General features: G+C 42.4%; 12 protein-coding genes across 20 annotated transcripts; 8 read left to right on the top strand and 4 right to left on the bottom strand.

The window, feature by feature from the left end:
• The first annotated feature begins 570 nt into the window (after nt 1–570).
• On the top strand, nt 571–12,286 carry leng8 (leukocyte receptor cluster (LRC) member 8). Of its 2 annotated transcripts, none has more exons than XM_085801423.1 (15): nt 571–928; nt 3,517–3,649; nt 3,981–4,181; nt 4,398–4,475; nt 4,685–5,105; nt 5,411–5,582; nt 5,659–5,829; nt 6,050–6,298; nt 6,387–6,551; nt 6,688–6,976; nt 7,128–7,229; nt 7,344–7,412; nt 7,497–7,626; nt 7,737–7,944; nt 8,038–12,286. In XM_085801423.1, exons 1-15 carry the CDS (start codon nt 888–890, stop codon nt 8,198–8,200), a joined length of 2,592 nt encoding a protein of 863 aa, XP_085657549.1. In that variant the 5' UTR covers nt 571–887; the 3' UTR covers nt 8,201–12,286. The 2 variants fall into 2 exon arrangements, with proteins under 2 accessions (XP_085657549.1, XP_085657550.1); XM_085801424.1 differs by having other exon boundaries at nt 3,517–3,655; nt 4,047–4,181.
• Nucleotides 12,287–12,362: 76 nt separating this feature from the next.
• rbfox1l (RNA binding fox-1 homolog 1, like) lies at nt 12,363–24,985 on the bottom strand. Of its 2 annotated transcripts, none has more exons than XM_085801425.1 (12): nt 24,551–24,985; nt 19,853–20,089; nt 16,949–17,128; nt 16,803–16,856; nt 16,617–16,709; nt 16,451–16,520; nt 16,279–16,338; nt 16,044–16,179; nt 15,911–15,950; nt 15,763–15,830; nt 14,776–14,857; nt 12,363–14,686 (listed from the first exon to the last, which is right to left on the bottom strand). In XM_085801425.1, the coding sequence occupies exons 1-12, from the start codon at nt 24,635–24,637 to the stop codon at nt 14,642–14,644; spliced, it is 1,152 nt and encodes a 383-aa protein (XP_085657551.1). In that variant the 5' UTR covers nt 24,638–24,985; the 3' UTR covers nt 12,363–14,641. The 2 variants fall into 2 exon arrangements, with proteins under 2 accessions (XP_085657551.1, XP_085657552.1); XM_085801426.1 differs by lacking the exon at nt 24,551–24,985 and adding an exon at nt 21,167–21,525.
• A 567-nt stretch (nt 24,986–25,552) lies between these two features.
• On the top strand, nt 25,553–27,948 carry rps9 (ribosomal protein S9). Its single transcript, XM_085801427.1, has 5 exons — nt 25,553–25,582; nt 26,369–26,481; nt 26,637–26,759; nt 26,963–27,149; nt 27,691–27,948. The coding sequence occupies exons 2-5, from the start codon at nt 26,385–26,387 to the stop codon at nt 27,866–27,868; spliced, it is 585 nt and encodes a 194-aa protein (XP_085657553.1). The 5' UTR covers nt 25,553–25,582; nt 26,369–26,384; the 3' UTR covers nt 27,869–27,948.
• Nucleotides 27,949–28,207: 259 nt separating this feature from the next.
• On the top strand, nt 28,208–35,719 carry mboat7 (membrane bound O-acyltransferase domain containing 7). The gene is made up of 9 exons (XM_085801420.1): nt 28,208–28,328; nt 29,336–29,418; nt 29,715–29,844; nt 30,217–30,343; nt 30,466–30,622; nt 31,032–31,227; nt 31,720–31,872; nt 31,968–32,144; nt 33,150–35,719. Exons 2-9 carry the CDS (start codon nt 29,343–29,345, stop codon nt 33,547–33,549), a joined length of 1,416 nt encoding a protein of 471 aa, XP_085657546.1. The 5' UTR covers nt 28,208–28,328; nt 29,336–29,342; the 3' UTR covers nt 33,550–35,719.
• Nucleotides 35,720–35,829: 110 nt separating this feature from the next.
• tmc4 (transmembrane channel-like 4) lies at nt 35,830–42,643 on the top strand. Its single transcript, XM_085801419.1, has 16 exons — nt 35,830–36,027; nt 36,207–36,396; nt 37,129–37,277; nt 37,398–37,547; nt 38,173–38,258; nt 38,971–39,116; nt 39,349–39,496; nt 39,646–39,804; nt 39,892–40,049; nt 40,197–40,326; nt 40,805–40,902; nt 41,021–41,204; nt 41,285–41,415; nt 41,605–41,760; nt 41,911–41,989; nt 42,129–42,643. Exons 1-16 carry the CDS (start codon nt 35,976–35,978, stop codon nt 42,213–42,215), a joined length of 2,103 nt encoding a protein of 700 aa, XP_085657545.1. The 5' UTR covers nt 35,830–35,975; the 3' UTR covers nt 42,216–42,643.
• A 584-nt stretch (nt 42,644–43,227) lies between these two features.
• On the top strand, nt 43,228–46,938 carry leng1 (leukocyte receptor cluster (LRC) member 1). 2 transcript variants are annotated; one of them, XM_085801422.1, is made up of 5 exons: nt 43,228–43,242; nt 43,470–43,669; nt 44,311–44,520; nt 45,328–45,623; nt 45,829–46,938. In XM_085801422.1, exons 2-5 carry the CDS (start codon nt 43,538–43,540, stop codon nt 46,046–46,048), a joined length of 858 nt encoding a protein of 285 aa, XP_085657548.1. In that variant the 5' UTR covers nt 43,228–43,242; nt 43,470–43,537; the 3' UTR covers nt 46,049–46,938. The 2 variants fall into 2 exon arrangements, with proteins under 2 accessions (XP_085657548.1, XP_085657547.1); XM_085801421.1 differs by lacking the exon at nt 43,228–43,242 and having other exon boundaries at nt 43,313–43,669.
• Nucleotides 46,939–48,255: 1,317 nt separating this feature from the next.
• Nucleotides 48,256–68,833, top strand: lmtk3 (lemur tyrosine kinase 3). Of its 2 annotated transcripts, none has more exons than XM_085801418.1 (16): nt 48,256–48,528; nt 51,019–51,152; nt 51,561–51,708; nt 52,390–52,463; nt 52,647–52,765; nt 53,308–53,395; nt 54,302–54,450; nt 56,017–56,101; nt 56,210–56,331; nt 57,325–57,474; nt 57,596–63,926; nt 64,023–64,183; nt 64,371–64,501; nt 65,225–65,559; nt 65,644–65,728; nt 67,371–68,833. In XM_085801418.1, exons 1-16 carry the CDS (start codon nt 48,438–48,440, stop codon nt 67,502–67,504), a joined length of 8,337 nt encoding a protein of 2,778 aa, XP_085657544.1. In that variant the 5' UTR covers nt 48,256–48,437; the 3' UTR covers nt 67,505–68,833. The 2 variants fall into 2 exon arrangements, with proteins under 2 accessions (XP_085657544.1, XP_085657543.1); XM_085801417.1 differs by having other exon boundaries at nt 51,019–51,167.
• Nucleotides 68,834–70,047: 1,214 nt separating this feature from the next.
• Nucleotides 70,048–77,013, top strand: prpf31 (PRP31 pre-mRNA processing factor 31 homolog (yeast)). The gene is made up of 14 exons (XM_085801416.1): nt 70,048–70,197; nt 71,283–71,498; nt 71,592–71,652; nt 71,905–71,988; nt 72,091–72,188; nt 72,636–72,742; nt 72,924–73,093; nt 73,213–73,370; nt 73,467–73,556; nt 74,549–74,676; nt 75,055–75,127; nt 75,802–75,930; nt 76,034–76,132; nt 76,232–77,013. Exons 2-14 carry the CDS (start codon nt 71,283–71,285, stop codon nt 76,352–76,354), a joined length of 1,536 nt encoding a protein of 511 aa, XP_085657542.1. The 5' UTR covers nt 70,048–70,197; the 3' UTR covers nt 76,355–77,013.
• Nucleotides 77,014–77,694: 681 nt separating this feature from the next.
• On the bottom strand, nt 77,695–87,150 carry cnot3a (CCR4-NOT transcription complex, subunit 3a). 4 transcript variants are annotated; one of them, XM_085801411.1, is made up of 18 exons: nt 86,978–87,150; nt 86,261–86,331; nt 86,020–86,087; nt 85,849–85,923; nt 85,645–85,734; nt 85,400–85,528; nt 85,039–85,134; nt 84,705–84,924; nt 84,479–84,612; nt 83,558–83,614; nt 82,339–83,269; nt 82,117–82,222; nt 81,860–82,001; nt 81,026–81,134; nt 80,290–80,488; nt 78,838–78,970; nt 78,614–78,739; nt 77,695–78,506 (listed from the first exon to the last, which is right to left on the bottom strand). In XM_085801411.1, the coding sequence occupies exons 2-18, from the start codon at nt 86,283–86,285 to the stop codon at nt 78,408–78,410; spliced, it is 2,739 nt and encodes a 912-aa protein (XP_085657537.1). In that variant the 5' UTR covers nt 86,286–86,331; nt 86,978–87,150; the 3' UTR covers nt 77,695–78,407. The 4 variants fall into 4 exon arrangements, with proteins under 4 accessions (XP_085657537.1, XP_085657538.1, XP_085657539.1 ...); XM_085801412.1 differs by having other exon boundaries at nt 81,035–81,134; XM_085801413.1 differs by lacking the exon at nt 83,558–83,614.
• A 422-nt stretch (nt 87,151–87,572) lies between these two features.
• Nucleotides 87,573–91,262, bottom strand: tfpt (TCF3 (E2A) fusion partner). Its single transcript, XM_085801410.1, has 7 exons — nt 91,082–91,262; nt 90,413–90,514; nt 89,789–89,911; nt 89,433–89,503; nt 89,280–89,349; nt 88,527–88,685; nt 87,573–88,330 (listed from the first exon to the last, which is right to left on the bottom strand). The coding sequence occupies exons 2-7, from the start codon at nt 90,512–90,514 to the stop codon at nt 88,256–88,258; spliced, it is 600 nt and encodes a 199-aa protein (XP_085657536.1). The 5' UTR covers nt 91,082–91,262; the 3' UTR covers nt 87,573–88,255.
• Nucleotides 91,263–91,284: 22 nt separating this feature from the next.
• On the top strand, nt 91,285–92,758 carry ndufa3 (NADH:ubiquinone oxidoreductase subunit A3). The gene is made up of 4 exons (XM_085801409.1): nt 91,285–91,349; nt 91,628–91,702; nt 92,376–92,453; nt 92,559–92,758. The coding sequence occupies exons 1-4, from the start codon at nt 91,343–91,345 to the stop codon at nt 92,648–92,650; spliced, it is 252 nt and encodes an 83-aa protein (XP_085657535.1). The 5' UTR covers nt 91,285–91,342; the 3' UTR covers nt 92,651–92,758.
• A 1,975-nt stretch (nt 92,759–94,733) lies between these two features.
• Nucleotides 94,734–105,108, bottom strand: LOC146971847 (BAR/IMD domain-containing adapter protein 2). 2 transcript variants are annotated; one of them, XM_085801407.1, is made up of 16 exons: nt 104,902–105,108; nt 102,693–102,836; nt 102,438–102,513; nt 102,166–102,252; nt 101,447–101,508; nt 101,082–101,153; nt 100,623–100,760; nt 99,984–100,136; nt 99,461–99,637; nt 98,449–99,142; nt 98,150–98,351; nt 97,339–97,401; nt 96,767–96,935; nt 96,611–96,651; nt 96,120–96,176; nt 94,734–96,007 (listed from the first exon to the last, which is right to left on the bottom strand). In XM_085801407.1, the coding sequence occupies exons 2-16, from the start codon at nt 102,738–102,740 to the stop codon at nt 95,935–95,937; spliced, it is 2,112 nt and encodes a 703-aa protein (XP_085657533.1). In that variant the 5' UTR covers nt 102,741–102,836; nt 104,902–105,108; the 3' UTR covers nt 94,734–95,934. The 2 variants fall into 2 exon arrangements, with proteins under 2 accessions (XP_085657533.1, XP_085657534.1); XM_085801408.1 differs by lacking the exon at nt 96,120–96,176.
• Nucleotides 105,109–112,779: the final 7,671 nt, after the last annotated feature.

The following is a 112,779-nucleotide window of genomic DNA, read 5'->3' as shown; positions in this document are numbered from 1 at the left end:
ACACAGCAGGCGACACAAACACATATCCTGCAGCTGTGTGTGCTTCACGAGAAGGGAGAGGGAAAATGTATGTAGACTAACCTTGTGGGAGAGTAGATTTAAGATCTATAATTCTTAGGGGGGTAAAAACAGATAGGAATTATTTAGGGTAAAATTATTGCTGCCCAGTTTTACACCTAACCCCTAACCCTTACCTGCTGTTATAATGTTATTAATGTTATTAATTATGACTGCATGGATATCTGGTGATTCATAAAGATTATAGGTTAGAGAATGTAGTCAAGTTTCTTCTCCTTTTCACCAACTAAACAATTTAGGAAAGTGTTGTTTTTAGAGAGTTCCTGCCCCGTGTTTAGCTCCGCAGGCATGTAATGATTGACAGGAAGAATGCCGAATACGAGTCTGACCTTTGTGCAAAGTAGGCATTTGATTGGCGGACCTCGGAGGGGGCGGGGCCAGCGCCGGGAGGAGGTTCTGTAAGGTTCTGCCTGACAGGAGCTACTCTGGGCAAAAAAACCCCATACTCTAGTACAGGACGTCACTTGACTTGGCCAGTTTAACTTATCTGCCATTTTGTATCTGCACAGTCTGGTCAGACGAAGTCAGTCGCTAACGTAGAAAGAAGCAAATATGTTAATGTTAACTTTATTTTTAAATTTGTATCTCTAATAAATATATCACCGTTTATTTTGTCAGGGTAAGTGGTGCTCTTCAGGTCGTCTGACTGCGCTTGGTTTAACCGGACAGTTGACATCGTGTCCGACTTCATCTTGTTTACCTTTGGCTGTAGCAGGAGAGCTAACGCTAACGTTAGCGTTAGCCCACCCTCTCGCTAGCCTACGCTGTGTTAGCGTTAGCTCCCAGCGCTAACCCAGATCTGTGGCGAAATGGCGGCCAACACGACACAAGCAACCCCAGCAACGAACTGGTAGGTCGCATTTTCTGGCCATATTTTTCACAAAACTAAGGGCGCTTTCACACCTGACCATTTGTTCCGAAACAGGGAGCGTTTACGTCATATATCGGTTCGTTTGGTCAGATGTGAACACAGCAATCGCGCTCGATGCGGAACAAAACAAGCGGGCCGAGATCGCTTGGGAGAGGCGGTCTCGGCTCGTTTCCATCCGAGCCCTGGAGCGGTTCGTTTGTAGTGAGAACGCAACCGACACATGTATCGGAACAAATTGACTGGTTACCTGGCAACCGGAGGAGGAGGACCACGGGCAACTGCCCCAAAAACATAATGGAGCATCAGCAGCGTGTCGTCTTGGCCTTAAAACAGGAAAGCTGGTGGCCAAAAGAAAAGAAAGACGCAAACTCAAGCCACGAGTCCACCAGCCTTTCCAAGCTGACCCGCGGCGATCAGCACCGGTCAGAGCTCCGCAAACAACCCCTATAACTAGTCATGCTACGGTGCCCGTTTACTAGAAGAAAAAAAGAGTCAAACTGTAGGGTGTGTTAGAGCAGTGGTTCTCAACCTTTTTGAGTCGCGACCCCCAATTTCACATGCACTGCTGTCCGCGACCCCCCGCCCCAACACACAAACACACACACGCCGGTGTGAACGCATGATGGATAAAGCGCAGCGCTGTCCGCGGTGGGTTTTTTTTTTTGCCTTTTTAGTTCTTGATCCCTGCACTGAAAAAAATAATTGGCTGCTGTAGTTTTGTCTCCATGGCCAATATTCCGACCTGGAGGTTTTCATCAGGGCAAAAGAACAAAACAAAGCGACGGAGTTTAAATAGATGCGGGTGGCGAGTTGATGCGGTGTCCACACACCCGGGCTGGTTTATGTGACATGCGTGGACCTGTCGGCGCAGGAGCGAGTGGAGCGTGGATGCAATCTCCTTCAACCATGCACGGAAAAGGGGAATGACAAGAAAAGTTTTTCTAATTTATTAAGAAACAATGCCCAGGTCAGCAATGCATGCCAAGAAACATGTCGTTCATTCGCCCCCTCCAGCCACATCAACTGGGGTCGGGAGGGACCCCAAGGTTGAGAATGGCTGTGTTAGAGGACAATTCATCTGACATAACTATGACACCTGAAACTGAAAACACAGCTTGACCAACACAACCTGACCACCCCTCTCTCTCTCTCTGTGTCTCTCTCTCTCTCTGTCTCTCTCTCTCTCACGGGCAGTGACACGCTCTGTCATTCATTCACGTGTCAGCACTGAGACAGCGGACAGCACGCTTGGTCACTAGCTAATAATAATAATAATAATAATAATAATAAATAATAATAATGTAGCCTATTAGACTACATTTGTAGCTATAGCACATTATAGGCATACTTCAAGGTCTCGCCCCAGCCATAAACCAGTCAGCTTGGGCATTTTTTTTAATTGAACTTCAACTAAATAGGCTACTCGTCTGCCCAAATATTAATAAGAAATTGAACCTCCTCACTACTGCAAGTCAGCCCGCGGTTCATTGTTGCCATTGTTGCTGATCAGCTGATGGGGTGTTGTTAGGGCCGTTGCTATGGCGCTGTTCCACAGCGCAAAGCGCTGTACCGCTTTAGAATCATGCAATGTGAACACAAACGGCCCAGAAAAAAGAACGCAACAGTTGTATCGGTTTAGTTGCTGAATCGGAACAACTGCAGGTGTGAAAACGCCCTAAGTGAAAGAGGCGAGAGTCGCACAAAGTTATATGATAGTGCTAATAAAGCAGTGACCACCAGCTTCATATTAGAGTAAGTGGTAATCAGCTAAGCTCAGGGTGTTGTCAAATGTTAGCAACACGCAGGCCGTTGACCTGGTTAACAGAGAGCTAACCCGTGATCTGCTTATAACATCTGTTATTTTGCATAATATCTTTAGAGACAAGATATGTTATATTTCGGGTTATGTCAAGAGATGAGGTCACTGGTGCTGTTTGTCTCGTTACTAAGTTAACGTTAGCAGACAGTAACGTAACTGTTATTCCTTTTAGCTGAACAAAAACAGGGCAAGCTTCGCGTCGACTACAGTGTGATCTTGACGACTTTTGTCGCTTTTGTCTTTACTTTAACCCGGATGGGTCAGCTAATACACGTACGATGCTGCCAAATGGACTGTAGTGAATATATTGCAGACAGTTTTCGATATAATACGTGATCTGTTGTGCACGTGAGACTGAAGAGAAACGTTAACGTTACAATTTAAATCAGTTCTGGAATGAGCCGTTGACTGTATTTCAGTTGATAAAATTGCATTATTCAACGAGGGGCATAGGTTATCTTATGTCTGTTAAATCTGCGCTCACAGCACAGCAGAAAATACCTGTCTGCAAAACGACGCTTCAAATAATTCAATAGCTCTACAAACTTAATCCTCAAGAATAACTGTACGGTCGACTGAATATCTTTAATTGTCGGGTTCTTGGAGAGTGAACACTGAGATCTTCGTGAAGGTAGGGTTTCTTAATGAACTGACGTGCCAGCTTGGTTTAGCTTTTGCTAATCAACTGACAACTGAGTGCCTGTTTTAGATTCTGAAGAAGCCTTGACTAATGTTGTGTTGATAACAGGTCCTATGGTGCTACCGGAGATGGCCAGGTTCATGAAAACCCAGAATGGGAGAAAGCTAGACAAGCACTAGCATCCATTAACAAGAGTCAGAGTGCTGCTAAGACCACACAGGCCAACCGGACCACAGCAGAGGTGTGTGTGTTTTGTAGCAGTATGCCCTTGAATTACCTCTTGTTTTTTTGTTATGCCTCTACAGAAGTTGTACAGAAACCCCTTTTATTCTGTGATACAGAATTGATATGTCAAAACTGACATGGCAAATGCAGTGCAAGTCAGGCATTTTGCCAATATAAGCTGGGGAAAGTGTGATGTTTGATATGCTATACAGTGTTGGTTTTGTTAGTAGTTTCATAAACATTGAATTTAAAGTTCTTACTGAATCGACTTTTCTGGGCCTGTTTGCAGAACATCCTCTATATTCCCTGTTATAACTATGGTAATGTGTGCATGTGTGTGATTTCAGACTGGTCAGTTCCAGCCAGCAGTGACAGACTCTGTTGCCATGCAGCAACAGCAGCAGCAGCAGCAGCAGCAACAACAGCAACAACAGCAACAACAGCAGCAGCAGCAGCAGCAGCAGCAGTACTATCCATGGTACCAGCAGACCCAGCAGCCCTATCCTGGATACACATACCCCTATAACTATTACTACCCCATGGGTCCAGTAAGTAGAGACAGGAATTTTTGCTCTAAAACATGTTACCATAACAACTTTTAATAAAATCTGATCAACTTGTTGTTCAGCACTGTTAGCTTGTTTTTCTGCGTCTCTGAATGTAACAGCTGATGCTAATGGATGGGGATATAGCTCTTAAGGTACACTTGGGTACAAATAGGGAAAGTGACACAAATGACAACATGGTCTTTTCTGAATTTCCAGTATGGAGCTGCTTATCCTCCAAACCAGTATGGGGTGCCCCCGGGGCCTTACCCAGGAACACCAACCTCCAATGGACAGGTACGTAACAAGGTTTTGTTGAGTTGGAGAAAAAAAAGTCTGAAATTATGTCAGGGGTAAAATCATAGATTTAAATTTTGACAGTGAGCCTATGTCAGTCTTTTAAATGTTCCCCTCCCATTTCACTGTGACAGAACATATTTGCTCTTTTATTTATTTGGGATTTTTTTCCTACAGCTTAATAGTCTTTTCCTTTTGTCTTATTGTAGCCTCCTCCAGTACCAGGCATGGAAGACCAGTCCCCTAGCTACCCTTCTCAACCACAACCCCCTCCCCCTGCCAATCCCCAGCCACCCCAGAGCCCAACCACCTCGGAGAAACCCCCTCCTCCCCCACCCCCACCTATTCCTCCCCCACCCAATTCCCAGTATCCCCCTCCCCCATCACAAAATGCTTACAGTGCCAACAACTCCATGCCATACCCACCAGGTGACCCCAACCAAATGCAAATCTACAATCACTCCCAGGGAAGGCCTAATTATGGCCAGGGTTTTCAGGCCCAGAACACCTACCAGCCCTCTCAGAATAACTCCCAGCAGCCAAGCCAGTATGTACCAGGCTTAGGCAGAGGAGACGGCAACAAAACCAAAAACCAAAAACAAGGACAACAACTTTGGCACCGCATGAAACGTAAGATTTACTGATGATGACAACATGTTTAATGTTTTCTTGGCTGAATGAGTTTGATGTGGGTGTGAGCTATCTGATGCAGCTGACACATTTTATACCTATCATAATTATTATTATATTAAATTTAGTATTTGAGTGTGTTTAATTACTGGCTAGTTTCAGGAATGTTGAAAAACTATAAAAGAAAAAGAAAGTTGCTTCAGGTTAAAGCATGCAGCTGTGGACAGAAGGCAGAAAACTCTTAGTTATGCAAACTGTTCTGTTAGTTTTTATGTCTTAATTGTTTTCCTTCCTGTTGTGTTCAGAAGCTCCTGGGACATCTTCTGTGAAGTTCAATATTCCCAAGAGGCCCTATCAGGTTCAGTGTGGTCCAGTGTCCAATCAGGCTTTCCCTCCGGGCGAGCAGCCTTCAGGATTGAATCCAGCGCCCTCCTCCCCGGCTACTGCCAGTGCTGCACCTGGAGGTGCTCAGACACGGTAAGAACTGACCTCCTCCATTGATTTCTGTATTTTTATATGAAAAACATATTTACTTTGAATATATTTGCTCCAGACCCCAGGACTGGCCCCAAGCCATGAAAGAATATGTGCAGCGCTGTTTTACAGCCTGCGAGTCGGAGGAGGACAAAGATCGCACAGAGAAGGTGCTTAAGGAAGTCCTGCAGGACCGGTTAAAAGATGGCTCTGCTTACACTATTGACTGGACTCGTGAACCACTGCCAGAGTGAGTTTTGTTGTGGTTTACTTGAACAAATGTTAATTATATTTTTAAATCTTATGAAGTAAGTCAAAATAGCAGCACTCAGGCTAAAAGTTAAACAAATACTAATTTGCAATGCTTTTATATGTATTTCTTTGCTCTGAACAGTTTTGTCAAATTGTTGCCTGCAGGTTGAACAAAATGTTCTTTTCTAAATTATTATCATTTTTGTTATTATTTGTAGACTAAAGGTAAAGCAGTCTCGTTGGGAATCTGTCACATCCCAGAGAACGTCAGATAACTCAATTGGCCGTGGTGGAAGTACGGCGGCTGCAGCTTCAAGAGGCAGGGGTGGTGGACACAGATTGGGCCACTACAGGAATATATTTTCTCAAAGGAGTCCATCCTCTAGTTCATCTCGCTCCTCCTCGCGCTCCCCATCCCCCTCACATGGCCGACACAGGGATCGCAGCAACCAAAGGCATAGGCGAAGGTGAGACACCGTTTGCCCCCTTTTCTTTGGAGACTGCAGCTGCTGGGTGTGATTCCTTTCTAAATTTCTTGTGCCTCTGTGCCTCCAGTGATTCCGGCTCACAGTCAGACAGCAGCATCTCCAGTGACCTCCGACCTCAGCTATCAAGGAGAAATCAGAAAGGAGGCCGTGGTCGTGGTAATGACAGGGACAGAGGACGAGGAGGTGGAGAGAGAGGACGAGGAAGAGGAGGAAAAGCAAACAGAGGAAGACGGTAATTATTTTTAATATGTTGTTACAAAAATGGCGAATCATCTTATCAGGACTTTTGTGTCCTCATTCATCACCATTTAGTTTTCACTACCCCACGCCATAGGGATGGCTTGTGAATAACTTCCCTTTTCTCCTAGAAACATGGACGAGGCTGGTGTTGGAAAGAAGAGGAAAGGTGGAAGTGCTGGTCTGGATTTCCACGACCCCAACAGAGAAGCAAAGAAGCAGAGCAGAGCAGCTCGTTTCCACAAGCAGCTGCGCTCAGAGCCCCTGGTGCTCTCCATCAACGCCTTGGACCTGCCCGATGGGACACAAGAGTGCCTGAGCTGGGAGGACTGCCCCATTGTGGGAACCTGTCAGGACATCACCAAACACTACCTGAGGCTCACCTGTGCCCCCGACCCTTCCACTGTGCGCCCTGTACATGTAAGTCCTTCTCTTTCATCCCTGTTGTTATAGTCTCCTCAGTGTAGTTAATATAATTCAGGCCTCCTTACTGTGTGTGCACAATTGAACCTCCTTAATCAGACCACAAAGTCCCAGTCTTTGATGTATAGCAATGTTTTTCCATTGTTAGGTGCTCAGAAAGTCTTTGCTGGCTGTGAAGGCCCACTGGAAAAACAACCAGGACTATACCTACGCTTGTGAGCAGATGAAGTCCATACGACAAGACCTCACGGTTGGTTATCTTTACATAGATTTTTTTGTCCCTCTCTTCTTGTCTCCTTAGAGTCAGATTCTGTATGGGTATGTTTTTCTTCTTTAAAAAAACCCTTTATCTGTCACTATTCAGGTCCAAGGGGTGCGAACTGAGTTCACAGTCGAGGTATATGAGTGCCATGCACGTATTGCTCTCGAAAAGGTGAGTCATTTAACTTCTACCAGTTTTATTAGCTGAACACCACAACAGTACATTTAATATAACCTGAATATTAATCCTCTTTAGGGAGACCATGAGGAGTTCAATCAATGTCAGACCCAGCTGAAGGCCCTGTACAAGGATAATCCCTCGGAGAACATAGGAGAGTTTACGGCATATAGATTGCTGTATTATATCTTCACCAGAAACTCTGGAGGTATGCTCTCATTGATATTTTGTCACTATTGGACAGTGCATATTATGTGTTCTCACCCATCGTAGATGTTCCCTCACATTTAACCTGTGATTGTTCACCTTCCCCTCCAGATCTGACCACTGAGTTGGTGTACCTGACTCCAGCACTGCGGGCAGATGTTTGTGTGGCTCATGCCCTTGCACTCCGTGCTGCATGGGCATTGGGAAACTTCCGGCGTTTCTTTAAGCTCTACCTTGAAGCCCCACGTATGGCTTCATACCTCATTGACAAGTTTGTAGAGAGGGAAAGAAAGATTGCACTTCGGGCCATGGTCAAAACGTAAGTCATGTTCCAGGTGGATGCATTCACAAAATGTGGGCCCTCATAACTTATGTGGTGACCTATATTTCTCTTTCTTCTTTCTCTCTGCAGGTTCAGGCCCGATTTGCCGGTGCAGTATGTGCAGTCCTCTCTGGGCTTCCCTTGTTTAGACTCCTGTATGGCATTTCTTACTGGGCTAGGTGTCACCTTCTTTCAATCTGACCCCGAAAAGATAGACTGCAAAACCAGCACAGCCGCTTTGGCTGCATCCTGAGGGGGGTGGTGGTAGCACAGAAAGGGAGACACTAAGGGACCCTCATAGATTCTTGCATATTCAATGCACTGCACTTCAGACACCTCAGCCAATTCAGAAAGACTAGGGGCAGACTAACACCTGTTGAACACCCATAGAGAAAAATGCACACTAACATACTCTGCTGCAAGACCTAGATTTCAGAATGAATCTGAGATAGGAACTGTTGTTAAACTTGAGGAAGAAGGCCTGCACACACACCATCACTCAACTATTGTTAGTTATTCTAATCCCCATGTTATCTCACTACATTTATGATGCCAGGAAAGTGAATCAACAGATTAGATTTGGGATCATATAGTCTCAGCGCTTACAGGCCAGTTAGTCAGAGAGCCAGATCAGGGAAGCGCTGCCCCTCATGGTTCCTGTTCCTTTACCACCGTCAGATGTCAAAGCTAACAGTGTTCTGTTATGTTTTTTTCCTTCCTCAAGTCAACAGCTCCAAGACCTGAAGAATCAAGTCCCATCAATCAAAAGGGAAACACAAACAGCCCCTCTTTACGTCACTTATCCTGGGGTTCTCTGCTGTTTGAAGTCAAGCCTATGGAAGCAAGTCAGCGTTTCCTCTTAAAAGACTGTGAGATGATGCGATGAGAAGATGGCAGCAGTGTCTGAAAGAAGAGATGGTGGTTTGTATGTCCCGCCCTGCATCCTGTTACCTCAGTGTATCTACAGCTGGTTGTGCGTCCTGTCCCTTGTCCCCAACCTTATGGCCTGAGAAAGCTATGGACCTGTGTCTAAAGTCTCGTTCCTGATTGAATCAAGTAGTATTCATCTGTTGGTCTAAGTTATGAAATGGTTGACCAGCACCGGAAAGAAGTCACAACCAATGACATTGTGTATGATAAAGGATGCAGGCAAGTGTTCCTCATCACGTTTATCCTCACTCCTCCATATCCTGGAAGCTGAGCTCCATCTCCAGAATCAAAGCAGCCACAGAGAGGAAGTTTGCATCATCCTCAGGTAGAAAATGCCGCCAGCACACCGTGATCAACAGCGAAGCCCAGTAATGACGTCCGTCTTAACCTCACAAGCTGCTCTTCAGAAGAAACGGGCAGCTAAGCTGGAATCTACAAGTCCAGCCGAAGGTTGTGCAGCACGGAGCATCGAGGGAAACATGCTGCTTATTCACAAATGAGTGGTTTGTATGCTGCAGTCTGGCTCTGGTCTCTGCAAGGCTGGTAAGAGAGAGGGACTTCTCTGGAAGGAGGTGGATGACAACAAAACAGATGTTGCCTCACATCTCTTCTTTGTTGAATGTTTTAAGTCTTGCATTTTATGGACAGCAGTATTGGCCTTTCTCGGGGAAAAAAAGGAAAAACAAATTATGGAGCTGCAATCAGTTTCATGAAAATTGACAGGTTGACCTTGGACAAATCAAGTAGCACCACAGATTTGACAAAATTCTGAAAGGCAGAGTCAATAAGATCCCAGAAATATTACTGCATAGGTGTTGACTGCTGTTTGAATGACATGAAGTATTTCAATGCAGATCAGTTTTAAACGGATGTAGACAGTGATTTAATAAAGAGAGAGATTTAAGTGGAGTGCAGCATTGTGCTTTTATGTCTATTTTCAGGAGAAATGAAATAATATCCTAAAATAAAAGCAGTAAATGTAGTCTCACTCTGGAACAGAGAACAATTAATCCAAGTGGTGGTGGAATTGTAGCAGAATAAGTTTCTCTTTATGTGATTTGGCCTTTTTCCTTCAGGTTTTGCTTTTCAGGACCTGCAATAATATTGGTAGTGGTGCGCGCGCTCTCTTAGGTGATGGGACCCTAACCAACAGAACATTTCAAAAACTTTAAGCTTCTTTCAGTCGTATCCCACAATTTGGATCCTCGTAATGAAAGATCTTGCTGAAACTTAAAACGCAGATTCACATTGTTCCAAATAATTTGAGTTATATTTTAACAGTATTATTTACCACCGTAGAAACATTGAGCCCATGGTATTTATATCTTTGGTGTAACTGACCAGAGCACGAGTTGGGAGAGGCCTGCTGTACAATCTACATGTTTACTTGTCTAAATAGTTTATTTTTGTAAATATTGTATAATATTGATGTGATCTCTTTTCAGTTTGTGCATAGTTTATTTTTATTTTCACACATGGGTAAGTGTGAATAGTTTTTTTTTTCTCCTGGGTTACACAAAACTCATAGACCATTTATGTGAATATGTAAACTTTCATGCAGACAGGTCTGGATTGGATTATGTGCAATGTCTTTTGTCAGCATCATTGCAGTTGATATAGCGTAGGACGTCATGATTTGCCAGTGGTAGGTTTTTCCTGTAAACGAATACAAACTCTGACCAAATTTTGGCAAGATGTCATTCTCAAATCCCGCTGATAAGAAACACATGGTTTTGTCCTTTTTTCTTCAGGCAAAAACAAAACACGGTACATCTTGTCACTTGCCTGCTTTGCAGCATAGGCAAAGAAATTTCCATCAAGTTGACAAAGTGCTTGTTAATACCTGGATCATCACTTCGTTTTTGTTCACCTGTTAACCATTATTTCAGCAAATACTATGTAATGACAATGATCTCAACATGTTTTCTTTCTTCCCCCTTCATCTACCTGATCCCCTGTCCTCTTTGCTCTTCCCTCCCCTCATTCCCTGAACCTCTCTCACGCACCACCAGACTTCTCATTCCTCAGCTCGTAGCACTGCTGCATTGCAGGAGCACATGGAGCGATGATAAGTGGGCGAACCTCCTCCAGACGCCAGCCGGAGAGAGTGAATTGTGAGCAATCCAAGTCTTGGTTTGACCCACTCAAGTTGAAGCCACACAGCTGATATAAAAAAAAAATACATGGGAGCCTCACGTAATGAAATGTGAAAATGTTGAATCTGCTGCTAATGTGATTTGCTGCTAACCCCAATATTTAAAAAATGTCATTGTGCAACTTGATACCTGTTTAGTTTTAAACATTGTTTGAGGATTGAGAAACTTGCAGTGTTGTTTTTTCTGTTTGTCCAGATGCATTTGCATTTTTGAGTTAAGTTTCTGCAAAAAAAATGTGGCAATAAGGTCTTTTTTTTCCACCCAGTTTGTTTTATTCTTAAGAACCATTTGACTTGTGTTTGCTCAATAGACTTTGCTCAGTTGTATATTGAAGTCCAGTTTTTAAAGATTTATCACTCATAATCTAAAATGCATCTGGACATACAGAACATGCTGAAATTCATCTGCATTTAGAATATTTTGGAACAGTTTTTTTTATTTGACTGGCTGGTGTGTGCTCCCATGCTAAGAATGACCTCTTGGTTTCTTTACATGTTATGAGCTATGCAGGCTGTGATGATAGTTTGTTGCCTTAGGCTTGTGTAAATGTGAACTTTTTACACAGGGTTAAAGTGCGTACATCTGATGTCTCAGGTTGAAACAGACCAGGATGTTAGCTTTACTCTTTTTTATTTTCTTTTTTATTAGAAAATCCACCCCAGATGACTAACAATACACATGTTCATTTCGGATGTTTGTTTTTTTTTCTTTTCTCCCCCCTCCGATGCTTGAGTCATATTTTCAGTATTGTTTGCTCCCATGTTACTGTATATCTCCATCAGTCTTTGTAACTCCTTCCTTGATAATTGGCACTGGAAGAACTCCCATCGTTTCCCACCATTTCCCCTTTAACTCGTTTTCATTTGAGTTGATCTTGTCTCTGTTCCCTCTTCCCCCCGCCCCCCCCTTCCTCCCCGCATGCTGTCCTCTCCCCTCTCCCGCTCTCTCCTACACTTCTCTAACCAGTATTTGTTCTCTTCTCATCTTCTCTTCTTTTCCTTTAATGTTGAGTATGTTTGTGACCGTTTGCCGTGTGCAACTAGTCACTCTCACTAGTAAGTATTGTATTGCCTCTGCAATGCTTTAATAGTTTATGTTGCAGCTCACTAACAACTGAAGGTGAAGGTATATCTACAATGCCTTCTCCCCACCCCTCATTTCCCCATACCACCTGATATGAATACTGCCATTTTGTGAATATTGTGTACATATTATCTTTTGAAAAAAATCTAATAAAATAAGTATAAAGGGCACATGGTCTGGTTTTTAAATCAATCCTGTGATTCACAGGCTTAGCCAAATGGATACAATGAGGAGCACAAGAATGAGTCAAGTTTTGGATCGACAGTTTATTGTGAAATGTCAGAAATGTGGAGTGAGAGGCACCTGTGACACCATAAGACTAGAAATAAAGAGATCAGCGTAGTTACTTGTCACAATGAAGACATTTCCTGTCTAATTTCCCTTGTTGCACCTAAAAGTTTGAGGTAAAAGATGACTTCAATCACTGAATGTAGCTGGAAAAGTTAGTGTTAAATGTTAGAAGGAAAATCTTAAACGAAAGGAAAATGGTAGAGGATACTGCAGAAAAGAAAATATGTAGAGAAAATGGTAAAATACAAAAGCAACATGCAATCAGTAGGAATAAGGAAAAAACTGGACTGAACTCAGTTTAGTTAAAAGTAAAGGAAAGAGTTCAAAGAAGCTTTTTAGTAAGAAGAATGTAGACTAGTATAGTATTGCCATATACACAGAGGATAGGAAGGAGGAGAGGAAACTGCCTAAGAGCTACTAAGAATAAGAAAATACAGCCAAACCTACATAACACTCAGAAGCAGGAGAGGCAGAAAGCATCATGCAAAAAGAGAGAAAGTCAAAAACAAAGATAGAGAGGAAAGATGCTTGGGAAACAGCAGAAATATTAAAATATACAATAAGCAGGTCAAACTACTAAAAAGAAGAAAAAGTAGCAGGTGAAGTAAACTAGAAGAAGAAGATAGACTAAGGTATATTTCACACAGAGAAGGAAGAAAAATATCTGCATTGAAGAATGGAGGCCGTGAGGTAGGAAACTGCACTAAAAGTGAAAGAGAGGCAAGAGTGGGAAACAGAGTAAGAACTACAAGGAAAGACGGCGTTTCAACTTCTACACAGAGATAGGATCAATGTAGTGATCTAGACAGTATTTTTTTAATATCAATCTCTAAAAATAGTTGTAATTCTATGGGTGGTTAATCCCAATTCAGAATTGAGAAAAAGAAGAAAAGAAGACAGATTGGAAAATGAGCAAACCCAATAAAGGACAGAGGAAAAGAAAAGAGAGAAAACAGTTTTATTCAGAGGTAAACGTCAAGCTCAGTAGCAAAGAGGTGTGACAGAAACAAAGACAAGGCCAAGAAGAAATGATCAACACGTCAGGTCGTTCAGCAGGTCTGGATGAAGAAAGATAGGGTGACAGCAAAGGGTGAAATAAAGCATCATTAGAAGAATAGAGCAGAAGAAGACCACTATGTTCTTGCACACTGATCTGTGAGCTGTTATTCTGCACTGACAGCTGAATCATTTAAATTATAAATATTGAGCTGGGGCGTTCAAGCACGGCCTGTAATCCTCCAGTTCGTATAGTAAAGCCAGCAGCAAAAAGGCTGCGTCTTAACCGTGCTTACCTGTTTGAGTAAAACAGGGTTTAAAGCAGCTCAGTGAAATCAATCAAAACTCTGATAATAAAAGAGAGCGCTGAAAACAGGCGTCAGGCTCGTCAGGTAGTGAGGAACTGATCTACAGAAACAGAAACTAGTGTATTTGTTAGGATTTAGGGACAGGAGAAGAAAACTGTGCAGACTTAAAAGATACGGAAAACCATACAGGATCAATAATGACAGCTGTATGAAAAGCTAAAAATTGTATGAGAGGTAGATTGTTAGAACAGGCAAAAAAGAAAACACACGCACAAATGAAATTCCAACTACATTCAGATAAACATTAGCCCCTATGTTTGTAATTATGATTCCAGTGTCACAGCTGTCTCTGGGTGCAATATTGATGCATTACCTCACTCATATGCTCTCTCTCTCTCACACACACACACACACACACACACATACATACACACCAACACACTCAAACACAAGTTTAGTAAATACAACGCATCTGTCACTGAAAATAAGCCATTGAACATTGTACAAAAGATTCGTTTTTGTACAGTTTGACCCGTGAAAACTTGAAAAAGTCCCAGATATGAATCACAAAAACAAAACAAAAAAACCCACAAAAAAATCTTTCTCACAGTATTTTTCACCAGCTACCCTTTGTGTACTGTTAGCCCACATTAATACTCTTGAAAATCAGAAAACAATCTCTGTTAAAGGCTTTAAGCAACTGCCTGAATATATTACATATGTATTCTTCAGTAGAACGGACAGCGATTGGGTCCTACAGTATTTACAGCTTCAGTCTGTTTAGTCTCTCGAGGAGAGGTTGTGATGGAGACAGGAGGTAAAAATCATTTCCAAAATCGCAGATCTCATAACCTGTCCTGCAGCATCCACAGATCAGCCAATCCCAGAGTTCGAGAGAGACGATTTAACCTCCGCCCCTCGCTGGCCGGCTCAGTACGGGGTGAAGCGGTTGTATCCTCCTCTGTACAAACTGGCCTGGTGACAGATGCGGGACAGCAGGTGTCAGCGCACATGCAACAAACGTGGCTGTCAACAGTGGCTGCGTATGTTTTGACTCAACTCACCATAGTACCAACTCCATATGTTGTTGTTGGTCCGACGGAGTGGTGATAAGGGTCGGCAGCTGTGGCGTAAACCCGTCCGTATCTGGGCCAAAAAAAAAAGACAAAGAAAAGAAAAAAAAAAGTCAGAAGCAGATGTGAATGTCACGATAGCACCAAGGCCACAGCCAGGACACAACAGAGGCTGAGAACTTGAGTCCAAACACCAGCAATACAACACTAATCCAACAGGAAACACATAAATACAAAAAAAATGCATACATTTTTATTTGGCTTATAAATGGTCACATTTTGATAACATAATAACAACAGCAATAATTCCAACAGATCAAATTTAAATTGCCAGATTCCCAGAGACACTTCTCTTCTTTTTGCCTCTGCTGTTAAACTTTTGCTGTCTTTTCTTGGTTTTGTTGTCACAGAGGTGTTGGAAGTGGTGGCCTGCCTGCCTGCACTTATAGCGAAGTTGTTGTCAGACTGTTAAATATGTGCTGTTAAATGCTGCATGCGAGAAACGTGCAAAGGCTTTATATACACTCCGGTATCTTTTCTAAGCAACAAACACGGTTACTTTACAACAGTACGGTAGCATCTGCATCTGCTTAAGTTTAACAAAGGAAAATGCTGCAAGAGAATATGAATCAAAAGCATCTGTATTTTAGGAAAACAGTGATTTTCATCTGAAAAGTGCCAAATCACCAGTGAAATGAGAAATTAAGCTAGTCAGTAAAACTATCTAGGAGTCATCTGGTAATGATATTTCCCTTTTTGTTGTTTAATAAACACATAACATGAAATTTTAGTTTGTAAATTCGTTTTTTTAAGATTTGTGACCAGAATAACCCTTTAGTCAGCTGAACTTATCCGTGCTCTCTGGTGTATAATGCCTCAAGAATATTATCACACTGATATGTGGCTGACATTATATATCAGCAAAGGCTAAACTAATAGCAAATAATAAACAGGGAAAGTCATTGACTGAGTGCCTACCCATCACTGTAGGTTGCTGTGGCAGCAGATGCTGATTGAGCCACTCTATAAGCTGCTGGGTAGCCGCCCTGAATGGAAACAATAAAGTCAGATGAGCACGGCACCAACAGGTTTCAAAACAACACTGTGACAGAGTGCAGATACTTACATAGACTTCTGCTCCGTACAGACCATCCTGATACACAACCCTGTGAAAAACGAGTCAAAATGATACTCAGATGCTTTGCAGTGAATGAATACTGACCGGGCACTAGGTAGTATATATGGATGCAGACTCTCACCCAGGGTAGGCAGGCATAGCGGCAGGCGTGGCCGCAGCAGAGCGAATCGTGTTGTAGACGGCTCGACCTCGTCCACGCAGAGCAGAGCCCCGGTAGGCCAGGGTGGGAGTCGCAACAGGGTACGGGAAACTGGCCACTGAAGAAACAGGGAGGAACAAAAAGCATTGAATTAGTAAGGGTGAACTGAACAGTGTTGATGGCTTCATAACAATAATATATACAGACGTGTATTTACCTGTGTAGAGCTCAGGTGCATACATCGCTCCCATGACTGGATTGATTTTCCATCCAGAAGCTGCACAGAAAGAAAAAGAAACAGTTGTGATGAGGAACTACAAAAAAAACTTCCCAGAATCCCTCAGCCCTCATATGTAAAATCTGCAGTCAGGAATGATGGTTTTCCTTACTTGAAATGTCACCATTCACCAGCGGTGTCTGGGGCTTCTTAGTCACTACTCTTGCAGTTGCATTATTCACCTGTGAAGAAAAAGAACAAGGGGAAACAAAGCTATGATAAAAGATGATCATGGTGGATGTCAACATGGACACCTATGTGTTGTGGGAAATCCTCACTTCAATCTTTCTCCCTTCCACGATCGTCCCATTCAGCTTTTCCCGTGCCCGGTCAGCCTCGGCGGCGCTCTCAAAGGTGACGAATCCAAAGCCCTGCAGGTTTGTGTGGTGATATTGTTCATTTTGTTTTGATCTTTTTGATCGTCATGCTGGTTTCCACTCTGATGACGTGTCTGTGATACTCACCTTAGACCCCCGCTCATTGAAGATAATTTCTACATCGAGGATCTTTCCAAATTGCTGCAAGGGTCACATGGATTTATGTCAGGATAACGGGATTAAATGGAGACACAAGAGGCTAGTTGGAGTAACATCTTATTTGTAGTTCATACCCCAAACATCTGGCGGAGGTCTGGGTCTCTGAAGCGGAACGGGATGTTGGAGACATGGAGGCGTTTTGGCTGGGCCTTACCTGACCCCTCTTCATCACTTCCACTTCCTGCCCCGCCCCCTGATGACGCCGACACACTCAGGGACTGTGGGTCAGAGGTCACAGGAGCCAAAGCCTCCTCCTGACCGTGAAAAAGTATGAAACAAGAGGAGGAGGAGGAGGAGGAGGAGGAGAGGATGTGAGCACGAGGAGAGAGGAGGAGTGGACGAGAAGGAGGAGGACGTGAAGGAACAAACAAAAACAGAAAGATGGAGAACAAAAGATGGAAAGAGTGTGAATGGGATGAGATGGATATGAAGAAAAATGGGGAGAGGGCATCAGTAGAAAAGCAAAGAAAGAAAAGGGGAGAAAATAATAAGTGAATTTGACAAATTTGGCAACATCTTTCACAGTTTCACTGCTTGTGTAAAAAATCCAGTTCAGCGTAAGCATCACATGTCATTAGGCAAAGATCATTTTCATAAAGTCAAGTGATCCAAACCAAAGTTCAAAGAGCATTCAGCAACCAGTGATCCTTCTCAGGCAAAGGTGAGGAGGCGTGAAAAGGCTCCATTTTAGTGAGGCGTCTTTAAATACATGCCTGTAGGAGAGTTTTTAAAGGCTAATGCACTGAACTCAACTACCAATAAAGATTATATATGTGGTGCTAAAGCTACATAATATGCTCACTGCAGCTGTGGCAAAGAGAGTTAAAGTTAAAGTTCCCCTGAAAAACCAGAAAGGCTTCAAGTCTTAAGCACTCATATTATCTAAGCAGTTGTAATAACCTATGAAATATAATAAAACTGCCTCATGCAGAAAGACTAATGTGCCAACACCAAAACATTCACTATCCCACAATGCACCACGATGCTAGTGTGTGCGTATGTACAGGTGCGTATGTGCATGAATGTGTTGGTCAACCAGCATTATTAACCATTGCAAAAAAACAAAAACAAAGTTAAGTATATTTTTAAGAGAAAAGAATGAATCCAAACAAAAACGTGAGAATAAAAAGATCTGCAAGGAAGGCAAAAAAAAAAAAGTACAGTGAGCTTCAGCAGTGAGAGAAAGAGGGGGAACGGGGAAAGGGAAAAAAAAGAATTTAAAAAGCAATTTTTACTGGAAAATGTGCCGATGTGTGAAAATGTAAACTCTGATGAATATAATAATTGCAGTTCCAAGACTTGAGTATTAGCATTCTAGTACCAAGAGGCAGATCAACAGTGGGAAAGGCCTCAGTGCAGCGGTGAAAAATGAAATAAAAACCAAAATAAACAAGGCAAAGAGGGTGCGCAAAAAGCTTGAAAAGGAAGAGGGTGATGGATGGGGGCGGGAGGTGGGGGGGTGTGGCAAAAGGGGGTAGAGATCGTTCCACAAGGGTCAGTCTGGGGGGGTCACGGTGCTGCTTTTCTGCCAAAGGTTAAAGGTCATTTGTCAAGGGGCATAACTGATAAGTAGGGATGGACAGAAAAGGGGTAGAGACATGTTCACACAGGGGGAGGCGTTTCACAAACACATAAACGGACACAGGCCGCTGTGTTACAGCACACTGGCCGGGCGGCCGCGGCTAATTACAGTAGACAGCAGACCACCACATCCACCCGCATACACACCACACAGACACAAGCTAGAGTGGGGGGGGGGGTGGCGGGGTGGGAGACAGGAAGAGAGGAGGGTTGAGTTGGGCAGTGGTGTCATGTCACGATGCAGATTTGTGTTTCTGGACCTGAGTGATATTTCAGAGGGGGAAAGGGGGTCATCTGGTCAGCCTCCCCCTTACACCCCCTCCCTCCATGGCGACGTCTCAACTTTCCCCGAAAATCAGCACGGACCCGTGTATGTCAGGGGCTCTAGTAATAAAATATATAGATGGGGCCACAAAACACCATTTATGAGAGGAGGTAGAGAGATGAGCCGACCTGCCACACAGACCAGACTAAACACCTCTGGATGTTTTCATGCCTGGAGTAACGTTAACTGTCATCCAAGGAAATACCTTCCAAAGCAATAATAATTCAACCTCATCCATTGCAAATTGTGTAGTTCATCCATTAAATTATTACATATTTTTAATGATTATACATATTTTCTGATACAAAATCAGAAAATTATCACAGATAAATGCAGTGGAGTAAAAAGTACATTTCCTCTCTGTGTTGTAGAGGAGTTCATGCATTTTGTACCGAAAAAATGGAGCACAATACTTCAGTACAGTTCTCACGTGAATGTTTTTAGTTATTTCCCACCACATCAAATACTCTCACTGCACTGTCAGATTTCCTAAACACAATTAAGAGACAAAAGTGGCTTCATACTTAAAGTGTGATAAACATACTGTAGCCTACATAAACTTTGTGTTGAAGTTAACATCCATCACAGTTAGTGACTTTATATGCTGCACATTAATTCTCCACTGTCATCCATTAAAGCCCTTGATTCACATTATAAAAGATCTTTTCTGAAAGAACCACTAAACCATGACATAACATGATTCATACACTCCACAATATCAACACAGGTTTAGTTTTGGAATCAGATTAAAGCTAAATAAGACACGAGGGAGACGGAAAAGTGAGGATTTATTTTCAAGAACAAATCCCCTCTCAGCTGCCCCCACACACACACACTTTGCTGCTCTGAGACTGAGTGGCATTCCCATACATGGACATCACAGTGGAGGTGGGGCTCTAAATATAGAAGGAAACTCTATCTGGCCCACGCTCCTCTGATAGGACATAAGGAAGGACTACCTGCCACAGATCGGCTTCTTGTCATATTAACTTCCTGAAGATCAGGTTTTATTGGGACACGAAGTTCTTGTCGTGATGTGAATTCCACGAACAAGTTCACAGACTGTTCTTACCGTGGTGCCGGATGTCAGAGCCTCCGTCCCGTCGTGCTGCGGGCCCTGGTAGACTCTGAGCTGGGCATGTTCGGGGTACTCTGAGGTGGCGTGTGCAGAGCTAAAGTCAAGAGGTGGCAGCCTGCCCGCAGATGTTGGCGGCCCTTGACCTGGCGGGGGGTACGAGGGAGGCGGGGCGTAGACCTGGGGCAGGGCGGGGTCACTGCTGCCAGGACCGGCCTCCTGGGAGGGGCCGCCCTGAGAGAGAGAGAGAGAGAGAGAGAGAGGAGGGGAGCATATCTGGTGTGAGATGTGTAAACAAACTTAACCACCAGGTGTTGTTGCTGTTGGAGCTGCTCTGCTCTTTTAACACAAACTGTGCCACAATGTTACAGTAAAAGGCCACACCACACCACTGACTGTACACATGAGGATCACCTAACACTACAACTCACCCAGCAGAAACTGGTGTCAGTGTCATCATAATGTTGCTCTGAGGGAAGCGGTCTGGAGTGAAGTGTGAGCCAAAAAATATCTTTTCTCAGACTGGGTTTTTTTTTTTTTTTTTACAGACTTGGATTTTGAGGATTAAAAGATAATTAGATGATCCTGAGTTGTAATTTTAGGATCCAGTGCTTCTTGCTGCTTTACCTGAACTAAAAATGTGAACATCTGATCTTTTTTTTGTGAGTAGTACCCCAACCAATGGAAGGATAATGTTGAATGACTGGATTTCCTCTCTGAATAGTGCATCTGCTCATTAATCTCAGACATTAAATTGAACTTCTATGACAAATGCTACAATTAAAAGAGCAGCTTGAGCCGAAACAAGTAGTCCATTAACAGGATATGGCAGCAATTCTGATTAATAATTAATAGCTGGGCATGCATTAAGAACAATTTACAGACATTCCCAGGCTCTGTCTTTGTCTCCAACTTTTACCCGGTTTCATATGTGAGTAAGAGGACATTTTCAGTTTTAGAAAGCTGAAGAAAAGAACTGTGGGAAACTGTGACAGGTATTTTTGCACCATTTTGTCATTTTGTCATTTCATACATGAAATATGGAAAAGAACAAGAGCAAGATCAAAGTATTGTAAGACTAACACTTTAAAACATGCAGTCTAATTTTACTCAAATCAGGTTATTTTTCAACTGAGTAAAAAACTGTTTTAGCACTGTAAACAAAACTTCAGTTCCTTCCAGAAAGCAGCAGCAGGACAGTAAAGCAGAGAAATATGTCAGTGCACACAGGACCAGATCTAAATGGATGCCATCCTGTCCAGCCTCAATACACGTGAATCACCCAGTTAAGATGTAAAAGCATTGTCTTACCCCTTTACCGCATTCCTCGATCTCTGACACACTTTCCAACAACTGCCGCATGTTTTAATGCCAGCTGACCACCCGCCCACCGCACCATAAGTTCTACTCAGCCACCAATCAAATCAAACGATTTGCCAGAGCAAAAGGGACCAGGAGGCTTCACCAGCTGTGGTCATCTGTAACTGTCAGTCACCCCGTTCCCTCCACCCACCCTGCCTTCACTTTACACACTCATTAACACACACACACACACACACACACACACCCCAGATTACAGACAGCTCTTCCCCCCAGATGAGGTATTTACGAATGTAAATGCTCCTCCAGTTGCAGGACAGTATATCACACTAAAGGTCGCCTCTAAGAATACCGTGTTTGATAGGCATACATGGTTTTATTACGTTCTGCAGACTTTTTTCCAAACAATGCTTCATTCCCATGACATCAGTCTTACACTGCATACACTTAGTTGACATCTTGTGTATCTTGCAGTTTTGTGCAATTTACCATTTTTGCCCTGGTACATTTATCTGTGTGTCACTTTATAGATTGAGACGTTACACGCAATGTAAATAATCTCATAAAGTGCAGCTGTTGTTTGGTAAAGTTTCCAGGTTCCACTTCCAGGGACTATGAAAAAAAAAAGTATCTTATTGAGATATCAACGTTACCTATTTTTGACATTATCCAAAATGAGAAGTTTGAAGCCTGTAAAGAAACTTACAGCTCTTGGAAATCCAGTGTTGGAGACGACTGAAATTATGCTCTTAAAACACTTAACATTTCGATCACAGTAATTTTATCAAGAAAGAAAAGATCCCATAATGACCTAACTGAAACTAACAGTAAACATATTTTGGGGAACCTTTACTGCAATCTCAATCACTATTTTTTGTTTTTTGCGTCGGACAACACATATGCCGATACATTCACCAATGTATTGGTGCGGTTCTAATCTTCATGGGGTGTTTTTCCGCTGCAGTATCAATATTTCCTTCTTCACAAGGGTTTAGTGAAGCTCCGTGTTGCTTACCAAGCAAAATGCTACAAGTTTGTCAGCCAGCTTTAGGATTTAGAGGGATCTGTTGTAATTAAAACTCTGTCCTGTGTCGTCTCCTAATGTCTCACATATCTGTCTATCAGCTGTTGAACTTCAGAGGTGTGAAACATCAGAGATACGCAGACGCTGGTAAACAATAGAGGGAAAGGAGGAGACCGTTTTCTATACAACAACAACAACAACAACAACAACAATGCTGGAAACGATGCAGACCACAGACCATGTCGTTCCTAAATCCATACATTTCTTAAATTAGAGTTTGTTGTGATCTGAGAAGAAGCAGAGGAAGAAGAAGAAGGAGAAGAAGGAGAACGGGGGAAGCAGCATTTGTCTATCATCTTTCATATAAGAAATGAGGCTGTTTGTAATGTAATGCAGCCACTGTGTGTGTTCAAGGGCCTGTGTGTCACCACTAAAATGAGGAACCAAGTGATGAAACTAACTGCACTGCAACTGCGTGGTTGTAACATTTGATGGCAGCAGAAATGTTTGTGGTCTGGTTGAATGTTGTCATCTTTTCTAATTCAGTGTTCAGCATAACAACACATTCTGAGGCCGCGACTCCAAACACCATCAGGTCTTAGTTTAGTCACTCGGTGGCTTAACTATGCTAAACTTAACTATCACTCTGGGAAATGTCTCTGACGCTAACTTTCGGCTGTATTATCTCTCATTTATCTCCAGAAACAACCAATATCTGACTATGTCAACCCTGCCATAGATTTTTTTTTTTTTAAAGTGTCAGGGTGGTGAAGATAACGCGGCCTGTTAGATGTCACTCTCGGCCCTGCTGTCTCACTTTGTTTTCCCACAGACTGTATCACGGTGTCAGCAGGCGTCGCACAGACACGGTGTCCCCTTCTCTTCCTTGCAGGCTTTTTTTTGATTGCCATTTGTTCCCTCTTTCTCTCGTCTCCCTCCTCAGCTGTCAGCTCGTGGTCAGGGGTCAACAGCTCTGAGCCAGGTGCCTGCTGGGACAGCTGCCACAGGATTTACACACAGACGACACTGACTGCAGATGTGGCCTTTTAGTGCCGGCCAAGTTACAAGTGCTAGCAACACGTAGCTTGTTAAATGAAACTGAATATTCAATTTTCCATCTATCCCTCAATAATAAAGAAACAGGACAGAGTTCTCTAAAATAAAACAGTGTCAATCATACAAATCTTTTCCCTCCATCCCCAGAACCACAACTGACTGTAACTTCACTGAAAGCACAAAAAAGGTTTCAGGAAGGTAACTTTAATTACAAGATGAATCTTATTGTGCCATTGCATTTTGGAGAAATATTTTTTGTCCTGATGGCAAAATCCATGATTGAGTTGTTGTTGATATTTTTTTTTACATTCAGTTAATACATTAATAATTAAATATTAATTAAAGGTAAGGCCACAAGAAGTAGGTTTAACACCTATATTAAGTAGAGTTGACAGCAGAAAAACAAGATAGATGACAGAATCGCCGCTCGTGATTATCTGCTCAGGAGAGGAAGGCTAAAAATACGGCCGGTGTGAAGCACAGAGACACGGTAGAGAGATACCAGATGCATTGTGGCATTGATGGTATGTCAGGGACACTTAGACACACACAAACACACACACATACACACACACACGGGGACCTGTGTGGACTAAAGATAACCCCTCACATGTTCTTGGAATAAAATAAAAAATATCTTTCATAATCAGTGTAGCCTACTTCACTCAGGCCTCTTTGATTTGTGATTCCTCCAGTCACCCCTGTGTGTGAGACATTGAGTCATATTCAGTAATGCATCATAAACTAAATTAAATAGAAGTTGTGACTCACTGATTCAAGGAAATGAGGCCCCGTTGATTTGTTATTCTGATTAAATGCTGTCCTCCTCAATGGAGATGCATTGATAGTTTACTGGCAACACTGACAGTCTGTAAATCTATGTGTGTGTGTTTTAGCAGAATGCCAAAACTTATTGGTTTAATCTTCTTATATGTGACTATTTGCTCATTTTCTGGATGTTTTGTAATAATAAACTGATTATATTTGGGTCATGTGGTTTTGTTAATCTTTGACATGTCAACATGGACTCAAAATTCTGACATTTTAGGAACCAACTAATTGACAGATGCTGCAGATTTCTCAATAACTGTCAGTTGAAGCTCAAAATTCAATAAACTATAGATTTAATTCAGATTTGTACTGATATAATGTCATTAAGTGTATACCACTGGATCCTGGGTCACCTTAGACTAAAACTGCAAAGCTCCCATGTGGCGGAAAGGCTGGACTTTTAACAATGCAGGCTGGCGAAGACAAGGCAAGAGCTTACTGATCAAATGAAGGAGAGTTTTTACCTGAACTATGCTGGGGTAGCATGTGGTTGTCTGTGGGTAGACAGGCAGTCCATAAGGCTGGAGAATCACAGTAGGTGAGGAGAGCATAGCCCAAAACCCACGCACAAGGAGACAGGGAACAGTAGATGATGGGAAAGGAAAGCAGGGGGAAAATGATGGATTGATATGCACACAGGAGAGCAGGCAATCAGGTGGGGAAAGAAAAAAAGAAAGAAAATCCCAACAAGAGAAATGAAAAGATCCAAGAGGGCGAAGGGAAAAGAAGGTTAGGTCTCTGTTTAACCTTGCAGCTGAGTTACACAAGAAAATAACAAGGAAAGTCCACAAGACAACCAGTGTCCTGTCAGGAAAAGACAGGATATGGAGCAGTGAAAGAGAAAGCAAGTGAGCCTGTGTGTGTCCATCAGTTGATCATGCAGCCTGACAGACAGAAACACATGCTCAGGGTCCCATTTCAGAGTTATATAAATAGTCGCCCATGTCCTTCTCCCTGAGTTTACCACCTTAACACCCTCACTCTCACACACTTGGTCGTGCAAGATGTCTCACAGCTTGTTACACATTTTTGTACAATACCAGACTATTCAACTGCGGCTCAGTGGAAGAGTTTCCTGAACTCAAACTAGGTCATTTGAGATTTGGCCTAACAGCTGTCAGTCTGCTTCTTTTTTTCATGTAGGCTACGTGACGATATTAATCACATTTATGATACTCACTTGTCTGCAGGCAGTAGGAATGAACACACACACACACACACACACACACACACACACACACACACACACACACACACACACACACACACACACACACACACACACACACACACACACACACACACACTACAATTCAAGCTAGCGCAGCAGATGTTGCTGTTTTCCGTTTTACCAACAGAGGGCGACGTGTCCAACGTCCCCGCTTCCGGTCCGGCGCAGAGGGGCATGATGGGAAATGTAGTGTGAGCGTCGACGCTATAAATGAAACGGAACTTCCTTCATCGTCCTCTTTACTGCGCGAGCCTGAGCGAGACAGGTACGAGCCGCTGCCTTATGCTACTTGACAACAAATTAGCAGGAGATATGAACATTTAGTGTACAAAACCTCAGCTGAAATAAAATGTTATTGTGCTGTAGTGGTGAGTTTGTCTCCGTGTGGCCTCCGTAGTGTTTCGTAAAGGGTTGCCGGAGAGAAGCTAAGCTAACGATAGCTCGCTACACAGGACAACGTGGTGCGGTGCAGCTGCGGCCTAGTCGTTGGGCTGATTAAATGCGTGAAGCAAACGCATACTTGTATGATTTTTATCGTGTATATGGAGAAGTTAAAAGTTGACATTGCCATTTATGCTGGTTTTGTGGAGGTAGCTGATAAAATCACCGGCTTTACTTGACTCACGACTGCTAAGTTTAATGTTTCGCTGACACTAGCTGTGGGGAACAGACATGTGAATGGGATTTCTGCGAGTTATTACAACTCATATTCCTGTAATGAATTAAACCTTAAAGTTATGGTTTTATGCGAGTTAATTTGATGGAATAAAAAACTAAAATGCTACTGTCATACACGCTTCAGAGTTGTAAGGGCATATGTTTGTTTTAATTGAAACTAGTTTGTCATATTCTTGTAACGTTAGAAGTAATACAGCTGCAATTGCAAGATTGAATTTTTTTTTTGATCACTCAGGCAATATCCTTAGGCTATAAGACTGTTGTAACTGTCCCATGATCACCAAGTTATAATATTTCATCAGCTTGACACTGAGTTCTCATATTTACACTGTTGACTAACCTAATGTCTGATGTCCTGTATGTTATATTACAGGCACTTCTAAGCCGCCATGCCCGTTGCCAGGAGTTGGGTTTGTCGCAAGACATATGTCACCCCCCGCCGCCCCTTCGAGAAGTCCCGTCTCGACCAGGAGTTGAAACTCATTGGTATGCTGAGATTTTATTACCACCAGCACTTTGTCACATAACATCTTTTATTTAAATGAATTTGCACAAACCCTCTGCTGCATATTCACTATTGGATACATGGGTATCTTGTTGTGACTGGGACCACACTAAACTTACTCTGTTCTTCCTTCAAGGCGAGTATGGACTGAGGAACAAGCGTGAGGTGTGGAGGGTCAAGTTCACCCTGGCTAAGATCCGTAAAGCTGCCAGAGAGCTGCTGACTCTTGACGAGAAGGACCCCAAGCGTCTGTTTGAAGGTAAACACAAGGGGTTACATCACCGTTGCACCCTTATCACTGTCCACTGTGTTGGCCAATGATTTAATTATCAACTTGTCAGACCTTTCCATGGTGTCACGAATTCCTCGTCAATGAGGCCAATAGCCACATTAAATACCATCTACAGTGACTCTACCTGTATGTTTGGAGGTGTAAGTAAATGCTGCCGTGTGGTTTTGCAGGTAATGCTTTGCTCAGGCGTCTGGTGAGGATCGGTGTGCTGGACGAGGGTAAGATGAAGCTCGATTACATCCTGGGTCTGAAGGTTGAAGACTTCTTGGAGAGGAGGCTGCAGACGCAGGTCTTCAAACTTGGACTCGCCAAGAGCATCCACCATGCCCGTGTCCTTATCCGCCAGAGGCACATTCGGTAAGAAGGGTTCTGGTTATCAAATGTTTTAAAGGGTATTAAGTCTTCTGAGGGACTCATGACAAACTGTCGATGCTTCCTGTTCCATCAGAGGACCACCAACTTGTAACGCTCTCCGCTGAGTTAGAAATTTCAGCAAGGTCAATTCGGTATCAAAGCCGTATACCTTGTCAATAGACATTGCCCAGAGCCAATCCTGCCGCTGAGGGCTCAGGCTGTGAACACCTCGGTGTTGTGGCTGTCAGGTAAGGTACGGGGGATTGTACCTCGGGCAATTGTGCTCTTGTATTGTGATGTACTGAATACACTCAGGCTGATGATTTAAGCTATACACATTCAGATTTTCTGTGGTGTCACGAATTCCTCGTCAATGAAGCCTGCTATAAACTATTGGACCTAGCCCAAGAGTCTGTCTATTATCACTTTGACTCTTGTGTTTCACTTGGATTTTTTTGTTAAACTCAATGTGCAGAACATGTAAAATCCTTTTAAGAATGTGAATGTCTTTCTAAAGTGATTATCTCTCTCTGTATCTTGGCAGTGTGCGCAAGCAGGTGGTGAACATCCCCTCCTTCGTGGTTCGCCTGGACAGCCAGAAACACATTGACTTCTCCCTGAGGTCTCCATACGGCGGTGGACGCCCAGGCCGCGTCAAGAGAAAGAACGCCAAGAAGGGCCAGGGTGGAGCTGGAGGAGCTGATGACGAGGAGGAGGATTAAGAAGGATGTCATCTGGGGAGTGTGATAACTTCCTGATGTATCAAAATTTTCAATAAAAATATTCGGTTCTGACCAGAAAACTGAGTTTTTGACTTTATTTTATGTCCTTTATAACTCTGTTACTTCATTACAATGTATCGGTAATGTAAGCTGTGAAAAATCAAGATGGTCAATGGAAAATGATTGAGTTAGATGATGCACAAACTATACATATGGGACATATACTGTAAAAGTTACTGAGACGTTCATCCGTGGTACCCCTTGTGGGCTACAATGGTTCAGTCCAGTCCATGTTCAGTGCCCCCACCCCCTATTGAAATGGCCTCGCCCCCGAGAGGCGTCATCGCCCGTCAACCAGGAAGTAGATGCAGCCCCCGGTCCGCGGTGTGTTAGCGGTGTGGGTGTGCTCGCTCTGCCGGAGACCGTAGTCTTCAGACCGTGGTGGTTCAACACTTAAAATGTGAGTAGCCGAAAACTTATACCAATGTCACTCTTGTCCACTTATTTGGGTCGGTCTACAATCGTAGGTAAATACGTGAGCAGGTTGAAGTGGAGATGCTAACAGGCTAACGTAGTAGCGGTGAACAACAGTGTCCGTGTTCATCCAGTCCGCTCTCATCTGTCAGGATTTCTGAAGCAGGAGCTTTGTCCTCACAGTTTTTAGTCTGTATCTAGGAGCTTTGTGGTCAAAATGAAAACTGGGGGCATTTACACTGTAGCTTCTAGAGACTTTGTAGTGTTGGTGCGACAAACTCTTCATAGTTCCTTGGTGCATCATCCACAGCGCTGACCCCGGCAGGGTAAACCGGGTTATATAATATAAACTGAGAAATTTGCCGTGTACGGTGTTTCATCTTTGTATAAACGTCAATGGAAGAGTGACGTTGCAATGCTTCTCGGATGTTGCCTTGTCTGGGAAGATTTTTACTTCACACCATGTAGGTGATTGTGAAATAGCCAGGTAGCCTACATAGTGAGGATGTGATAGACATGGTTGACGCTGAAGTTAGATGAACATCTCCACTGTTTCAGGCAGACTTGTTACAATTAAACATCGAAAAAATAAGAGATGTTGAATAAAACATCTGTCGCATCAAATTGATTTCATCGTGTGAAAGTTGTGGACTGTGCCTAAGGACGCACTTTATCTTATACTTAACTTTTCCTTTCAGTACATTCCTCTGGTTTACGTTTTCTCTTACAAACCCACCAGGGTTTAAGTGTCCTCCATTACATTGTTGGTGCACTTACATGCAACCCTCACTTTTTATATGTGATGTAGCACTAATACCACCCATATACAGTCTCAGTGAGATTATTGGATTCACCAAGGTGTCCTTTTTGAGGCAGGATATTACAATAGACTGTACTGTATTGCCTGTATGGTTGCATGTATTGCACCCGTCACATTTGCATTGTTTTGCATTGGAGCATTATATATGTGTGTGTGTGTCTCTGTGCCACCAGAGCAATAATGTCTCCTGATGAGCTGGTGTACTTGGGAATCCTTGCTGCCTCCATCCCTGCTGGATTCCTCTTTCGTTACCTCAGTGAGTATTTTGGTCAGATGAGACTTTCACACCGAAGTCACAGTCAAGTTTGAATGTCAGACATTATAAGCAATATTTATTTATTTTTCAGTTTGCCCAATGCAACTGGTTGTACTTTGCACTGTCCCAACCACCCTGTCATCCGTTTATTCTTACTGCTGTACTGATATATGACATTTACGGAGGCTCTCCTGCAGCATGTGTCCTCCAGAGTCTCAGGTGCTTCTGCCACCACCTGCTGCTTCTTGTTAGGAGGCTTTTGGTGACTTAACTGTATCATTTTTCTCTCAACCCAGGTCCGTCTGTGAAGCAGGGGGCAGCTCTTCTTCTGGGCCTCTTGATCACCATCGCCACCTGTCATGTCCACACACTCCACTCTCTGGTGACGGTGATTGGAACATGGATTATTATAAAGAGCAGCTGGCGGTGAGGATAGGCAATTTACCATAACGTATGGCAAAGAAAAACAGCAAATCCTCATTTAGGTTATAGAAAAAAGGAATCACCTATTGATTAATTAAGTTATTGTTACTCACTTTATCTTTCCATTACTTTTTAGGAGAGGTTAAGCTTTGAGTGTTTGTGAATGTGAATTTCATTCTGTACATTTCATTTGTTTCATTTTCTAAAGGCTGACCAGTTCATTAATCGACTTAGTCTCAGATGTAGTGCACAGCAAAGATTGATGGACATCCATGAATGTAAAATGAACAGAAACAGTTTTCATGAACTGAACCTTAGATAATGTGCAGATGTAACATGTAAACTCACTTGTCGAATGTGTCTCTTGTCTACAAGGCATGCTCCAGCACTGAGTCTCACTTGGACCTTTGTCTACCTCCTCTTCTTCCGTCTAATCACCTGGGTCGGGCTTCCAGCACCGACACCTTTTGCCAATGCTGTCCAGCTTCTCCTCACTCTAAAGGTACGGAAACAGAAACCCAGTTTCACACAACATGAAATCTGTGCAGCAGAGAAACCAGTGGACAGCTCTGTTTAAGGTAACACTTTGTTGACTTGTGATGTGTCTCTCTGTTTTGAACTCAGATGGTGAGTCTCGCCAACGAGGTGCACAGTTTCCACACGGAGAAGAAAAAGGAAGTGAGCTCTTTTGCCAAGTCTCCTGTCACAGGCGGTCTGTCCGGAGAGCCCTCCTTCTACGATATTCTGTCCTATAGCTACTGTTATGTTGGTATAATGACCGGTAAGTCTGTGATAATGTCCTCTCAAAATCTTCTGTAGTAATAACATTAGTTGGAGAGAGTTGTTTCAGTTCAGATCTTAAGGAAACATATGAAAATTCAATTTGTGTGCGAGCTGCTGTTGTTGGTGCTCATTTGCTTTTGCATGATTTTTAACTGTTGTCTCTCTTTATCTCACCCTCTGCTTCTTGTCCAATATTGTGTGAGTCCATGTTGTTTTCAGTATTTTTTCTACATTACTTTTAGTTTTCAAACTTCTTCTTCTCTCTTTGTCTTCCTCCTCCTCTGACCCACATTGCCCTCCACTGTTCCCCTTTGTGTCTTGCATTATCACAATCGTCCATTTTTGTCCACCACTGTCTTCTCAACACGGCCTTTATTCCTTTATCTCATCCCTCCATCTCCGCAAAGGTCCCTTCTTTCGCTTCCAAACATTTGTTGACTGGCTGAAACAGCCAAGCCCGTTGGCGCTCCCCAGCTGGACGCCGTGCCTGCAGCGTCTGAAGCTGGTTCCTGTGTATGGCGCTCTGTTCCTGGCCTTCAACGCCCTCTTTCCTCTGGCTTATGTTCGCACAGACGAGTTCCTGGATGAAAACTTTTTCTTCAGGTATTGTGACCATGCATCACCGACATGATCATTTATTTCAATAATAATAACAATGTCCATGATGTGACTTGTAGATTAATTATGTTTTCATTGTAGTATTATTGATGTTATTTTAAATAATTTTAGAAGTAAGAACAGGAACATAAAAGAGTAGTTTTGAGAAACAGCCTCTAGATAAAACTAATCAGCTGAACAAAAAGACATTATCTAGCTAAAATTATTAAAAACTGTACCTTATAAAAAGTGTTTTTACATGGAAGATTATTTCTTAAATGTGTTTCATTGAGTTTAATCACATATGTTTTTGCTATTTTATTTGATCAAATATAGTTAGACAAAGGAATGAAAATGATTCCTGTACCTTGACTTGTAGAATACACTGTAAAGCTGTAGAGAGGCAAGTTGTAAGTGAGGTTGAATGTCTAAGTGTCCCCGGCATTTTTAAGATGAATAATGTACTTGTACTGTTCTTCTTTGTCTCTCTGTCACTAGGTTTTTCTACATGGTGGCCGTGTTCTTCGTGTTCAGGATGCGATTCTATGCAGCGTGGTGCGGCGCTGAGGCCGGTTGTATCAGTGCAGGTCTGGGCTGCTATCCAGAAAAGGCTCTGTCCAAACCCGGAGGAGGACCCACGGTCAACTACAGGTACACACTGTAATAAGAGGATGTATCTATATTTGTGTCTGTAATTGTGTTGCTTCCCTAGTGTCTTTTTTTTATGTCTTTGCCCCTGTGTTCAGTCCTGATCCCACAGCTGAGGAGAAATATGACTTCAAAACCATCCAGAACATCGACTGCTACAACACGGACTTCTGTGTGAAGGTGCGACACGGCATGCGTTACTGGAACATGACGGTGCAGTGGTGGCTGCATCACTACATCTACCCCAACGCGCCCTTCAAATCCTACACCCTCAGGTAAGGTTAATGTGTGCAGCAGGATGTGCTCACTTTACTTTACGCTTGCTTTATTGTGTTGTGGAATAATGACGTAAAATATGAGCAAAACAGCTGATGTTCCATATGTTGACTGTTGTTGAAAAATTAACAATGCCTTTGGTCAACAGTCTCTGACTTCTCCACCCTCTTTGTGCCATTAATTTATGAAAAACATTTTGTGATTATACACTTTAATTTCTTAAAAGAACATAATAATTTATAATAAAACCAAAATATTTCTCACATAGTGGTTATTTCATACCGTACCATAGAGTTTTAATGCCCCATTTATGTAAAAATTGCACATTAAAACTGCCGCTATGGGGCGTCGTTTAGCTCAGTTGATAGAGCAGGTGCCCCATGTGCAGAGGCTACAGTCCTCGCCGCAGCTGGCCCCGTATCGAATCCCGATTCAAGCTGCCCTTTGCTGCATGTCATTCCCCCTCTCTCTGCCTCTCCATTTCCTGTCTCTCTCTACGACTACACTATTGATTAAAGGCAAAAGCCCAAAAAATATACTTAAAAGAAAACTGCTGTTGTGCCAATTAAACTTCAGACCCAAAAGATATCCATCCATACTAACACACATGCAAATACACACATGACCATTCATGCACACTGAGCATCCATGAGGCAACAGGAAGTAGACTGACTTTTCCACAGTTGCACAAACACGATGAACTGGGAAAAGGAAAGAGAGTAACAGTGATAAAATGCAGAATTTAACGGCACAACAGGTGCTGGTAAAGACAAAGTAATTTTTTCTGAAAGTTATTTTTTCCCGTCCACAGGTGTTAGGGCAATGCGAGCCCAGAGTTTCCAAACGTGAATAAGTCTGGCAGCATTTATAAGACTCTTATAAATTGATATGCCATTGATAACTCAGGAGTCCTGTGGACTTAACGCCTAAATGTAGCAAAATTAACGTTCTGTAGAGGATAGAAACTCCAACCATGATGTTTCCCATTTGTCTGTAACTCTCAGGGCCGGCTGGACCATGTTCATCAGCGCCTACTGGCATGGACTGCATGCAGGGTACTACCTCTCCTTCCTCACCATCCCCTTGTGCATCGCAGCCGAGTCGGCCATGGAGGCTTCGGTCCGAGCCAAGCTGGGCCCTCGCGGACAGAACATCTTCGACTGGGTTCACTGGTTCTTGAAGATGAGGGCCTACGACTACATGTGCATGGGCTTCGTGCTGCTGAAGGCTTCGGACACCATCAACTACTGGATGTCCATCTACTTTATCATGCAGATCATCGCCGTTTGCTGTATAATAGTGGGCAAGGCATTGGGAGGAAAAAGAGAAGGGAGGAGAGGGGAGAAAAGGGAGGGAGAGAAGACAGAAGACGTGAACAAGACAACTGGAGAAAAAACTGATTGAGTGGAGGTAAAGAGAGAACTGGCTCCTGGATACTTTTTTGGACACGGGTTACTTCAAGACTAGAACTTCCAATATTATTTGCAAAGATTCCCTGACTGAAAGGTTCAACTCAATTTTGTAAAAAAAAAAAAAAAAAAACACACAATAGAGTGTGACATGTGAATTCCACTAAAACATTTTCCAACAGGAGACATTTCATATGTGTAGGGAATGTACATAAAAAGTACTGTGAACACTGGGAGAGGATTGTTTGAGCTCAACGAATGTTACTTTTCTATTGACAACTGGGGGAATCTTCCAATTCTGTACGTGTGGTTTAATTTCAAAACACCTTGCTGAGTTTGAAGTGATGTGGAATTATATTACTGGTCAAGAGACAGGCTAACAAGGTGTTTTAAAGCCTGGCGGCACTCAAACAATAACCAGCTTATAACACTCAGTGTGATCTCATAATTAGTTTCCATAACATAAACATTCCAACAGGACAGGAGTATTATGGTCCAGCATGTTTATACTGCAGTAAAGAATAAAAAAATAATTATTAAGGTACCATCATTAAGGCTCAGCTGGCATGGCCTGTGTGGTAATACCTTTCGTGTAAGATTTCCAATTTATGGATATTGTGAACAAATTAATTTTGCTGCCATTTGGCTTCTTAAATCAGCACCTTTATGACAACAAACAGTCTTAATTAGTTTAATTTAAGTTTAAATGGAGAAAACTTGATATTTAAAATTGGTTAGCATAATTACAAGCATAGTGAATTAAACTGGTTTAGGTTTGAAGGAGCAAAACAGGGTCCATTTGGTTACTTTTGTATTGCTGCCTAATTACATTAGCAACTCTTAAAGTGTTTAAATGACTTAAAGGCATTTTCAGCATTGTAGTTTTTGGCTGAACATTTCTGTGTGATGTGGTTTACTCCTTTGATCCAGTGAACCTTGAATATTTCTTTCTTTCTTTCTCCTTTGCTGTTGTTCTGCCTGTAACCGTAAAGATCATATCAGGAACATTATGCACTGTCACCTCTATAGCAGTGATGTATGAGTGAGTTTATGTATCTAAGTATGTACGTATGTATGTGCCATGTGAGCGATAGCAACAGATTCTTCACTGCCAAAATGTCTGTACTGCCATCATGGACCATTCAGGGCTGGGACCAAACATTTGATACAAAAAGTGGCAAGTTTAACATCAGAATTATAAGCTGACTTCTTAAAACAATGAATAAATGAATAACAGCACAGTTAGGGCCGGGCGATGCAGTTGAACTCATGATCACTATTTTAATTCAGTTAATAAGAAGTGTCGATATATGTCGCAATGTGAAGAATGGATGCCAAAACTCATATAAGATGATCAAATCGATGTGCAAAGCATTAAACTGCCCTAATGTTATGTATTAAACCTAATGATATGTGATCATAAAACTGATAATTGATAATGCTGAACTATCGCCCAGCCCCAACCCATTTGAAATATTATGTCAAGGGACCTTTTCATTCATTCCTGTGTCAAACTCTGTGATAGCTCTACTTTATCTGTTTTATATGAGAATGAATGACAGCTGAATCGAAAGGTCTTTCCTCCCAATGTGTTAAGTTGTCTAGATCTCACTTAGACGGGGGAGTGATTTAAATTACAAATTGATTTTGTGTTATGCTGTTACCCTTTGTCCTCTCTGTGCCAACCCTCAGCCCTTGCACGAACAGTTCCTTTTATTTTATGATTACATCACAGCGATGATTGTTGATTACAGTTTCTCAGCTCATCTCCACACTATTTATTTTTTCGCCGTTTTGTCTGTTTTTGTGTTTCTTCACACACTGCACCATCTGTAATGCTCCCTGCTTTGTTACATGTGTTACATGTGGCAAACATATCAAGATGTCCTCAGCAATGTTTCTCACCTGTCTTTTCTTTCTTAAAGTCTACTTGAAATAGTTTCCTGTGAGATTGTTCGTTATTAAGTTATAATGTGTGATGCGGTGTAGAACAGGGCTTCTGCGTATCACATTCACCCACATGCCAGACCAGGAAATCATTTACTCTCCAGCTATACCTAGTGAACACAAACACACCTGCTTAGTAACCTCACAACAGCTTTCTTTCAGCTAATATAAGAGCCAGTGTATGTCATTAACTACATTCCTAATAAACCACTGAAGTTGAATCTGTTTGTCACCAGACCTCGTACATTTGTAAATGAATGGTAATTACAGTATCTCCCTGGAAATAATGGGTTAAAGCATACAAGGAAGTACCTGTGTGGTCAGTCCCAAAAGGGAGTAAAGTCCGTGAGAAGGGACAACAGGGAAGTCATTCCCGGTAAGACTACACTTCCTCCTGACGAGCTTGTTCACCATTTGTTTCACTCTGAGTGTGTTGTTAATGAAGTATTCGATGTGATTGCAGAGGAACTGGTCATGTTGAACTACAGCAGAGAGATGGCCGGTGAACCACAAAGACAAAGCTTCAGTAAGTTGTATGACTACATTGAGAGTCTTTGTTTTTTGCTTTGTTCAGTTCAAACCTTCAGACCACACCTGAATTGACTGAATGTCTAAATAATGTTACTATTGATGTGGAGTCATATCATGTGAGTGAACCTTCTTGATACTCATTATTTGATTATCTGTCCCTCACCACTCTCTAAGGGACGGGTGGTTACCCTGGTGAGGAGCAGTCTCTGAGGTTACGACGGGCTTCGTCTCAAGTGTCAAATCAAAACTACCCTCAGTTCAACTGGAACTCAGCCCCTGAAGAGGAAGATGACGAGGTTGACGGCGGACCGACCCGGGACCTCAGATCCATCCCAATGCACATGGGTCTGAAAAGAGCTGTAAGGTATGAACATGACTAAATCTGTGGTATAGCTTCAGTTTGATGTGTTGAGGTGGTGGTGATGATCCACTACCAACAATTTTACAGCATAAATGGGAAAAGTTCTCAGCACTGAAATTTAATTCATCAGATAAATCTGCAGTTCCCATCAGCTTTATTGATCTTAATAGAGATTAATTTATTCATTCAGCTCATTGCTTTGTTTCACTCTTACTGCTCTCGTAATGACATTTCTAATTAGAAAGCTCTAAAAAACCCCACTGTTCATCACATGCTCAGCTCCAAACTGCAGACAGCCGCAGTTCATTTATTCAATAAAGATAATGGGGTAATGCTTTACTTTATGGGTTTGTGATTTCCTAATGGTTTAAGAACAATTTAAGAGACATTTGTTTGCAAAGAGCAATGTCATTTGGTACAAATTAATGAAAAAGCCCAATCAATAAATCTGTGTTCAATTCTCCATATTATGTCTCCATAAAGTTTCAATATTTGCATGTTCATGTGACTTGTGCACTGACTCTCTGGGATAAGTGAGAAACTAACCAGAATTAATTGATTTGAAATGTACCAACTCAACACTGTATTTATTTATTAAGAAATAAATTACATATCTCTTATGAAGAAATATCTTGAAAACTATTTGGGAATTACGGACCCATAAAATAAACTCTTACCAGTAATTAAATCAAATCACAGTTACACCAGAGAGAGACAATTAAGTGTCCATTACAGGCAGGTGCAGCAAATGCAGGTGCCGGTGGTCTCCAGCACGGAGTCATGGAAGTTGAAGAAGGCCAAACATCTGCGCAAATTCAAAGCCAATGCCAAAGGATTTCTCAAATTATTGGCACTATGGAACAAGACTATGCAAAAGATTGGAGGTACACATCCAGTTCACATTCATATTAAGAGGTTTGATAACAGACAGTATGCCATGTCCATAGTGTAGTAATTTGAGTAGTTTGCGTATTGACTGAATCATGTCACCTTTTCCCCCACAGGGAACTACGGAGGCGGCGTCCTGTCGTTCTTTCTGTTCCTGAGGTTCCTGGTGGTGCTCAATTTGGTTTCCTTCTTACTGATCGCTGGATTTGTCCTCACCCCCAGCATTGTCTTCAGATCTAAGGGCACCAGCATCATCAACAGCACTGGTAGCCATTTTTTCCAAACTCTGCTATGTCAATGCTCAACATTTAATTTTGCTTTGACATGATGGTATTATGTTGTCATGGCTCTTCATTTGATTCTGATGTTTTAGCACAATTCCTTCTAATATGAGGAGGAAGCATCCTCACGCTTTGATGCAACAGTTTCCAGGCAACAGCATCAGCGGCTGGGAAAAAAGACTCACTGGTGCACGGGCAGAAGATTTGATTGCAAAACACGATATATAGCGGAAGTTTATTGTTCACCATGTGTAAAATATAGAGGATGTCATAGGTCTTTTTCATTACATACATTTTGATGTATCATAGGAGCAAAAAGTGATTTTATTCAGCAATACCATTTGATTTTCAACACTGTGTGAGGAAGCTATATAGCTGTATGTAGTTGACAGTATTGGAATTACGACCCACTGCCTATGCTATAAAGCAAGTCACAGACCTGCATTTAATCACCACTGCAGCTTTTATTCTGCCTCTATTTCTGTTACTCTTAAAACTGCAGGACAACTACATATATGTTGAGAGAGGTGCAAGGAAACAGGAAAAGAAATCATCTAATCTGAGAATGCATGCAGAGATCATCAAGCTTTCCCCTTGCTGTGTTTTCCAGGTCTGGTGGAATGTATGGATTATGACCCTAATCCTCAAGGCCTAGTGGCGTTCTATACTTATTTCCTTGACTTGCTGTCAGGAACGGTGAGAAACTGCAACATTGAAATAATCTGCACACATATGAGACTTGCACAAAGTAAAGCAGAACAGATATGAGTGTTTTCCTTATCTGACGTTATAATTATTTTACACCTTTGACCTTTTAAATATATGCGTGGACTGTCCATGACAAAACTGTAACTGGGATTTTAGAAATACTGAGGCTGTGGCTTTTTTGGGATAATAGACTCCGGGAAGTTACTGGTGTCATCCAGGAACAGACCACAGATTGTTATTTTTACATTAACAAACAAGATTGTGTTACACTTAGACAATGCAACCCTCACTGTTTCCAGTATTTGTGCAGGGCTAAACATCTCCTGTCTCCAGCTCCATAATAAATGGATAAGACATATTTTGATCTTCACAAATAAGTCCCAACAGGAAAGTACATATAAATCAAAATGTCAAACCAGAGCCTTAACAAACAAGTAATGATGAGGAGTGCATTATATAGTGCATCATATATTAATTTTATTCTAGTAACCTGATGTGGCATATAGTTTTTATGACGTCATAATAAGGTTAAAAGGTCGTGTACATGACAAGATTGAACATAGTCGAGTTGAAGTCTACATTTTAAAATAAAAGATCCATATGCTCCAACCATATTCTCAGAGAGTCGATTTAAACTAAATCCATTGTGCATTTAAGGTCTTCAGACATGCTTACACACCATCTTCTCCTCATAATTCAGGGCTTCATGGAATATTCCTACCTGTTTTACGGCTACTACAACAACACAATGGTTGAGGACTCAAACTTCTCCTACAACATCCCCCTGGCCTACCTCTTCACTGCTGTTTTCTACTTTGCCTTTTGTCTCATTTGTATCATAGAACGGTCAGTGACACAGCAAACACGTTCAGATTTAGCAGATCAGCAGTCATTATCGAGCATGTGTGTGTGTGTGTGTGTGTGTGTGTGTGTGTGTGTGTGTGTGTGTGTATTTGTGTGCCCTCAGCTGTCTCACAGCAGGGTCAGGCTGGTGACTGAAATAAACAGAGCCACATTTAAAATTGAGCCGAGAGTGCTGTCACCTTGACCTGCATCTGTATCCTCCTCTCATACACAGTATGGGGACTGCAGCTCGAGTTGCTGTGGCAACGGGAGGCAGCACTGTGGGCAACTACAGCATGATAGTGTTCACCGGCTGGGACTACGGTTGCCTTGGAGACCAAGCTACCAAACTGAAGCAGAAAAACATCCACTACCGGCTGCAGGTCAGAGGGGATCTGTCCTACTTACCAGGAAGGAGGACAGATAGGAAAAGAGAAGCATGATTGACATGTGGCAGTTTTTACTCTCTCTGCAGTGTTACACAGTCATTATTGACCCCTAACCTCCCCTCTCTAATGTCTCTCTCCATCAGGTGGATCTGGAAGAGGAGAGAATAAAAAAACTGGCAGCTGCTCTGACTTTGTGCCAAAAAGTAGTTTTATACTCCTTACGTATTTTTATGTTTTGGGTTGCAGTTGGGCTCATTGGGGGAGCCTTTTACTGCATCTTTCAGGCTACCAACTTCAGCCAGGTAAACAAGGGTAAAGCAGAATGGTGATGGTCATGTGGTTTTGTTTAAGCCTTGAGTGACATTTTGTCTCCTGTCTCTTCCAAACAGAGTATGAGTGGGGAGGAAGGGATCCTGGGTTTGCTTATTGAGTATCTTCCCTCTATTGTCATCACTGCTGGAAATTTCCTGGTGCCTTCCCTGTGTGACCAGATTGCCAAAATAGAGAGATACTCTCCCAGCACCACCATCATAATGGCCCTATTAAGGTTTGCACTGCGGTTAATGTCAGAGCATACTATTTGGTTTAATCCGGCTCAGTAATCGTATACACTTAAGATGACACATTTCTAACCTTTAAACCCCTTCAAAAATCTTAGCGTGACAATTAGATAGTATTTGTCTTCCTTGTCCAGGGCAGTGTTCCTGCGTCTGGTGAGTCTGGGTGCCATCCTCTTCACCCTGTGGCGTCAGATCACCTGTGAGGGAAACACAAGAAGTGGAGACAAATGTCAAATGTGCCAATACAACCATGAGGACTACCCGGTAATTTTACCACTTGACTGAGTGCATGAATATTGTCTTCAAAGGTGCTTCTCTGTCACAAACTGGATCGAAAGAGCCACCAAGCTGTTAGACAAGTACTAGCTTAAGAAAAACAAAGAGAGAATTCTTGGGATAGCAAATAATGCTTCAGTTAGGCGATCACAAAAATGTTTGTTTTTCTAATCCAACTTCCTTGTTACGGCTGGATTTACATAAACAAAAATCTTGGTTGCTGTTTGTTTCTGCATCAACACATTGTAGAGTGGGATCAGCTACAGTAGATAACTGCAAGAGGAAGGAAAAGACTGACTGAAACACTGATGTGGTGTTAGTTTGCCAGATGCCTGCAGGTCGCCACATTATAAAAGAGATTATGACATAATTCTGCAGTAAACCATTTTGAACCAGTTTCTGTTTAATTATGTCATACGTTATGACAACAGATAAAACATTCTCATGATTGTCTGTCATGATGTAGTGCTGGGAAACGCGTGTTGGGCAGGAGATGTACAAGCTGACACTGTTTGATCTCCTCATAAACATCGCTGTGCTTGTGCTGGTGGAGTTTCCACGCAGGTAAAAAAAATGACTGTGTCAACAATTTGTCTATGTTAAATAATAAGGAAACAGCGTGTTTAGCATTTACTGTAAGTTCTTTTATTGTGTGCCTGTTGTGTGTTTGTGTGCATGTCAGGTTGGTGGTTGACAACTGGCAGAATAAGCTGACTCGGTGGCTGGGTCGGCAGGAGTTTGTGGTTCCTGCCAATGTCCTCGGCCTGGTTTATGGTCAGACTGTGGTTTGGGCAGGAGCTCTGTTTTGCCCTCTGCTGCCACTCATCAACACCATCAAGTTTATCATCCTCTTCTACACTAAGAAGGTGAAGATGAGAATACGGTAAACTCAACGTTTCACACAAAGCCACTTGTTTTATATCCCCGTTGCCTCTGTCCCTCTTAGATCACACTCTTCCAAAACTGTCGACCAGCACTGAAGACCTTTCGCTCCACCACCTCCACCTTCTTTTTCCTGTTCGTGCTCCTGGTTGGCTGGGGTCTGGCTACAGTTGTCATGGTTTACAGTTTGGCTGAGTGAGTGCTGATTGCTGCGCTCTGTCTTCTAACAAATATAATGGAAATTTTTTGAGTTTTTGCTCTGCAGGTCAGAAACTAAAGTACTGTAAGAAGACCAGCTGGTTGGCAATGCTATAAGTTTACATAAGTATGTTTTCCATGTTACATTACAATGTTGAAGAGAAGTGTTTCCCTCTGTCCTCACAGGATCCATCCGTCTAGGGGTTGTGGTCCGTTCCGTTTCTTCCCCAGTATGTGGTCGATTGTTCCAGCCTCTTTCGACAAACTCTCTGAAACCTCACAAAACTTTCTCTTCTTCATTGGCTCCCAGGCCTTCTCCATCCCTTTGTTCGTATTTTCATGGTGAGTACATTTGTACTTGCTATAGGACCATTACTGCTGTACTGTTGTATAGTGCTGTTTTTAATTTCACCCTATATTTTACCTCTTATTTGGTCTTTTATGGTCCATTCCATGATGTATGATCATGTTTTTGTTTTTTTTGCACGACAGTGTGGTGTTGTGCTATTTCATAGCCTTTGCCTCTGTCTATGGGAAACGGGTTGCTCTGCTAAGAGCTCAGCTAAAACAGGTGAGCTGTTGGCATTGACATATGTATATAAAAAGATATACATGGTACTGAATTGTATGATCATACAGTAAATGCTGGCCTTTGCTGCTTCCTAATACTCACAGTTTTACTAATCCATTGGTGGGTCTTTGGCTTGCAGGAGGGCTCTGACAAGAAGTTCTTGGTCAAGCAGATTGAGGAGCTGAGTAAACAGCTTAAAATACCCAGTGCAGGAGTACAAGACTGAATGTATGAAACATGTTTAGTGTCTTTAACCTTCTTTATTAACTTAAAACCACCTTTGATTGAAAATGTGTTTTTATCATACTTTGGCCTACTTCTCTTGTTTGTGTGTTCAGACTTTGACACTTGAAGAATGTGTCCATACTGTTCTGCTGAAAGTGGAAAACGTCTCCTCTCTTTTTCTTCTTTCTTTCTTTCTTTCTTTCTTTCTTTCTTTCTTTTTTTAACCTGTGAACATGATTTCACTTTCTCACTTCTGGTTTTGTACCAATCCTGGTCCAATGAATGACTCACAGCCTACAAGTGGCATGTGGAGACTTGAAGACTGCACTGCACAGGGGCTTAGGAATGTCTTTCAGCAATGTCAGAGACATCTTGTGTCCAGCAGTTAAGCTTTTTAAATGAAAAATGTTGGTATATTCATATATTCTGGTCCTCATTCTGGTGAGATGTGGGGCTATGTGTTATTTCTAAGAGAGTATTTATAGATTATTAAAGGTGTCTGGAGGGTTCTGGAGACATGAAACTTAAAGAAACATCTTAAAGTATTGTATGCTGGATCCCTGTGTCATATGACTTTCCTTTGGTTTTAAAGCAAAAATTGAAAAAGCTGCTGAGTTTGTGTTATATGTTTTGCTTACATGATGCCAAAAAGTACATTTTATTGTATATACAGAGATCTATCACTTTTTTTCTGTCCATGTAAACCGATCTGAATGTTTTTGATCCTTTAACACGTTGAAACAATATCCCTGTCCTGTACAAACATGCCTCTCTGTCACTAATAAACTGAAAGGAGTCATGACCCCCTCTAGTGTCAAACATGTGGTATTGCATGCATGAGTAATGTTTACTTCCTCTTCTTTGGATCTACTAGTTCCTGGGGCAGCAGCCAGCGACAGCAGCTGTTCTCCCAGTAGGTTAGTGGTTGTGTTTTCATGCTGTTTTTAAAATTCACTCATTGGAAAGTTTGTTGGAGTTTATTGTGAGGGAGCAAGTTAAATGTCCCCTCACAGCTGCGTCGTTTACACGTTATGTAAGTTGGAAAGTAGAAAAGATTGGCTAACGTTAGCTTAGCTGTAGCCAATATATCTGCAGCAGCACTTGAAACTGTGGCATTTCTGTGTTCACACGTCCCTCTATCGAGCAACTTTTAAACTTTTCTTATTCCGCAACCTTATATCTTTACAGTCGTTCCGGTTTTATGAACAAACAGGGTGGTTTACCTTGTGTTTTTTACTGTTCATTCCCGCTCCAGTCCTGCTAACTTAGCCTGTCGAGCTAGCTGACCGCTAACGAGCAGGAGCAACAGTCGTCAAGGCAACGATGAACATTCTTCCGAAGAAGAGCTGGCACGTTCGCAATAAGGACAACGTCGCGCGAGTGCGGAAGGACGAGGCACAGGCCGCCGAGGAGGAGCGCGAGGCCAAACGGCGCGTGGAGCGAGCCGAGCAAGAGGTGACCCTGTCATGTTGTCATGTGTCCTAGACTGACGACGATGATGGTGGTGGTGGTGGTGGAGGAGGTGGAGGGCAGCCCCATCATCGTGGCTGCTGAAGTAGAGAGTTTGGCGTTTATTAGAAAATAATAATAATACAATTTTAGACTAATGCACATGATACCGTTGTGTCAGGTCCAGGTAGTGGGGTTCATACACCAGACAAGAGCCATATCAGAGTGTAGAGGGGTGTAAGATCATAAAGACCTGCAAAGTGAAATGAAATAATTAATAAATCTGTGCTGAACCTGAGAGTAAAGCTGTGTAAGGGCTTCAAAACAAATCCAATGCGATACTTCCCTCTGGTCCTGATCAACACCAGAGTTAGAAATCAGTTGTAATTGATTTACAATGTTTTTCATTTGTGGTGGACCACATAGGAGAGCATTGGGATGTGGAAGAATGTGTCTTCACAATCGTATGCTGGATGCATGTTTTACCACAACTCTTTTATTGGTAATATTTATAGGAATAGTTTCTCAGTGATATAATACATGTCTTTTTTAATCATTTGCTGTGGTCCTTGTGTAGTGCTGTTGTAATCCATCTAATCAAGTTTTCATTTTCATGTATTTCAATTGCAATTACTTTGTCTCCACAGGCACGTACAGAGTATCTAAGAAGGAAATCCCGAGCTGCTCTTGAGGCAACAGGAGGGAGGAGGGATGGTGATGGTGATGGTGATGGTGATGATGATGATGGACGCAGTGGAGGAAGTGGCGTTTTGGAGCATCTCAATCTTTTTCCACTGGAGGAGTCCTCAGAGAAGAAGGGGAACGAAGAGTATCTCAGAGAAAAGAAAGAAGAAAAGGTGATTATGCCACTACTGTTATCACTCCTCTCTGCTCTGGTTTCCTTTAATGATTCAGAGATTATGATCTCATCCTCCTCCGAAATACAACCACCTGTCATCATGTTACTGAAACTCCATATTGAGGTCATCTAGCAGATAAACTATCCTCAGGACAATTCAGCCAACTCCATGTCAATGAGGGACAAGACATTTGTCTGAAACCAATAGAAAAACCAAGTGTTTTTTGTTTTTTTTAATTTTTTATGGTCAAATCTAAAATCAACGCTGATCTTTTAAGCTTAAGCTTGTTCACTGTTTCACTCAGCTCTTTTATGAGTCAGCCGGGAAAACATGAAACCATGCCCAACAGTCTGAACGGTCAAACACAACCTGATATTTCCAGATATTTGTTTTACTGCACTGTGTATATGACCAGGAAAAGGTGTTGTGATCTAGATTCAGATCTCATGACATAACTGACATAAACTGTGTAACCCAAATATCCATCTGCACCATTGAGCCTTTTTCAGTTTCTCTTTGTTTCCATACTTTATCATTTAGTCAAATGCCAAAATGCTGATATGTTGACCAGATATTTGAAGTCAAAGCTAGAAAAAACTCCTGAATATATTCTGGATGCAGCGAGCAATACAAGCAGTGGAAACACTTACCTTACTATCACACTCTTAAGATTGAGTGATATTAGTTAAGGGAAACATTAGTTATTTTGCTATAAGGTTTAAACGGGTAACTGGCCCTCTGTCAACAAACAATTCATTACACTCAAATCACATAGCTGTTGGGTTTCCTTGCTTCTTTCCCTAGGAGAAACAGGAGCGGGCCATCGGCTTGCTGGTGTCTCTTGGACCTCAACCAGGGTCCGAGGTCACTCCATGGTACCTGAAAACTGGTCAAGAAAAAGAAGAGAAGAAAGAAAAAGAAAAAGAAAAGCAAAAGGGGATAAGTGAAGAGGAGCGAGAGAAGAAGGATCGCAGACTGAAGGATAGTTTAGACCCATTAAAAGATATGGAGAAAGCTCTCGGTATAAAACACAGAAAGGAGCACAAGAGCAAGAAGAAGGAAAAAAGAGACAAAGGGGAAAAGAGCGGCAGTGGAGAAAGGTAAGGATATCAATATTGCTAATATATGCTTTTGTTTGTTTTTACAAACTACTCATGTTAATCGTAAATATGTCATCTTGTCACCAGACTATAGAGGTGTTCTTGTAGTCCACTTCAATAAATAACTAGAAATGGGAATATGTGGTGGTGATGTGATGGTTATTGTCATCAAACAATAAAATAATTTCTATTCTGTCATTTCCAGCTCCATAGAAAGGCTACGTGCTGAGCGATTACAGAGGGAGGCTGAGGAGAGGAGGCGAGCCCAGGCCCTGATCGACCAGCGGAGCGGCAAAAGAAAGGAACCAGGGAAAGAGGTGAACGAAAGGGAAAGGCCATACAACAGCGCCTACTTCCCAGAACTCGCCCGAAAACGACAAAGGCGGGATAGAGACAGCTGGAGAGATGAAATATTAAAATCATGAACTGTGATGGTGTGTTAAAGGACGAATGCTGTGACCAACAGTTTGTCTACAAAAAAACACAAAGTCCATAAAAAGAACCACATTGTGAGCATTTTTGATGCTGTTGTGATGGTGAGGCAGATCATAGGTCTCTTATTTTCACTTTTGAATTACTTTGTACACCCAGTAAAAGAAACTCCTGCAGCAGCGAGGTCAGAGGTGAGGTTCAGCTGCAGCTACCTCTGCCCCTGCAGCGCTTTGCTCACGATCACGTCAGCGGGGCAGATGGTCGCCATCACAGGGGGCATGACCCCAGGCTGTCGGCAAAGAAAACACTCGTTGAACAACTGGTAGTGTGGTTTATATTGCTGTGATGATTATTCTTATTATAAAGTGTTAAAAGGTTGTAAGGTGAGCAACCGCCAGCACACAGTGAGTAATCAATCTCAGTCATATAATCACAGTCACAGTGGGAAGAGTGGAGGTGAAACAATGTTGGAAAATCTGAATCTGCATCCTCTAAATGATTTGTCTTTTTTCAGTCATTTAAGCAAATTATTTCCCCTTTTATTTGTTGTTTTGACTGCTAGTTAAAAAAGTAAACAATTAAAGGGGGTGTTAGTTTGGGTTTCATGATGGAAATGTTCTCTATTCAGTAGTAACTGCTACCTGCTGCTGTACGTGAAATCACAGTGTTTGTCTGGTGTAAAGTTTGGTGGTAAAGATAAATACTTTATAATTTATTTTTTACCATTTCTTTTCGTTGTCCTTAACTCCTCATGTGTAGCCTGTATAATTTATTAAATCCAGGGTGACATCAGTTGGACTCTTTCTCCATTTTGTTTCTTGCTATTAAGACATTAAGGCCTTTTCCATAGAAGACGTTTTCACATCAGACACAATAATAAAAGAAAATGTTTCAATGAATTACAGCTGAATTTCTCTGAGCTGCTTCAGTTCAAGGGTCCCGGTATTGTCTGTGATGGCTAAACGGACAAATGAATGGAGCAAGTGTTATTAGTAACACTTGTGCTTTTCCTGCTAGTCAAAATGTCTGCTGTGAAAAAGGCCTTCTGAGTCATAGGCAGTCACAGCGAAGATTGACATTTAACTACTTTAACACTGCTAAAAATAGGCCTATATAAGGAGAAAATGCACTCAGCCTCCAGATTAAGTGATTGGATGTTTGGTCATTGAGTCTGTGGGTTCAAGAGTAGTATGTGGTGCTGTCAAACTATTCTGCAAACTGGATTTAAACTTGACTTGTCACTTTATGCTGTCAACAAAAACTGAGCAGTGAACCCTCATGAAGGATTTATTACACTGCTGTTGTATTAGACTGCATTGGTTTTAGCTATGTGTAGCTACAAAATGAACTGCCAACTGAATGTAAATTATGACTTCTACACAACAGCTTTTTAGCAGACTATTTATTTATTTATTAATAAGTAGCCTATTCCTGGATTTCTAAAAAAATGTGTTTATTATAATGAAGTAGTACCGTTCACACCAAATCTTGTTTTATTGTTGTAGTGACTCTTTGAAGGTGTGGCCAATTAACACTTTTATTTATGTAGGCCTAATAAAATCTCGGTTATTTAATAGAGGAAAGTAATAGTAGGTACTTCTCACCCCGAAAGTCACCATATAAATATTGGAAGTGTTACTTGATAACCTACTTTAAGAGATTAAAAATCCAATATGGGATCGATAGAAACCCACTGCTGAGCACCACACACACACATAGGCCTACACACACCAACGGGCTCCCATTGGGAATATTATCACAGAGATTTTTTTTTTTTTTTTGACTGGGGGTAGCATTATGATGATGAAGCTGGACCATGACAATGCGCGCCGTGTGTGTCTGACGTAGGCTGGCCGAGGAGAAAAACACAGACAGCCCTCCAACACTGTGAGATAGGAGGGGGGGGGGAGAAAGAGAGAAAGAAGAAAATTATATATGTAGGTAGGTAGCCTATGTAACAGGAGAAGCAGCGGATGGTTGTTTTCGGCGGAGTCTCTCTCCACACAGACGGAGGGCAGCGGTGCATGTGCGGCGGCGGCGGCGGAGCGAGGATGCACAATAGAGCATCTCACACACCGTGTTTAATTGCGGATTAGAGCAGGGGGGAGGGGAGGAGGAGGAGGGGGGGCACAACAAGGAAGGCAAGGAGCCGCTCTTTTATTATTAGGAGAGAAAGCGGAGAGGAGAGGAGGGGGGAGAGAGAGAGAGAGAGAGAGAGAGAGAGAGAGAGAGAGACGGAGACAGCGTGAGCCCCGAGACGGCACAGACCGTGGCGGGCGGGACGGGAGAGAGGACACCGACACCGACAGGCGGCGGCGGCGGCGGCGGCGGCGCTGCTCGGATGGTGTTGTTGTTGTTGTTGCTGCCCCGGACGCGACGACGATGCGGCCGCACTGCTGGGTGATGGTGGCGCTGGCGGGGACCATGTCGTACTTCAGCCCGGAGAGAGCCCTCGGAGCCCCGCAGAGGGAAGGTGAGAGGAGTCGGAGGAGAGGAGAGGAGAGGAGGAGGTTGCGGGAGGGAGGGAGGGAGGGGGAGAGAGAGGGAGAGGGGGGGGGATTGAAAACCTGTCAGTGATGCTGGAGAAAGGAGGAGAGAGGGGGGATGTAGTCAGTTATTATGAAAAGGCCTTTCTACTACATACTAGGTAGCTACTGTGTTATTAGCCTATGAGACATAATGCGAATTATTATTATTGCAGTAGCCTACGTGGCTGACTTAATCAACACAGGAGCGAGGCTGATTGGGTGATGGGTCGGGTAGCCTACCATATTTGCATGCAGTGATGAAAATATTGGGGGGGGGGGGGGGCGGGGGGTCGGGCCTCACATCGATGGCATTTAAAAACAGCATATATATTGTATGAATAGCAGCCTAAAATCGTCGGTCAGAGCGAGATATCCAGTCTATAAATAGCCTCCGCTTGGCACCGGAGATGATTTAGCCTATTAACCACTGCTGGCATCTTTATTTTTCTCAATCTGAATATGCCCCCCTCCCTCCTCCTCCTCCCTCCCCAAGATCTGGCAGAGTGCTGTGTTTGTGTAATGTGTGCAGTCATTGTATTGTGGTGTATTGTTTTGATAAGAGCTGTTGGCACCGGGGCTGGTGGAAAAGGCCCCGTGTTAGGTTCCTATTTATATGCAGTGTCTGTCTGGACATCTGTCTAGGGAAAGATGAAAGAATAGCACTGCACAGGAATTGTGCATCAGAATTGAAGCCACTTGTCATGTTTTGGGTGCGTGTTTGGTGCTACAGAGGGTCAGTTAGGTTTTCCATGTAGCCACCGTTTTGCAGGTGCAATAACCTGCATTTTGAGCAACAAATAGCTACATCTCTCTTTGTTCCATGTACTAGAGCCCATGTAGGACTGATTATTTATATCTACTGGAACCCAATGTACCAGCTTTCAGCTAGACAATTCACCAGACTACCTTCTGATATACAAGCGGTTTCATGTGCTGAAAATATTTTCCCTTTCCCTTTGGTGGGCTATTTGTTGCAACTTTTTGTGAGCTAGAAAATGAGAAGTAGCCTATTAAAAATATTAATTGCAGTGAAGCCTATATATTGATTTTACATACAAATAAACATCACATCCACGTGTATTTTTAGTGGTTTATTTACCCTCTTTTTACAATATTTATCAAGTTAGTAAATTATTCAATATAGTTAAAAATGTATGTATGCAGTGTTTACAATGTCATCACCTTGTGAATGAACATATTTTTGGATTTGTCTGAGGGACACAGAATGAAGCAGATATTTCAAAGCAGCACAGATGTATAAAAAGCATACGTTTATTATTTACAGGTACAGTTTTAGTAACAATATCAGTCTAACTGTTTGAGACAAATGAAAAGACTACTTGTTACTATTTTTTATTGAAATAGTTTCTCTGTTTTTCCTGTTTACTCTAATTGGACATTGTAATATTGTTGTTTTCATTGTCAAAAATGTGAGTAATGTGTTTCATGTATAGGTAATGTCAATGAATGTAGCCTTAAAGTTAAGTGGATATACTGTATAACTGTACATGAAATCTGCTAATGTTATTCCAGGAGCCTAAAATGCTGTTTTGTTTACACAGATGTGGAAGAGTTAGGCTGTAGCCCAAGTTACTTATATACAGTATGTACAGCCTATGTGCTTCACTATTAGAGGCAAGAGCCCAGCACCCGATGGTTTCAAGGTGTCATTGTTCCTCTCTCTCGTCGTCTGTTGTAAGTGATGAAGTGTTTGACGTGTTTTGGCTACAGTGTTTTAAATGAAACCTAGATAACACCTGAAGGGTATTTAACCACCCTGCCCTGCCCCTTTTCTTTTCTGCAGATGGTTCACTTCCCACAATCGACTACGTTGAGGTACAAAATATCAAATGTCCCGATCCCTCCCTCTCTCACCTGAGTAGTACACCTTCCTGATTTGAGTAATTCTTTTCCAGTCTCCAATCCTTCCCCAGTTAGCGCTCCTTTATTTTACCTAAATGACAACTCCAGCCACCCCTCCCCTGCTTCTTAACTGTGTTTCCTGAGTGGAATGCCATTTCTGATATTTCCCCCTCTCCCCATGCTTTTTCCTTACTGGAATGGTATATTCTCCCACTTTCAAACTTTAATTCCAGTCTCTGTTTTCTTTTAACGATTCAGACAATGCTTTGGATCTCGAACTTAGTTTCTTTTCCTGCTTTTTTACCCCCCAAATCCCTGATGCAAGCTGTCCATTGGGGTTCTCCACTGTGTCCCAAACCTGCCGCTAAGAAAACGCTCCAATGGTTTCCCTTTAAACAAAACACCTCTGTAACAAGATTTTACACTTTTCTGATTAATTGCAGTCTCTCTTTTTCACCTCACTGACTCAAACCTAACAGTGTGCCCCCCTCCACCTTATAGACCCACAAATACCCCGACTTTCTGTATTAAATCCTTTCCTCCCTTGTATTTTCTTCCTGTCTTCCTCTCAGTTTCTCAGACCAGGGCTGCATCCCTCTCTCCTCCACCTTACGTCGTCATCCTCATCTCTTGCTCGGGGCTCGTCTCTTTTGTTCTGCTGCTCCTCACCTGCCTGTGCTGTAAGAGAGGAGGAGTGGGGTTCAATGTAAGTCTTCCACATGTAAGAGATTTATTCATCTCTCTCTGCTTTCTTTCTTTGTTTTGTCACACCTTCCGTGCACGCCTGTGTGGTTTTTAGCTAGACTTGATGAACTGCAGGAGGAGTCACTATGGAAATGGAAACAGGAAACAGGAGTCAATGATTCCAAGCTAATGAAGTAGAAATGGTCAATAATCATCTCAGTCTAATCTTGACTAAGCCTCCATCTTTTGACCTGACAGTGTTGTTGTTTTGTGAGCAGTCAGCCTGTCATTAGTTCAGAGTGGCTGCTCTCTCATTGTCTGGCCTTGATACTTACTGCTAAATTCAACCTTATTATTAACGGAAAGAGGACGGTTTATTTTCTGTTTATACCAGTATTGTGACTTGTCTCTGTTGTTGTTGCTCAACCAGGAGTTTGACAATGCAGATGGGGAGGAGTGCTCTGGAGGCTCCAGTCCCATCCAAGAGGACAGCCTGTCATCATGTCCCTCGCTCCCAGAGGTCTACACCTTACCCGTCAGAGACAGGCCCAACTGCCCCGCCCTGCAGGACGGAGCAGGTAACAACCTTAAACAGCTCTCCTGTTTCCAGCTCTCACTTGAGCATAGCTTCAGTTTCATTTGAGGGGTTTTAATCTGTGTTCACATTGCGTCGCCTGAACCTCTGATGTGGATCCATTAAAGGTCTCAAACTGAGTGTAAAACCAGTAGCATTGGCCTCCTTACTCACCGTCACTGAAGTGGAAACTATGATCTGAGGAGATTCTGCATCATTGCTCTGCATGAAGAGGCCATGTTTGACATTTGGCTGACTTGCAGTGACAGAGTGAGAGGTTTGTGCCCACAGCCTCCAGAGCCATGGATGCTATCAGCTAGAGCTGCGAAGATTAGTTGATTAAATTAGTAGATGATAAACAGGAAAGTAATTGTCAGATATTTTAAAGAGTCTTAATCAATATTTGAGTAAATAATTTGTATAAAGCAATTACATCAAAGGATTTTTGTCTAAGGAGGTGTTTTGTGTCCTTAAATATTTTTCTGTTGACTGTGCAAAAATGTGTGGCAGGTTGTTTTTAAATGTTGACTAGCAGCAGTTCTGTAAATATTGTTTTTCCCAGAGTGTCTTCGTTTGAAAAAAAAAATGCTTGAAGCCACTGTTGTGAGATATTATATCATAAAACAGAATCACATGCTGACATCTGCCTGACCCTGATCTTTTTTTATTCTCTTATTCTTTGCAGACTCCAAGTCACAGTGCTTCAAAAGACACACTTTGAACTACCTTCAGGAGATAGGAAATGGCTGGTTTGGAAAGGTAAGATGACAACATCACAATCAGATATTATACGTTCTGTGAGTTGAACCATATCATACTGTAGATTTACTTTTTTTGCGTGCTGTGATCTGTTATATTGGTGACCGACTCGATCACAAGACCTTAAGCCTGTCTTCTTCACTTGAGTAATTTTCCATGTTATTATCAATCAATCTCTCCTAGGTGATCCTGGCTGAAGTGCTGTGTGACTGCAGCTCTTCTCAGGCTGTGGTGAAGGAGCTGCGAGTCAGTGCCAGCCCTCTGGAGCAGAGGAAGTTCTTGGCTGAGTCTGAACCATACAGGTGGGAGAAACTGCTGAAACTAGCCGATTTAAACTTTTTAACTTTTGTGACAACAATTGTGAAATGATTATAACTGGAGTATGTATTAGTATACTTAGACAATGCACACTACATTGTAGCAGTAAGTATGACAAAAGGGATATAGAACGGGACAGTTTAGGTTTTTGATGTGGGGCTGTGTGAGGCACTCATGTGTAGCTGGCACTCTCTGTCTGTCTGTCTGTCTGTCTGTCTGTCTGTCTGTCTGTCTGTCTGTCTGTCTGTCTGTCTATCTATCTATCTATCTATCTATCTATCTATCTATCTATCTATCTATCTATCTATCTATCTATCTATCTATCTATCTATCTATCTATCTATCTATCTATCAAGATTGATGCCTTTATTGTCCCATAGGGGAATTTTTTCTCATCACATGTGACATACAGTACACAATATACACTATCTATCTGTCTGTGTGTCTGTCTGTCATTTTATTATATCATCTATCAGTCTATTAGCTGTGTTTTAATCCATCTGTCTGATGTCTCTTTTTTCCTCAGGAGCCTTAAACATCCCAACGTCCTTCAGTGTTTGGGACAGTGCAGTGAGAATATCCCTTTCCTTCTGGTTATGGAGTTCTGTCAGCTGGTAAATACAGATTTGCCATTTTAATATAATACAGTAATAAACCGTATTTATTGGACAAAATAACACACTATGAATTTAAAAGTAACTATCATCTTTTCAAACACTGCACAAGAGGTGGGGCATGTTAAGCTAACCACCATTAATACTTGATATAGCATCTTTGGAGTTAATGTTAACGCTTGTATCACTAACAAATGCTGTTAAACAGCATGTAAGCTATTGCGTTATGTCTTTGTAGCAAGTTATTTTTCCTGGGGTTGTTGCATTATTAATGCCTTGTTTTAATGTCAGTAGCTCTGTGTATTATAGCTGCAGGAATAATGAATTATTAGAACTATAGATGTTCCAGAGTCACTGAAATCTGTTTTGCATCTGTACCATCGGTTTGTTTTCCTTCCCCCAGCCGGCTTAATCACTGACTGATTAAGAAAACCATATGAGTGGACTCTCAGGCCAAACAAAGACACAAGCAGATCAATTACAGCAACACAGCAAGAGAAGCCAAACAACACTGGAGTGCTCATAGGCTGCTATTACCCCGTTTGATAAAGTCTCCTATTGTCCTTTCCTCACGGATATTTTTCAGCCTTTTATATAGCCCTCGTTTTATTTCCTTGCCCTTCCTGAAGCACAAATGACTAACACAAAGGCTGCCAGCTCATTACCAATTCTCCTGCTGCTTTTGAGACTCTGTGATAGAAAACACCTAAAAAGGAGCGTATTTACTGCAGAAGTCACAAATATTGTCTTTGCCAGAGTAGTGCTACTGCCGGTTTTATCTCTGTAGTAAGAGAAGGACACAGACAGTTGACTCACACGCTTATTGCCTATCTGTCATTAATTCATCTTCTGCTTAAAGTCCACACACATTTCAGTTGCTGCATTATTGTCATGATGTACAACTAGGGTGACCTGAAGAGGTATCTGCGAGCCCAGCGCAAGTCAGATGGCATGACTCCAGACCTGCCAACCCGGGATTTGTTGACTCTCCAGAGAATGGCTTTTGAGATCACCTCAGGCCTGCTGCATCTACATGAAAACAACTACATCCACAGGTCAGTCATGACTTCACCTCCTTACGTCATCATCATCATCATCATCATCATCACCAAAGTGTTTACGTTTCTTTCTCTGTCGCTTTGGTAGGCTACATTTCTCACATCAGAATTGAAATTCTCAAAACTACTTCTTCACATCATTGTGTCACTTGTGCACAAAAAAAACAGTTTCTCATTTCTTTGAACAAGTTGCAAATGCTTTGGTACATCCATGTAAATGATTATGTACAATTCCCTGCTATTTCCTACATTATCAATTGCTTATGTCATGTTGATCAAAATGTATTATAATGGGTCTCTGTTGAATAGTCTCACCCCCCACAACATTTACGCATTAGTTCATCGCATAGGTCTTTACATGCAAAATGGTTGTTCTCATAATATGTCAAGCATATTTCTGTACATTTCCATTAGACCTTTTTTCTAAATGTGTCCTGAATTGGTAAATTGCTCCAGGTGAATCTTTACTTTCTCTAACGAAGGGAAATGTGTGAAGCATTAGATCAACCAATGATCAACCAGTTTTCTGAAATAGCTCAAAGTTGCGTCTCATGAGCCATCAACTGGCAAGTATATACAGTATATAGCCGGAGCAGAACACAATGTTACAACGTCTGACAATGGAAGGACAAGGAATTGGACTACAGCACTACATACAGTTTTCCCTAAGGAGATTGCAGTGCTGTTGTCTTTTCCTTTCTGTATCGCAATGACATGGTCTGTCAACAAATTACAGTACAGATACTAAAAGCGTGAATCTTGTCCAGTCTCTTGCAAGCAATCTCCCACAAACACTAAGGTGTAACTTACAATTTACAATAACTGTCATCAAAACTTTAGCTATACTTTACATCAGAGCATCCCTCCAGAGTACATTGTTATATTGACAACATGACTAAGCAATTTGACTGTCTTATCCGTACACAATGACACAGGGACTTGTCATTCTGGTGGCACTAACATGTTCAATGACACAGATATTTACTTTTGAGAGACTGGCTTTTGCAGGTAATCCATGGTGTTTTGCTATTTGTACGAATTGTTTTGGAAAGTGCACTTACTGTATTGCAAATGTCGAGGATGATTTGAGAAATGTACCAAACCAACTGAGAAAAACTGTAAACAAGATTGCGTGTCTCAGATCAATAGAAACACAATGTGTTCGAAAATCTTCATCAATTAGACGACACAAAACACTGAATAACAGGTGTGTCCCAGCATGAGCATTTTTTTCTTTTATGTTTTTTTTTGTTTTTGCCTTTATTCTGATATCGAGTGAGGGTGTGTGATATGCTTCAGTTGGGATTACACCTTTACCCCCATCCTCATGCTTGTGTCTACACTCTCGCTGTTGAATTTGCAGTGCATTTGTTTATTTGCAACACGTGTGGTCAAATTTATCAAGCTGTTTTAAGAATTTGTAGTGTGTGTGTGTGTATGTTGTTTTCTGAAGTTGCAGTGTGTTGAGCTCTCAGGGTCACCTTAATAGGGACAGCCAGAGGGTGTGTTTGTATGATTGATGTGATGGCTGATTTTTGGTGGTTGTTTTTTTTGTCTCTGCAGTGACTTGGCTTTGAGAAACTGCCTGCTGACCTCAGACCTCACTGTGAGGATAGGTGACTACGGCCTTTCACACAACCATTATAAGGTATGTGGTTGTCTAAACCATGGGATGTGTGTTTCGTCTTGTTTGGTCCCTATTGGTCTTATTTATCAAATTATGAAATATATCTAAGTCTCCTGTGTTTATGTGCAGGAGGACTATTACCTAACTCCAGACAAATTATGGATCCCACTGCGCTGGATTGCTCCTGAGCTGCTGGAGGAATACAGAGGATCTCTTATTGTTACGGACCAAACCAAGACCAGCAATGTGTGGTATGTATTAAACCCACTGCATCTGTTATACAGTGCTGCTGAATAGTCAGCATCAACAACCCGGAGTGGTTATATATCAGTTCATGAGGACTATGATCACACATGTTTACCTGGTATATGTATTAGAGTATGCTGTATATTGATCTTTATGTCTGTCGCTTTCTGTCTAGTAACGCTGTCCTTATTCAGCTATGAATCTAACAACAGTCAATGTCTATTTGACTAGGTTGATAAAAGACAAATAATACTTTGATTGTTGCTGTCTCAGTGCAAAAGAAGAAACCATACACGTCTTGACGCCCACCTAGCCGAAGTTATCGTAAATGTTGTGAACACTGAATGCTTTGAAACTGTGCAGGTATATTGTGTGAATAATATAAAATTCTCTTGGTAAAGTATCAGTTAGAGGTTGGATTTGGCCCAGAGTTACAAAATCTTGGACTGTTTTGTATCTTAATTTGAAACAGAGGGAAACTAAAGAGACAAAGGCAGCATTAAGCCAACCTCTGAAGATCAGTGTAACCCAGTGTAACCTCAATTTTGCTGAGGCAGAATCTGGAGTCCATCAGTCTGTCAGCAGTTTTAGCGCTATAACCAGGCCTAGTAATACCAGAGGGAGTGACAAGAGGACAAAAGCCCGAACAGAACTGAACCCTCTGGCTTTGATATTACAAACTCCACTTGAACGTGTTTTGTTGAATGAACCAACAAGAAACCATCCTGGGAACAAAACGCACCAGTAGAGGAGGAGGAGCGCTCTTCGCTCTCACAGAGGAAATTATGGCCTCAGTATCTTATTCCTTTTCCCTCTAATAATAACATAATAGAATATCTTTCACTTGGTTTTTTCTTATTATGCCTTGGAAGTCTGCTAGGAAGTGAGAGCAGTATATAAATAACGTGTAGCTGTAAAAGCATTACATAACAAGCTAAAAACTAAGAGGTCTGTTAGGATTTAGTCTCTCACCAACTCTGCATCTTTTTCTCTTTTAGGTCCTTGGGGGTGGTGATATGGGAGCTGTTTGAATTTGGCTCTCAGCCCCACAGACACCTGAGCGATGAAGAGGTGCTGACCTTCGTTATTCGGGAGCGACAGATCACGCTGGCCCAGCCCAGGCTTAAACTCTCCCATGCAGACTACTGGTCAGTGTACTTACCCGCTAATTGAATGGAGCAGAAATTATAATTATGCTAATGGGAAGCAATAATGCCCCAATTGTGTCTCCCTAAACTGACCTCCTCTCTCTTTATCTCTCGTCTGCAGGTATGAGATCATGCAGTCCTGCTGGCTCCCTCCATCTCAACGCCCCACTGTAGCCGAGATATTCCTCCTCCTCTCCTCCCTCCTGGCCGCTGAGCGAGGAATGGCGAGGGGGAGTGTCGGGGAAGAAGATGAGGAGGACGAGGAGTACGAGGAGGGCAGAGGAAGGAGAGGGGAGAGCGAGGAGTCATTTGAAAGACGCTGGGACTTACTCCGTCCACCTGCCTTCCAGACTGCAGCAAACGAGCGGCAAAGGGAGAGAGAGTACGCCAGGGAGGACAGAGACAACTCCTACCCCCTGCTGGACCCTGTGGGGAACTGTATCACGCCGTCCTCGTCTGAACTGGATGACATCCTGACTGTCACCGAAACTAGCAAAGGCTTGAACTTTGAGTATTTCTGGGAGAAGGCTCACGCCAGGCGAGGCTACAAACCTCTTCCTCCTCCTCAGCCAATCCCGACTGTGAATAACAACCACAGGCAGTCCTTGGACACTCCCACTGTGGTGCCGGTCATAAGCGCTCGCAGCCCCTCCCTCGCCAGCGAGTACTACATCCGGTTAGAGGAGCACACTCCTCAGGACAAGTCGCCGACTCTTAAAGGAAAGCCTCCGTCATCTTTCCGCTCTGAATCCATCGGCCCGGGAGACATGGAGTTGGTGGAGATTCGCAGTGGGATGCTGGGAAAAGAGCGAGTCCCTTATTGTTCCTCTGACAAGTGTGGCAAGGGTCTCCAGACGGTCAGATCCAGCGAGGTTCAGCTCCAGGTGCCTAACACGGGTGTGGCAGAGTTCAGAGACACTTCCAGCAGAGTGACTGACTTCTCTGTGGTCGATTTAGGGGACGATGATGAGGACGAGAAGAAGAGGGGCAGTGAGGCGGATAGAAAACTATCAACAAGTTCTCAAGCCCCAGTTCTCCCTCCCAAACCTCGCTCTATGTCCATGTCATCAGCCAACCACCTTCACTCGCGTCCCCTCCCCGCCCCTCCGCTCGGATACAGAGGACTGCCTCACTACACCATCAGCGGAAAAATCGAGACAGACCCCCACCACATGAGCAGCTGCCCACCTTCTACCTTCGATCACCTGGGGCTGCATCGCTCCCGACAGACTCTCCCCCCATCCCCGTCTCTATCCCCCTCCCTCCCGCCGTCGAGCCATCCAATTTACCCCCAACCTCCTCAAATGTGCCCTCCGCCTCTCCCTCCCCATAACAAACCGCAAAGAAACTGCCCGAGCTACAACACAGCTGATGCGTACTCGCGCTACAGCAAGCCGCAGTTGCAGAAATCCAACAGAGACCCACTATCCTGTGACCTGTCCGACAGAGAGAGCGTCAGCAGACATGCGGCGCCATTGCACAACTCCAAGGAGACGTCCCATTCGCGTGCTAAAAACTTTGACTCCCCCGTTCGTCGGGAAAACCCCTTGCGCCCGATTTATCGCAACCTACCCCGCTCTCAGCCCACAAACCCCCAGGTCGAACGGCAGTCTTCGTCCAGCCCCACCTACTCAGATGAGGACGACTCTCCCTTCATGTCGCCCGAGAGAACCGGCGGCGGCGGCGGCGGGACGACCGTGACGCACTCCAGCCTATCTGAGGATGCAGACCCGACTTCCTCGGAGCTCTTCTTCAGAGGAATGAAAAGGACTCAGTCACGCCTCGACACCATCCTGCCCGCCATCTGGAAGGAAGACGCTGAACTTCAGGCAGAACGCGTGGCTGCGGCCAAGAAATCCCCGATGCATTTGTTTCTGACGGAGATATCTACTGTGACGGACGCGAGTGAGTCCAAGACAGAGGCCTCGTGGGAGGGAGAGAAGGAGCAGAAAAGAGATGGAGACAGATGGGGGAACTTCGTGCTTCCCAACAGAGGGATGCGCCGCTCCCGGTCACTGATCACGGAGCTGGGCTCGGCAGGACAGTCGTGGGGACCAGAGAAACATATCAACAGGACAGGAGTTGAGCAGGACTGTACTGTCACTAAGGAATCTGTCCAGAGGGAGCTTTTCCTCACAGAGATCGACACAGGACGGATGGACGCGGAGGTGGAGGGAGGATCAGAGAGTGACCCAGTAAAATATCTCTATCCTGCAGGATCCAGATTGCGGCCCTATGTCTGCGCTCCGGGCTTTCCCTCATACACCGAGGCAGAGGAGGCTTATTCAAAGGGCATACGGAGGTCACGCTCTCTCCTCTCCGAGATCACCATCGGCAAACAGGAGTCTGAAGCACAGCAGACCGAGAACGAGCCAAGGAGAGCTGAAATGACCCGGGAGGAGTTCCTGAAGGAGATCCAGTCGGCAGAGACCTTTTTGACTGAAATCATATCAAGACAAAACGCTTCAGCGAACAAGAAGGAAGCAGAGTCGTCGTCGTCTTATTCTCCTACTACGCTATCACCTGAGTACGAGTCCATATGCATCGACCCAAACTCTGCTCAGACCATCCAGTTTCAGTCAGAGAGCTCCATACGAGCATCCAGCAAAGGCAAAGATGAGACACAAACTGAGGCCATCTACGCCCAAGTGACCAAACGTGCTAAAAAGAGCGAGGTAAAGGTTTCCGTGAGACCTGAGATCCCGATCCTGCACATAGGATCAAACAAACAAAATCTGAAACAGGACAGCCAAGGAAACAATGCTGACCACTGCCAGTCTGGCGAGTTTGTGTTTTCAGAGATAATGCCTAAGAACGGCTTACTGCACAACCAAACACTTGCATGTCAGAAAGAGGATGAGGAGTGCGTGGACGGACCTGCCTTACCTGCCAGAGGAGAGCAAACAGGTCTTTCAGAGGAATCTCCTGTTGAATCCTCGGAGACTGTTAAAGAATCCAACACTGTGATACTGCGTGAGAACAAATCGCTTTTTACAAACACAACAAATGCTGAAAAGGCTGCCGTCATAGGGAATGGTGAGGTAATGAAAGAGGACCTACGGGCCGCCAGTCCTGTGAAAGGAGATCACATATGTGGAAAGACTGTTACCACGTCATATGATGCCGAGAGAGAAAGTACCCACAGTGGTGAAGTTTATTCAGTGGACTCTACGGTGGCTGATTTAGAGAAAAATTCAGGTACGCAAAATGACAAGCAAGGTTTTGCGGAGACGAAAAGTAGCGACACTGGTCCAGACAAATACTGTCACGTTGCCCAAAAGGTAGCCACTCCTGCCGCCACTCCAACAACTCCTGACTGGGACCCGTCCTCTGACATCTCACTCGTCACCCCCACCGACTCGGTCCTGTCACCTCTGACTTCCAGCTCAGCCGACTGCCTCACGCCTAGCGACTCATGGACTGGAGGGGGAGGAGGGATGGGAAGCGGCGGGTGGCGAGCTCTGGGAAACGAAACACCACATCGAGACTCCGCCTATTTCTCAGACAGCGACTGGGAGGGCGACGGGGTGAACAGGAGGAGCAGCGACGGACTCATCGCCTCCAGGTCGAGCAGCAGTCGAGGAGGCGATCGGGGATTACTGACAGGGATTGAGGAAAAAACTGAAGAAGAGGGAGAGCCGGGGGAAAAGAGCCCTTTAAGAAATAATATACAGGTGTCAGATAAAATAGATGGAACGGGAGAAACTGTTGTGATTTGTGAAGCGAAGGGTGAAACATATCAAAATGCGTCTGAAAATGACAGCTCTCATTTAGGTGATGACAAAGATGCTCTAAGCAAAGGGCTGGAGTCAACACAGAGAGACGACTCAGGCATCTTCCACAGTGAAAGTAAAAAGTCAACACTGCTGAGCGATGATCCCCTGGCCAAAGACTGTGTCGACCTGATTGATAAGTTGTTCTCTACATTAGACGACGAACCGCTGAAAGGGCTGCCACACAGCGGCGGGTATCAGATAGACAACCACTACACAGATGGCATCGTCTCTCAGATAACAGACCGCAGACACCAGGACTCTGCCGATAATGACTTCAATCTACATTCCAAGAGCGTCGCCGACACAAATATTTTGATCAAGTCTGTATCTGGAGATGAGTCAAAAGACTGCATGTTGAGACCAAGCATCACCGATTCCACAAGTGTTAAAGAGGCAGATATCAATCTCTGTGCACTGGATTCACTCAAATACGGAGACGAAACTGTGGAAACCGTGGCACCGTCCAGCGTGGCCAACGGAGAGTCCAGATTATCTAAACTCTACGGCATTCAGACCAGTTACGTCACAGTTGTAGATGAAACGCCGTCAGCAGTTCCGGCAAGTGAGGATGGGAAATCTGCCTCTTGGGCTCAGGTGGGTGTCGAAGAGCCCAAGATACAGGAAGACGGGTCAGGGTTAGACCACAACGAGCTGGGCCTCAGAAACCTCTACTGCTCAGACAGCGGCGAGGACAATAAGACGACGGCAGACACAGAGAAACAGCTGGCTGCTGCGGAGATGAGAAACGCCATGAAGGAAAAGTCACCCCTGAGAGGAGCAGAGAGAGGGGTGGACTCTGGTAACGGTGTGGATAAAGACTCCTGCGAGGGGCTGGATGTGAAAACGAAAGAGTTATGGTGCGCTCTGGAGGAGGACGAAGACAGACCGGGATCTGTCGTGGTTAGAGGAGAGTTCGACTGCCACCGTTTTTCACAATCCAGAGACCTGCGGTTGTGGCCTGATGAAAATGACCAGTGGGCCTCTCCAGAGAAGAGGGGCCAAGATGTTGACCTCAGAGCTGAATTTTTCTCTGGCTTCAGTAATAACGCCTGGGAGGTGGGGGAGAGGCTCGTAGTGGGTCAGGAGTTTTGGGAGACTGAAGAAAACGACGAACTTGCAGGAAGTGAACCTCACCCCGCCATCTTGGAGGGTTCTGAGGAGACATGGAACGACGAAACACAAGGGCTAACTGCTGATCCGAGCATGAAGGAAAAGTGGGACGGCGACGAACAACAGGCTGCTGAAGAGATGCGCGTACAACAGGAGGAAAACATTGAGGATCTGGGAGAAAATGACAGTTTTAACAAAGACTCAAAACCAGAAATCTCAGATATTGAAGTGGAGAATATAGAAATCCCCGAGCAGGAGACCTTGCAGCAAGGAGAGAGTCAGATTTCATCATGCGCCGAGGCTGCCAGCGACAGGGAAGGTCGGCTAGACTCCACAGAGACAGAGGAGAATCAAAATTTTAACAGATGGCCTCAGAATCACCTCTGTGCGATCCAAAAAGAGGAGCAGACATCAGCTGAGCATGTCGACAAAGAAGTGGGGTCTAGTTTAGAAGACTACACGAGTCAAACTCTAGAGAATAAAAGTGTGAATATATCTATTTGCATCACCGAAGCTCCTCATGTGAACTCGTCAGACCTGGAAACTGTTGAGTCAGGCACAGACTCAGAGGCTGAAGTGAGGCCATGGCTTTCTAGGCATGACGTAGAAGAAAGAATTAGCGTTGTGAACGTAGATGGGGATTATAGAGAGATGTCACTTCCATCAAATTCCATCTCTTGTCCCGGTGACCTTGATGAACAGGAGGAAATAGATCCACAGGTCGACAATTTCAGCTCAGTCGACTTTCCAAGCCCTCCACCGAGCATAGACCTTGATGTGCAAGATGATAAATTGGAGAGTTTAGACGACTCTTTTCCAAGCCCGCCGCTCTCTGTTACTGAGGCAGAGGACTTTAGTCACATTAATCTTGATGACTTTATTGCTAGTGCCGAGACAGAGCCGTATATTTCCTCAGCTCACAACACAGATGTCTCAGAGCCACCGCGGCAAGAATCGCCACCTGCTACGACTCAGAGTAAAGGCATCTCAGCCAATCTGAACATCCCCTCCGTGCATATAACGCTGCATGATGACAGCGACCTTACGTCCAACACTGAAAGTCAGGATGAAGATAACAGCCCGTCCCTGAAAGCACCACCTGCCACCCCGTCCTCAACCCCAGCTCCCCTCAACAGTCTCCCAGAGTTACTGATCTCCGAGTGGAAAGATTTAGATGAGGAGCCCCTGGAGGATTTTGAAAAACTGGAGCAATTGTGCTGTATATCTGGAGACGAGGGGGAAACTCTGGGTGAGCTTTTCTTGGGGAACCTGGAGCTCCTGGAGTCTCTGAAGAAAACACCTGATCAGAGAGGCAGCGGTGCTGGCGATAGCGATACGAGTCGGGAGGTATGTGGCTCCTCTACTCCTGAGGGCGGCAGGGCGGATGTGATGGAGGTTGGGATTTCTGATATCTCTGATGCACCACCCATGATCCTGAATTCCCAAGAAAGACTGTCCCCTCAAGAGGAGAAGAGCGATATACTGAGGTCGTCAGGCCAAACATGTGATGTCAAAGACCAGGGGTCTCTCTCGAAGATGACGACGAAGAACGGCCTCATGATGCAGGCGAGTCTCGTCTGCTCTCAGGCGAACAGCGTCATTGTGTGTTACCTCCCTTAATCTACTCAACTCTGTTGATTCTGTTTTGTTTTCTTGCTTCAGGTGTGTGAGGAGAGGCTGCAGTTCTCCCTCAGTGAAAATGTGAAAACAAATGTGCTTTGGGGAACGACTGTTAAAGACTCAGTAATGCTCCGACCCTGGGGGGATCAAATAACAGAGAGCAGCGAGCTGGTCACTGTGAAAGAACAAAAAGAGGACGAGAGGTGAGAAGAAGGCTTTGGGACACACACCTTTGAGTTTCTGTTTAAATGATTCATTTAAAAAGCACGCACATTTACTTACACTGAGCCCTGAAAAATTATATTTTTGCATGCACATGATGACACCTGTTGTGCACCCGTACATGTTCAAGTTTTAATTAGTTTCCCTCTGCTTCTTTTGCTGTTGTAGCCAAGAGGAGCAGGAAGTTGTCCCCAGCATTCAGCCTCAGATCGAGTCTGATGAAACTAAAAATGAGCCGCTCACTGTGATTGAACAGCCTGAGGTCACGCCTCAGCCCACTGCAAACCAGGCTATGAAAGGTACCTGCAAACTGCATCTATAACAATTCACTCCAAAGCTGACATTCATTTTGATAGATGAACATGTCCCTTACATTTTCAGTTGGCCTTTTATGAGTAATGATGGTAAATTATTCCCTCTTAAGAAATGTCTTTGTTTTTATTGTATCAGCTCTTCTCCATTGATTTAAGCTTCCTCTTTTGTTAACCTGAGTTTTTTCTTTGACCGCAGCCAGTAATTTCCGCACTGCCTAACCACAACCTAACATTAAGCTAAATTAAGGTATTTCCCCTGCTGGATGGCAGCATTGTAGGGAACTCTTTTTAAGGGAGGAAACAGAAACTTTGAATTATATAAAGAGAAACAAGAACACTTTTTTTCATTCTTTTAATAACATATTGAACACAGAACAAACAAACCCCTAAATAAATTTGTGCATAATCAAGTATCCTCAATGGAAAGAGAGTAAAAATACAAATAGTGGATGTCAATATCACCTTCTGACTCTTAAACGTATTAGTAAAGGTGATTCCTGTTTTTCTTTAAAAGATTACACTATTTTTATTGTTTGTTTTGTTTTAGTTTACTCTGGTTATTTTGGAATTTAAAAAATGAATGTAATCTAATTGAAATAAATATTTATTTGTCTAATTTGTTGGACTAATGCTTGCTTCCAGTAAGGTGAGAGTTAGTCGTGAGGTATTCTTCATGTTTGACATCTCCTCCCTCTCTCCTTTTCACAGCGAAACTTGCTCGCCTGTCTCTCGCCCTCCCTCCTCTCGCCCTCACTCTTCCTCTCACCCCCACCGGGAAAGGAGGATTTGGGGACGGAGCAATAGGAAATCGGATCGGAAGGCGAAGAGGCCTGTCGTCAGGAAGCGACCCCGACGATGAGGAGGAGGATGAGCACGAGGACGAAAGCTTCCGGCGGGTGATCGTCGTCACAGAAACAGACGTGGACAAACGTGTCGGACTGAGGAGTCTGCTGAAGTCCCCCAAGGAACCGATGGACAGAGAAAGGGACAGAGGACGAAATGTGTCCTTTTTTGATGATGTCACGATATATCTTTTTGATCAGGTATGTCTCATATATTTCCAGTAATTTACAGATCAAATTAAATGTTATAAAACAGGACCTGACTTTTCTGCTTCACTGTCACAGGAAACGCCAACAAATGAGTTGGGCACTTCAGCACCCACTAGTCCGGCCTCAGTGTCTGTGAGAAGCAGCAAGTTGGATTTACATGGTAAGTTCATCAATATCAGATACAGACCGATCAGGTGACAGAACCAGTCAGTAATCTATTACTTTGGTCCAGACAGAAATATGTGAACACCTGTGGTTTTTGCCATTAAATGTACAGAGACCCTCAGTGTCCAGAAGATGAATCCCACTGACCTTGTTGATCCATTAATATGCTAAACTAACACATGCATATACAGTACCAAATATTGGACCTGCTCCACATCAGCATGTTGGCACGGTTACTGTGAGCATGTACACATTTAGCTTTAAGCTCTGCTGTGTTTGAGTGCAGCATCACAGAGCCACCAGCATGGCTGCGGACTCTTACTCCTATTAGACTACAGCAATAAGACGCATTAGTCCGAGATATGTTTCCTTCTTTACATGAATCATCATCACACAGTCTCCACCTTGAGCTGCAGAGTGACGTAATAAAATCTGACAGCCTCTAACTCATCCCCTCTCTCTGAAATGGAAAACCCTCAGTTCAACCGTCTCTCCAAACATGCAGCAAGAATTAATCTTCTATAATTATCCCCCTCCACTCTGTGACATGTGGCACTGAGCAGGGACATAAATCCTGTGATCAACAATGCAAGCCTAAGCTGTGTTTCCCAACACATTTTCATTTGCTCTTTTGACTTCCGTTCTCCATCTCATTTCCCAGCATAATGAAAGTTTGGACTCAGAATTTCCTCTGGGCTCTGCATATACAGAAATGTAGAAATACCAAAATTAGATGCTTTCATGATCTTTTGTAGCCTGAAGAGTTGAGACTTCAAAGTCTCACAAGAAGAGACTGTGTTCCCTATTTTTAACTGAAACCCATCTTACATTGCTTCAGCTTGATTTTATTAATACATTTAGATTATTGGTTTATTTTTTCCCCTTCTGCACTAATGTCTTACTGTGTGTCCCTGTCGTGGATGGATTATGAGACAATGGGCGCCTGGCTGGGACACATAGTAGCACAAATCCCACACTGACACAAAACAACATTGTTTGTAGCTGTTTTGAGGCTTTTCCAGTCTCTTTCAGTGATATTCTGCGATTGAACCAGAACGTTCTCAGTGTTGTTTAAAAAATGACCTATAAACAGTTCAAAAAAAAGTTCAAAATTGATGCAGCAGAACCAGATATATTGTCGTTTTTGTTCCTTGTCTTACCCACAATTCAACACAACTGCACATAGATAACGTAGCTTCAAGCAAGCCTCAAGTACAGATGAAGAGCAGACTTCAGAGGTCTGGTTACATCTCTTCTTTCTAAGTGACACCCACTGATATGTTTTTGTTTTGTTTTGTTTTCACTTCCAAACTTGTAGTCTTCAGACCAATGGACTCTGAAGTAACATCATATGAGGCAGTTTATCAGATTCCACTCATCTGTCTCTGGAGCCACACAAATATTTCATCCAACTTTTTTCATATAGCCTGAACAATGATAAACCTCTGATGTGTAAAATCGATGGAGTTTCCTTTTAACAGTCACTTTGAATGGTCTCTTGCCCGTGGGGCCCCGACGCTTGGGCCCCTGGACGTGTGCCTAGTCGGCCTGTTAAGTGATCCACTCCATGGTCCCAGTGATGAGGCAGTTGTCAATGTCTTTGATTTTGTTTGCTTCCTTTTGTTTCCTCCCATCAGGGCCGAACATCAAAAGCAAAGAATCAAAAAGGAAAGAGGATTTATCAATCAAACCAAGGTCGCCTGTTGGGGCCAATCCAGTGATGTCATCGCGCTTCACTGTCAGCCCCGCTGACGACCCCCACTTGGTGTGATGTTAGGTGTCATCATGAGAACCTTTAGAGCTGAACCCTCTTGGACTGGCCAGTGAATTAACCCCAACAACCAGCCATTGACCCAAAGGCTATTTTTTTATTGAATAGGCAACTGAAAGAATGAGACTCCCGTTCTAAAAGCTGGACACATTCCAGGTTTTACCAGCGACAGGATTTTGTATGACAGGAGCTGTTGTGCTCCTGCCTGCCATTGTTTACAGAGTTTATTCATAGCCTTCGGCTACAAGAAGTCTTTGGAAAAGGCAGCATATGCTAGGAGAAGAGGAGCCTGGAGCTTTGTAAAATCTGAAACAGATTTGACAGCTATGCAGTGGGAGTCTTGCTGTGTACCAGCTTACCTTCTCGTTTTCTGCTTCATTCTGTTGTATTATTCCCCTGATGTGCGGGGAATGCACTTTCTTTAGTCATTCGTCTGTCTGTAAATGCTTGGATTCCAGTCCTCTTTATCAAAGACGTTGTTCATTGCAGTCAGTTGTTCTTGTAGGCAGCAGTTTGGGGCAGAAATGGCTTGACTCCTGTATTTGAGAATTCTCATCTACATTTGTACAAATATCATAATACAAGTGTATACAATATCATTTTAGAGCTGTTTACTTTTAGATGTATTCTTAGACTGCACGGAAAATGAAACAAGCTGTTTCTTAATACTTTTAGTTCTATGAAGCATTTTCACATTATTTATTATATTTATTTATTTTATTTTTACTCATTTATGTAAAGCTGGTTTCCATGCAATATTTAATTTATTTTTGTTATTTATTTATGTAATTATTTATTTATTCACTTACTTATTTATCAATCAGTTTATCTGCTTTTGTGCAATTAACATATATAAACTTAGGTATCATTTGTTTGGGACAGAATGCATCTAGGTTATCTTCTCTAAGATCTTCATAACAAATAAATCAAAAATATTTTCCCAAACGTCTTAATTGCTAAAAAAGTATTTTGTATAATTTTACTTGTTAATATATGCCAATCTGTATGGAACTATGTCCTGTAATGTTTCATTATTTTCCAATGTCTATGGATTTTTAGCTGTCTTATTATTCTTTTACCTTGTTTAATGACAGTTAATGTAGCTTAGCATGAAAAATCGAAGCCTTTCATCAGTAAATAACTTCATTTGTTTGTGTATCTGTTAATTTATGCCATTTTCTACTAATAACAGTCCATCATGCAGTCGAAGTCCAACTAGTCCATTTGTTTAGTCTGTTTAAATGTTGGTTTAAAACCTGTATTGTTTAAAGAATGGTTTTCAAGGGATAATGTATAAAATAAGGGGAAATAAAAACTACAAAATGTGAACCTCTTATTGAACTGTTTCATGACAATAAATCGTATTGTTTTGTAATCGTAAAGTGCTGTATTTCTGACAAATAAGACCTGTGAAACCCATGGGCCTTTTCACTTGTGCTGGTGATGTGCGGATCGATACTATCACCAGTCTGCACCAGTTCAATCACCAGTTTCCTCACTGTAGACAGTTATTTTACTATTTACAGGACCTATCCCCCGCCGGTTGGAAGGGACTACATCTGTTTTTGTCTCTGAGGCAAACTATGGTTGTGTACAAAAATGCGCCCCTACCATACACACTCAGCTGAACTCTGACCGAATGAGAGCAGGAGTATTAAAGTTGGGATGTTATTATTGAAAAAAAAGTGTTTCTAATTAAAGAATAAGAAAGATAATCTGTGATTTATTCATTGCAATCTCAGAGAACTTGCTACTGCTTTAAATGTGAAATCAAATGGTCAGTGTAGTCTCACAACTATGTTCTAAATTAGCAACTTTCCATAATATCATAATGCACTTTTTAAAGTATTGGATTGGAATTAAAATCAGTGGTATTGCACATCACTGCTTTATGGGGCCCAATTAGCCTGGGCTAAATGTTTCTTAATAACATGAAAACATGTTATATATGGGGCCCTTACAATTTTCCCTGCTTATGCCCTTGCCCTCTTAGCCCACTTAAATCCCTTATGGGGCTGATACAGCCAGCCTACAACCTTAACAACACATGTTTCTATATTAGCAAGTTTTCTCATGTGCACTTTAGTTAGGGAGTTGAGTCTGTCATTTGTTTTTGTTTTTTCATTTTGTTGTTGTTTTTAATTATTGTTTTGGGATTAGGTAATCTTGTTTACTCCCAGATAGATTTAATCCCAGTTTGTTTTTATATTGCTTGGTGTAAATTCATTCCTTTTTATACCTACACTGAATTTATTTTGTCCTGGTGGCTGCCTTACATCTGGGTAGGATGAGGCCCACTGTTCATGTGTCTCCCCTATGGGATGTAGGACAGAAACTCTCTCTTTTCACCCCCTGCTTTTGTTTTATTCTATTAATCATGATAAAAGTATTTATCAGCCCCTCCAGGAAAATAATAAATAATTCAGTGCATAATCAGCCAAAGGAGCGCAATTTTTCAAAGACGCCGCACTTCCGCCGCAAGAATCGTCTATTTGGGTTTTGACGCCATTTCCCAGAAAGCCTTGCGGAGGTTTCACGTATTTAGTCTGCGACAAACTTTACGACACAACAGTTTCTTGTAGACTAGAGGCTGAGAAGGTAAAGTTTGTATAACGAGTCTTTCTATCCTTGAATAGAGGGACATAACGTTTCCAAAAGATATATTTAGTTTTGTCCGGTAGTCGATCCTCAAGGTAAGTGAAGTTCAGTTGCATAAAAGCAGCTTCACAACGTCCAACCAACGTTTGTGAATGCTAACTGGCTAACGCATGCTAACATAAACCAGTGCATGAACGTGACAGACTCTGTTTTTGACCATTACAGCTGCGATACTTGTCTTCCTCACCATGTGTTTAATCATGTTTAATGAGAATTGAGTAAAGTCGTATGAGGCCGAAAAGGGCCATTATATTCTGACTCTGTTAATGCTAACTCCAGCTATTAAGCTATGTGCGTGCACATTAATTTGACTACAGTTTTTTTTAAAGCTCCAATGAGGCAAATTAGAGGAGTAACACTCCCATTATTGATTGATATTTTTCTGCGTGTTCACTGGAATATATTTATGCGATGAAATAACAAAAATGTAAAGCAGTAAACACAGAGCGACGTCTTAAAGTCACTTGTTTTGTTAAAATTATGACCTCACATCACAGGTTATGGCTTCATTTTTGAGCAGTACAAACTTGTTTCACTTGAACCATTGTAGATGTTGCAATCATGAATGAGAGTATACAGTGTTTACATATAGTATAAAAACAACTGCATTTTCATTTATTTGTGTCCTATGATCATCTTTTTAGCAATTTAATCAGATATTCTATTTAAAAAAATATAACACATTCTGTTAGTGTTTGATATTTGCTAAATGTTGGTCAAGTATTCATTTTCTATTGTCTATTGCTTTTATTGTTAAGAGGTAACCTTATAACACAGAACAATATTTTGGACCTAAAATATTTTGAACAAGGTGAACAGTGTTAATATAGTGTGTGTGTATATATATATATATACCATTTTGTAACCAGTTGCAACAAATTGGTAATGTGTACAGGACAGTGCCTTTTCTTTCCACTGTGCAACAACATTAAGAAAAGAAAATGGTGCTACAGACCAAAAAGATGCTGTTCAATGCTCAGAAATGTTAGATGCTGTGTTTTGTTGTTGATCTTATATCAGTGCATTCTCTGAAGACTCCTGGTGTTTTTTGGGAGAGGAGCTTTAGCTCATCATGGGAGTTACCTCTATATGTCCTCACACTCTCTGGTGCTAATGGCAGATGTCTCTGGCGGACGAGCTCCTGGCCGATCTGGAGGAGGCTGGAGATGAGGGGGAGGACGGTCTTTATCCAGAGGGAGAGGAGGGTGAGAGCGATGGAGAGGCGAGCCAGGGAAGGACGGATGGAGGGCTGGAAGACATCCCAGAGGAGATGGAGGTGGACTACAGTAAAGCCGAGAGTGTTGCGTCCATTGCCAAGCTTCGCAATAGCAAACAGGTGAGTTTTGTCACATGAGGGCTTTACACAAGTTGATAGTTGGAATAATGTGCCAGCTCAAGCTATCCATTCATAACCATCTTATGTCTTTAGTTTTCAGAGATCACTGACAAAATCTCAGATTATATTGGAAAGCAGCGCAAGAACTCAGAGGGTGAGTGTAACCCTTTTCTTTTTCAGTGGCACACGATTTGTCATCCCTCCCTATAACATGTTTTACATTGTAATGGTCATATTTTATAACAAATTACGACCTTTACAATGTAAAACAAGTTATATACTAGGAATGATAAACTAATGACAAACTGTCTGTTTTACAGGCTCCTCACCTTAATTCAAGTTTAATGTTGAGTCTGTATGGAATGATTTTTATTTCTTTTATTTGTCTGTGTGTGTTTCCATTTAGTCTCAGGTCCAGTGGAAGCCGACCCAGAATACAGACTGATCGTAGCAGCTAATAACCTCACAGTGGAGATTGACAATGAGCTGAGTGAGTTGGCAGTTCTTGCTTTGTTTTTGTTTTTTTAATCATATCAAAGAGTTACAGATTTAGTTGTGGTCTGTATAACCTGCCTTTGTGCTTTATTTCCAGATATCATTCACAAGTTTACCAGGGATAAATATTCAAAGAGGTTTCCTGAACTCGAGTCGCTGGTGCCAGATTCTTTAGATTACATCCGCACAGTCAAGGTGAGATAAGTTGTTCAGCTTCTACATCAAATCCCTGTTTCAGAATGAGAATAATAAACCTGCAAGTGACACCTTCATTTGCCTGTCTGGAGTTAGTAAGAAGAAAAAAATAGGGGTTATTTTATTGATGAATGCAGGAAAACACATATATTAAATCTATAACAGATCAAATTTGAGCTAGTGTTATGTTAAAGACATTCTCCCATTTGCAAAGGTGTCAAAGTTAAAGGTTTGAAAACATAAATGTTGTCCCAAAGCTCAGCTGATGTGTAGGAACATTTTGGTCACGGCCTTCATCCGTTTGGGTGGGAGCGTGTGGGGAATTCAACCATTGTTTTCCACCATGTTTTCACATGTAAAATCCCACAACTGCTTCACCCTCAGTGTATGTAAGGACCATGTTCCTTTTTTTTTATGTGTTTCCTGATTTTGTGTCTTTTTAATAAGGAACTGGGGAACAACCTGGAGAAATGCAAGAACAATGAAACTCTGCAGCAAATCCTCACCAACGCCACTATTATGGTTGTCAGCGTCACAGCCTCAACCACACAGGGGTGAGTCCTGTTCCACGTTAATCCAACTTCAATGAATTCATCTTCACTGTCTTCTACAGGTCAGCATCCTCACTCTCAGAACGGAGGGACACGGTTGCTGCTTTTCAATACTTCTGACTTCTGAGTCTCGACGAATTGGAACTGACAGGGTTAATTTTTATGTGTGTTTTCCTGGTTGTAGGTCACAGCTCAGTGAGGATGAACTGAGGCAACTGGAGGAAGCATGTGACATGGCCTTGGAGCTGAACCAGTCCAAACACAGGATATATGAATATGTGGAGTCCAGAATGTCGTTCATCGCCCCAAATCTGTCCATCATCGTTGGAGCGTCAACAGCTGCAAAGATCATGGGTGAGAGATGCCAAAAGATTCATGTTTTTTTTTTTATACACTTGAGGAGGCAGGATTGGAAACTGAGGTTACAACAATAGATGCTCTTTGCGATTCACACTCTCCTCCTCTCTCCTCAGGTATTGCTGGAGGTCTCACCAATCTCTCAAAGATGCCAGCGTGTAACCTGATGCTGCTGGGAGCTCAGAGGAGAACCCTCTCCGGCTTCAGCAGCACATCACTGCTTCCTCACACCGGATTCATCTACCACTGTGATGTTGTGCAGTCGCTACCCCCTGTGAGCTATATATATATATGTACATTAAAAAAAAGAGAACATATGCATACCCGCAGTTTCTGTTATGTAACGGCTTCCTGCCATTTTCGCCTTCAGGATCTCAGGAGGAAAGCAGCTCGTCTGGTGGCTGCGAAGTGCACTTTGGCCGCCCGAGTCGACAGTTTCCATGAGAGTTCAGTCGGCAAGGTGACTGCCCAGAAAGAGCACATGCATATTAATGCAGTATCTGTAATAAATAGTGTAAGGATATACTAACAAGGGTTACAAAATAAATCTATTATACACACAGGCTCATGATTATCCTTGGATTCAAGTCAGGGAAACCCCAATTGAGCAGCTGCTGATCATTATCAGTTGATTTTCTATACAAATACCTGATTTATTTCATTCTAAGTATGAATGTTTCTACTCGCCCACCACCTGAGGTTTTCCTCTGTCTGCAGTTGAGAGAATCACTGCGGTGTAGTCCCACCTCGCACCTCCCATGTGACACGTGATGCAAGAGTTTACCTCTCTGCACTGTGCACCAGTCAAATGTTTAATTTGATTTATAAATGATTGATTTATTTGTTAAATTTGAATGCAGCCTGTATATGATATTTTTTTAAATTCCAATTACACAAATGAGTTAATGCTCAGACATTGTATTTTATTTATCAGTATTTTTTGCCCTGTTTGGTCTATTGAGTAGACTTATTCAATTTTTCAGTTGTCCTTGGAAAAACGTACTTCTTCATCCTTTCTTCTTCTCTCTCTCTCTTGGGTCTGACCTGAGCAATGGAAAAGTGGAGTGTTGAGTGACTTTTGTGAACCTCTTTATCTAGTTAGGCTGCCACCTGTTGGAGATCCCAGTGCACTACAGCATTAAACAGATTTACCAACCACTAAACTAGCTGCTTAAACAAAACACAAAAAATGAATGTCATCAGCCGATCCCACTCAAAAAAAATCACATTGTGGCAAAAAAGAAGCACAATCATGGCATCCCTTACAAATGTTGTTGAATATTTAATTTCAGTGTCTTCTTACATATAGTACATGCATTTGAATGCAAGGAGTGTATTGATACACTGTGGCCTCCTGACACTGCAAATGATTTAAAATGTGTTTCACTTGCATCAGTTATGTAAAATCTAATTCAGTTCTAACTTTTGTTTTAAAATCTTGTATTTCCCCAGGTTGGCTACGATCTAAAGGAAGAGATTGAGAGGAAGTTTGATAAATGGCAGGAGCCTCCTCCGGTGAAGCAGGTCAAGCCACTGCCAGCCCCACTGGATGGACAGAGGAAGAAGAGAGGAGGGAGGAGGTATAAAAGCTGTCAGCTACTTAAAAAACATTGATTGCCCTGCCAGACAGGCCATTATTTAGCGAAGAGTGCAGTAGGGAGTTACTGTGAGTATAAATGAATTAATTTGTGGATCCTTTCATCAAAAGTACATCTAAAATGCTTGATTGGAGGGAGGATACAAAGATTGAACTGCCCCACATTCATTTCCAGAACAAAATGAAATCAAACATTGTAACAACTGAACAGGGGGAAGCAAAACAAAGCACAAAGAGAGCAGCATGTGGGAAAGACAACAAGAGGGTTATATAACCGGCATAGCCAAGTTTAGAATACCACCATCAACTACTGTAAACGTGTAAAAAATATCTTCTCCACTGCTCTTCTCCTTTTCACAAGGTATCGAAAGATGAAGGAGCGTCTTGGGCTGACTGAGATCAGGAAACATGCCAACAGGATGACGTTCGCAGAGGTCAGAAGATATTTCCTCTTCTCCCTCCCTTAAAGTTTTATTTCTGTTTAACTCTGATATTTCAAGCAGCAATATTTAAATTTTCGTCACACGTCAACACTTTAGCCCGATATCACACCTTGTACTCAAGCGAAATGCTTTTTACAAAGAGTAAAGTGAGTTAAAGATGAAATGAGTTAAAGAATTGCTCATCAAATATAAATAAATACACTTTGATCGCATTAGATGCCCACTCTGTCCAAAGCATCTAAATATTCCAACACTTCAGCTTCACTGCCTTTTGATTTCATCCATTTGTAGCAACACAACAGCTCCTGTCTGGAGGCTGGAGAGACACAGTTTGCTTAAATAATTCTGCTGAGAATCAGAATCGATGATTAAAGTCCAATGTTTATGCTGAAGCCAGTGCAAACAAGCTGAGGTTAAATTTTTTTTTTCCATGTCCTCATCACGTAAAAGACATTATATATCAGTGTCTTTTATAATAGTTACTTTTGGTTTTTACTCTGAGGATACACTGAACTTTCTGCGTGTGAAAATAGACAACAGTCTGTGTTGTTGATGGGTGCAACGAGATTTCTCTTTTTTTAACCTGTTTTATGATTTTTTTTTAATCTTACTTCCTTCTTGACAAGAGAAGATATGATCAGGTGATTTATTGTGTGTTATTGCAGATTGAAGACGATGCGTATCAGGAGGACCTGGGCTTCAGTCTGGGTCAGCTGGGGAAGAGCGGCAGTGGCCGCGTCAGGCAGGCTCAGGTCAACGAAGCCACCAAGGCCAGAATCTCCAAATCCCTCCAGGTGAACACACTCACTACGAGTCCGAACTCCACTTGAGGCATGCAACACAGTATTTCTCTTGATTTCTAATGTGTGTGCAATTTGTGTTTTTGTTGAACAACAGAGGACGCTGCAGAAGCAGAGCATGACGTATGGAGGAAAGTCAACAGTCAGAGATCGCTCCTCAGGAACCAGCTCCAGTGTAGCGTTCACTCCTCTACAGGTAACGACCAGTTAACATCCTCTTTTTTATTTTATTGAACGTCCCCTGAGAACTGTGCAGGTTTATGTTGGCTAACAACTGTTCTGCTCTCGTCCTCAGGGGCTGGAGATCGTGAACCCACAGGCTGCAGAGAAGAAGGTGGCTGAAGCCAACCAGAAGTATTTCTCTAATATGGCAGAGTTCCTGAAAGTCAAGAAGGAAACTAAGACAGACCAAGACTAACACACACGTGCACACACGGTCATGCTGCAAGCGGACAGTTGCACTCAAGGCTGTAGAGCTGTTAGTATATTTTCAAGTTTGTCTGACATTGTGCTTTGTCCTGTATTTTGCTTTTATTTTTCATTTTTGGCATTTTGGTTTTAATAAAATGTGAAAATAGATAAAGAGTCAAGTAGTTTTCTTATTTTTTTTCTTTGTTGTAACAGTTAAACAGATGTTTCTATAAATCACAGCACACCCTTATATCCGTGGTGGACCCTTTTTTTTTTTATTATTATTAAAGCCACCAGAACAAGTTAAAGCCAGGCTCATTTTAAGTTTTAACAATGTGAAATGTGTGCCTTGTAAGAAAGACAGGACTTTACACCACACATTGACTTGTAATTTCTTAAAAGTATTTATTGAAATTGTACAATCCTGTTATAACCCCGTTTTATGACATCTCCCATGCAGAACTGTGATGAGAAAAACTGTAAATGTCTGTAAATTCACATTTTTAGCAATTTCTTAACTGACCTTCCCTTTCTGAAAACCTTAAAAGCCCCCAAAAATAGAATCTATAAAAGGCAAATCTCTCATAACTTTGCTGTATTTTTCCTTTTTTCACATCTCGACAACCCCCTCCCCCCCAAAAAAGCCTGAAAACTAATCACACACAACATAAAATTTTGTAAATGCGGTACAGATCGGAAGTTTTCATGGCTGCTTGAATGGAAAAATCTTAAGTTAAACACTCTCCCCATTCAAACTGCCAAGAAAAGGTGGGATCTGCCCCACACCAGATCCAGGACCAGATTAAATCTTATTGTTCTTCAGGGTAGCACATGAACAACCACGGCAGACGAGACACATCCTACTCGACCCATGAGTTAAATCTACCACCAGAATTTTAGGATTTGTTTTCACTCTACATGTAAACAAGTTTGTCAGTGCACATTCACTGTATAGGGGTTTTCACTTAAAATATCTGGTGGTAAATCGAACACAGTGGGTTTTAGGAAGAAGTAACATCAACAGAATAGAATAAAACCTTAACTAAAGGTGGGAAGTTGACTCAAACCAAACTCAGATTTATTATCTAAGGTGTAATTAAGAGGTGATTTGGGTACAGGTACATTCACTACGCTCAGCGTGGCGTTTTGCATTGAGAATGATGACAATTCCTCAATGGTGTAAGAATCAAACATCAAGTAGATTAAATGTCTCAAACCCTATTTTAAAGATTTATTTTACAGATTTATTTAATTTGTCACAAACATGAATGTGCCATAATAATGCATTTTCTTTGACAGGTTAACTTAAAAACATTTTATTTGTAAAGAGAGGGAGTCAGAGACCAGTTCAATTGCATAGCAATTTAATCCATGTCCAATAAGGACTCTTTCCCTGTCACAGGGAGAGGCCCTGTGGTCACTCTCAATCAGCGTTTTAAATCGACCAAGACAATATCAATAAAACTATTGATAACCGCTCACTATCTCTAATAGTGACCATATTCAACAGGCATCGTAGGGTCTTAAAAGAAGCCGTTCCTACACACCATGACTAAATGTCCACTGTACGTCCCCATTTTAAACCACCAATTTACAGTAAATACAAGATGGGCAGTTTACTTAACAATCAAATCCAGGGTTTGTTTTGTGTCAAGTCAAAGGCTTCCAGGCTCATGTTGGGAAATTGGTGGTACAGAGAATCTTGTTGAAAAGGAAAAAGAAAAAAACATGAGAAACATGCATGGGGTAGGCTTTCCTAATGCCACATACTGAGTGTGCACACAGACAGGCACAAACGCAGATCTCTAGTGAGAACCCTCCCAGCTCGTGCAGCGCCACGCATCTGATCAGGCCCATGGGGCGTTTTTACTCAAAAGCAAAGCGCTACACGAGGAGCAAGGGCTTCACGTGGAGATGCAGCCTATACAGACACCAGTCTCCATTGCAGGAGAGGGTTTCTACTACACATCACAATCTCTATCCACAGTTTGGAGTTCAGTCTCGGAATGTCAACAGCAGCACGTTTTGTCTCTCTCTGTCCTTTCGTGTCCCTCCCTCTGTCACTGCAGGTCTCGGTCTTCAAGGTACCTATACTCAAAGGTGAACCCCTCCTTCTTCCTCTGGCCCCACTTCTCATAGTCAAAGTAAATGTAAGTGCCCTGGAGGAACAGCAGAGCGGACAGAACAATCATTAACAATCCAAACCGCCATACAACAAACAGACTGGCTTAAGGTTGTATGGAAATGAACAGCGGTGAGGGCGTACCTGTTCAAACTCGTCAGTGATAGTCTTGGGCTCCTCGTGCCTCTGGAACCACATCATGTACTTGGTGTGAAACCTCCATGACTGTTTCTTCAGAGCCTTGGCAGACAGATACTGAGCCTTGGTGCCCTGAGAGAAGGAGGTCAGAGAAGCCATTAAACTTTCAAGCAACACTTTAATACTTCACAGAGACGAAAAGAGTAAATATAGAGTGGGTGCATGTTTACCTCCAGGTAGTAGAAGATGAAAAAGAGCGTTTCTGTGGACAGTCTCTGGTAAAACTCTATGGAGTCAGAGTGGTGCGGTGGTATCTGATGGTGGAATGGCAAAGTGGGGCATGGGTTCCTCATCAGGTATTGCCTTTAGGAACAGGAGCAGGGACAGTTACACATCCACAACAACATACAATAGGTCACGGCATGTTTTTAGCAACCGATACTCTAACAGGTGTGAGGCTATGCATTTGTCGGAGACTATTTTCAGCCACAGATCTGATGTGCTAGTAAGTAAATACAGCAACAGGATGTTGTGTGTGGGACCGACTATAAATATGTTGCCATGGCATTGTGTGTGTTCATTTCAAAGCATGTCACTAGCTGGGTTTCCATTCAAATGTATCGAATTTAAGAGCGGATTTTGCGCAAAAAGCAAATGCGAATTTATGACCGTTTCCATTCATTAGTGTTTTGCGATTAGGAGGAGTGCGCCGTGAGATTACATCATAGGAGAGCGTGAATGTATCCAACAGTTGACACTCAGCTGACAGCTGACACTCAACATTATTTACGTACTTTCCGGACTATAGACGCACCTGTATAAGCCGCACCAGCTAAATTTTAAAAGAAAATACAGTACATGTAGGCCGCACTTGAATATAAGCCGCAGGTTTTCATGTTGTAACATGAGATATTTACACAGAAAGACAGTCGGGAACTGTGCAAGACCGCTCGCTTTTCCGCTGTTTTGGTTACGCTCCTCTCGCCCATGTGCATCTGTTGACAACAAAGCCGGCGAAAAATCAATAAATGGAGCGGTGGATAACGTTACATAACGATGTTACGGCGTGTGTTTGTGTAGTCTTAACCGTCATAAACAAAAGATTATGGGTTACGGAGTGCGTTTGTGTTGCGGTGCAGAGACGAGAGCTGGGAGACCGGGGCGTCGTTCTCCATTTGTTTGAACGTCGCTGGGTGAAGTCCAGCAGCACTTCACCCACAAACTCGGGCTCAATTCGCATAATCTGTTTCCATAACAAAAAGTCGCATTTTCATTTAATCGATACGCTGACAAATCCACCCCCCCAAAGCGTAAAAACTTTTATGCGCATTTACTGCCTTTTTTCGAATTTCTGGCGTTTCCATTCAAGTATTTATTCGCAGTTTTTGAAAATGCGAATAAAAAAAGGTGGATGGAAACGCAACTACTGATGTGGAGTAAGTTGGATCAGGCTTTTGGAAACGGTGCCAATACTTAATACAATAGTAATATGATTTATTAACAGCTGATTTTTGTCTTTTAATGTGCTTTGATGGCAATAGGTGAAATCAGACCTGTTCTTTAAACGGATATGCAGACTATATAAGAGACTTTTCGTTGTCATGATTTCAAGCCAATTAAAGTCGCATCTTTATTTGTCCTCAGTGGTAAAACCATGTCTGTCTGATGTGTAAGAATTTTACCTGATCCTCTCAGAGTCGGAAGGGTGTGGCATGTGTGTCCATGCAGACTCCTGCATGGCCTGCTGGTAGAGCTGGTCTTTGGGTAGAGGGGTGGGCCCCAGTGGACAGACCCCGAGCGATGGGGGGATGCTGACTTCCGACACGGACGGCTGAGGGGCGGCAGGTGTGCCAGGCGCCGCAGATGAACCAGAGAAGATGTCTGCAGGACGAGTACAGAGTGACGAATAGTGTCAGTTACGGCAACAAAGACCACAGCACCACGTCATACTCATTTTCCATTTCTTCTTGATTAAGTAAATCTATTGCGCTACGACTTATTTTTTCAGTCATTTTTCACTTGTAAATATTTGTTTGTTCAAAAGAAACTGATCAATAATTTAGTCAATAAAAAGTAAAATAAATAACACAAATGTTGAACCAAAGGTGAAGACTATGACTTAAATATGCTCACAATCGCTGACAGGGCACTCCCTACACACAGAAAATTAATAAGAATAATGATGCAACACAGAAATGGAACCAACTGTATTTGAAATCTGGCAATAACCAGCTGAAGAAACTTGAAATCAGCGTCTGCGAGTTGGCCAACTGGTTAATAGTAGTAAACAGGAGTAGGAGTAAATGCACTTCCTTCTCAGTAACTGGTAAGTGCACAGCACACAGTGACAGAAGGTTCACTGTGTGAAAGTAAAAGCTGATTAAACCTCAGTAAATCAACGTAGAAACAATGCCTGACCGTTCCGACCTCTGTCTGTCAGGTGCAGGTTGGGAATCTCTCCATCCAGGCCCGACCCCAGCGCTGCTCTCTCAGCCATCGCCTTCAGAGAACTGAGAGGCTCGGGAGCCTGTGAGGAGGAAAACAACATTTAGATTAGGTCAAATTTAAGTTGGAAGGGAATATCAGTGCAGAGAAATCAATCAAAAGAGTCAGAGAAGTCTTCACGCAACCCTGGTTATCACCAAAAACCTGCACTGAAGACATAGCTGCTCTATAACTGAAGCAAACTTGTGAATGCATCCGAGACTAAGCATTTTCCATCACAGTTACTGTCGGCCTGCAGACTGCCTGAGCTTTAGATTTTACACAGTCCTATGCTGTCTGTTTCCTGCTGTTTGCAGTTAAGAAATTATTAATTCTTTATGTTTTTAAAAATGACATGACACAATTTCTGTCATAATGTGCCACTAGGTACATGGTGTCTTCTTTGTTTGATATAAATGTGGCCCAGGTTTGTGTGCACCCTGGGATCTAAGGATATTAACATTCTCCTGTGACGTACCAAACAAAACTAAGTGAAAAACTATGTGTGCCATCTTAATGATCTGCTACTGTACTTCAAGGTGTTCCTCTCAGTAGTATGAGGGCAGATACTCCAAGATAATTAAGTTGACAAAGCTTTTATATACCACACATAATCTTTGTGTTTCGTCTGACTCCCAGTGCAGTAGGTTTAAGAGCCGCACCCGACTGTAACCTCGCTGGTTTTCACAGCAAATTCTGGCCTTCGCAATTAGACAATTAAAGCCTCTGACAAAGGTCTATGACTAAGGCTCGGTGTCAGTGGCTCACCTTGAGGCCCTCGGAGGCCTGCGTGTAGGAGTGGGGCCCGTTGAGAAGACTCCCTCCTCCAGGTGTGCTGTCTGAGAATGAGGGGGACGGAGAGCTGGGAGGCAGCGTGATGGAGCTGATTAAACTGGGACCGTTGTCCATCCTGCACCAGGTACAGTGGGAACAACGGTTAGTTCAATAGTGTTTAAAAAAAATAATAAAAAAAAGAAGAACAAGAAGAAACATCAGGTTTCAGGAGCAGATGTTAAATAACTTACGGCTGACTGGTTGAGGAACTGAGAGATGAGGGTTGGCTGCTCTGTGACTGGCTCGGTGTGCTTAGAGCTGATTCTGTGGAGCTCTCTGCTACGACAGCACTGTAACCTGGGGGGGGGGGCAGGTGACAGGGAAATATTAGAAAAGCCACTACACAAAGAGAGGACGATGTTGACTTTAACAGAAAGTATCCAAATAAGGCTGAGCATTAAAATTTAACGTACTTGTGCTTCCATTTTGCTTCAGTCCGCTGGGTGGTCTGGCAGGAGCAGCGTTCACCCCTACTCCTCCGACCACACCGACGTTCCCTCCGTTTCCTCCCATCATGCCGACTACGCCGGAGGTAGTGCTGACAGAACTCGGGGGCACCTGCGAGGCGCCGGGGGCAACGCTCTGCCCGGGGACCAGACCCAGGATGCTCCCGCTGAGGGAGGTGTGGGCCGGGCTGGAGCCGAGTAGGCCGAGCCCGGTCCCCGCCCCGTTGGTGGTGACTCCACTGGAGCCAGAGGTGGGGATGGAAGTGCTGCTCTCCACTGAAATGGCGGACTGGGTGGTGCTGCTCAGACCCAAGCCTCCCGATGCTGCTGCCTGAGCGTAAGGGGCCGGCGTGGAGCCCGATAGGAGCCCCGCCATTGTGTTTAGAGGTGAGGGGTGGCCGACGAGCCCTAAACCAGACATCTGGTTGGCACTACTGGTCCCCGTCAGGCCAACTTTGCTCAACCCCAGCCCTAGCCCGAGTCCCAAACTGGATGCTGGGCTGGGCCCGGATGTGGGCTGAGACTGAGAGTTGGGAGCTGATGAACTGGGCGTGCTGGGTGTGAGTAGAGAGGGGGCGGTGGAGGCTGGGAGTAAGGGGTTGCTGGGTGGGCTGGGGGTGCTGTTTGAGGGGACAGAGGGTTTTGTCTGAGTTGGCTGCTGTTGCTGTTGCTGTTGTTGCTGCGGTTGGATTGGCGGCTGAGGTTGTTGCTGCTGTGGTTGCGCAGGTTGATGCTGATGTTGCTGCACCGCGCTGCTGAAGCTTCCTATTAGACTGCTGCTCGTGGGGACAGGGACGACGCTTGCCATGGACCCGAGGGAAGAAGACGAGGAGGACCCCGAGGTGGTGGAGGAAGAGAAGGAAGAAAGCAAGGATGGGGTGCCATTCTTCACAGGTGACTGAAAATGACAGAGCACCAGGAAGAGGCCATGTCAGACAAGACCGTGCAAAAAAACATCAACTACAACTGTACAGAGTATGCTATAACTATGGAGGGACAAATATGCAGGAGATGATACAAACTAGATCAGAAGTCTCCAACCGTGGTCCCACAGAGAAAACGTGTTCCGCTTCAGTGTCTGAGAGGCCAAAACCCTTCAGCCACCGTGACTCGTCAGGACCAAGGGTGAAGAGCGCTGCACTAAACTGTTTTGTCTACTGACACGGCACAGATGAGAACCTCTCACCTGACTAACTTCACTGTCTGTCGACCGTCCCCTTTTCTTATCGTCCTCTGAGTTCTCCTATAGGAGGAGATACCTTGATGTGACATTCCACCTCATGAAACATTGATTCAGCAACACAATGGGGCATATAGAAGGGTTAACTTAATGCAAACTTAAAGGGACATTGCAACATTTTTGGCAAATTCGCCATAATTCCAGCAGCTAATGGGAGTCTTTAATAAACATAAACATAAACATAATTATTACCATAATCCCTATAGTTTTAGGAGTAGGTTCGTTACCTTTAATTGTCGGTGCAAGCTGTTTTGAGATCAGTGGAGCAGAGACGCAGGCGCATGGTATTTCCACATGTCCCTCATCAAACTAAATACACAATCCAACAACTCCAAAACACTGTTGTTGTGACCTGCACATTCGACACGCTATGAAATAATAACGTATAATTATGTAACATTATGACACATAAAGCAAATACTTGGAACTACTTGCGCTTTTTAAGTCACTCTGCGGGAATGTTGTTCCAGCTACGCATTTGCCTCGAGAACAACTCTGTCTTGTAATGTTAAATTATTATTTCATAGCGTGGCGAATGTGCAGGTCACAACTTGTCCACGAGAGTGTTTTGGAGTTGGATTGTGTATTTGATGAGTTTGGTGAGGGAAAGGCGGAAATACCACGCGCTCTGTGCAAAGCTCACGTCTCTGCCCCGTCGATCTAAAAACACCTTGCTCCGACAATTAAAGTTAATGAACCTAAGACTATACTAGTGATTATGGCAATAGGCAAATTTGCCAAAATGTTGAAATATCCATTTAAGAGAGGGAATATGTGCAAAATTGTATCAGAAATGTATGTTTTCTACCCAGCATCCCTTTAACATCCTCACCCGCAAGCTTTAATGGTACAAAGACGAGAACTTACAGCAGTGCATGTGGCCGGGGATGGAGGGATGGGTGAGGAGGAGGTGGTGGAGGTGGGAGTGCTGCTGGAGTGGAGATACATCTCATCTTCCACATTTCCTTGACCTGATGGAGAGGTCGCAACTAACGCTGCAGCTACGAGTAAAACATGAGACATGAAAAAGAAAGTGTGAAACACTGTCATCATATCATAACACCGTCCTAACGCACCGCGGTGCTCTACTCACGGATGTCTTCCAGGTCTAAGTCATCATACAGGAACTCGTTCTCCTCGAAGTCCGGGTCTTGGGACGAGTCGATGTAGTATTCAACATCATCCTTGATCTTCTGGATTGCATCCACTGGCACAGAGTCGTTGTCCAGCATTCGTAAAATGGTCTCCAACATTCGGATGTGGAATCGATGCCTCTCAATCAATCGCTTGAGCTCTTCAATTCTGTCTTGCTTCTTCAAGACAGAAAGATAGATATGAGGTTTATGATTAGCATGTTAGTAGAGCTTTTACAACACTGCAATACATTGGATATGGGCAGGAAAAAAAAAAGTTATGGGAGGACTTACCTCTTTGTCGCCCTTCTTCTTTCGTGTCTGAACTGAGAGCGATTCCACCTCACTTTCAAACTGATCCACCTGCATATTTAGAGTGTCTATCGTATTCTGCAGGTGAGGAAAAGACCAGAAAAACAGGATGTTAATGGATTTTTCAAAATGTAATCATATAACAGAATCTTAATCAAACTGCTTTATTCAGTCAATCCCCACTGACAAATTCTTCATTGTTTATTTGACTAATTCCTTCACTAACAGTATTTGTTTTGTTTTCAAAATCTAGATGTGGGTGCTTTTTCTTTGCTTTTGGCACAACGTATCTTCAGGCAACCAAATGTATAACAAGGTGAGGTGAGGATGGATGGTGTATTACCGTTAGCCACTGCCCCGTTTCCTCCTTTTCCCTCTGAGCTGGATCCACCTTCTGAGCGAGCCCCAAACCTTCTTTAGAGTAGGCTTTTGTTTTTGTTTCACGTTCCACCACCTTGAACCGCTCCATTTGCTAAGACAGGAAAAATCACATAAGCCTTGTTTAGTTGCTTGTGTTCGTGCAAAGTTATATTTTGCCTAAAACCAAAAAATAATTCTATAGAAATAGAAGGAGACAAGGAGCCACACCGTCTCTATAAGTTTGCGGTTCTCGACTAGCTGCCGTTTGTCTTTGATCTCGTTCGAGGCCACCCATGTTTTTATCTGATCTCTCAATCGCTGGGAAGAGCACAGACAGTGAGAACATTAAAACACATTTCCTATTTCTTAAAACACACCCTACTGATCAAGAGTGCAGATGCATAAAAATGTGCGTTTGCTGACTTGTCTTACCTGTAGCTTTTTAATCTCTTTCTTGAGGTCAGCCTCATATTTTTCCTTCTGATTTGCATTTGCTGCATTGTGGAGCTAAAATGTTTGCATTGAAGTGAAATAATATAGTTAATCTGGCAGCAGTTTTTGAAATAGCTCATCAAACACGTGCAAGAAGTGGACACACTTTACCTTTTGCCAGATATCTTCAAACTGTTCTACACCTTCAGCTACTTTTTTCAAACATCTGTCGATCTCACCTGTGGAGATAGGAGATGTGATCCAACATCACTGTATACAGATCTGTGCCAAACGTGTAAACTTGTAGGAGGAATGAACAAACTTGTAGATAAAGTCGGTCTGAGTCTGTGTGCAAGATGCCAGAGAGATGGATCCGGAGCAGCATTACTGACAGCTTCACCAACAGTCTTACCTTGAAGTTTTCTCTTGTCAGCCATGGCTCTGACTACGACAATGTCCACATTCCGTCTGTCACAGAGTCAGCTGGGTGAAGAAGACAATGCGTGTATCAAAGATAATTCACACAGTGTACACATCTCTGCAACAGAGCCATCAGTACATCGGCATCTAGACAGGGGGACTGACGTTAACTCCAGCTAGCTGGCCGGTTTCCGTTAGCTGCACAGATAGTAACGGGGTTGTAAGACATTTTCCAACAACAAACTCCATGTGGCCGCTTGTCTATCGTTGCATTTCCCGTGGCCGCAGCAGATATTGCTAATGTTACCGATACAACTGACATGGTTGTCAGCTAAAATTAGCCACCTAGCCAGTCGCTAACGCTACTGAGCTAACATTAATACGAGCCAGTTGCTTAGCTCATGCACCTCGCTCGGTTTCTCACCAGCCTGTATGAAAACATGTAGCGCGGAGCGTGTTGATGGTTGGACTTCATATTCATGCATCACAGCTCTGGGACCCGGTAGAGCTTATATATGGTGGTTTAACGTTGTGAAAGTCACAATATATCTGAATCCGTTCAAATCGTTAACCTGCTAGCTAATGTGGCTAACTGTCTGGCTAGCTAATGTATAAAATGCTAGCTAGCAGCTTAGCTAGCCAATTTTAGGAAAAAAGGGAAACTGGGTCAACCCGAGCATCTAGATTTATACTTGATTACGACATTTACCTAGGGTATGGACTTTCGTTTGTCTTTTTTCAAATACAGCCAGAACTAATTCCAGAAAGTCTTCTTTACTTCCAAATTGTGTTTTCTTTTCGACAAGCTCGATCACTGTAATATAGTTGAAGATGGACGGTAGCTAAAATCCCACCTCCGCGTTTGGAGCCCGCCCTAAATCCAATCCTCGAGATCTGATTGGACGGAACTCACGCTCGTCACCGAGACGCATCCGCTGGAATGGAGAGCAGCCATTGGCTCAGCGGTGTGATGCAGTTTGATTGACAGAACCAAACCTGCATCTGCTCTGGAGCCACACATTTACCATCCAGATGTTCAGCAGCAACCCACGCGGTCAATAACATTTATATACTCCTAACCGCACAGTGTGGATATTGCTAGATATTTACTAAGACTAAGACTTATTTGATCAATCATGGTGACAAGACTGACAAGAAAGAAGTGATTCCCATGACAGCTGTTCTAACTCCACCAAATGAAGAAAACAGTAAGATGAGGTTAAAAGCTGCAAAAAAAAAAAAAAAAATAGAATACCATAAGCAAAATTAAACTTTGATATCTTTTGTTTTGTTTTTTTGCACATTCAAGAAATTGTATTTACAGACACTGCTTTTTTATTTCTATTTTAACTACTGTTTAGAAACATTGTAAAAATAAAAATAAATCACATGATCAACTGTGTTTTGCCATCAGTCATTAAAAATTTAAACTAATTAAGATGTGAACAGATGTGATTCAAATGGTAAAATCTTTTTCAGGTTCTGGTCCAGATCAGCAAACATAATAATAAGCCACACACCATCACTTCTAATACTTTTACAATTAAAAAAAAAAACATTAACCCTAAGGATAGAAAAAAAAATCTTCATACAGCCAAATAACAGTTTGTAATACTTACATAATGATACTGACTGTTTACTGAGGTAAAACCATGAACCTTGAAATCATCATCATTTCCAGCACTGTATTATGGAAGCCATAAAGTTTTCTGCCCTACTTTAATTGTGCCTGCATTACCCACAACAATGTGCACAACTTGTCATTGATCATAATTATGTGATGGCATTAAATCTCATTACAAAACATGAGCACAGAAATAGTGTGTACAAAATGAATGTATAACAAATGAATATGACAATACTCAAGTAGAACTACAGTATAAACAGTGCAAAACCTGGCTGAACAGAGGCAGCCGACAGCATCTACTGAACAATCAAAGACACTGGGTGCTCCTTAGTTGTCATCACATCCAGGGCAGCGCAATGATCAGTGAGACAGGGAGGTTGGACTGGGCATTTCTCCAAATTGTGTGTCTGCCAGCACTGACATGTCTGGTTCAGTCTAGGTTAAAAAAAGAAGAAGCAGAAACTCAGTTACCACAAAATCAATTGTTCTATACTGACTGATGCCCAAATGTTCACATTAATGAAACCTATTAAACCACCCATTCATGCACACACACACAGCTACACGTTCAGTCAAATCGTTCATAGGCATAAAATGATAACAACAGCAGTCCACTAGAGCTCTTCACTACCTGTGGATCTTTATCCTTTTCTTGTCTAGGAATTCGATGTCTCCTCTTCTTGGGTCCAGTGGCATGATGCAACGTTGCAGACGATGTGGACCCAGAAAGGCCATTGAGACGCTCATCCTCCACTCCAGAGGCAGCATCTAAATGAGCTCCAGGCTCCTCCTGAAAAATAAAATACAGGTAAAAACTGAGCTATATTGTGAACTCATCATATTTATTTATTATGGCTTGTCAATTAAAGACGTTTGCTCACAATGGTTGATTGCTGTGGTAAAAAAAAAAAGAAAAAGATTTATTGTCACTGTATTGTCACTGTAACTACACTGTTGCCCATGAAGTTGGAATAATTTTGTTTTCCGACACATTCCTCTTTTTATTCCTATAATAAAGGTTAATTGTGATTTAATTACCACAGTGATATGTTTGGAAGATAATGATCAATACAGTTTTGAGAAGATATACACTTTATCTGTCAAGAATAAATTACATTCTCACAATCATTTCATGAGAGGAGGTAAAAAACAATATTTTACTCCAACTTTATGGTCTAACCTAGCAAATCTATTGTTAATGTGCCAACTGAATATTAGCATATTGATTGATTGTATTCAAATTATTTTCAAGCTAATGCATGCAGATATAAATGTGGTGGAGCAAATGACATATGGACATGTAAATGTGGCGTGATGTCTAAGGTGATGAGTCACATCTGATTTTCAACAGGTCATTCTTGTCTGTTGTTATTTTATGTCTCACCTCCAGCAGTATAGTAAGCTGAGCATTTCTGTAATCGTCCCCGTGAGCATCTAAAGTCTTCATGAGAAACCTGTAAGGATCAACAGAACAATCAGATGAGTCATCAAGTGTGAATGTACTGAGAATTCTAGTTGTTGTAGTTTGGTTTTATACCTTCTCTCTTTCTTCAAGCGTCGTGTAATTCTTTGTACTTGGTGAAGGCGGCCCAGCATCTTCTGATTCACCTGACAATTTCACAAAAACTGATTAAAATGCACTTACTGTATATACATATATAATCAGAAACATGGTCTTTATTAAAATAATTACATGGTCACAGAATGAGCTCATGTGTATTAAGAAATGATGAAAAGAAGTCAGGCATTAAATGTTTCCAAACCCATTATAACCCATATTGAAATTTCACAAGACACATATTCAGGAAGTGTGTGCAAAACAACCTACATACTGCATATGCACATACATGCAGGCTAACACACACAAGCACCCACACGCACACTCTCACACACCTGTTCAATTTCTTTACACCTCCTACTCAGAGCCAGATATTTCCTCTTATCGAGAGCTCTTCTCTCTTCCTCCTCTTGCACTGTGCTCTCCAGCAGCTCACTGCCTCCTGGGCCCAGCTCCACCTGCACAAAAACAAATTTGTGTGGTTTTGTGCTGTGGTCGGCTCTCTGTGTCAGTGTTTCACTATGACGTCTCAAATAGAAAAGCTGTCACCAAAAGGAAGCTTCATTGGGTAAATCTATCACAAGCAGCAGATCCTTTATCCAACCACTAAGCTACATACATAGACATTTCCACCCTGAAATCTGGACCAAGACCTTCTCAACAGAATAACATGTCTGTCACACAAGTACAAAATAAGATTCTCAGTTTTCATTCATAGATCATTATGTAAGGGATATTTAACCGAGATGCTGGGTCAAGGATGAGATTGTAGCTACTTTCTTCAAAGACAGTACTTTTCAAACTAAGTTAAATAAACAATATCACTGATGAAGGTCAGATGTTTTTGTTAAAACTGGTAATAATATAATTAGTGACTACAGAAAAAAAAGGCGACATAGATTCCTGTGAGTTTAATGGCACAGAGAGCTCTGGCTATGTGTTTCTGACATTAACATTACCTCTCCAGGTCCCAGCTCCACACCACCTGGCTCCAGCTCTGCCTCCAGGATGTGTCCTCCAAACAGAGGAGGCAGAGCCAAACCAGAGAAATCCTCCATCATCTGGACAGGAAGAAAGTAAAGATCATCTGTGTTTGTTGCTGTAAAACATGTCCACAAAGCAATGTAGACACAGGCAACATGTAAGTCTAGGCAAGGCAAGGCCATTTTTACAAACAGTGTGTCTCAAAGGGCCTCACACAGCATCAATACAACATCCTCTGCACTTAGACCCTCACATCGACTGAGGAAAAACTCGCAAGAAAACTCTTAACAGGGGGGGAACAATTGGAGAAACCTCAGGGTGAGCAACAGAGGAGGGATCCCTCACCCAGGGCGGGCAGACATGCAACAGATGTTGTATATACAGACACGATAACAACCAGTCTGTCTAGTCTACTAAACTAAAGTGCAGCAGACACATAACGTATCGTTGAACTTACTGCGTTGTTACAAAAACGCAGGATCTTGGAAAATCGAAGTCATCATCGCTTTCGTCATCATCAACATAAATGACGTTTGAGTAAATTAGACGTGAACTAAAAATAATGGTTCAATAAGGTTCTGCTATCATCAGTGACACATTATAAAACTGGATAACAAGCCATCAAGGTTTTTTTCGATACTTACATTTCTAAATCTTTGTCCTGCGGTTTTAAAACTCCTCTACGGTGTGTTGAGTGTGTGGTGTACACGGCCAGCTCAGCTATGACCGTGTTTTAACATCACATTTGGTTAAATTCAAACGTAAAGCAAACGAGTGCACCTTTCCTTTCACACTCCACTCGATGAGCTAATGTTTATATGCGACGGTCGCAGAAGTCATACGTCACAGTTAGTAAGCACTACATTTCCCGTGAGCCTCCGCGCCGTTCAACTACACCAGACAACATGGCGGGTATGTGACTATTTTGTCATCTTTCGTACACCTTGACGGTGAAAGTTGTTTAAGTGCGCCCTCCACATTACATAAATAAACACTCTCCGTAGTCTAAATGATGTCAAATGAGTGTCAGAGTTACTTTCACACAACGATATCCAGTCCGAACAAAACGAAAAATGTGACCTTGGCTGTGTTGCTAGCGGTGGCTAACGTTAGCTCACCGTGAGTTTATATTATATTCTGCTGTGGAGGATTTTAACCTGCCTGTTTTCACATATTTTTTTCATCAACAGGTATCGGGGCTTTCCTGAAGAATGCATGGAATAAAGAGCCTGTCATCATGGCCTCATGTGCGATTGGGTTATTCGGTCAGTAGCCTCCTGTTTGTTTAATCTAGCTCGGAAAAGTGTGAGATATGAGAGATGACAGAACACAACAATGAAAAAAAGCTTTGCATATGTTATATTTACAGCAACATTTAATATGGCCAATATCTCAAATGACAGATCCGTAAGATTTCACCAGCATTATGAATGTTATTTATCACCAGTGTTCTGCTTATTGTCATTTAATTGAATGCATAACACGTGAAGGACTTTGCCTTAAATTAAAACAACAGCATAACAACGAAAACCATTCCCTCATTTCTGATCCTCATCTCGAAAGTCAAATATGGTGTCACGTTTATCATTATGGTATATCTATTACACCATCAAAAGCAACAAGAGTTCACACAAGGGTGTGAATGTGTTAAGATTAGATGACTAGCCGTCTTGAGAGGTCTCCACATGTTCACTGTCACAGATTGTTTTAACTGTTCTGTGGTGGAGATCCCCAACAACCAAATGCTGTTTCCTCTTATTCTCTTATCATTTTGCTGCTGGGCAGCATCAGTGGTCTGCTGAGAAATGTATACAATCTGAAGTAGTTTGTGTACTCACTGTCTATAGTCTTTTGTTTCTATGTGAGCTGTTGATGGGGTCACAAACATTAAGCTTATGTGTAATTTGTACATCTTAATAAAATGTTGTGTTTTCTCAGGCATTGCTCTGCCATTCATCAGCCCCATCACAAAGTACACAGGAATGATCAATTCAGCTGTGCCATACAACTACCCAGGTAAACACTATTGTCTTGTTACAGTGAGTTGTCAGCCATCCAAACAAATACCTGTTCATGCTTAGTCAAATATTACAGCTACTTCTCCTTCTTCTCCTGATGCAGTCCCTGTACGAGATGATGGAAACATGCCTGATGTCCCAGCTCATCCGAGCGACCCTCAAGGAGAAAACTTGGAATGGCTCAAAAAGCTGTAACTTCGCATTCTCACAATCGACATCTGTGATTTTCCTCTTGTTCATATCTGTCTATAAAGCTGTTCCGCTGATCAATGTCCCGCAATAAAGACTGTCTATTTAATTCTACTTTTGTGTCATATTGTTTGATACATTTAGATGTAATTCATGTTTTCAAACGCTATAACATTTGAACGCATGAAGAGTTAAGACAGTTTTCTTAGTCTAATTGCCTTAGTTGAAGTGGGCTGAAGCTTAGAGATTCAAGTCTTTTTAAAGAGCTGATCAGCTGATTTTTAAACTAAGCTTCGACACAACCCCGATCCTTCAGATGAGGCTTAGCATGACAAAGCTGGAATCCGATTAAGTTTGAAAATGAATTCCTTATTTCATACCAGCATAGCTCTACATGAATAACTTGGAAAAGTGGTAGAACAATATGTGGTACAGTGCCTCATTAAATCCCTTAAAAATTAAGCCTAACCATTTAATATGGGACCGTATTCAATGTTATAATAACTGTGTTAGGCTTTGTAATGTACTGTGCATGCCAGGCCCCGCTAACACACATTAATGCTCTAAATGCACATTTACTAAAATATTCAAAAATCTCAGATACATGTGTACACAGTAACAGCAATGACAGATCTCTTTCATAGAACTTTTATTTCACAATATGTCAATATGCAGTATTTCAGGTAAAGAATGTCTTCCTCAGCAGTATTCATCGTAATCATAATAAAATATCTTATGCAGTCAACAGGGTTTCATTTTGATGCAGTTCAAAGACCAGCCTGTCAGTCTGTTTACATTGCTGCATTTAGTGTTAAAGAACCAAAGAACTGTATAAAGTTGGTGTACAGTGTTAACACAATATTTCACTTTGGTAGAAGAGTTTTGAACTTTAGATAAAAAATTTTTTTTGCATCAGCGTTACCACAAACATAAACATGTGTTTTGCACATTAGCATTCTGCTATAGGTTACAGACAATGACAAATGACAATACACAGACAACTTTAGGACACCTACATCTGCACATAAACTTTTCTGGATACCAATCCAAGAAGACTGTAGGTATTCATCTTACCAACAATTTTCTTGTTAAATTATTGTAATTAGTTAATATTTATTTATTTATTAGTTATTATTTATTTAACACAAATTTCTTGTTTCTAATAATCTTCCCATGCATTTATTATATGTCACACTTTACAAATGTAGTGCTATGTTGCACATACTGTTTACTATGTTATTTTTTAAATGAAGTCATCTCAACACCTTAAACATTTTTTTTAATGTTCCCTCCAGAAAAAATAATTTGTTTTCTGGATCTCAGGTGATCACTACAACAGTCATAGGTTACTTTTATACAAAGGTTTAAGTCTAGACAAATCAATATTCTCAGCATATTTCAAACCAAAGCAGGTGAATATGTCATTCTGTAGCTTCTTCAAAGTCAAATTGTTCCACCAAAGTGAAATATTATAGAAAACAAGTCAAATAATAGTCATACAATCACACTGTTTAATGCACAATTTACAAGCACTGATGAAGCGTTAGCGCTATCACTTTGCTGTCACCTTTAACAAATGATGACTTACTACTCAAAGCAATATAGCTGATGTTAGAGATGATCCTCTACAACACCTTTTGGGTGATCTCTTGAATCTTAAAGGTGTTAAAACGTCACAGCAACTTGAGGCAGTTACAACAGGAAAACAAGAGGTTCAGTTTCCACAGACACAAAAAAATCTCACCACTTTGCTGGAGGCAACTACAGAGCTATAGAATATTATTTGGATATTTCTAGTTTACCATGAACACTTGCTGAGACATTGGTCAACTTCCCGTATGCTTTCTTCATCACTTTCAAAGATACATCCCCCGTAAAACTCCCATCCTCTCGTGTGTCTTGGCTTTTACATCTCTCTTGAAGATTCTGCTCAGTCTGGCTGGTAAACGTGCAACTAAGATCGACTAGCCTAGATGTTGAATAGCTTTAGATTTGGAACTGAAAAGGAATCGAGAAGATATCAAATCCAAAGACTAAGCAAATCCATCACTTTTAAGCCTTTGCTCCATCTGCAACATGCTACTTTCTAAAAAAAAACACTTCTTTCAATAATAACACTGTCCAATCATTCAATTATTAACTGTCACAATTTGTGTCTGTGAAGTTAATGGGATTTTCTGTCTCTTTGTTTTGTAGGAGTTGCTCTGTGTTAAATAAGAACAGGATTTCACAAGTCTAATTTAAATCATCATTATTTAAGGTAGCGTGTGTTTTTACATTGTATTTTGAGCTCAGGTAAATTGTTAAAGTAATCCAAAAATCTACATTCATAAAATAGCAATGTGTAACTTCACAGCAGCAGAATGTGTTGTGTTGTGTTGTGTTGTGTTAAATGTCTAAATAAACATAATATATTACTGACAGGGACGTGTAGCTACACTCAAACAGCATTGCCTATATTCAGTAAATGTTAAGTAAAAATGGCACCAAATAACTCTGGGTGCCAACCTCATTAAAATATGCCAAGTCAAGTCTCTCTCAGCAAAACAAGCTTTGAGTTTTAAAATAGAAAAGACACGTATAGGTTTAAAAGTTCGCTTCCATTGAAACCAAGAGAAAGCAACTATCTGGCAGCTTCCCTAAAAAATATAATATTGTAATAGCACTTATAGAGTAGGAGCCGGTCCTCTTCCCATAACACTTCATTACAGTCCAAGTGAAAGTTAACAACCCGCTATTAGGAGCCAGTCCCTAGATCAGCTGAACAAAGAAAGGTTTTCTATATATGGCACAACAGAACAAAAAACTACATTAAAGGTTATGTCAACACATAAAATTGCACTGTAAAACAGTAAGAGAATAAAGAGGCCTCCTTCACAGGCTGGGACAAACCTAGATATGTTAGTTATTCATAATGAGCAGGATACAGATACAAGCTAAGTACAGCCAAACATCATAAAAACTAACCTAGATTTTATTTTACTTCCCACATTTCACTCAAACAGAATATACGGATATCACAGTGCTCCTGTTTCTACTTCCTCCCATTAGCTAGTTTAAACAGTGAGTGGACAGCGATCATATTCATACTTTTATACTTTGATTTTAAAATATTCTATTCCTGCACATGAAACACACAAATCTGTATTTGATTAAACTGCAAAACAAAACAAAAAAAAAGAAAAGTAATATTCAAAAGAGATAACATGAACCACGGTGCCGTTTTCCAGGACTCAACCTGAGGCTTGATGGAGCGACAGAAAACAGGACACTGGGTCGCTGCCAACCACTTACTCAATAATGGGAGCTGAGCGATCGTTGGTGACAGTTCTTCGGAGTCGTACGTGGGCAAATGGATTGGGCCTGAAAAACGACACAATACAATAATGAACAATGAACAAATAATATGACTGAAAGAAACAACACAGGAAGCTCAGTGGCCTGTTACTAAAAGTCACAGTGATCAGCCAATGACCTTTCTTGTGCATCTTCCCGTCTTTCAGCGAATTTCCTGTCACATCTCCACCGAAATCTAACAGAGGCAAAAAATGTGAAAAACTATGTACAGAGGAGTTGTTTATTCACAGCCAGGTGGTGATAGGGTGGTGTTTCTTACTTCACTGAGGGGCTGCAATTAAAGAGCCACTTCGGTGTTTTTATAAGGGGATTCAAAGTTGGTTGAACACTGGATCATTAGTTCCCATGATGCACCTTAATAGCATCCTAAATGCAATTCAATTAAGTCCAATCAACTTCCCCACAGGGCAATTTAAGAAAACACCTCCCTACTTGGTAAATCCTCATGTAGTTTGTAACAGAGGCTTCTTCTTACAAGGTTTAGGCAAATTAAAATCCAATCAAAAGATGACATAGAAAACACCGTGCTTCCTCTTTTCACAGGGTAATTAGTGATCCTTATGACTCCTTGATGAGTGAACTACGTATGTGTCGATGCTAATAATTTACCTGGTTGGGGAAGGTGGTGGAGAGGTCAGTTCTGCGGTGATCTGAAAGTGACAAGAAATAATAAGAACTTTTATTCTATACCGTATCTCTTTTATTAGCATGAACAATGAGGGTCAGACACATTCACTCACACCTTTGACCTTTCATGTTTCTGACCTTGTTGGTGTCGGCCATGCTGTACGGGCGCGGGCGGAAGGTGCTGACCCTCGGGGGAGGAAGGGAGTGCTCCTCCTCTGACTCTGGGGTGAGGGCCGGGAGACCTGCAGACACCAACTTGTCGAGCTGTCCGGTACTGGTGCTGTTAGCTTTAGATAAGAAGAGAGAGCTGCAGCAGGGAGGGCCACAGACAGAGAGGAAAGAATACACAAGAAAAAAAGATAAGACCGAGGAAACACGATGAGAGTGGAGAGGTGTTGGTTTTGTGTGAATTCGTCAACACTGCTGTTGTTGTTGGAAAGAGGGGTGGAAAGAGAGAGACAGGGTAAGTGTCGCTCTGCTGTGACTTTGCGTGTGTCTGGCATGAGAGATGTTTGATTTTTGGGAACAGAGATGGAAAAGGGAAGGGTGGCATACTAGTTTCAACATGGAAACAATCCCCTACTTTTCAACATATTACAGATATAATGGCAGAGGGACTGATTATAAATGACTGATGGGAAGTGGAGGAAGCATTTCTCTCATTAAAAGGATCAAAAGTCAGCAACAATCTCTGCTCTCCACTGTCGTACCTCTCGAGGTGATCCATCTTGCTGTGGTGTGGCTGAGTATAGGAGAAAGGGAACCAGCCTTTCCTGTGGGGGAACATTTTAGTGTAATGTTATAAAGAGCTCGAAAAAGGCAAATTAGAGATGGTGTGTGAAGCCAGTCTCCACTGTTTTGTATGAATGTGTAGATGTTTTGGGCTTTGTTTTATGTCAGTGAGCTGGACTGGACCAACAAGGTTTTATTTAACCTAATTTAATTTAGAATAAGATCTCATCAGAGTTTATTAAAACTAGGTCTCACCATTAGTTTTAATACTAAAACCATTATGAATTTTGGTTTGCGCCATTATGAATTAAACTTGAGTTTTATCAATAGCGACCCAGTATCAGGACCCAGTACATGTAAAAGAGTGGTGAGAGGGGTCATTAACTGTTTACTTTGAGCATCAGTGGTACAGCTGGCGACCCAGTTCTCCTGCTCAACTACAAAACCTTTGTGAACTGGTATCTTTAAAAAACATGTATCTTCATCATAAAGTTTATTTTGAGGACCTTGATGTTAGTCGAATCGATCCATCTCAAAGATGCAGCCATAAACGGGCTGTTTTAAGTTAACTCTCGATCACAGTTTAAATTGGAGTTTAAAGTTTGGGTGCAACAAATAATTGTAAATTGGTTCAGCAGTACAGAATTTCAACTTAAACCATGATTTACTCTAGTTTAAACCTTGTTGGTGTGATCCAGCCTAAATTCATATTTTGTCTATAATGAAGATGCTAAAGGTAAAAGGCCCCTTCAGGTTCTACAGCAGCGTGGGACTTTTTTTAAAACATACCGTCCAGTCCGCTCATTCTGGCCATAGTGCCATCCGTCTCTGGGCTCAGAGATGAGCAGGGTGATGTTGTCACCTGGCTGGAAGTGCAGTAAGCAAGCCCCTCCCACAACGCTACCACCCTCCGATGCTGCGGGACTGTGACCAAACATGGCCTCCACACGTGTAGGTCCAGACAGGGGCAGCATCCTGGGAAGACTGGAGCCTTGACCGGAGGAGACGAAGAAACAAAATGAGGAGATGGGGTTTGGGGGATAAACACACACACATGAATAAGACAGGCAGAGTGTGTCACGCGTTACCCTGGAAGCCGCCAAGCCTGATTTCACTGGAAGGACGCCTCGGCAGCGGGAGAGTGGCCGTAGCGCTCACGTCTGCAGTTTTCAGCAGCCAGGGGTTGTGTGATGGTGAGGAAGTGTTGCTCCCTCCTGGTCCCACCTGTTGGTGCAGCAGCTGCACAGGAGTCATGGCCCTGGAGAGAGGAGCGCTGTGAGGCAGCGGCGGACTGTGAGGAGCGCTGTGAGGAGCGCTGTGCGGGATGGGGAGGGTCATGCCGTGCAGGGAGCCGCCGGTGGGGGAGATCTGGCTGAGGGACATCACAGTGGAGGGGATGAGGCTCGGGGAGAGGTTGGACGTGTTGCTGGCCAAGAGGAGGGAGCTCTGCTGGGCCGAGCTGCTGGATGTGGAGGGAGTGGATGCAGCCGGGCTGATGCTGACGCTGCCGCCGGCGCCGCTGTCGGGGAGGGGGCTGGCCGAGGCGCTGAGGGGCGTGCTGGTGTGCTGAGGAGAAGCTCCTCGCGATGCAGCTCCAGCAGCTCCGGCAGCTCCTCCGGTGGATGACGCAGAGCGGAAAGTCTGAGGGGAACCCTGAGGAGGACAGGTGTCGCTCTGAGAAGAGGAGGGGAGTGAGCGCTGCTGCTGCTGCTGCTGCTGCTGCTGCTGCGAGCGACTGGAGTCTCCGTTCAGCAGAGGAGGGACTTCCTGCACAGAGAGCCTCTGGAAAACCAACCAACAGCCAGCAGAGCAGTTAGACACAGAGTTGTGAGTTAAACGTTTAGTGCCTTGGTGCTTAACTCAGAAGGTCCTGGCCAAGTCTTGAGATTTTATTTTTGTCTTGCAAAACACAATGGTTTACCAGGAACTACTAAAAATAGACATGTTTATAAATATTGGAGTTTAATGCAATGAGGTTTTGAAAGGTTTTCAGTGTCTCATCCCACCATGTGGAATGATCACACAAAAGGTCTGATATTATGAATTTTAAAAAATACTTCAATCCAGTGCGCAGGTCAAACACATCGGACCTGAGCTCACCTGTTCTGGCTGAGCGGAGCCGAGCTTGGTGTGGCGGAGGGCCTCGGCTATCCCAGCGGCCCCCGAGCCTTGAGGGGCGGTGTGACGCAGCAGGTTCAGAGCGCGCTCTGGAAGTTTTGTCGGCTGAGAACATGACTGCTGCCAAGACGACAGTTTCTGGGACAGGAGCTCTCTCACCTGGTTCATCAAAAACGTTAAAAAAGAAAAAAAAAATCCAACACTGTTAGAAGCTGAGACTGGAATTATCAATATTTACTCATTGTATTTTCCTTATTTTCCACACATCTCATTATGTTACAGTAGCAGGACAGTGTATGAAGACATAAGTCAATGAATGAATGAGCTCAGATCAGATGAAACTACACATCATTGTTAATAGAATACATTAATATGTGGTTTAGGTCTTTTCACCATATTCATCGACAGTGTAAGAAATACAAAACATCGGACAACTTAAGACATCTAGACTTGAGAGAGCTGAGTTGACTGAATACATAAATAAACCAGAGTGTAAACAGATCACCTTGGAGTGGTAGTTGATGAGCAGCTTGGTGACACAACACTGCCTGTCCACCAGGAAGCAGTATCGTCTCCTCTCCTCTGTGAGCGCCGACCTGTAACCCGAGGCGACCAACACGTCCAGCTCGCCTTGACGACGACTCATCAACTCCACAAACTGCAGCGGGAGACAAAAACTTTAAGTCTGCAAACCTGAACGTCGTCACACCAACAACCACACACAAACCCTAACATTACGCAGAGCACAGCGCTCACAGTGACCTTCAATTCACATCGCACAGAGAGAGGAGTGGCATCACTTCCTGCCTGGCGCAACAATGATAACAAAATCCAAATCATGAAAAACACTGTCCTGGTGACCTTTTCTTGCCCTCTCCCTTTTTGATTTCTCATTTCACCCTCTAAGTGGCCAAATCCTCTCGGCTTCTTATGTCACTCATGTTTCTTCTCGTTTGTGCGGTAAGTTGCTTGTTTTCTGAAAAATCAGCTGAGGCAGATTGTTCTTTAATCTCATTCACTCTCCGACCTACTTCTCACAACTCTGCTTTTTAATCTGCTGTAATGCTGAGTGAGATGTTTAGGATCCATGTCTTTGAAAAGGTCACTTGTTCTATATGTTTAGTTCTGAGGCGCTCTCAGTCACCTGCATCTCTCTGTCTCCATATTTGTTGGGGTGTCGGCTGCCTTGGCTCTTCCTGCGGAGCTTCTTGAGCTGGGACTGGCAGCGCTCGATGGACTCGGACTTGGACCTGCGCTCACTCTGGTACTTCTTTAGAGTGGCCTGATGAAGTCAGAAGATAGAATCAGGATCTAATACACCGGTGTGGATCTCCTACACCTTTCCAGTCCACTTTTATTTTAATGAATACATTTATACCCATAGTTAAAGACATTATAGGTCCAGGTTCAGGTTCAGGTTACTATTATTGTACCCGTAGGTTAACTATACATGATTATTCTTATGTATTTTTCACAATTTCTTAAATAACTTACATTATGTTATAAATTATACACACGCAGTCTGCAAATAAATGAAAGTAAACTTTTTTAAATATATTGAGTAATATGAATATGAGATATTTCAGTGGGTATGTTGACATACAGTGAGGTATTTGATGTCCAGCTCCAGCTTCTGCTCCAGCTGGGCGAGCAGCTCAGAGTGAAACAGTTTCAACTGTTGAAGATGAAAAGTAGCACATGAAATAAATTAGTAAAGTCAACATTGATTTCAGCGGTGACGACAGCCTCAAACCACAATCATCTTTTTAACTTGTCAACTAATTTTTCTGATCTCTGCTAAATAAGATTTTACATTAAATGTTTGTGAAAATCATAAATGTGGAAACATCTATCATCATATACAGTTTATTGCAATGTAAATATCAATTTCAGTATTTAATCAACTAATGCTTGTGATCACTTGGTGTAACGAATGTGATGAAATGAGCACGTAATTATGTGTCTTACCACGTCTTCCAGCTGCACCTGGATCTGTCTGTGCACCTCGGCCATCTGAAACAGCGTGTCTCCTGTGAGGAGCAGTGAAGGCGTCATCATCACTATCGCATGACTTAGATGTTTTATATCTTTAACCTGTGTGTGGATGGTCAGGGCCGAAAGCTGCAAATATCTTAAATCAGTGTTGCTTTGTAACAGGCTGTTTGCAACAGTACGGGCAGAACCAAACCCCAGATCAGTTCAAATGTCCTAAAACCTGCTGCTTTGACACAATCTCTCATGTACAAAGTGGCCGTCAGCTGTGAGTCCCTCCCTTGGTCACACAGCGCTGTAGTATGTGGTGGCTGGCATCTCGCCCTCCGACACTCCTGCCTGCCTCCCCCGCTGTTTTCAGCATTACAATGAGATCATGTGGTGTTGTTAATCTCCCAACAATGACCCTACTCTCTCCCTGTCCCTCTGCTCTCTGCCTCTCTCTCTCTCTCTCTTTCTCTGCATTTCCTCATTCCCTCTTCATCTTCATCTCCTCGCTCACCGACACACATGCACCAGACTCCCAGACTATTTCCAACTTCTGGCCAGCTGTCACATTGACTCTGTAAACTTTATTAGGTCTACAGCCAATTCATTTTTATTTTCTCCTCCCCCCCTCCCTCTCTCCCTCCCTCCCTCTCTCTCTCTCTCTCTCTCTCTCTCTCTCTCTCTGTCTATACCGGCCGCCCACTCACCCAGCTCTTTGGAGCCTTGGCTGTCGCTCGCCAGCTCTCCCAGTTTCACCAGGGCATCAAAGTACCCCTTGGCAGCCACGGTTACCCCTGAAGAGAAGGAACAAATTTTATGGAAGATTAAACAATATCTCTGTGTAATTTGTATAAAATTACAGCCGTGACCTTCCTGTTACATGAATCGGTAATTTAAAACTTGACTGGATTCACTGCTCCATGTGAAGCAGACACGAAACTATGAGGACGCGTCATGAAGCGGTCAGTGTTCGACCAACCTGTCAGAGCTTTCTCGTAGTGTTTCCCCATGGTCACAAAGTTCTTCAGACTGGGGTTGAACTGGTCCAAAATGCCCTGTTGATGAGGATACACACAGGAAACATGACATTTAAAGTGTCTCTACATTTCTAAGTCACACAAATCTCTGAATCATGAATTTTCTGTAGGCCACATTACAAGATGTTCAATGGAAAACAGCAGAAAAGAGATAATCATCTACTTGAGTTTCAGACCAACAGACTGTGGAGTTTTACCTTGTAGACATTTTCTGTCATCTTGTTCACCTCCTCGGTTCGGGACATTTTTCCTCTGACGTTATGATCTGCCACTGTGTTCGTCTGTATGGTCACCTCCTGCTGATGTTCAGGTTTCTAGGCTTTAGTATAGTGACAGACGTCCTGCAAGAGAACAAAACGGTTTCAATAAGAATAATTAAATCTAAAATGTAGGATACTGGATACTGTTTTCAAATTCGCCTCCACCGAGGAAAAAGAACATTGCAGCTGTATTTATCTGCACCTCGGCTGAAAGTGCAAATACCAAACATTATTGATTTCCTTTGTTGTATATTACACTGAAATGAATATATTTGGGGTTTGTACATACTCAGGACACAGGAGGTCACGGGATTTGAAAGTATATGTCACAAGTACAACGAATTAGTCCATGTAGGTAGACAGGTAAAAACAGAAACAACTGTTAATTGAAAAATGATTAGGCTACATAAAAAACACTCATTTTCAACTATCAAGAGGTGAAAAAAAACATTCCCCTTTTCTCTTCATATGCTACTTCTCTATTCAGTGTAATATATATGAAGTGTTGAGTGTGTGAGACAGTGCAGCAGCTGCAGGACTTTTAAGGCCACTGAACCATCACAACAAGCGATGAGAATGTCACACCGTCTTGGGTTTTGTCTGAGGGCAGCACTGTTTTCATTTTCACATGAATCCCCTCTGAGTCTCAGCTGCCAGTTTCTACATTATCGCTCCACAACATGAGGACAACCCAAATATTTCTCCTAGATTCATGTGCCAGACCCGTTATACCATTTCAGATAAGAACAATGGGCTCCCCAAGTCCAAGTCACAGGTGTCAGAGCACTGAACAAACACGCGACAACAACGTTTCCTCGGCAGAGAGGGACGATCAAGACGGGGACTGCTCTGGGGTCAGAGGATTTCCAGTCTGGATTTGATGGCACAAGACTCCACTTGAACCACTCGGTTTTCCCTGCGCAGCCCTCCTTTGTTATCACAGCGAGATTACAGAGAAAACGTTGACCCAGATCAACTAATGGTATATGACACAAAGAAAACATTACCAGACTCTTGCTCATTAAGGCCATCCTGGTGGAGTCTGTAATTTGTCAGAGTGCCCGGCCCAGTCAGAAAAGTGGGAGCTTTGTCCTAACTTCTTTTATTCGTCTGAAGGCCTTTATAACTGTGTGCGCATGCTTTAAAATGATGATGAAGTGAAATATTGAGGCTGGATAAAACATTTCTCTGAGTATATCCAAGCTCCACATGACTCAATAAAGTGCTGTTTGTTTCAGGATTCAGCAGGAACAGTCTGCAGGTGGTGGGGAGCTGATACAGAAGGTGCATTCATGTGGGTTAGCCTCTTTAAATGTCTTAAAATGTGAGAGGATGCAAACACTGCATTTAAAACCCATCAACGTTGCTGTGAAAAGAAAATCAAACAGCTTATACAGAAACAGTCAGTATAGGCACAGATTCAGCAGATCTGAATTAGAAAAATACTCCCTGACTATTTTGATTTTGATTGAGGAAAAATACAAAAAGAAGTGTATATCACCAGTGCATCAAACTTATAGTTCATTAGACTAAACAAGACACTTGAAAACATCACGTAGACTCTGGTTAACACATTATTTCAACATCTTTTTTACACCTGATGTACAAAACAATTCTCCTCATCATTACCTGCAGCACCTCCAGCCAAACTAGTAGACACACGTTTTTTTTTGTGGTTTTGCAGGTCTCTTCTATTTAAAGGTGAAACACTGTCTGATTTGTGCATATCCTCTTGCATTTCTCTATGAATGAGTTCATGTGTTCATTAGCTGCAGCAGTCCTCTGCTGCTGGACCTTTTCTTCTTCCACGCCATCTCCTCTCATTTCAACAAATACTAAGGCTACAGATGAGCTGGGGAAGTATGTTAACTCACTAAAGACACATGCAAAGAAACCAAATAAAAGAGAGAAAGTTATAAAAGTCACGTTTTCATTAGAAATATGCATAAATCAGTTGCACAGTGGCGCTTTCCCCCTGAATGAACATGCACCCTGCCATTTGTCCACACTGTGCCGCCCGGTCACAGCTACCTGTTGATCTCAAACACTCAGCACAGCTTCCGTTTGTGCAACTGTGACAAATAATTCAGCTACTATAAAAAATAAAAAAAAAGGAGAAAAAAAAAGAAAGAAAGAAGTAACTTACCTTTTCTGATCTCATTGTTGGAGACGATAAAAGCTTCCTGCTCCGTCTTTGAGTGTTTAATGAGCAGTAGGACACCCCCCTCCTTTCTTCCTATTAGGCTACTTTCCCTCTCCGTTAGTTAGTGGGGGGTTGTTTCATCCAGCAGAGCACTAAATCTCAGCTCCCCTCCACCCCTTTTTCACATGCCCCCCCCCTCCACCCCTCTCTCCCTCTCTCTCTCTCCCTCTCTTTCCTCCCTCTCTCCTCTCTCTGCCGCTCCTTACTCCCAGAAATCGGGGTCAGATATTTGGTGCCGTCCAGTACCTCTCCTCATTACTCAACCGATTATCGACATGCCTTCACGCCCGCAAGAACCGGCCAGAAAGAAAAAAACCCCACCGACACCACCACCTCCACCTCCACCGCCACCAGCAGCAGCAGCAGCAGCAGCAGCAGCAGCTATCCTACCTCCTCCTCTCTCCCCTCTGCTCCCCTCCCGGACCAATACAACCAGCTCCCTGCTGCCGTTGGAAACCCGCAGTCAGCCTCCCATTCTGTGTCTGCCTCTCTCTGTCTCCCTCTCTCACTCGGGCAGAATAACAATGAGCTAACGGGACCTCGTCTGAATAGCAGCAGGAGGAGAATAATGACTTGAACTTTTGAAGCCAAAGACAGAGCAGCACAGGCAGGCAGGCAGGCAGGCCTATCACTGGCCTACATACACCATCACACCCCATCACACATTCCTGCTCCCCATTCTCAGAGGGAGCACAGAGGAGGAGGAGGAGGAGGAGGAGGAGGAGGAGGAGGAGGAGGCCCTGCATGAACACAGGCCTTTCATTTAATGCAATAAACTGATGAAGGGATGAAATGTCTGTGTGCACATTAAGGTTCTTGAGAGCAGAGTTTTTAGTGGTGCTCCAAGAGTTCATGGTTCAGGTGGGTCCTCACACATCAACACAGTGGTGAAAACTTTAACTAAGTACTTTTATTCAAGCACCATTACCAGCAATTAGAAATACCCAGGGCCTCAACTGCAGCTCCAACCATTAACAAATGTTTTAACCAAAGGGTAACATGCTCTTTAAATCTGCTACACACATTTTGAAATGTTACAGTTCAGCATGAAAGAATATGGTTACAAACACCGGTCCCATTTGAGCATGATTAGATATACACCAGCCACAAAATAGTTTAAAAGTTACAAGTTGCCAGGTCTGATGACCTCTATCGAATAACCTCACACTGAGTAAACGGATTCTGACATGTAACAGTGGAGGATTTAATGAATCCTGAGGTCAAAAATGTTTTCAGTGAAAGGCTCCACGACTCTCAGAAACCCTTGAACTAAAGGCAAAAACAGATCTCAAGTCATTTTTAATTGAGTTGACTTTTCCAGATTATTTAGGCCTATGTAAAGTGCGTGGTGGAATTTTCTGTAAAGTGTATCTGCCAAAACAAAGGTTTTAGTGGTGTTTAAGCTTTCATTACACTGGCAAAAATCTAATTCTGAGTGCTGAATCTTTAATTTTTGTTAGTGTAAAAGTCCTCAAAAATATTTGAATTACTTCAATTGAAAATGTTAAGGCCTTTCTTACAGAAGATATTAGACACTGGCACTTTTTATGTGATGACGTGTCAAAAATGGCTGCGCCAGTCCTTTGTGTTTTCACCCATTTGTGTTTCTAACACTGAATAAATCACAATAGAAATTTATCTACGATAAAATGAAATCACAGGAATGCATTAGTGTGAACCTGTGCACCATTTGAAATATAATCAGCATGAAAAATGAGGTGGAATACTTTCACATAATAGGCTTTATGGTACTTTATGAAGACAGGGGAAGTGAAGCAAGAAGCCTGTTGGATAAACATTTGTCACATCTAAACTCTGACTTTCCCTTCAGCCCCATTAAACATGGATTCTTATTCTTATATCTGGAGACATAAAGTTAATGTGAGAAAGTTTATGTCACATCACCTGCAGGAGGCTCAGGTGTCTGTCTCAAGTTGTCGTGTGTTGCAGTTGCAGTTTTCTCCCACAGGGTGGCGCCAGCGTGACATGGCTTCCTACAGCACGTGACTTCCTCTGCAGGAGCCTGAACATCCAGTGAGGCGCAACATGTGCAGGCTGGAGAGTCACAGTAAATCAGCATCTTCAAGGCCAAAGCAGGCAGGTGGTCAATATCAAAACACAAACACACACACATACATAAATATATATAATGTAGGCTATAGGTGTTGGTGTTGAACAGAACAGTAGGCCTACTATGAATCAGTTTCTACTCTACAGTCTCTCCTGTGTTCAGATACACTGTCTTTACCTCGGCTCATCTCCTCTCCACTCAGTCAAAAACACTACTGGCACTAAGAGCATACTCTAAATCACAGGACATAAGTCTGATCTGGGACCATCTCTCCGTTCGTGAGACTCTTCCCGTCCTCAGAGCGGCCTCCAGCTCAGCCGCCGTGGCAGACAGGGTGCTCTGTGGTGCTCTGTGGTGCTCTGTGGGGTTCTTCTGGGTCACTTGGTTCAGAGCTGAGGGGAACATTGGAGCGTCTGTGGTCTCGTGTCCTTGGACCTGAGCCGTAAAGCTGTTTGTGTCGGCTGGCTTCCTCAGGCCCTAATTCACACGAGCTAAGGAGATTGACAGACAGGCAGGGAAACTCCTAGTCAGGGGAACTGACCTATTAAACAATAAAAAATGACTCATCCGTCCCATCTCTCCCATCTCTCTAATTTCATGTTGTCAAACTCAAACATTGTTTTCACTGGACACGCTGACACAGCAGATTCTCTGAACCAGGTCATGTGTTTGGTGTCGCCTGAATCTGGACCACCAGGCTCGTCTTCAGTCCAGGTTCTTCCTCGGGCCTGGTCCAAATGGGACACAGACAAAAAGTGTGGGCGCCATTGTAGAGTCAAAATTTGCTGTATGACATAGTCATCATATCAACATGTAGGAATGTAAAATGTCTTAGGTAGAACAGGAAAAAAAGAAGCTCTTTCTCTTCTTTTTTTTTTTTTTTAGGGGGGGGGTGCAGCATGCGCAGATGAGTCTCAAAGTACTGTCCATCTCTATTTCACCAGTAAACCGAAACCATGAGGGAGCTGGAGGTATAGACAAATTTAAAACTATACTTTACTATCGTGCCACCGTTTTATCTGGCAATAATGAAAACCTTTGTCATTTAAGGATGTGATACTGAGCAGACAATGAGAGGTGCTTCTTGATCTGACAGTGTTGAAACGCAAATCAGTTGCTCCTGATACTGTCCATGATGAAGGTAAAGTGACTGCTCCCTTCTAGGATTTAAATATGATTCAATATTTATTAATAGTTATTAACTAATGTTCAGAGGCCTGAAAAAATGTCATCATTATCACGCTGCATGACTAAAAACAAGATGAGTAGGCTATTGACTGCTCACCAGTCTTCCTCAAAGACAAGGTGGCGTTGAGTGTTTGCCAGTGTGTTCTGCAAGCGTTACATGGGTAATGACTACACCGTGAGACAAAAACACACCACGAGTAAATGTTACTTCATACAAGTGGAAAAGACAAGCTTTTCACATTTGAAGAGAATGAATGAAAAGTCAAAACTTCTTTAATCATCAAAGTGCAGGGGGCTGTGATGTGTGTGTGCTGGTTGTTTTTGTGTTAATCATCTGATATAATATAATTATAGTACTCTAACCGTGAGGTGTGCGTGTGTACCATTTATCCCTGCAAGATCATAGAGTATAATTAAAAAAATTAGGTGAAAATTAATGTTGCTACAAAACATAACATTAATATTCATAATTTACAGGAGTTTTATTTGATACATAGATATTCAGTACTAATATATGCACACATTAAATCATGCCCAGACTGCCCTTCTGGTAAACTGCGCAGTTGTAATTAAACATAATGACGCAGGCACAGTCCCAGAATCGCGCTGTGAACTTTGACTCCTCACCGTGTCCAGCAGAGAAGATCTCCTCTTTAATCCTCCACACTCAACAGGTGTCAGATGAACCAAAAGGAGATCTCCTGGAATCAGTCTGGTTTTGACTGAACCTGCCCGCTGCCATGAAACATTGTGGGTAGTTTTAAATTCAGAAAGAAAAAAAAGGTCAATGTTAACTCATTTTCAGTTTGTTTGGTTTTTTTCAGTAAAAAACAGAAGTCCATGTGGAGCAAACTGTGAATCACTTTCACAGCACATTTTTCAAATACTAACACACTTTGTGCAAAACTCTTAAAAACACAATCAAAACAGAAAGATGGAAAAAAAACAGCAACATTGAAATCTATAGAAAACCATATGAAAACATGGACAATAAAATTAAAAAGAAATGAAAAATGAAATGAAAATATGAAAAATGAAAATGACTGAAGAAGGAACGACACCGGGAAACAGGCTGTCTGTGGATGTCCAGGTCAGAGAGGAGCAAACATTACAGTGTGAGCCGCTCTCTGCCACGATGGTTTGTCATCATTGGTCTCATTGGACCCTACCGTACAGAGAGGTCAAAGGTCAAGAAACACAACATTTGATGTTGTGGGGTATAATGTTGTGTCCGACCACTCTGCTGCAGTCTCTGACTGGTTTGCTGATGTTGATGAAAACATTTGGCCAGATGCAGAAGAGAGGGAGTGAGAATGTTTTTTATGTGCATCCTCTTTTGAATTTTGTGATTCTGCTTTTTTCTTTATTTACAGTAAAATCTATTTTTTTAATAAAAACTGTAAGACTCTATACACAGTACATGTAATTAAAGCAAAATCCTATTCATTCTTGTTACAATATACAGTACAAGTTAAAATACTTTAGTGCACCCAATAAAGTGCTAAAAAACCTTTTCTATGATAAAATACTGATTTATCTGGAAAAAAGCATTTAGATCTAAAAGATAAAATATATTTGATGCAATGCTCACTGTTGTTAGTATTTTGTAGTTCAGTGTGTTAAGAGTGACAGTATTTATTTCCAGAGTGAGACCTGTTGCCAGAGTTGTAGATAAGCTTATTTTGGGATGTCTGTTGTCGTTGGTGAGAAACACTTTTGGGAATGAGATGAACTGTTACGTTGAGATGCATGTTAGTGATGCGATGAGATTGTGTTAAACGTTTTAAAAAGGTATCTTCAGTATTAACCAATGCTTGTTAGCAACTGAAAAAAACTGTAATCACATACCCAGAAGCCTGACAAGGAGCAGCGGTTGTGGCGGACATATGCCAGTGTGTCTGAACCTGTTACCTAATGTTAATGTAAGTATAAGTCTGACCTGTAATCATCATGCAGACACCATTGTTTGTGTGTCGTGTGATTTATTTTGACCTTAAAGCGGCCATCTGCTGTCCCGACACCGCCTCTCTGGCCATCACTCAGACGAGGACTTAACCAGGCCAATTACTCCTGTGCTGAGATCTAGGTGAAGCCATGTGACATTGTTCTGGAGGAGCTGATGCCAATGATTGTGCCCTGATTGTTAGGGTAAAGGAAAATTAGGAGACAATTAACAAACAAAAAAAACTTGTGTTTTTTGTTATCAGAGCAAATAGATTTATCAGCTATGGGATCATAGCAACATTTCCAGGATGTAAATAAAGATGGTGCAGATGTGACAGGAGGCCGCGTCACCAATGTAAAGACAGTGTCACAGGAACAGGGGTGTGGTCTTCGATGTGGAAAAAAAAAAACAGAGGGAGGAGGGGAGGAGGAGAGGAGCAGAGAAAAGAGGAAGAGACAATGAGGGAGGGATATAAGGAGTTGAGCACTCCTCTGGAGCAAATCTCTCTCAATCTGATCAGTGTGTGTGAGGTGGACCAACTCACTACAGGCTGTGGCTGTGGATACAGAGGCTGCGCCCACAGGGACTCGGAGGTAAGGATGCTGTCAGGAGCAGTGGTAGTATTCAACAGTGTCTTAGTAGTAGTATTAGTAGTATTAGTATAAGTTCAGTCATTGCATACAGGGCCATTTACAGGCAGGAAAGTCGAGAAAAGAAAACTTAATATAACATATTGAAAATAATAAATGATCAAAAAAAGTATCAATTTATGAAAGAAAATGTTCTTATGTGTGATGTTAATGTCAGTCAGTTAACATTTATTTATTTACATACTGCTTTGTAGTATGTAACCACATCCCATAGATTTTTCTGGTTTCCATTATGTTGTTTGGATAGTTCTTTTCAACTGTTTTATTTTTGCTTTTACCTGTGGTTTTATTATGGGTATTTCTTTCCTATATGTTTATTTAGTTTGGGATGTTACAGGTAAACTGAACCTTGACACACCTGATCTCCAAATGCATGAAAATAAATGAACCGTAATTCTGATGGAAACTATAGTGGAAACAATAGTCAAACACTGCAAGCAATTGCAATATTATATATTATAAATATATATATTATATGTATTTATAATTATATTATTTAATATATAGCATTGTGGGAACTATAGTATAGTATATTATGCTGAATTGATGAAAAGACAATCTGTGTGGACTGTTAGTTAACAGGACGGTTATTCTGGCATCTTATAACTTTTATTAAAAAGGTTGCATTACACTAAAAGGACGGACAAGAAATGTAAATGCAAAATTCAGATATAACTGTGATTGACCAGGGTTTTTATCAATATTCTGTGTTTTGTCAAAATGTCTCAACAAATTGTGTTTGGACTAACTGCCATTGTTAATGGTGTTGACAGTGATCTTATAGTAACGCACTGGGATGATAATAGTTTTAGCAGGATACCCTCTCTCCTCTGTCTGGAGGGATTGTGTTTGTTTACAAACTAAAAGTGCTTTATTTTGTCAGAGTCAACAGTTTTTTAATCACAGGTCTAACTGCAGTTGTCAGTTTTTTAATGTGGGACTAATCGCTCTACTTAAATATCCACCTTGACCATATGGTGCAGGGATGGTGCACGACCCCAGTGTTCACCCTGGATTACCACACACACACACACACACACACACACACACACACACACACACACACACACACACACACACACACACACACACACACACACACACACACACACACACACACAGGACACACACACACACACACACACACACACACACACACACACACAGGACACACTGCAGCAGGCTGCAAAAGCCCACTTATCTCTGGCCTAAGGTTGCACGACAACTGTTTGCAATTAGGTTAATTGAGAGACCTGTGGGTGGTAATAAACTTAGGGCTGAACGCTGGAGATTGGGTGTGACACGGTTCTGTGCCTCGACCATCTGTCTCTCCTCTCTAAGCCCCGTAAATCACAACAAATGCGGCAACAGGACACATTCAGTACAGGTTGTTTCCTCACTTTTAGTTTTATAAAGATGTTTCACAGTTTGATTCTTGCCCCGTTTCTGCAGCTCAACAGATAATATTTGAATGGGGGCATCTATGGGAATATAAGTGAAGGTAGACATGACCTTTGCCACTCAACATAGTGTATGTTTTGTCTGTTTCATTATTGATGAAGTTCAGTAAATCATGTATGAACTATCAACACAAACACACACACACATTGGCCACCGCGAGCAACAGGTGGTCAGTGAGGTTTAGCAGCCACATCGCGTGTGTGCCATTTCAAAATGCCGACCCTATGTAATGAGGGACGTGTTACAGGTACCTTTCTTTATAAACCACAGATGGTTTATTCGTATAATTTTAGGAGTACGTTTTTAAACAGGAGAATATGAAGGCATGGATATACATCTGTGTTTTACTTTCATCTCATCAGTGGTTCTTTATGACACAGACTTGACTCGACTGACACACTTTTGAGCTTCTAGGAAGTAAAAACCATCTCAGTTACTCACACTGCAGAACAGCAGAAATCTTATTGGCCGTGTCCAGTCAGGATGTCACAGCTCTGATGTGGACT

This window comes from Trachurus japonicus, chromosome 16, assembly GCF_045865225.1.
Source record: "Trachurus japonicus isolate A0001 chromosome 16, Traja_1.0".
Classification (NCBI taxonomy): Eukaryota; Metazoa; Chordata; class Actinopteri; order Carangiformes; family Carangidae; genus Trachurus; species Trachurus japonicus.
This window is presented reverse-complemented; position numbering and strand designations above follow the sequence as displayed.

Coding starts and splice junctions, on each gene's coding strand:
- leng8 (XM_085801423.1), top strand. CDS start 888: ATGGCGGCCAACACGACACAAGCAACCCCAGCAACGAACTG. Junction 6,977..7,127: donor CCACTGTGCGCCCTGTACAT/GTAAGTCCTTCT, acceptor TTCCATTGTTAG/GTGCTCAGAAAGTCTTTGCT. Junction 7,230..7,343: donor CCATACGACAAGACCTCACG/GTTGGTTATCTT, acceptor GTCACTATTCAG/GTCCAAGGGGTGCGAACTGA.
- rbfox1l (XM_085801425.1), bottom strand. CDS start 24,637: ATGCTCTCCTCACCTACTGTGATTCTCCAGCCTTATGGACTGCCTGTC. Junction 17,129..19,852: donor CTCTGACATCCGGCACCACG/GTAAGAACAGTC, acceptor TTTCACGGTCAG/GAGGAGGCTTTGGCTCCTGT. Junction 14,858..15,762: donor ACAGCAACCTACAGTGATGG/GTAGGCACTCAG, acceptor TTTTTGGCCCAG/ATACGGACGGGTTTACGCCA.
- rps9 (XM_085801427.1), top strand. CDS start 26,385: ATGCCCGTTGCCAGGAGTTGGGTTTGTCGCAAGACATATGTCACCCCC. Junction 26,482..26,636: donor CCAGGAGTTGAAACTCATTG/GTATGCTGAGAT, acceptor TCTTCCTTCAAG/GCGAGTATGGACTGAGGAAC. Junction 27,150..27,690: donor ATCCGCCAGAGGCACATTCG/GTAAGAAGGGTT, acceptor GTATCTTGGCAG/TGTGCGCAAGCAGGTGGTGA.
- mboat7 (XM_085801420.1), top strand. CDS start 29,343: ATGTCTCCTGATGAGCTGGTGTACTTGGGAATCCTTGCTGCCTCCATC. Junction 29,419..29,714: donor ATTCCTCTTTCGTTACCTCA/GTGAGTATTTTG, acceptor CTCTCAACCCAG/GTCCGTCTGTGAAGCAGGGG. Junction 29,845..30,216: donor ATTATAAAGAGCAGCTGGCG/GTGAGGATAGGC, acceptor CTTGTCTACAAG/GCATGCTCCAGCACTGAGTC.
- tmc4 (XM_085801419.1), top strand. CDS start 35,976: ATGTTGAACTACAGCAGAGAGATGGCCGGTGAACCACAAAGACAAAGC. Junction 41,205..41,284: donor TCCTCTTCTACACTAAGAAG/GTGAAGATGAGA, acceptor TGTCCCTCTTAG/ATCACACTCTTCCAAAACTG. Junction 41,990..42,128: donor TAAGAGCTCAGCTAAAACAG/GTGAGCTGTTGG, acceptor TTTGGCTTGCAG/GAGGGCTCTGACAAGAAGTT.
- leng1 (XM_085801422.1), top strand. CDS start 43,538: ATGAACATTCTTCCGAAGAAGAGCTGGCACGTTCGCAATAAGGACAAC. Junction 43,670..44,310: donor TGGAGCGAGCCGAGCAAGAG/GTGACCCTGTCA, acceptor TTGTCTCCACAG/GCACGTACAGAGTATCTAAG. Junction 45,624..45,828: donor AAGAGCGGCAGTGGAGAAAG/GTAAGGATATCA, acceptor TGTCATTTCCAG/CTCCATAGAAAGGCTACGTG.
- lmtk3 (XM_085801417.1), top strand. CDS start 48,438: ATGCGGCCGCACTGCTGGGTGATGGTGGCGCTGGCGGGGACCATGTCG. Junction 52,464..52,646: donor GAAATGGCTGGTTTGGAAAG/GTAAGATGACAA, acceptor AATCTCTCCTAG/GTGATCCTGGCTGAAGTGCT. Junction 65,560..65,643: donor CGATATATCTTTTTGATCAG/GTATGTCTCATA, acceptor TCACTGTCACAG/GAAACGCCAACAAATGAGTT.
- prpf31 (XM_085801416.1), top strand. CDS start 71,283: ATGTCTCTGGCGGACGAGCTCCTGGCCGATCTGGAGGAGGCTGGAGAT. Junction 71,989..72,090: donor GGAGATTGACAATGAGCTGA/GTGAGTTGGCAG, acceptor CTTTATTTCCAG/ATATCATTCACAAGTTTACC. Junction 72,743..72,923: donor ACAGCCTCAACCACACAGGG/GTGAGTCCTGTT, acceptor TCCTGGTTGTAG/GTCACAGCTCAGTGAGGATG.
- cnot3a (XM_085801411.1), bottom strand. CDS start 86,285: ATGGCTGACAAGAGAAAACTTCAAG. Junction 82,223..82,338: donor GAAGCAAAATGGAAGCACAA/GTACGTTAAATT, acceptor CCCCCCCCCCAG/GTTACAGTGCTGTCGTAGCA. Junction 80,489..81,025: donor GACAGACAGAGGTCGGAACG/GTCAGGCATTGT, acceptor CTCGTCCTGCAG/ACATCTTCTCTGGTTCATCT.
- tfpt (XM_085801410.1), bottom strand. CDS start 90,514: ATGATGGAGGATTTCTCTGGTTTGGCTCTGCCTCCTCTGTTTGGAGGA. Junction 89,350..89,432: donor CGCTTGAAGAAAGAGAGAAG/GTATAAAACCAA, acceptor TGATCCTTACAG/GTTTCTCATGAAGACTTTAG. Junction 88,331..88,526: donor AAAAGGATAAAGATCCACAG/GTAGTGAAGAGC, acceptor TTTTTAACCTAG/ACTGAACCAGACATGTCAGT.
- ndufa3 (XM_085801409.1), top strand. Junction 91,703..92,375: donor ATGTGCGATTGGGTTATTCG/GTCAGTAGCCTC, acceptor GTGTTTTCTCAG/GCATTGCTCTGCCATTCATC. Junction 92,454..92,558: donor TGTGCCATACAACTACCCAG/GTAAACACTATT, acceptor CTCCTGATGCAG/TCCCTGTACGAGATGATGGA.
- LOC146971847 (XM_085801407.1), bottom strand. CDS start 102,740: ATGTCCCGAACCGAGGAGGTGAACAAGATGACAGAAAATGTCTACAAG. Junction 102,514..102,692: donor TGACAGAAAATGTCTACAAG/GTAAAACTCCAC, acceptor CCTCATCAACAG/GGCATTTTGGACCAGTTCAA. Junction 98,352..98,448: donor CAGGCTTGGCGGCTTCCAGG/GTAACGCGTGAC, acceptor CCTCCGGTCAAG/GCTCCAGTCTTCCCAGGATG.